The 144,179-nt window shown below is 46.5% G+C and overlaps 1 protein-coding gene across 2 annotated transcripts; it reads right to left on the reverse strand.

The window, feature by feature from the left end:
* Positions 1 to 36,045: 36,045 nt before the first annotated feature.
* LOC142586857 (zinc finger CCCH-type with G patch domain-containing protein) lies at positions 36,046 to 95,657 on the reverse strand. Of its 2 annotated transcripts, none has more exons than XM_075697741.1 (12): positions 95,330 to 95,657; positions 95,163 to 95,268; positions 95,004 to 95,098; positions 93,485 to 93,706; positions 90,944 to 91,432; positions 89,421 to 89,464; positions 87,516 to 87,580; positions 79,138 to 79,323; positions 74,350 to 74,444; positions 73,346 to 73,428; positions 64,845 to 64,991; positions 36,046 to 36,465 (listed from the first exon to the last, which is right to left on the reverse strand). In XM_075697741.1, the coding sequence occupies exons 1-11, from the start codon at positions 95,384 to 95,386 to the stop codon at positions 64,853 to 64,855; spliced, it is 1,581 nt and encodes a 526-aa protein (XP_075553856.1). In that variant the 5' UTR covers positions 95,387 to 95,657; the 3' UTR covers positions 36,046 to 36,465; positions 64,845 to 64,852. The 2 variants fall into 2 exon arrangements, with proteins under 2 accessions (XP_075553856.1, XP_075553849.1); XM_075697734.1 differs by having other exon boundaries at positions 36,046 to 36,521.
* Between the last annotated feature and the right edge of the window lie 48,522 nt (positions 95,658 to 144,179).

Consider the following 144,179-nt stretch of genomic DNA (forward strand, 5'->3'; position numbering starts at 1 on the left):
CTGCGTCATCCCCAGATAATCTTTATTTCACAACCTGCGTTGTTTTTCGGTGTCATCTGGCCGCGACTACATAATCCGCAAATTATATTCGTGCAAAAATTACTTGACTGTTTGGGCGTGCGCATATGCGATGTTCTTCCTATTACCGACAGAGCTGTTGCCACGGATATTCAATTTGATGATATCTTTCCTAATAATGCAAAATTACTTCCACACCGTATTCTAGACGGTATATTACAAGATCACCTGAAAAACCTTCAAACAAACGTTGTAATTGCTACCGATGCTTCACAATGTGAAGAAAAGTCAGGTGTAGGAATATTTTCCCCGATTCTCGATTGGACATTTTCTCTTCGGCTGCCAGATTTCATACCGATTTTTTTAGCCGAATTCATGGCCGTGGTGCTGGCATTACGCAAATTAGGACCATCAATTACGTCAGCCGTGATAGTCACTGATTCTTTATCATTGTGCTCCTCCCTTACTGCTTCTAATGATTCTCGCGTAATGAGGACATTTCAATCATTGGTACCTGGTTACTTGAGAAGCGTGCGTTTGATTTGGGTGCCTGGCCATAAAGGACTAATCATTAATGAAATTGCAGACTCTCTAGCCAAGGCATCAATAAGTGGCCCGATTCTTCCTTGCTGCCCTTTGACTGCTTATGTTACTGCAGCTAGATTTCGCAGGAGTATCATTATACAGTCAGTATCAGGCTCCACAATTACTAACTCTGTGGATTACGGACATCTCCTGCACCCTTGGAACAGAGATTTTTGCCGAACACGGAATATTGAAGTGTCCATAACAAAGCTGCGCTGCCGTATACCTGCATTGAACTTCTACCTCCACAGGTCTGGTCTGGTCCCCTCACCATTATGCTCATTCTGCGGCGAGGCGGAGACAATCGACCATTTCTTGTTGTCTTGCAGACGTTTTTCTATTATAAGAAAACGACTACTCGAAATCCCGCTTCGCTCTATTGGTCTAACTTTATCAGTGCCAGTGATCCTATCTTTTGGAGCCTCCATTGTTGGGTTCAGCAACAGAAATGTTTGCTTGGCGATCCAAAATTACCTAATTGAAACCAAGCGATTTCCATGTTAGATTGATCGTTCTCCCTCCCAACCATAGCTTTCTTTTATTTCTTATCTTTTATTAACTATTATTGTTAATATTATTATTATCTTATACCCGGTTTTCATTTGATTATTTCCTTTTTCTCCAAACACAAAACGTTCACTTTTAAACTCACACGCCCAAATTGTTAACTCCCTTGTTATCATTATTATTTAGGCACCTAATTAAACCGCCCGATTCTTGGCCAATCCCCCACTGTGGGTATGTGCCACGGCCACTCAGGACAACAACAACAACAACAACAACAGCGGACGTGCGTTGCATGGGCTCCGTAGATTCTCGAAGCTTTCAGAGTAACAAACCCATCGGGCCACCAAAACGTTTGGCGTAATCGACTCAGGAAGTGACCTGGACCACGAGGACACCACTCTCAACCCGGTAGGCCCACTTTTTGGACTTTTATCGGAGATTGAAGTTTCCCCCTGGTCGGCGAGCTGGGCCTGCCATCAGGCCTAGCCGGACCCGGGATCCAACGGGCAACTAGGACGCGGGCGCAGCAGCGTAGCGACTAGAATGGACCCTCGGCAGGCGACCGTAGCAACTTATAACCACCCGGCAAACGGACCAGCCCAAAATCCGTCAGAAACACAAGCGATGGAGGAAGCCTATCCCGCCGCATGTTCGGGACAGAGCGGGCTTGGGAGCGGAGTATCAGTAGATTTAGCAATGCAGCAAGATATGCCGAGTTCGGCAGACACGGCAGATCAGCAGGAAGAAGACAAAAACTGGCAAATTTACTATTCCCGACGCCAGAAGAAAGGGCTTAAGCGCGCTACTCAGAGCGGCGCCATTTTGAAACCGGGCGAGCCTCACGCCGCCGAGAACAATATCAAGATGGCGCCGGCGACAGCAGCTGGCGTGACGTCAACGACACAAGGACAAAAGAGCGGCGCGGCGAGGCAGTCGAGGCAGAGACTCCCGCCCCTCCCGTTGAACGACGCTAAGATCATTATTCGGCCCAAGGGCGGGCTGAAGGTTAAGGAGCTGAAGACGTACCAAGCGGCACGCGCTATCGTGGAAGCGTGTGGCCGAAAATTCGGAGAAGACAAGTTCCTGGTGAGACTCCGGCCAGGTTCCAACATCATCATCGCAAGCGCCTCGGACGAGGAAGCAGCCGGGATGATCAGGAAGATCAACTGCCTCAACTTTGACGGGCAAAATTACGACGTGAACGCCTACGTGGCGCTACCTGAAGACATCAAAAGAGCCGTTATTCGCGGGTTACCCCCGGGAATCGCGGCGGACCTACTCGAATCCAAGTTGCGCCTACGCACCCAAGGAGTGGAGATCTTGAGCGCCAGAATGCTGGGTAAGTCGGAGACTGCACTCGTCACTTTCGACGGCCCTTTCATCCCCAAATACGTCATTTTTGGGGCATGCGAGTACAAGACCCACCCCTACTGACCAACTAGACAAGTATGCTTCGTATGCGGCGAGCAAGGACACCGCTCGGACGTGTGCCCAAAGCCGGGAACGAGAATTTGCCGCCAGTGCGGAGCAACTAGCCCCCCAGAGGGGCACCAATGCCAACCGAAGTGCCTGGTATGCGGAGGAGCCCACCTAACCGGAACCAGGGACTGCCAGCGGCGCCTCAAGGACACCAAGGAGCTCCGGGGCCGCCAACAACCGTATCAGCAGCAGCAACAACGCCGAGGCCGGAGCCGCAGCCGCAGGCGCCGACCCAGATGGCTGAGCTCGGAGGGCGATCGAGCCAGCCGGAGCCGCTCGAGGAGCCGAGCCAGGAGCCAGTCGAGGAGCCAGGCGAGAGACCCAGCCAGGGACAGCCCCTTCCCACCACTGCAGCCTCCGCCCACGAGGTGGCAGCAGCAACACAAGGGACAACAACAGATTAAGAAGACCCAAGACAACGCTAAGGTGAGCTGGGGACCGCCCAAAACACCACCTCCGCACTCGGGGAAAGATAATAATAATGGAGAGGAACTTAAAAATCTTAGAAAGGAAAACGAAGCATATCGCAAACGCATAGAACAGCTAGAAAGACGGTTGGAGGAGCTAATTAAAGCCCTGCAGGATCAAAGGACCGGTAGTTTCCCTAGACCGCAGACTCCACCCCAACAACACCCACAGCAACCAGAATCTTTCGAAGACCAAATGAGAAAATTTATGATGTTTATACAAGAGAAAACAAATGCAATAGAACAGAAAATGGCAATAATGGATCAGGAGATCCGAAACCAACGCAAACAACAAATCTCACAGCAAGCTAAAGACTAATTCAACCTAAGAAGACAGGGCCTCGAAAACTACAACGCGTCTAACACCGAGGACTAGTCATGGCCAGATACGAAACAATAGAAATTTGGCAATGGAATTGCAGGGGCTATCGCAAAAAACAAGGGCAACTCCTACAGTACATAAACACACAACTCACACCACCAGATATCATAGCCCTACAGGAGAAAGGGAAAACCACACCAACGCTAAAAGGCTACACGTGCTATGAAAAAGAACGCACAGCAATACTAATCAGTAAATCCCTCACCGCCATAGCACACGACAGCATAGCCGACACAGACATAGACCACGGTATTGTCGAAATCATTCCAAAAAAGAAAAGAAAAGACAGCAGTGTCTGTCATAAATCTCTATAGTCCTCCGAGTCAAAAAGAGGCGGAGTTCCGCAAACTTTTTGCAGGAGCCAGCAAATTAGCCAACACAAACGCCGTAGTGATTGTAGGAGATTTCAAGGCCAAAGATCTGACCTGGGGTTACAAAAAACCAGACAAGAAAGGCATGCAAGTCAAGGAAGCAGCAGATATGTACGGCTGCACCCTCATAACAGACGCCAACCAGACTAGGTAACAGCATAAGCTCCGACACATGCCCCGACCTGACATACATCCGGGGAACAGACAAGGTGGTATGGGAAAACCTGCTGGAGAATCTGGGCAGCGATCACTACATCCTAAAAACGCAATTGGCAACCGGAAGAATAAAACGCAAAATTGGCACCACCAAGGTGACAGATTGGAATGCCTTCAGGAAGGAATGCAAAACTATAGAGGGAAACATCGAGTCCCTAGAAGGCTGGGGAAACAAGCTCAGGGACGTGCTCGACAAGTACGCCAAAGAAATAGAAAGAACAGAGGAAACACCTGAGGTGGACTCGCGACTACTCAAGCTATGGGAGGCAAGACGCGGGCTCACTAAAAGATGGAAAAAACAAAGGCTAAACAGGAAGCTCAAAAAGAAAATCGCAGAGATAACCAAGGAGGCGGAGGAGTATGCGGCTCAGCTGACTAGGCAAAACTGGCAACAGTTTAGCGAGTCCCTAAACGGAACCCTTAGCACGGCAAAAACATGGCACATACTCAAGGCGCTCCTGGACCCAACAAAAACAAAATCTGAAAACAATAAGGCCATACACCGCCTGGTACACCAATTCGAGGGACCGGACTCTGAACTGCTAGAGCAGGTCAGAGTCAAATGTTTCGGACATGACAGCCCGGCGGCCTACACACAGCAATACAAAGGGAAAGAAAACGAGCTGCTGGACAGGCCAATCACAAAAGAAGAGGTGTACGCGGCCATAAGAAGCGCAAGAAAGAATACAGCAGCGGGCGCAGACAAAATCAGAAATTCACTTATTCGAAACCTCGGGGACGAACTGGTGGAACAACTCACCGCCTTCCTCAACCAACACTGGGCTGCAGAAACGGTACCAGAGGAATGGAAACACGCCGAGATTGTAATGATCCCCAAACCAGGCAAAAAGCTACAGGTAACAAACTTAAGACCAATCTCCCTCACATCGTGCTTAGGCAAATTATATGAGAGGATAGTAACAAAAAGACTACAACATTGCATGGAGGAAAACGAGCTATACCCCCATAGTATGTTCGGTTTCCGATCCAAGCTTTCGACACAGGATGTCCTTCTCCAAATTAAACATGAGGTTCTCAGCAACAAACCATACAACGGAGAACACGTTTTAATGGCACTAGACATAAAAGGAGCTTTTGACAATGTCAGCCACGCGGCAATCCTGGAAGGCCTTAACAGCGTAGACTGCGGGAAGAAAGTACACAGATACGTCAAAGCCTTCCTCTCCAATAGGACAGCAACAATAGGTTTGGGAGAGATCCGATCGCAAAAATTCCCCACACCAAACAAGGGGACACCCCAAGGTTCAGTACTTTCGCCGATACTCTTTAGCATCGCAATGATTGGCCTAGGGCATAAACTAAGCAAAATCGAAGGCATACAACACGCCATGTATGCAGATTGCATCACCATCTGGGCCACTAAAGGCTCGCTGTGCCAAAAAGAAAGCTATCTGCAAGAAGCAGCCACTTGCGCGGAAGAATACGTCGGGGAAAGAGGCCTTGAGTGCTCAACGGAGAAATCCGAGTTTCTGAGAATTACACGGGGCAAGAAAAGCAAAGAAAGCCTTAACATACGGCTAAAGGGGCAGCCGATACCGGAAAGCCAACAAATCAGGATCCTTGGAATGTGGGTGCAATCCAACCAGCGCTGCACCCACACGCTGAAAACACTCAAGCAATCAACAACCCAAATAGCACGCATGATCACGCGGGTGTCACAAAAGACATATGGGATGAAAGAAGGAGACACACTTAAGCTGGTTGGCAACCTGGTGGTCAGCAGGGTCGCATACTCACTCCCATGCTTCAACTGCACCAAACAGGAAATACAAGAAGCGGACACAATTTTACGCAAAGCGTACAAAACAGCACTTCACCTGCCGAACAATACATCGACAGAGAAACTAATGGCACTTGGTTTAAGCAACACCTTCGAAGAACTAAAAGAAGCCCAAAGTATCGCACAGCTCATGAGACTCCAGCAGACCAAAACGGGAAGGGAACTGCTAATAAGGCTAGGCTTCGCGGAATCAATCAAAGAAACCCAAAGAACGGAGGGGATTCCTGATGAATATCGGAAAACATACACTGTTAGCCCCCTACCCAAAAACATGGACCCAAACCTCCACACGGCGCGAAGGGACGCAAGGGCGAAATACGTCGAAAAGTACCTGGCCACAAAAAACACAACAGTATACACAGATGCTGCAGTATACGCCAAGCAAAGAGGCACAAACATAATAAAGACAGCTGCGATTGTAATAAGCCCGGATTACAAAGAGATCAGCAGCGCGTCAATGAAGGACTGCTCGGTAACGGAAGCTGAGGAAATAGCCGTAGCTCTAGCGGCAGTGGAGGGCTACCGATCCGAAAGGTCTTTAACGATACTCACCGACTCGCAAGCTACGTGTCGGAATTACATGAACGGCAGAATAGGACGCAGAGCGCTTCACATCCTCCGCTCCTGCAGGGCTAACAACAAAGTCAGGCATACAATTTTCTGGGTACCGGGACACGCTGGAATAGAAGGGAACCTAAGGGCGGACAAGGCAGCTCGAGAGCACACAAACCGAGCGGCCACAAGCACCGACCCTGAGGAACCCATACCAGTCAACCCAAACTACTCAGACATTCTGAATTACTATAAGGGGGTCCGAATCAAATACCCTCCACCCCACAACAGCCTAAATCAGCATGAAGCAACCTCTTGGAGGAGGCTGCAAACAGGAACATACCCAAATCTAAACACACTAAGCAAGATGTTTCCAACCCAGTATAGAGACATTTGCCCCTGGTGCGGCGCCAAGCCCAGCTTATACCACATTACATGGGAATGCGTTCAGAGCCAACAATTCCTTCAAATAAAAGACCCGAGTGCGGAGCAGTGGGAGAGGGTGCTCTCCAGCAGCGACCCGAAAGTCCAGCATGGACTAGTAAGGCACGCTCACCGAGTAGGCACCCTCAGTGGTGCCCTGGAATAGGGGCGTGGACCCTGCGCAGATGGGGAAGAAGACCGTGAATACGGCCGACCGCATCTGCCACCGCTAATTTCTAATCAATTAGAGCAAATAAAGTTTTTCCTCCTCCTCCTCTCGTTCTTTAAACGGGCGCACGTTTGGCCTCGCAGTTGTCTTGTACCCGGCCAAGTACAAGTTCGGGGATCGGCCTATTATTGTAACCTCATCAACTGCTTTCCTTTTCTTATCTTCCAACGTGCAATAATTAACGTATGATGTGAGGGCCTAGCTCACACAGCCCGTGAACGTTTCCGAATATAAAGAAATATTATTGCGCATGGTGGAGGATTTCTTACCCATCTCTATCCAGATTTAGCAATATACATATTCGAAGCTCGAGATATTTGTTTATACGCCGTAATTGGTGTTATTAACTAGCTATGTCACTCTCCTGCGTGAGACGACTTGGTAAGCCAGAAAAGGCGCAATAACGAAAGCCGCGTGGCTACCCTGCCTTCATGTTGCCGCAACAGCTCAGCGTGGCATTACGGATTTTCACAGCCGTCTGCAAGGGTCTAGTTAATTTCTTGTCGCTAAAGATGGACTACATTGTGTTCTAAAAGCAAAAGCACCGAATACTGAACATAGACAGTTTCTAGAACACCTATTGCCGTCGCAGAGACCCAAACACGAGAAAAATACTTTGAACACTTTAACGTCACACTGACAAGCGCCGCTAGCGTTTTGGGGCGTACGTTGATGATGATGATGACCTTGATGTGTTTGGCACATACCAACTCACAGGGATTGGCCAAGAGTCGGGCAGATTTTATATATGTGTTCAGGTAATAAATTTAAAAATCCATAATTTTGATGAATAAATTAAAGCGACGAAAGTTGAAAATGATTCAGTAGACAATCATTCAATAAATAAAGGTACATATAGTATAAATGAGGCAATAAAGGAAGAATGAAGTGAATAATACGGTCAATAATGAAATCGGTTTGATTCAATTATGATTTTTTCTATGGCGATGCATGCATTCCTTTGTGAGTGCCCAAGCACACAGACGCTCCGAAAGACAGCAGTATCGGATTGTTCAATGGCAGGCCGAACTGTCGCACTGTAATTTCCAGTGTCCTTTTTCTCAGGGAGGAGAAACACGAGCATTACAGTAAATAGTGTTCAATTGTTTCTAATGAGTTGCAAAAAATGGCACAAAGGAGACTTTGCCAGACCAGATTGGTGCATGTATAAATTTAGGAGTGGGACTCGACAACGGAGTCACGTTAATGTCACTTGGGTCTGCCTGGTTTTGCATAATTTCCTGATCCAATGGAATCGTAAGTGGTGTAGTTCCGAGGATGATGTTAGATTTGATTGTGATGTTAAAAGGACGTATCTTTTAAACCTGATAGATGTGATAAAACCCGTCGTTGGCAGAAGGGTAAGCACAGGGCCGCTGATAGAAGCCTTGGCCAAACTGTCTGCCGCTTCATTCATAAATATGCATTTGTGCCCGGGTACCCATTTAATCGTAAATTCCGCAAATGACTTGCAGCCAGTGAGTACAAAGTACACTTACAAAGCAATAAGTGAGGTGCACAGCGATAAAGAGCCTGAGATTATTACTGCGGCTGTCCTGAAAGCTTGTAGCTTACGCAAAGCTAGGACAACAGCGAGGAATACCGCTAGGAATATAGGAGTGAAGTCTGGCAGCCGAATAGAAAAAGAACATTCCAATTATCATGACAAAATTCCAATTCCGGCCTTTTCCTCACTCTGCAAAGCATCTGTTGCTATAATTACGTTTGTGTGGAGCTGATTTATGTGATCCTGGAGTAAGCCGTTAAGAATATGCGAGTGAAGCTGATTTGCATTGTTTGAGTATATGTCATCATAAGTAATAATCAATGAATTTGAGATACTGTTTACCGTGATTACATAACTTATATGTGCATCTAACGGACTCAATAACGGTTATGTTACACTCGCTTGTGGTGTGTGAAACCGAGGCCATGAAACTCCAAAAATTGAGCTGGTAGATTGATAAAGATTGACTGGGACCTTCTTAGTGGGGATTCATAGAGCCTTACGAATGGTGAGTATATTAAATCTCATTTCAAGGGAAGGTATTCGTGATTCCTTGTAGATCACAGCGTTTGCTACACACTTTGGTAGCCCCAGAGATAAGCGAAGCGCTTCCTGTTGCAGCAAAACTAGTGGACGTAGCTTGTAAGCAGAGGCGCCGGAGAATAACACACAGCCGGTCGGTATTGGTCGGTATTGGTATTGGTCGGTATTGGTATTGGTCGGATATACATGCGATAAATCATTATGAGTGTATCTCTGCGCATGCCCCAGCGATTAGTGCTCATCCTTCCTCCTTAATATCCCCATTGCACGGGAAGCTTTTGAAGTTATATGTTCAATATGACGACGCCAGTTAAGATTTCCATCATAAATAATTCCAAGGTACTCGACTTTTTCCACTTGTGGAATAGTGGAATGGCGGTATGAAAGGGACATAATAACTGGGTCTTGAAGAGGAAAGACAAGAACGGCACTCTTACTTACACTAAGGGACAAGAGGGTACTGTCCAGCCATGCTTCTAGCTCGCATAAGTATTCCTGTAAGCACTCGTACAGTGACTGAATATCACTTGCCGGAGAAAAAAGCGCTATATCATCAGCGTAAACGTACGTGCTAACATTCTGTTGATAAAGAATGGAGCTGAGTAAGATGTTAAACAGCGGGGATAAAACTGCGCCTTGGGGAACCCCGCGCGCTTGTCTGAATTTTCCCGATGAAATTCCACTTTGCGCGCAGTAAAACTCCCTGCCCTGCAAGAACTGAGCAGTCCACGTTATGAAGTATTCAGGTAATCCAATATCTTCCGTCCTCTTTATTAGTATAGGGTATTCCACACTATCGTATGCTTTAGAAATGTTTAGTGTAACTAGAGCTGCACATTGTTTTTGGTAACGAGCCAACTGAATTCGGCTCTCTAGGTCGACGTGTGCGCACCAAATTGACATCCCTGGTCTAAATCTAATTTGGCAGGGACTCAATTATCTTGTGGTCACAAACTTAATCATACGTGCATGAATGATTAATTATTAATTTTAGAGTTTATATCTGTGCTGTACAAAATTTGATGTTAGAGAAATAGGCCAAATATTGTCTAGAACATATCCTTTGGTTTGGTCTTTCAGCAGTGGCATCACCTTCGCGATTCTCCACGCAGGAGGGATCCATTCATATTGTATAGAGTAATTTACAGTATCTAACAAACCGTTAGGAGCGACGTCAAAGAGACGTTTAATCATCTTAGTAGTGAGTCCATCGGGACCTGGGGCTGCAGCTGGTAAACACGAAACAGCTTGGGACAATTCTGACATAGAAACCTTTTCGAAATCTTCTGATGTGCCCTGTCTCTGAGGAGAGGAGGGAAGAGAGGTAGCGAATCGGGGCTCCAACCCTTTTGCAATTACATCTAGAGAGCCAGCTTTATCACTGGTGGTTAAAACTATTGATAGCAAGTTCAAAGGACACGGAATACTTTTGTAGCGTCTTAAAAACCGAAATAATGCAGGCTTATCAGTTGATTTTGAAAGAAATTCGAAATGGCGGACATTGCAATCGTCTTTTGCCTTAGATACCTTTATTTTAAGTGTTCCAGCAATACATTTATAGTTGCTCCAGTTTTTCGGAGACTGGTTATGCATGAGTTGTTTTCATGCAGTTTTACGTCGCTTGTAGTCCCGCGAGCAATCGTCATTCCACCAATTTGTAAAAGCAGTGTCTTTGCGTGCCTTTATCTGGAACTCTGACCTTTTGCACGAAGTATCTAAGATTGAGCAAATATCATCAGCGTTCAATTAATAATTTTCAATTGATTTGAAAGTGGTCTGCAAGCATTCTTTAATATATGGTAATTCACAAAAGAGTGGATTCGAGCCTCCACAATGGACTGCGGACCTACCACTTCAAGCACAACTGGAAAATGATCACTGTTTGTCCCAACGTCCACCGTTTCCCATGCGGATATGGAAAGACCTGGACCCGAAAATGTGAGATCCAGCACAGATCTAAACTATCCGCGAATAAATGTAACTGAACCCGAATTGTGACACGAAAATTTATTAGTTGTTGCGCAGTCCCACAAACGCATTCCACACTGGTCTGATCTGGATCCCCATGATACATGATGTGAGTTGAAGTCACCAGCCAATACTTTCTCTTTACCGCATTTTGCCAAAACTGAGTTTAGTGGGCGTGTATCCTGCACACCCGAAGGAAAGTACATATTGAACAATGAGAAAGGCCTACTGCCAGGGAGAATAATTTCTACTGCTAGAATTTCCCATTCTGGAGACATCAGCTGGAATGATATATTTGCCCTGTGGCAAAATTTGCTTGAGACCATAATTAACAAGCCCCCATCACTAGACGGACGATCTAGGCGAAATAATAATAATATTTGGGGTTTTACGTGACAGAACCACTTTCTGATTATGAGGCACGCCGCAGTGGAGGACTCCGGAAATTTTGACCACCTGGGGTTCTTTAACGTGCACCTAAACCTAAGCACACGGGTGTGATCTAGGCGAAAGGACCTAAAATTGCGCAAACGAAATAGTTTTTCAGGGGATAACCAAGTTTCTTGCAGTAACATTACATCTGGAGACATTTGAAAAGATAGAACGTTTAAATCAGTAGAAGCAGCGAATCTGCAGTTCCACTGCACCACCTTCATCTACCTTCCGGTGATGAGAGTACCGCAGAGGTAACAGCCTCCTCCAAAATATTACATTTCGGGTTGACTTCAGAGAGGATTTTCTTAGATTTAAAAACTGAGCGTGAAGTGGTAGCCTCTAGGGGAAAACACCTCGATCCATTTCCGTGCCATCACGTCAATTTCCGTATCTGACGTACAGGCACTACCCAGGGGGGGGGGGGGCGAAATTAAGCGGCATACCCCTCCCCCCTCACCGCCCACGCCACCGCTCCTCAATCACATTCCTAAAGCGCCGACTAACCAATCTATTCGGCGGTCATCATTGTGCTGCCTTTTACAGCGAAAGCTGTATATGACTAACATTCCGTAGTTTTTTTGGCGACCGTCAGCAGGAAAAATCATCATGTGAGCCGATCCTTGTGATGTGCAAAAAGCGTCCAAGCTCAATGGCACATGCCCCTGTGGGCTGGGGAAACCGAAACAGCCCTTCAAAATCTTCGGGATGGGCCCAAGTATGGGGAGTGCCTAAAGCCTGCTTCACCTCCGCCGCGGGTCGGCCTGGCATTGCACTACCATCGCGATCGGCCCACGTATAGGGAGTGCTTAACGCCTGCTTCACCTCCGCCGGGGGTCGGCCCGGTCTTGCACTATCTTCGGGATCAGCCCACGTATGGGGAGTGCTTAACGTCTTCTTCACCTTTGCCGCCGGTAGGCCCGGCCGGCATTGCACTACCTTCGGGCCGACCCGCGGCGGAGGTGAAGCACTTTGCTTTTCATTTGAGAGCTTTGACTGTCGTCAGCTCTCACTGCGATTTCATTTTCACAGAGTGGTAGTCAATTTTTTCACTAATTTTGGATGGCGGTATGGCATCTCCTGGAGTGTGAAGGCCGATTTTCGCATCGATTCGGTGCCCGCGCGATTAACTCGTGATGAGTTCAGTTGTCCCCATCTATTCAACGATCACGCGCATGTTCAACCTTCTTTCTTTAGACTGATCCAGGGACCAGGAAAGGGATTCGGTGCGTAGTCACCTGGTGTGTACGCTCGTGAAACGAGTTGCGGCCGGAGAAAACGCGAGTTGCGTTTTTTTTTCTTTTGCTTCATTATTTCCTCGACTAACGCCTCGCCGCGACGCTGGTAGATCCTCGGAACCATATACCCGCAATATGGGTTAGATAAGGTGGAAAATAAAATAATGCGAAAGAGCGTCCATCATAAGGTCCTGAAATAACCGTTAAACCCATAAGCAATATGACTGTCAATTTTACCTCGTATGGCTTTTCCCTAAATGTATAGCACTTTTCGTGCAAAATTGGCAACTGGAAACAAGAGTCCCAAGGAGTTCTTTTTTTTTTGTCCCCAGATATCTATCGCCTTCGTTTATCCATACACCAAAGTATTTGTATTCGTTTACATGAGCTGTAACCTTACTCGAGGACGCTGTGAGCAGCGCCGCTCGCGGCAGCAAATGAAATCATTGCCAGGCAGGGAGTCTGCGTACGTGATTCAGTTTCAGTTTATTGTTCATTCAAGATACATAGTTGGTTCTTAGCAGCATACACGCGAGGGTCCGAAAGTCAAACGACTGCAGCGTGACCCTCGGTTGAGAAATTAAGCGATGTACTAAGGGAGAGAGCCAAGGCAACAGCCAAACAGGAAGAGGAAGCAAAAATTAACAAATTTAGCCGTTGTTTGTGAAAATATTTATGGATCAACATCGTTATATTAAAAAAGAAAGTATAGAAAACGCCGCTAGAATCAGAGAATAATTCCGTGTGTTTTGAGTGACGTTTGTACCGTTATCAGTCGAGCCGCCTGACGTCGCTACTTATCTGCTGTGCTAATGTGGGTGTTTTTCTAACCTTCCGCGGTGGGCGCAGTACGTCTAGAACCGCAGTGTCCTACGCTCTATGCGGTTGTACGGGATTGGTGACCACGCATCGTTAAGCAACTTCCCAAATAACAACACGACGCATCGTTAAGCAACTTCCTAAATAACAACACGAGTCGGTTTCGGCACTTAAATTGGTAGAGCAGTAAATGAGGGTTCCAAAAAAAACTGTGATTGTTCCGCAAATATATATACTTCTCTATAATTCTTCCAGAGCTAATTGAAGAAACACTAATACAAATCTTTAGTTTACACTTTCGCTCGTTTACTTGTTCTTGGCAGTGTTCTTCCGGCGCTTCTGTTATGCACGAGTCCATTTGATGAGGTTCCTTGTTTGCCAAAGAGCGGTGTATATATCTCACAGGCGTACCTGTGAGGTACACCTTATTTCAATTTTATTTTGCGGGTTTACGCGTCTTTATGGCGAATTGTGGGCATTATTCAGATTTGTACTGGTAAAGGTACGTCCCCCCTCATTTGCATAGAAAAGTTACCTTGGGTTGCCCCCCCCCCCGAAAAAAAATCCTGGGTACGTGCCTGCTGAGGTATACTGATAATCAAAGTTGTCTGGTCTAGTAGTGACCTTGTTTGAGGAACCTGGAACAAGCCTGACATGCTTTATGTGAGTTGTGCAATTTCCCCATCTTCCTGAGAGTGGGGTGAACTAGCATTCATATGCCAGGGTTTGTTGGCTGAGCAGTAGCAGTCGGTAATAATTGTGCTAACTGTGAGGATACCAGTCCATTAAGGTATTCCGTGACGCTTTCTACAATACGGTCCATAATTTTAGTCATAGACTTTTCAATAGCTTGTGCGATTACCTCTGACAGGCTTCCATCAACGACAGCCTGGTGTCGTGTTGGCACGCTCGCATAACCATGGGCTCTAAATTCCCTTTCCCACCGCAATGGCCTCTCGGCGTGCACAACGCCTTTTGGCCATAACTTTCAGTATTTGGACGTCTTGAGTTCTAGCAGGGCAGTTTGACCAATCAGCCTTATGGATTCCACCGCAAAGGCAGCACGAGTCCCATTGAGCCGAGCAGTCACTAGCGGAATGGCTATCGCCGCAGGCGCAACAAGGAAGGCTGGATTTACAACCACCCATGCTATGACCGTAGCGCCAACAATTGCGACATTGTAATGGACGCGAGGCAAGCGGGACCACTCTGAAGATTAGAGACCAGACTTTTATCTCATTGGAGCAAGATGTACCTGCGGACGTGGCGAATACTGACTCAGTAGAGACACGTGCATTGTCCACCATTCTGTTGCATCGGTAAACAGCAATTACCCCAGCCGCGGAGAGCTTTTCTAGAGTCTCCGCCGGACTTGAATTGGAGTCCACACACTATTCCTTTAGTGCAGGCCAGATGCGGGGGGATGAAGGCACTCCCTTGCATCGATTCAAATGATGAGCACTTAAATAGCTCGTACACGCACGCCTGGTCTGACGAGCGGCAAACAATCCCACCTCTGCCAATTAACTGTCGTACATCAGTGATGTGCAAGTAGTGATGCGTGTCCGCCTGAAGTTCCGCCTGCACTACCTTCGGGTTGTTGAGCCGGATGCCTCCTACATGCAAAGGCACCAGCGCCACAGGAATGTTGCAAACCATACTATGAAAGAAAACTTCAAAGAGGCATTTCATCAGGTGGTAGGGAGGTCGATCAAGATTCCCGGGCGATCCCCTGGAGAATTTTTCGACATTTTTGGCACTATCTCCGTTTCACACAATTAAATTTCTCTCAAAACACAGTTTGGAACTTCTAAAACTGTATTAAATCCGCCTGACACTTAGCCAAATCCCGAGAGCTCACTGTTGGGATCCGAACCAGCTTCCACGGATTCGAACGAGGCAGCAGCGGCCCTCGCTTAAAAAACTTTTATGTTTGGCCTTCACTTTCTTGTCTAGCAATCGGCCTCTTACTGCGAAATTCACGAAGATAGAGTTATGAAAGAAAACTTTATCAGACTGATTCATTATGGTCATCTAATAAAAACAGACAGCGTGCATATCACTTCTTGGCAAGACACGATGCGAGGCAGTATCGTACCTAAGTACATTTTCCTGCGAATAACAAAGAAGATTAAGATAAACTACCGCACACTTTCGCAAAGATTATACTAGACTGTAAAAAAGATACTAGACTGTAAAAAAAGATCTACAAATGAATATTTGTGGTGAAAATGAGACTTTTACACTGGTTAAAGGATTACAGCACGCATTTCCGTTCCGCAATGTTAGAATGAAGCCATGTTGTTAGAGGCCGGAATGTACACGTAACTTCCAGACGTTTCAAGAAAAAAATTCCGATTAGCAACCACGGAAGACGAAGACGTGACGCCATAACTGCTCTTCACGCGCCGCGAGCCAGCGCGCGATTTGCGTTCGACGAACACGATGTATCGAATCACGACCGCAAGGATGTCGACGGCAGTGGAGCGCCGCATCGCGTCAGGGTTCCGGATGAAGGCGAGGACATTGCGCAGAGGCGACGGGGGTCCTCGCACGCCGCCGGTGCGTCAGAGGAGGGCCTTCGTCCTTCACGCAGCGGGCTCGGAACATAGGCAATGCACCGTGCGCTTCTGGTTGCTACGGTTATTCCTTCAGGCGGCGGCAGCGGCCCAGGAAGCTCTCGGCTACAAGTAAACGTCTGCAAAGAACACCGCATGCGGCCCGAGTGTTCCGACGGCTGCAGCTTGTGATTTCCCGTGCGTACCGACTTACTGCGAGACCCGGACCTCAAGATTAAGGCACGGGCCACGCTGCGCCGACAGCCGAGCCATGGCGACCGTGGCGACGTCCGTGCCCACGGGCCACGCGGAGACCGAAGTTCAGAGACACTCAAATCCGTAACCAACTAGCCTCCGATGGAGTGGTGGCAGTAATCTAGCAGGACTCCGCACCTCGGTCGGGCACGGCGCAGTGCGACCCACATAGCGGCGTACCACCACGGCGCGCTATCGGCTGCTACACCGACGCTGTTCCATATTGAGTTGTGCACGCTCTCACATCGCCTCGTCTCACTTCTATCTCGTAAAATAGAGTGTCCCATTTAGTGGTTATTTTCTATGTCTAAAAGGCACAATTAGCTGGTCCACTGAAGTTGGCAACTCCTCCGGCAACTTCGGCGAAGTAACATAGAACGCCGTCAGCTAGTTGCGTCAGCGCGGTCACGTGGCGCCGCTTTCCATCCCGGTGACATGGTCACGTTTAGCACCACGACTCTACGCATCACGCTATATTTGCTCAAGTTAAAGGCAGTGGCATTAATTGAGAAAATGCCGCTGCTCTGATGCGTGTTGGTGTGGTATATCGTGCTGCAATAAGAACAACAGGATGGAGGCTGTAGTACGTTATATATGGGCAGGACGCACAGGCAGCTTAGGGTAAGCCGAAAATAAGCGTCAGGACGAATCTTCGAAAGCGAGCGTCAACGTGAAACTCGGACCTCGAAACATGGGCAAGAACCGTTATGATGTAGTCGGCGAGTGTTTTGTACAGAGCACTGACGACCTCCTTTGGGAAGAAGTTTTACACGCTGGCGAAGAACTCCGTCAGATTAACAAGTGACTTCCACTTAGGCCTTACGGTACCTGCACTAAATGAATAGCTGATAAATGGCTGAGAGCAGCAAGCGGCCCTTGTTATCGCACAAGAGTTGCCAAACAGTCTTTATTAATGCGATTACCATTATTTGCCTTCTTCGGGCGTTTTGAACCCATCCATTCACCCACCCCCCCACCCATCCATCCATCCATCCACCCACCCATCCACCCACCCATCCATCTTACACCAACGCAGTTGCCCAAGTTCTCTACCAGTTTGGTTCACTATAGGTATGAGCTCGTGGTCGTGATGCCCGCCGTTGTCGTTCCATCGTCTTCATCCCAGCTTAGTTATCTGATTCGCATCATGCCGTCCTCGTCCAACACCATCTAGGTGGTGTCGCCTCGTCACGCCTTCTACACCTACCCACTGACCGAAGTTGTCGGTCTAATAGCTTGCGCCACTACGTGTGTGCTCACGGTCGTGAGGGCGTCGTGGCCATTGCATCGTCACCATTCCAGCTTTGTCATCTGACTCTCGTCGTGCCGTCGTCGTCATCATCATGTCGCCATGCATTCGTTGTCACACCGTCGTCGTGATGCGGTCGGGGTCGTTTCATAGACGTCACTGTAGCTTCGCCATCTGACTCTTGTCATGCCATCGCCGTCACGCCATCGTTGTCATACGCTCGTCGTCCCATTGCCCACATACCGTTGCCATGTCATCGTCGTCATACACTCGTCGTCATGCGTTCGTTCCCATACCATCGTCATGATGCTATCGTGGGCCTTCCATCGTCGTCTTTCAATTTTGTTGTCGAAATCTTATTATGCCATCGTCGTCATGCCCATCATTGTTAAGCTGTCGTATTACCATCGTCATCGCTTCAGAACTGTCATCTCATTGTAGCCACGCCGTCTTCATCATACCGCCTTCGTCATTCCATAGACATCAATGCTTCTTCGTCGTTCAATCGTGACAATGCATTTGTCGTCATACCGTCGTCATCATCCCGTCGTGGTCGTGCCGTCGTGGGTGTGAAATACGGTGTGTCGCTACAATGCTCGAATGCTAATCGTATTACCATCGACAATAATCGTGAGATGAATTGATGAATTCCGCCGTAATCGTTTAACGCGAAGCTTTCTTGGCCTCTTCTCCCGATTTTCCGGGCGCTGCTGCTGTGGTCTCGCTCGCGCACGCCGCTGGGTTTCTTCCAACACCACCAGATGGCGCTCGCCTCCTGGTCTTAGACATTATTTTTCGAAGCGAGATCGGGATGCCTTAGAACACGCACCTATAAAGCGAGATGTAAGACGGAGGAAGAAGCATGTGCTTGCTGCGGTAAAGCTAGGGAAACGACGGAACATGTTTTATTAGAGTGTGAAGACGTCTACCCAGCGGTCGATTTAGGCACCACTGGCCTCCTTGAAGCCCTTGGGTTCAGCGAGAGCAGTGGAAAAGTAAACATGTCCGCAGTAGGCATTAGTAAGAGGCGATTGGAAGATTGGTGGAGGAAAAGTAGGGAAACGACAAAAAATGGAGACGTACAAAAGCACAGTTCGAAATAGGGGATCAGAAAATTTGGGTGCGGCACTTCATAGTATTTTTTTCTCTCTTTTATTGTTTAACCTAGGGAGCACTTTAGGCAGTATAATAGCAAGAGCTTGGTGGCGCAACCCACCGCCCCGTTCCAAAGGAGACGCTCATAACATCCATCCATCCATCCATAGACAAATATCTTAGAGACTCGGAAGAGCCGCCAGTGATTGAGAATTACGTTTGCGAAGGGTAAAAAAGAACCAAATTGGAAAGAAAGGGAGGGGGAGTCGGAATGGCTCATCTATCAGGGTAGCCAAATGGAAAAGAGTAAATTCAAAATGGCAAGAGCATCTTTGTTATCATGCACAAAGAGTGGAAGTAAAACTTGGCTGGATGTGACATATTTGTGGACCGAAAACAATTGTAGAGAGAGGACTCAAGAGTTAGTAGAATGTCTAAATGCTGATATACTAAGGCTTTCGGAAATTATGCCGAAATTGTACTGTTAGGTGACATGAATGCCCACATACAGTATTTGCATGGCTATACCGACAACAACGGGAAGTCAATGCAAGACCTTTGTGAGCAACCTAACCTCGTTATCGTGAATACAGCACCTAAGTGTTATGGGCAGACCACGTGGGAAGTAGAAAACCGGCAATCGACCACTGATTACTGTCTGATGACAAAAGGAATTTATGATAAACTGGGAGAAATGACCATTGACGAGGAAGAGTATAGCAGAATAGGGAGTGACCATAGATGCATCATTTTGAAAATGGGATATGTATACATATCCCATTCACATATACATGATGCTACGGAACAGCTGCCACAGTGTGGCTGCACTGAGGAGGAAGAAGAAGACGACGTGGGCCGGCTTGATATAGCGTCGCCATTTTGGCCTTCCGTTAGCTTCCCTGTAAATAAATTGTATATAGCATTGGGCTTCAGCTACACGTAACATTAATTTGGTGGAGGTGCGGGGTATGTCCACCATTACATATCATACATATACATTTACATATACATATCCTCTCTTTCCCAACTATAGTTGGGAAAGAGAGCAAGGAGCGAAGAATGGCCGGTTCAAATTTGAACGCTGAACAAATAACAAATATAGTCACAAGAACCGAGGAAGAACTTGGCAAATAAATGGCCAAGCAAGGAGTGGGAATATAGTGAGATCCTAAGTGTAATTACGACAGAAATACGGAAAGATAAGAAACATGCTCGTTGGAAAGGAGCATGTACGACCAGGATAACGTCCGGTTCTAAGCGCACAGCCGCAGGGGTAGAGGAGGTTCCCGTTAGGCTGATTAATGAATTAGGACCAAAATGTAAGGAATCTCTGTTGAAAGCAGTAGAAACTAACGTTAAAAGATAGACGAATATCAGACAGTTGGCGACAAAGTAGAATGAATTTAATTTATAAAGGTAAGGGAAAGAAAGATACAATTCACCCATATAGACCGTTCACCATTGCATCGGTAATATACAGGTTATCAATGCAGGCGATAAGATTAAAGCTGCAAGCATGGGCAGAGAATAATGGCATATTGGGAGAACTTCAGAACGACTTCGAAATCGGTAGACGTCTGGAAATTAACTTATTTATCCTTACTCAAATTGTAACCATAGTAGAAAAGAGACCATTAGGTGTGGCTATTTTAGACATTACAGGAACGTATCGAAACGTAGACCGCAACATGTTGTGGGATATTCTGGAAGGGGAAGGCTTAGGCGACAATTGTATACAGCTTTTGGAGGGAATGAGCAGCGAGGAGAAAGTTGATATCAACAAAGGGCTGAGGCAGGGGTGCCCTTTTTTCCCACCGTTGTTTATGATGTACATGGTGAGGATGGAAAGGGCGCTAGAGGAAAGTAATATCGGGTTTCATCTCTCATACAAACAGGCGGGTACAGTAGTACAGCAGCACATTCCAGGTTTCTTTTATGCAGACGACATTGTGTTGCTAGCTAACAAGCAAAGTGATATGCAACGTCTGGCTAGTATCTGTGGACATGAAGGCGAGAATTTAGGTCTGAAGTTTAGCGTTAAAAAATCAGGTGTTAGGGTAAAAAACAGCGAACAGACAGTGTCAATACAGGGCCATAAAATACCTCGCGTAAAAGAATATAAATACCTTGGTTTATGGATAAACGAAGGTAACAGATATATGGAAACACAGGAAAGAACAACAGCAGCAGAGGGGAAGAGAAATACCGCCATAATAAAACACAGAGCGCTATGGGGATGCAATAGGTACAAGTATGTGGAAAGGTGTAATGATTCCAGGACTTACATTTGGAAATGCGGTTGTTTGCTTGAAGTCAGCGGTACAATCAGCACTCGATGGCAACCAAAGGTCAGTGGCGCGCCTCGCATTGGGCGCTCACGGGAAGACTACAAATGAAGTTGTGCAGGGTGACAAGGGCTGGACAAGTTTTGAAGTGAGGGAAGCTCAGAGCAAAATTAGTTATGAAGAACGACTGAGCAATAAGAAAGTAAATGGGCTGGGAGAGTGTTCAGATATTTGTGCAGGAAAAATTGCTTAACAGTGGAGGAAAAGAACTAGGAAGCTTACCAGCAAGTATGCGACCATACCGGTCGTGAGCAACACGGCAACAAAGAACGTCAAGCGGAAAGTCAGAGAGGCTGAGATAATCTCATGGGTGGCGGCAATGGAAAAGAAACATGCTATGAGTAACTTCTTAAGAGGAAAAAAACGAAATCAGGAAAGAAACAATTTATGATAACTCAAAGGGAAGCTCATTACTTTTCGAAGCGAGATCATAATGCCTTAGAACGCGCGCTTATAAAGCGAGATATAAGAAGGAAGAAGCATGTGCCTGCTTCGGTAAAGCTAGGGAAACGATAGAACATGATTTATTAGAATGAATATATCTACCCAGTGGTCGGTTTAAGCATTTCTTGCCTCCTTGATACCCTTGGGTTCAGTGAGAGCAGGGGCAAAGTAAAGAAGACCGCAATAGAGATTAGTAAGAGGTGATAGGCAGATTGGTGGAAGAAAAGTAGGCAAACGAAGAACAACGGAGATGTACAAAAAACAAAGTTCTCAATAAGGGTTCAGAAAGTTTGGTGATGGAAATTCTTCTTGGGTATTCGTTTTTTATTTTTTTTTATTTTTTAAAACATAGGTAGGACATTAGGCAATATATAATAATAGGAGCTAGGTGGCGCAACCCACAGCCCAGTTCCCCCGGGGACGCTCATAGCATCCATCCATCCATCCATCCATCCATCCATTCATGCTCGCGCGCGCCGCTGCATGGTTTTCTTGCAACGCCACCAGATGGCGCTGGCCTCCGCGCATCCCGTAAAGAAGCGCATCTCGTAGCGTAAGGCTAGGGAGACGATGGAGCATGTTTTATTAGAATGTGAAGATGTCTGCCCAGCAGTCGATTTGGGCACCACTGGCCTCCTTTAAGTCCTTGGGTTCAGCGAGAGCAGCGGAAAAGTAAAGATGTCCGCAGTAGAGATTAGTAAGAGGCGATTGGAAGATTGGTGGAAGAAAAGTAGGGAAACGACGAACATAGTTAAGTTATGCTGCACAAGAATTTTAATAATTCTATACAGCGACGTGCGGAAAGTGACGTTAAGTTCAATGATAATTGAAATTTATTGATCAGCCGAGGAAGCTCACAAACCGAAAGTTCAACAGACTATCCTCGCCATATCCAGTTATTGCGAAGTGATGCTTTCTGACTTTCACCTGATAGCTTGCTTCAGCTAATTAATCAACGTGAAAATAGCAGTTTCGGTATGTATCCTAGAACAATAGCTAAAGAACAAAGAAGAAGAAAGAAAAGATACTCAAAAGCGAGGATCGGAAAGCGACGCAGCGCCTCCGCGCAGCCCTTTATAGACCGAAGCACATTACGTATAAAACGTGCCTTTGTCAAAAGACCCAGCCTTATACGAGCTACAGTCGTAATATAGAGCTAGTGTAACATGAACAGAAGAAAGGGGCGACCTTTGCGCGCCCCTTCCTTCTGTTCATCTTGGGCTCCTCTAATTCACAGGAAGTCCAGGGCTGAGGCATCTTCACTTCTACAACTTTGTGTGGCTGCATCTCGCATAGCTGTCGCTTCACGTTGCCCCTCCGTTTGCTTGGCGCGACGCTGGCGCTCGTACTCAGCACGCGTGCTTCTTTCCGCGTCTTTCTGCCTTAGTAACATGTCTCGGAGGAGCTATTCTCCCACAACACTCATTTTTTTTTCATGTTGCTGCTCTACGGAATGTTTTGCCGTGTTTTTTTTTTTTTATTGTGAAAGCACTACTAGCCTACCAGCCTGGATTTCGCCTCTGTATGTTTGAAGCCTACACGTACAGAACCGCGCCAAGAGGCTGTGCCCGCGCGTTACCCGATATTGTATTATATGCCGAAGATACAAACGTTTTATTGCGAAAGCCATTATATGGACACCCAAGGCGCGTTTCTGCTGTCGCCGTGAGGTTCCATGCTGACCCTTTTCGTGAAGCAGTTTGCTCTAGAGAAACGAGATGGCGCTTTCGGCGATGCGCCGCACGTTGCTTCGACGAAACAGCGCGAATACGAAACCATTACTTCTGCCCTACTTCTGTGCGATCAGCTGTCGGAAATGCAATTGGGTTTTCGCTAACGCACTGTACTCCATTCGTGGTGTGCAAGATATGGAGCGGTCGAGTGAAGACGTGTGCATTAGTTGGCTGCAAAAATTGTGACTGGCATATTAAGGAATGGAATGGACCTGTGTGTCCGAGTTCGCGGACCACCGCTACATAAGGACTGCCTGTGTTGCCGGCTGTTCGAGTTGCACGGCTTCCTTTGTGGATAAAAAAAATCACTCATCCGCCAGCATTGTAGCGCTAAAACCGATCCTAGGAAATTACTTCAACTCCGGATCGCCCGCAGGAGTGAGTAACGCTCGTGTACGGTGACAAAGGAAGTATCGCCGCTTCTTAATTGGCATATAGTTTCTCAGACGTTATCCACACACACACACACACACACACACAAACTTACAACCTCTCTATCGCCAACGTATCAATAATATGTGAACGGAAGTACACTTGAATCAATGCGTCGAAGCATGGGTGACGGCGGCTATTCCAACAGCACATTAATGTTCGAAGTTGAACTGACTGAACGTTTAGTAACTGTCCACACAGTAAGCGAGTAACTAGCGATAAGACGCATTTGCTACAAGCTACTACAACGTACATAACATCTACGTTACAGGAGAATTCATATTTCTCGGCACCCACTGCACAAAATTTCGCGAGGTTTGTTGCATTTAAAGGAAAAACTTGAACTATAGTGTGGTTTTGAATTTATTATTCATGCCGTCAATTTTTATTAGAAATTGGCAAAAAATCGCACATTTTCAGAAAACAATACCATAACGTTTACAACACTGTAACTCAGCAATGAAGAATCATATCACAATTCTGTGAATTGCATCAAATAGTACATCTAAAGCGGACAAAAGTGATATGTTACACACGAATCTAAAAAAAATAGCAATATGGAAATAGAGCTTTTGCAGAACCCTTGTAAACAACGTAACAAATTCACGTAAGATATAAATTGACATATCGAATTTGTCTGCTTTGAATGATGTTATGGATGCAGTTTACAGAACCGCGATATCTGTTCTTGATGCAGAGCTATTAATTTGCAAGCTTCATGCTTCTATTTTTTCAAACTCTCGAATTGTTGAAAATCTTTTAAAGAAAATTCAGGCCCTAAATCGAAATTCCGCTTCTAATAGTCACTAGAAGTTAACTTTCTCTCTCAAATGCGACAAATTTCATTAGAATCGGTCCAGGGGTTATCTCAGAAAAACGTTTTTGCGTTTTACATGTATTTGAATAGGCTGCGCCGGAGTTGGGCCCGAGCTAAAGCTTCCTCTTAAATGTATTTGCTGAACAAAGAACGAAGATGTGAACACACCGCATGATACTGATTCAATTCATAAGCGGAAAGTTAGGATAGCTTGGAATACATTTTTAGCACCGCTTTCATTACAAGCATCGTATACTCTGCTCGCGCCGTTTGGACAAAGCGTAATGATCTCCGAAAGCGCTTACATGTCATTTGAAGCTTTAGCCAAAGCTTCGCGTGTCGTCCACCCATTCACCGTCTACGATATCCGCTAAAACATAGTTCTGCAGAGTCGCAGCGGCGTCATGCACATCCATTGTAAACACAGAGGCAACGGAGGTAGCTGAGGCAAGCAATGGACGCGCCACCACGTGATCAAACATGGCAGCGCCCACAGGATCGCCGTGAAAAGGGTCGATAAAGTCCAAGGGCGATAAAATCGTCGCCATGAGCCGTATACTGTATCACGATCTGCGACGTGGCCGAAGTGCGCGCCCGCGCGGGCCTCATCTTCAAAGCGATCTGCAATGTTCGCAGAGTGTGCGTAGTGCCGGTAGCTTCGTATGCGCTGTGCTTTCGACGTTTCGTACGTGTTGAAGCGAGAGATACACGAAGGTCAATTCGACCGGCGCTGCTGCCGCGATTCGTCCCTGCAGCATGTTGAGAGCGAGTTTCCGTGCTCATCGAGCGAGATGTGTTTGTGTTACCTGTGCGTGCATGACACCGTGCTTGTTAATTTAGTTAAAACACGTTGGCGGGTTACTTGGTTTGAATCCCTGATAGAATGTGTAAGCGCGACTGAATGAGGACGTAGAAAGAAACAGAGACAGTGCTGTATCTTTGTGTCTGTTTCTGCGTCCTCGTTCAGTCACGCTTACCCATTACGCAAGTGTTAATTTAGTTAGTAAGCGAATGTTTACAAGTTTATACGACCGATAAAACTATTATCCTTACTTCGTATAGCTATCTACTGATTTTCTATCGCAATCGGTGCTTCGCCTTTCGGGTGAAACTGCCGCTTTTGTTGTTTTTGTTCTCTGACAATATATCTATTCTAATTCCACTTATTAATAACTCGTTAAATTACTTTGCAGTGTGGTTATCGGCTAATCAACTAAACCTGTACGTTAAGAAAAGGAACTATATTGTTTCTTCTCCTATTAACACTCCAGTCATAAGCTTTCATATTCTTTAATATTTCAATCGCAACCACTTGAAAGTGTTTCCGAGTAGGTCTTGATTGTACTCTTCCGCGAAAATCTACGGTGGATGTATCATGTAAGTTCATCATCATCGCATCATCTGAACGCTGAATAAGCATTGCATCCTGTTACTTTTAAAACTTCAGCGTCACCTGTACTTTTCCACTATTCATTGTAGACAATAGTAAACTCTACTTGTCTGGGATGTCACTTCTAAAGCTAAACTGGAAACTCTATTCTAAAAGCAGAAAAAGTGTATTCGCATTGTTCACCTAATGAGCTATAGGAACATTGCTAAGGCAAAAACCAGATTAAACTACGGCAATTTGCACTTACCGTGGCAGATTCCTAATTTACTTAATGGTGAACGTGCTTTATTTGATATTATGGAACAATCAACTCTTTTCAGCGTTCAGAAAGAAATTGAAACTATTTTCTCAACAATTAGCTTTTTTCTAGTTTCTTTTGCTGCTGGTCGACTGATATGCAGTTATGCAATTTCATGTACTTTCAGTTTCAATGCAATTTCAGTTTCGCCCGAAAGGCGAAGCACCGATTGCGATAGCAAATTTGTAGGTAGCTATACGAAGTAAGAATATTAGTTTTATCGGCCGTATAAACTTGTAAACATTAGCTTACTAACTAAATTAACAAGAATGATGTCACACGCGCACAAACAGGCATGAACACATCTCACTCGATGACCGCGCACACTCGCTGTCAAAACGCTAGATTGAGGAAGCGCGGCAGCAGCAGCGAGAGAACTGACCTTCGTTCTGCCTCTCGCTTGAACGCGAACTAAGCGACAAGAACACAGTGCATACGAAACTACCAGCACTCGGTGCACTCAGTCCCCATCGCGGATCACTTTAAAGATAGGGCCCGCAGAGCCGCGCCATACGCAGCCGCCACCGGAGCAGGCCAGAGTGAGCCGCCATCGTCGGCTTACTCTCGCATGCTTTCACTCGCACATGCCGCATACGGCGCGCGGCGACGATGTTATCGCATTTGGACTTTATACGGAACATCACGGCAACGCCGACTTCGACGGTGGAAATTCAGCTAGTCAGGGTGTCCATATAATTGCTATCGCAATAAAATGTGTACACTATGGTCTAAAAAAAGACACCCGGTATATCTTGCCCCTTATAGTAACCTCGGCGGTGCTACTTTCGTTTTGCTCGATGCGTGACTGCTTCCGCCCCCCCCCCCTACCTTTTGCGGACGCCACGGTTGAGGTCGCCCCCACTGAGCAAGACAATTATTTTTGCTATTCTTCGGTGATCGGGCGCACCCCACTCCTGAGGATTGGCAAAGAATCTCGCGGTGCAACTGTTCAAAAAATAATGCTAATTTTAAAGAATATAATTTCAATGAACACTGGTAACTGCAGTTTGTGGAAATAAAATTTACCTGATATAGATAAGAAATATATTTTATCTACACATTACAGAAAATGAAGATGTGAATTACAAAAGAAAACGGAACGGAAAGCATGGAATTCTTCTTGTTATGCACAGAAAATTGCAGAGGGCATCAGAAATGTTCCTGTGGTTACAACCAAGCTCGGTAGCACCAAAAGAAAGGACCACCGGGAGAGTCAACGTCAGGCGAAGTTTCCGTAATGGTTCTTCCGAAAATCTTTTCCTTTGCATTTCAGGACGGTGACATGTAAAATGTAAAAGGAAATGTTCTAGAGATTCACTCTCATTGCAGAAATGCAGAAATCACACAAAGGTGATATCGCGCGACCAAGCCTGTAAAAGACTCGACAACAGTCTCGCAAGCAACATTTCAGCCTTTCTAGTGGAGCACCAGCCATTACTTCAAGGAAAATTTAGATGCGGTAATTGAGAGACGGACAATGAAGATTTTTTAAAGTTGTTTCCACTTGACAATGTCCTGAAAGTTTTCTGCCACTGTTACAAACGCAGGTGCTGGTAAAATAGGGATAAGCGGACTATCATGTGATGCTACTGTGCGACTACGAATTCATCAGCAGATTCATTTAGTACTGAACCTTTCTAGCCCGGCACTCACCCCAAACAAACGAGGCGCAAGTTCCTTTGAACAAACGAACGAATGGAACACTTCGGATGCGTTTGATGAAGCAGGTGTGGTTAGTAAAGAACAAACAGACCGACAATCTGTTAAAATTACGGCTCATGACAGAGGTGAAGGTAATTTAAGTAAAGCTAAAACTGTTGCTAATAATTCAACCTGAAAAATAGGCGTGAAGTCAGGTAATCGAATTTAAAAAGACTAATTCAGAGATCCAGGGAAAGCACAGGGAAGGCGGGAGACGGAAATTCGAGACGATGAACAAAACGACTACAAGGTAAAAGCGGGAGCCAACGTTTTGACAAGTGGACTTGAAAAAGACAAGTCCACTAGTCGAACTATTGGCTCTCATTTTTACCTTGTTCTCGTTTTGCTCATCATTTCAGAGATGGTGACATAATATCTCACAATATCTTCATTACCGCATTTCAGAGATGGTGACCCCTACCAAAAAGGATTAATTAATAAAATTGAGCGAGGGCAAAGAAGGGCGGTTAGATTTATTCTTTCAAGGTACTCCCGTACTGATTCTTTTACAGAGATGTTGCAAGAACTAAATTTACCCCCCCCCCCTCTTGGAACGCCGTCGCATAGCCAGACTAAAATTCTCGTTTTTGCTTTCTCAAAATTTATTTAACTTTGATGCAGCGCAGTACCTAATTCCGCGACAAGTCCGGAGCCTACGAAGTGACCACCACAGCAACTTTCTAGTATGTCAATCTCGTGTGAACACATACGCATACCCTTTTTTCCATAGAACCATAAGAGACTGGAATGATTTACCGAACGCTATATGTGATTCTCAAACTGTAGAACATTTTGAAACCGTAGTTACAAAATATTTTCTAAATGAATCTTCATGATCTAACATTTCTCGTGTAAGTTGTAGAATGTAGTATTGTTATGTATAATGTTGCGATGTATGTGATGTAATATGTATCGTGGAAGTTGTAGTATGTAGTAATGTGATGCATTTTTCGGCTACACATTGCTGCTTTATGTTTCACATAACGGTTGTTAAGTCAGATTTTGTATTATATTTATGTATAATGGCACGCTGTGATTATGTATTCGCTATACAGTGCTGCTTTATGTAAGCCATGATGCGTTTTGTGCCATATTTGTACCCCACCCCTGCAACGGCCCAACCGGCCAACAGTACCTTCAAATAAAAAATAAAAATAAATATCCACACCTGCCTTCTCTTCACAGACGGAAGCGTCAGTCGCTATCGCTGTTTTTATTTCTAGTAGTGCAAAGTGATAATCTAAAATACCATTCAGGAATTGATAGGACAAATGTTTAACATTATTTGGAAAAATGTAATAAAACTCAGTCATAGGGATCGGAGTAGAGCTGGTTAATAAGTTTACCTCAAAGAGGTGTACTTGTAATAGGGCGCATGGAGTTGGCACAAAAACAACTTGAGGGCGCCCTGAAAGAGACCGCTGATCATATTATATATATATATATATATATATATATATATATATATATATATATATATATATATATATATATATATATATCTGTGTGTGTGTGTTCTGATCCATTAATGAAAACGTAATGAGATCTCGTCTGTGGTGGTGATGGATCTTTATGTCAGTTACCGTGGTTTTCCTTTGAGATAATTACTTCCTCCTCCTTTATGTGCACAACCTTGATGTGCGCCGAAAATAACCTCCTGTAGTATATACTCTGACAATGACGCCATCCATCCAAAGCCTGCTTCCAACCTTAAGATAAGATCTGGTAGGAAAATTATCATCTCTATTGAAGGAAATGTAGCTCTCGTGTGCAAGAATAAAACAAAAAAAAACGCCTTGTGTAGCCAAAGTAAACGTTTAAGGCCATTACAATTTACAATGAGTCTCTCTCGTAGCAAATGGAATGCATAGCCAATTTAACGGACTGGGAGCACCAAAGGTAGCCGTCTTGTTGTCAATAGAAAGGTTACGTTCAATACAGCATAGGAAGTTCAAGTTTCGGTAGTGTGCACAAAATTTACAGCCGCTACAGAAAAAATATTAATCCAGCGACCAGTGCCGTTACTACCGAAAATGAAGAAGCTACACTGTTAGGAACGGCCTGCAGAGGTGCCGACATGCAAAGTTTTCTAAGCCAGCTGCAGCTGTGAGCGTGGCGAGCTTCCCCGAAGAGACCATGGAAGCCTTCGCCACCTGCCGCGGTGACTCGTTTCGTAGGGGCGACGATGTGCCGCGTCAAGCCCCCCCCCCCTCCCCCTCAGCGCCGCTATGACTAAACACGGTCGGCGGACCAAGCATTGTTCGTGGATTCGCCGTGTCCGTTGTTTGAAGCAAGGGAGCCACTGGAAGATATTTTGCGCGGCCGTCTCACGGGGCTAAGAAGTCAGGGACGGATGCGGTGACCATTGTCTGCGGGGTCAACACTGGGATGAAGAGGCGCCTGCTCGAGCCAAGCCCCGTGTCTCCAAGAACCCACTCACCTCGGTGTGGTCAGCAAAACCTGTGTGGAAGTGTGTGTAACCCTCCTCCAAAAAGGCGGGTCGACTACGATGGCGTTGGACACTACGAATTGGCGGTGAACTGCTGTTTTCCCTCACCTAGGGGTCTAGGGAGGACGGAGTGTTTATAAGCAGCTGTTGTGCGGCTGCTGAGTGTACTTTCTCTCGCAGTCATGCTAGACTGATGAACTGCAACGTCCTTATGTATATACTGTAAATAAACCCATATTCCTCGTTCTCGATGAGAAGCAGTCCTTCCCTTCAACAACGTCCTCAGCTTGGATAAGTTGGACGACAGCATGGGCCAGCTACCATCTATTTCATGCCCGACTCCAAACATTACAACACCATGACCGCAACTCCCGAGCCTCTTGTTAATGATTCACTATATGATAATCATTGTATACCATACTTTTATTATTGCCTTTGGCATAATTATTATATTTAATTTTTGATTTCTTCTTGTATACAAGACAGAGAGAATACAAGACGAAACCGTATGCCATAGGCGGAAAGTTTTCATTCTTTTCGGGGGGGCGGGGTCCCGATCAGCGTTCCGTGTGGTGTGTGTGTGTGTGTGTGCGTGCGTGTGCGTGTGTGCGTGTGTGTGTGTGTGTGTGTGTGTGTGTGTGTGTGTGTGTGTGTGTGTGTGTGTGTGTGTGTGTGTGTGTGTGTGAATTGTTCCCTTAAGTGACGGCCTCACGCGAGCAACGAGACCTCATAGTAGGAGACACTTCAATTTCACAACCTGAGTCCCTCGCACCACGAGACTGACGTCTGTCGGATGAGCCATGCGACAAGCTGATTCAGTTAAAACACGCTAGGGAGATATATGTTTTGTGCGTATTAAGTCGCCCTGGTGTAGTTACTAGCCCTGCCGTGCTGCGAATGACTGTGCGCGGATAACGCTTACGCGACCCGCGAGCCGTATCTCATTGGTGGTAATCATTGATGGGTGCAATGATAAATGCCTAGCAGGGATGGCTGCTAACTTTATGCGCACTGTTTTCCTTTCCGGGCTGTCTTTCCACGCCCTTAGTGCTACAGATCGCGTAGTCTAAGTTAAAAGACAGGGGTAATTGGAGATCGCTGACAGATGCTGTCCTGTAGTCAATGGGCAGATGGTGATGATGAATCTAATTTTCGGAGTCGCGATGAATAGCGCAGCTGTACGAACCGTGCGCCCCCGCTGCCGGCGTTCTTCATAATGCCAGCGCTGTGACAGCGACCGCTCATGGTCATCCAATGAGATATTTACAGGTTTACATGGTCCGTGCATTGGACTACGCTTTTTATGTGAATTAGTAAGTGAATGGTTACTACAATTTATATGGCCGATATAACTAATGTATAGACTCGTGTAAGGGCCGCACTTTCTTGTCGCGATTTTGACGAATCTTACATGGGACCGGGACATTTGATATAATTTTGCCAACTACGAGCCTGAAATCCGCCGTTAACCTCCGCGATCGCCTCCTCTCGCCATCTCGTAGCGACGCGCGAAAGTACGCTGCGCGCGAATATTCGCTGTTGAGCGTGATCGGCATAAGCGCACCGAACTCGATTGCTTCTCGGTTGGATTTTTTTTTAATGGCTGTCAATGTGGCGGTGCGGCCCTTACACGCATGCGGCCCTTACACGGATTTATGTGGTAAGGATTGGGTTGGAAAAACTTTAATAAAAGTCCTGCAGGACGCATGTCAGTGCGCAGTGGGCGTCTCCCACGCAGGGACCGACAGGGAGTACCTGGTGGCCGCTGCGCGAGCCTGCTGGACGGCCCATTGCTGGTCTTGTAGGAGCGGGCTTCGTATGGTCTTCTCCCACTTGTCGGAGGTAGAATCGGACGGAGCGTTTCTGCACTCCCAGAGCACGTGTGCGAGTGTCGCCGTGACCCCGCACGAGGGGCACGCATCGTCTGGGTAGATGTCCGGGTAGATGGATGTGCAAGGTGGCGGGGTTTGGATAGGTATCTGTCTGTAATAAGCGTAGCGTTAGCGCTTGCGGCCTGTTTAGTTTGGAGTGCGGGGGTGGAAAGAGACGTCGTCCCAAGTAAAAGTGTTTGGTGATTTCATTGTAGGTTACTGGGGCATCCCTGTTCGCCTCCAACTCATCGAGACGTGGTTGCCCGGGGGTGACGGCGCGGTCGGTAAGCGCGCGCGCAGCGTCGTGGGCTGTCTCGTTGAGGTTGGGCGGGGCGCCCGGGATCCGACCCAGGTGGGCGGGATACCAGATGACGGTGTGGTGTTTGAGGGTGCTCGGATCAGCACCGCGGAGGACGCGTAATGCCTTGTCGGAGACGACTCCTCTCTCTAACACTTTGATGGCCGGTCTCGAGTCGCTGAATTTTGTCGTTCGCTTATCGTCGAGCATTGCCAGGGCTATGGCCACTTGCTCCACCACCTCGGGGTCACGTGTGCGTACCGTGGCGGCGTTTAAAGTCCGTTGCAAGGACGAGAACGCTACCGCGGCGATGGCTCGGTTGCATCGGTAGGCGACGTCGTCCGCTTTCTTGTTTATTCGAGTTGAGGAATGCGGTGGCCCGGGCTAGGCGCCTGCCTCGATTACCTTCCGGATGGACGTTTCGCGGAATGGGTGCGATCGTGATCAGGTCGCGGAGCTCGCGGGGAACCGGCGTAAATTCCGGTGGATCCTGGGTGTTCGGTGGGAAGTACCCGAGCTCGCGCAAGATGTGACGGCCGGTCTTCGTCAGCGTCAGTCGTATCATCTGCGCTCTCTCCTGAGCCTCAGCGATTTCTTCGAGGGTATTGTGCACCCCGAGCTCGAAGAGTCGATACGTCGGCGTCGTGATCGGGAGCCCAAGGGCCCGCTTCACTACGTTTCGGATCAGTGTATTGAGCTTGTCACGCTCCGATTGTTTCCACTTATGTATTGCTGCGACGTAGGTAAAGTGACATAGGACGAACGCGTGTACGAGACGCAGCAGATTGTCTTCTTTGAAGACGTGGTGACGGTTGGCCACCCTGCGTACGAGTCGTATTGCGTTGTCCGTCTTTGTCGTTAGCTTGTGGACCGTTTGGAAGTTTGATCCGCCCGCCTCGATAATCATTCCCAGTTCTCGGATGGAGTCAACCCTGGGGATTGGGCGACAGTCTCTGGTACGGACGGTGATGTTGCGCCCGGTCGGTGGTTTCCATCCCTTAGGCCTTTTGCCTTGTCGTTTTGGGCTGTACAACAGCAGCTCCGATTTGGCGGAAGAGAGCTTGAGGCCCGTGTGGTCGAGGTAGGATTCGGCAGTTTCGACTGCCTCCTGCAGAGCGGATTCGATAAAGCCGTCCGACCCCGCGGAGCACCAGATGGCGATGTCGTCCGCGTATACCGTATGGTTGAGGCCTTGTATCTTCGAGAGGCGTTCGGAGAGCCCAATCATCACCAGGTTGAACAGCATCGGCGAGAGGACGGAGCCCTGGGGGGTGCCACGCTATCCGAGCTCGACGTCTTCCGACGTGAGGTCTCCGGCACGGTGCACGGCCTTGCGACGGGTTAGGAAGGAGCCGACGAACTCGTAGAACCTGCGCCCGAGCCCTAAGTCCGCGATCCCCTTAAGTATTGCCGAGTGCTGGATGATGTGTGGTAAGAATCTTCCTTCGTGCAATTGTCTTATACTTCGCTATCACTGTTGCGCATGGCTGCTATTGACTGATTTCGAGCAAATCCTACTTGGCCTCATTTCGATTACTGAGTGAATTATATATATTCATGACGTATGCATGCAAGTGGCGATGTTTAATTCCATCCCTAATAAATGCTGCAAATAAGTAGAAGAATTTTTTTCATGAGTTCTTAGCGTTGCCTAGGGTAAATAGAAGCAATCCTGATTCACGTGCGTTTCACATGTCACTGAAGTCTGCAGGGTTTTTTTTTTTCTTCAACGTTAAAAGAACACGCAAAGCAATTTGAAGCGAAGCGAACATACAGCAACATATTCATCCTCTAGGCATAAACTATCCATTCCATTAGAAATAAATAAATGTTAGTTGAGTATAGCTCCTTCTCTTTAAAAAAATGTAATAAACTTTGTACTGAGTATATGTTGTGGGAACGGCGCGGTCCCTCAGTCCACGCCCAAGTTCCAGTCCCCAATCCTGGCCAGCCGCGCCCAAGAGCGCCCAGCCGAGCCACGAACCACTGCTCGCGTTCACGAGTCACTTTGTCCCCCGCTTCTTCGACTACTGGCTCCGATGCCGGAGTTCCCATATACTGCCCCTCATTTTTCGAAGGCGATGATGGCACTGGCCCACGGAGGCGGGCAAACATTGCAAACTGCTGCTCCGAACGAGGATCAGCGAAGCAGGCAACGTACGAGTTACCAAGGCCTTCCAGGAACCCGAAGGCCATAAACCTGGCTGGCTTCCCGGACGTACGCTTCGCGAAGATGCGGCAGACCAGGTGGTGACGTCTCCGAGTTGTCGAGGTCTTGCAGGAACCAGAAGGTCCTAAACCATTCCCGGAGGCACACCTCGTCCGGTCTTCCTCCTCGGCCTCGTTCTGACGAGTGCAGGCAGCAGGTCGCCGGAAGTAGTAGCCGCCCGCTCGCTGTAATTTCACCGCCCAGACACCACACGACACCGCCCAACACAGTTAACAGAAGGGGAAGATCGCAGATCATGATGATCGTCGCTCGAACGGTGCCGCTTCCACTACCGTTGGCAACTGAACTCAAGCGCACATGAGGTCATTTTTCGTTGAACTCCTCCACTTCGGAATCTTCGTCATCGTCGTCTTCGCTGCCGGCGGCCGGCGCCGAGTAACCGCCGCCAGAGTCGGAGACTTCGCCCTCCTCGGGCTCGGACGAGGACGATACGCGGCTCTTGTTCCCGGCTTCGCTACCCCACGAGCGGTTTTTCCGAACCGTTTTCAACAGCTTGTCTTTGCGTGCCTTGGCGGCTCCCTTACCGTCAACGGTCCAGTCGTCGTCGCTCTCCGACGCCTCCGAGTCGCTGGACGCAGCCGCGACGCCGGCTTTGGAGCCACGCTTGGTATCTGTGCTTCGACAACTTGTCACGTTGATGCAAAACCGCGCCGGCAGGTCCCTTTTCCAATGGTGGTGACGCGAGCTTCCGCAGCGCGTAGGAGACGACTCCGCCGGCAGGCGTCGCTACTGACCGGGAAACGGTCTAGGAAACGGTATGGAAACTGGCGCTGCCCGCCTTCCCCACGATCGTGGTTCGTCCCGGAACGCAGCCCAGGGCCCCACGTTGGGCGCCAATGTGGGAACGGCGCGGTCCCTCAGTCCTCGCCAGCAGGCCCCAGTCCTGGCCGGCCGCGCCCAAGAGCGCCAAGCCGAGCCTCGAATCGCCGCTCGCGCTCACGAGTCACTTTGTCCTCCACTTCTTCGACTACTGGCTCCGTTGCCGGAGTTCCCTTAATATTTAAATATATTGTCTGTGCATGGCGTTCACAGTGGATATTTAAAAAAATATATGTTGAACTGAAAAAATATGGATGAGGTAGCCACCGCTGATGCTTCTAATGCGCTTGTCTTCCTGTTTTCAGGATTTGCAGACACAAATCGAAAGTATGAATTAAAAGCCGTGCACGTCCGCGCCAACAATGGTGCAGTAAGCTTTTAATCACAATAAAATTTCAAGTGCAAATGCAGAGGCAACTTAAAAGAAACCTCAAATGATGTGGGTAACAGAACTCTTGTAAATAAATGACACTTTTGGGGGGGGAGGACCCCTGAGCCTCCTCCCCCCCCCCGTAGTCGGTGCCTACGTCGTATACGCTTTATTGTATTTGGTTAAGGATTTATTTCTTTCATATATTCGGCTATATTTTTGTTATATTACCACCACGTTATTGACCATCCCCCATAGTCGCTTTATGCAATTATGCAACCAGGTCACCAAGTCTCGTGGAAGTGGCGGGGGACATCGCTGGTCGTGTGTACGCCGAGGCGTAGTGTATATAGACGTCCTTCCCGCCGCAGGCCTGCCTGGGAGGCGATGTACCGATCACCCACGCGGTCACGGCCGCAAGTCCCCCGGACGCCGGGAGCACCCCTGGACAGCCTCCGCTGCACCTATTCCGCAGCCACATCAAACACACCGCCCAGGCCCGGGGCTCCAACGGCTGCATCCCGGGAGCTCCCGTGCAGACCGACGCGGCCCCAGCACCAGGGCGCGGACCATCCTGCAGGAACGACTCCGGCATGCAGAACGTGGCGGTGCCCTCGGACGATGAGGGACCTACGGACACGGGACACAGACATCAAAGTCCGTAACCAATTAGCTCGCAGCTGCATCACTACGCCCGATCCAGATGCGGCTCCGTGGCCACGCATTACACTGCACAAAATCCAAATGGTGACGCAGCGCAACGGCGCTCTTGTATAATATGTAAATGCAGATTGTCCATCAGCCCAGGCCACCTCGTTTCACTTCTGTCTAGAACAGCACAGTTTAATTTACATGATTAAAACAATGGCATTACTTGATTTCTCTCTTAATAGGTGGTAATGGAAATCGCATGCATGTTCTCAACCTACAGAAGCTGCAGCTTTACAGGTGAAGTCGAGAATCACATCCGCGACTTCTCCAACGAACGTGGAGAGTCGTGAGTGGCGTCAAAGTCATCCCGAGAAGTTCACCGCCCTTCCTCTGGCAGGACAGGAAGTCATATTTCCGGAAAACTCCAGGAAAACCGGTGAGTTCTCGGACACACTCAGTACCAACCCCATGCGTAACGCGCTCTGTACAGTCAGTGGAGTTAAGGAAGAGTTTGCGAATAACCGCGAACTCTGCGCGTAGTTCGCAACAGATTGACAAGAAGTGTACGAAGGCCCCCTCGAATAAGCACAAGTGTCGAAATAATGCCTCGAGAGTATAATTACGGAAATGAAGCGCCTCGGAAAATAGGCAAGAAGCGTCGGTGGGCAGCCAGCAAGTGGCGAGGCTTCCTAGAAAAATATATCTATAGCAGCCCTCTATAGTATTCACATGGAATCGATAAGCAGTGACGTGGATTCAGCAAAGCAGTCTTCGTCCTGACACTGAGAACGATAGCGTTGAGCACGAAGGCGGGGAATAATTTAAGCCTAATGCGCTCTGTCAACATACTTCATGACCTGCCGTGGTTGCTGTGTGGTTATGGTGTTGTGCTGCTGAGCTGAGGTCGCGGAATCGAATCCCGGCCGCGGCGGCCGCGTTTCGATGGGGGCGAAATGCGAAATCACCAGTGTACTTAGATTTAGGTGCACGTTAAAGAACCCCAGGTGGTCGAAATTTCAGGAGTGCTCCGCTACGGCGTGCCTCATAATCAGAAAGTGATTTTGGCACGTAAAACCCCATAATTGTTTTTAAGCATGACATGAATACTTATGCTAGTCCCATTTATCGCCGCCAATATTGAGTTTCTGCATTAGAGCGCAAGGTTATTCTATAGATGATGTGAACAAGATGCTTGCCAAAGCTAGGCATTGATAAACCCTCGTCAAGCCCTTGGGCGTCGCCCGTTGTGCTTGTTAAAAGAGAAAGTGGCACCTGGGCCAGCATTGGGCCACTCTGGGCCAGCATTGGATTGGGTTGCACTTTGCCAATATGCCAGCACTGGTTGAAGATTGGTACCAATATCTGCCAGAATTGGCCATGCTTGGATCATTGCTGGTGTGCTGCCTGTTTTGGCTGGTTCTTTATATACGAAAGGCTAGAGACGTCATTCCCCACGCCGCAAGCTGCCGTCGCCGCGACAGCTTGAGCAACAGTAATCTTTACCGGGAAACGTATGCGGGGAGCGCTATACGTGCTTCGCATTGCTATTAAGAACGCCTTATCGTCAATTCTATGGTTCGAATGCTTGTGTTGTGCTTGTTCTTTATTGAAACGAATGCTGTTCTGTATGTTGTATGCGTGATTCCAAAGAATGTATGCACTTTTCGCTTCACTTTGCCGAGTGCTCGAAGCCTCCGCCTTACGGGGTGCAAGCCAATTGCTTCTGACCTGGCGCTGCCGTCGGGATCGGCCCACATTTGTGCTAACGGACGCAGACACGAAAAATGCCGACCACCAAGAGGCTAACAGCTTCGCAGCAAAAAAAAATATAATCATCATCATCATCAGCCTGGTTACGCCCACTGCAGGGCAAAGGCCTCTCCCATACTTCTCCAACAACCCCGGTCATGTACTAATTGTGGCCATGCCATGCCTGCAAACTTCTTAATCTCATCCGCCCACCTAACTTTCTGCCGCCCCCTGCTACGCTTCCCTTCCCTTGGGATCCAGTCCGTAACCCTTAATGACCATCGGTTATCTTCCCTCCTCATTACATGTCCTGCCCATGCCCATTTCTTTTTCTTGATTTCAACTAAGATGTCATTAACTCGCGTTTGTTCCCTCACCCAATCTGCTCTTTTCTTATCCCTTAACGTTACACCTATCATTCTTCTTTCCATAGCTCGTTGCGTCGTCCTCAATTTGAGTAGAACCCTTTTCGTAAGCCTCCAGGTTTATGCCCCGTAGGCGAGTACTGGTAAGACACAGCTATTATATACTTTTCTCTTGAGGGATAATGGCAACCTGCTGTTCATGATCTGAGAATGCCTGCCAAACGCACCCCAGCCCGTTCTTATTCTTCTGATTATTTCCGTCTCATGATCCGGATCCGCCGTCACTACCTGCCCTAAGTAGATGTATTCCCTTACGACTTCCAGTGCCTCGCTGCCTATTGTAAATTGCTGTTCTCTTCCGAGAGTGTTAAGCATTACTTTAGTTTTCTGCAGATTAATTTTTAGACCCACTCTTCTGCCTTGCCTCTCCAGGTCAGTGAGCATGCATTGCAATTGGTCCCCTGAGTTACTAAGCAAGGCAATATCATCAGCGAATCGCAAGTTACTAAGGTATTCTCCATTAACTTTTATCCCCAATTCTTCCCAATCCAGGTCTCTGAATACCTCCTGTAAACACGCTGTGAATAGCATTGGAGATATCGTATCTCCCTGCCTGACGCCTTTCTTTATTGGGATTTTGTTGCTTGCTTTATGGAGGACTACGGTGGCTGTGGAGCCGCTATAGATATCTTTCAGTATTTTTACATACGGCTCGTCTACACCCTGATTCCGTAATGCCTCTATGACTGCTGAGGTTTCGACAGAATCAAGCGCTTTCTCGTAATCAATGAAAGCTATATATAAGGGTTGGTTATATTCCGCACATTTCTCTATCACCTGATTGATAGTGTGAATATGATCTATTGTTGAGTAGCCTTTACGGAATCCTGCCTGGTCCTTTGCTTGACAGAAGTCTAAGGTGTTCCTGATTCTATTTGCGATTACCTTAGTAAATAGTTTGTAGGCAACGGACAGTAAGCTGATCGGTCTATAATTTTTCAAGTCTTTGGCGTCCCCTTTCTTATGGATTAGGATTATACAAAAAAATATACACACAGAGAAACACAGGACGGACATGCCCACGAAAGATACGTTCGGTGGGCGGGAACAAGAAAACAACGCAGTTCACAGTTCTCTGAATAAAAACAAAGATAGCAAGAAGAAAATTGGGTAACCATCAGAGCTTAACACTAGCACCACCGCGTGAAATAAGGCTTTAGGCGGACGACATGTACAATCTCTGTGCGCGGTAATCGGCGCTGACTCGGCGGCGCGCCTCCGTCTGGAATGAATTCATAGTTCACGTCACTCACACGCATTAAGACTTTATATGGTCCAAAGTACTTGCTCAATAGTTTCTCGCTGAGGCCTTGCCATCTGACTGGAGTCCAGAGCCAAACTTGGTCATAAGGTTGGTAGTTAACTTGACAATGGTGAAGATTGTACAGTTGCACTTCTGCTGTATTATGTACACGCGGGCTGGTTTCGTTGTCTCGGCGCGCTGAACGTACTCGTCGGCGTCAGGAGTTAGCTGGTCGAACCGGTCGGCGTTGTCATAGGGAATCATGGCGTTTAGCATCGTTCGAAGTTCTCGACCATAAAAAATACGAAACAGCGTAAAACGTGTAGTTCCCTGCGTTTCAGTGTTGCACGCAAATGTTACGTACGGTAAGAGTTCGTCCCAAGTTTTGTGCTGCACATCTACATACAGAGCAATCATGTCTGCCAACGTTTTCTTTTGTCTTTCCGTCAAGTCATTAGTCTGAAGGTGGTATGCATTGGCCTTTCGGTGGCTAGTGTAACTCAGTGTGAAGATGTCGTTTATGAGCTTTGCCGTAAACGCTTTCCCTCGGTCAGTAATGGCGAATGACGGGGCGCCGTGCCGGAGCACAATGCGGTGCATAAAAAACTGGGCAACTGAAGATGCTGTTCCGCGTGGTAGCGCTTTCGTCTCAGCATAACGAGTCAAATAATGAGCCGCGACAATGACCCACTTGTTTCCAGAAGAGGACAAGCGAAATGTCCAAGAAGTTACATTCCCACTTGACAAAACGGCGCACGCTGCGTCAATATGTTGGAGTAGGCCTGCTCGCTTTAAGGGTGGTGATTTCCGTCGCTCACATTCGCGGCAGCCTTTCCTATAACGCTTAAGGCAGACAATAAGTCCAGGTCAGTAGTATAGTTGGCGCGCTCTAGCTAATGTCCTCTAGTAGTCCTAGTGACCGGATGTAGGTTCGTCGTGGCAAGCTAACGGAACATCATTTCTGAGGGATTCTGGCACGACGAAAGAGGATCTGTCACTGGGTCCTGTATTTCTTTTGTATAAGGTGCCCTCTCTAAGCAAAATGAGGACAGTTCTCGCGAAGTTGAACAGGGAATGGGCGAGGATCGGCCCTCAAGGTGATCAACGATGGGCCGTAATTCTGCGTCGGTTCGCTGTCTAGAGAGCAGATACGGCACACTGAGAGTTCCCAGGAAGGCGCTGGCATCTTTCGCGTCTGGATTGTCAAATTCGAGAGGCGCGCATCATAGCGTGTCAGCATCTTCACGTTTTCTGCCTGACTTGTATACGATGGTGAGATCGAATTACTGAAGGCGCAGACTCCATCGTGCTAATTGTCCAGAAGAATCGCGGAGGTTGACCAACCAGCACAAAGCGTGATGATCGGTGACGACCTTAAACGGTCGGCCGTAGAGATACGGCAGAAACTTGGTTGTAGCACAAATCACCGCTAAGCACTTGTTTTCTGAAGTAGAATAGTTCGACTCGGCACGTGACAAAGTGCGGCTTGCATAGGCTATAACTCGCTCAATTCCGTCTTACCTTTGCACCAGCCCCGAGTCCGACGTTGCTGGCATTAATGTGCAGCTCCGTGTCAGCGTCCTCGTCAATATGACCGAGCACGGGGGGTGAACACGCACAAGCCCAGAAATCGTCGCTCACTTTTCTTGTCAGTTGGAGCTGGAAAAGTGGTCATAGCGGCAGTCTTCTCGGGGTCGGGCTGAACTCCTGCGGCGCTCACGAAGTGACCGAGGAACTTCAGTTCTTCGCAGCCGAAATGACATTCTCAGGCTTGAGTGTGAGGTCAGCCGATCTAATAGCTTCGAGTACTTTCAGAAGGCGACGAAGGCGTTCGTCAAAGGTCTCAGAAAAGACCACCATATCATCGATAGACGAGGCAGTTTTTCCACTTGAGGTCAGCGAGAACGGAACGCTGTATTGAAGCATTTCTTTCACTTGCATCTGAATTACATGCCGTTCCTGTCGAGAAACACGATAAGGCTGTTGCCGTAGGGAGTGCGCATCGTCGTAGATGATGATCCAGTGTTTCGTAATCGGTGTTTAACGTATCTTAGACGAACGTGCGAAAACTCCAGCAGCAACTCGCACAGTTTTTTTATTTTTGTTTTTTAAGCTTTATTTGCCTCTTCCTTCGACTTCCCCACTGCTGCTGCTACTGTGGCTGCTGCTGTCTGGCACACCGCGTGGAGGGGGGGGGGGGGTCAGAGCGTGTGTTTACATGACAGGATCGAGACAACGGAAAGGCGTTTAGACCCCGCCGCGTCGAATGTGCGCAATGCCCTCTGGAGCTCCCTGGACGTCGCCAAATTGGCCTCTTGACAGCTGTAATTATCCGTGAACCCACTCAAAAGAATTGCAGAAACTGCAGCGCTTTCCCTTCTACTGACGTGCGACTACAGAGGGTACGTTGATAGAACTGTAGAGAGGAGGGAGGAGAAGAGGCAGTTCCCATTCAAGGTTAAGGTGATGTGAGAAGGCAAGGAAACCCTACTACTATATACGACAGTGGTTGCGGGGAAACTGGATAAGCTTAAAAGGTACGGTACAGTACGTTCCTGCTATTTTTAAAAAATAAACACCAGGCAAATATGTCAAGCGGAAAAATTGCGCAGGGTGTGCAGAAGCAGAGCCGCACTAATTAAAGGGGTTGGGACACCAAATTTTGAGGCTATAAAAAGCATGTTGTAGGCTGCTTCCGTATGCAAGGACACCCAGAACGAGGTATTGGACGCTGCAAACATTTCAAAATAATTTTAATTCAGCTCCAAAGAGTCATTAAAAACTCCTTCTCGTAGTCGAGACCCATCGCTAGCGCGGCAGTTACTACGTCGCAGAGGAGGAACGAAAATATTGACGTCATAGCACACCAGCACAAAAACGTGACGTATGATGAGTAGCGATGAAATGCCGATTACGGAGCCTGCTGAGTCGAGCAACCGAGCATAGCCTCCACTACGACCGAGCTACAGGCATATAGAAATCCTTTCTTAATGCAAAGAAGGGGTAAGGCGTGCAGACACGGACAAAAGAGGAGAGAAGTGGACAACACGAACGCCGCACGCCGGCCCGCGAACGGCAAACTGAGTGCGGCGAGTTGCCCTGCGGACAGGCCTTGTCGCCGCACGCCGTTTGCCGTTCGCGGGCCCCCGTGCGACGGCGGTTTTGCTCGCGAACGGCGAGATTTCCTCGCCGTAGAGAGTACGGACCCGGGACCCATTTGTGCGGCAGCCGTACGGCGAAGCGGCCAATCAGCGACCGAGGAGTGGTCACTCTGGCATCGACGGCAGCTTCACCGCCTCTGATCGTTCGACGCCGCCGATATCGTCGCTAGGCCTTTTCCGGTTCACTTCAAAGGTAAAGCTTACGGCGCTTCGGAATGAATCGCCGACTCTCACAAGCCGCAATATTTTCTTACCGTTGTTGTCGCTCTTCGCCATAATTATAATAATCGCGACACATGCACTTCGAATCGCCAGTGGTTACCCTCTGCTGGCAGAGCACGCGTATGCGCGAGCAGACGACGCAGCATAGTTTTACGTCACTATTTTTTGTGGGCCACGTGACCAAGCCATGTTGCGTTTCCTCCTCTGTGACGTCATAGCATCCCCCGGAGCCCAGAAACCGAAATCGCTCGGTATAATAATGCTATTATTAAATTATTTATCGGATATATATGAATCCCGCTGTGTGTATCGTGCTCCCTGAAGCATGACGCAACGTTTGAATCAACAAACGCATGAACGAAAATTTTGATGTCTCCACCCCTTTAAAGCGCACCGCAGGGTCCAGGCGACACCACAGAACACCTACACGACACTACGGAAGCGGTCGACCGTTAAATCAACACTTCTGTGCCCGCCGCGGTAGCTTCGCGGCTATGGCATTGCTAAAGGTCGCAGATTTGATCCCAACCGCGGTAGCCGCATTTCGACGGGGGTGAAATAGAAAACGCACGCGCACTTTGATTTTGGGACACGTTAAGGAACATCACGGTGTCAAAATTAATCCGGAGTCCGCCAGTACGGCGTTCCTCATAATCCGATCGTAGTTTTGGCACGTACAGCCCCATAATCAAATTAAAGTTTAATACTTCTGCCACGATGCGCTGTGCCATGTAAGGCAATGAGAATGCTGAACCCTCTCAGAGGTTATGAAATTTGGCGCACAACAACGCCTCAAGCATACACCTCTCCCTGTGTGTTTTGTGTACTACGCAGACGAACAGCAGTGGTGCACGCATGGTAACGTTTAACATCAACTCACCACTGTCGTGTTAGACTAAACGTTGAAGAAATTAAGCTTTCGCCGTCAACATCACCACTAATTATCGTCAATCAAAGCAACCAGCACAGAAAGCTTCGCTTACATCGATTCCCACAGTGCGTGGGATCTGCATGATTTTTTTTCTCCGAAAGGGCTGGGCTGATGTCGAAGTCGCGGAGGGATGCTTCTGCAGTGCCGATTGCTTCAGAAGCAAAACACTCGGCCACTTCGGCTACTAGGTCGGCGTGGGCGATGACAGCACCAGAGAAAATGCCGATGCTCGTAGATGAAATTCGTGACGAGAACCTCAGAGTGGCCGTCATGGGGGTCAATAATGCTTGTTGGCACGCAGACATCCTGAGACAGCAGGAGAGAGTCACTGCTTTCCGCAACTGATTCACCTTGTAGTAAGCCCTCACACACCACTTGAACTACGACACTTGCACGCCGTGGTAACGTGACAGTGTCGTCAATCACGTGAAAGTGGCTCTCGGAAAGCGGTTGTCGTTCACCTCTGCGGCGTTCTTCCTCGATGAAGTGACGAGGCGCTGTCGAAAGTCGATGATAACCCCGTTCTCCTTAAGAAAGTCCATGCCCATGATTAGGTCTCGCGAACATTCACGAAGAATGGGAACGAACGTAGAACTGCGAATCTACATTCTAGCCGCGCACGTACCCAGCGGTGTGACGACATGCCCGCCAGCTGCACGAAGTGGCGTTCGGCTCCAAAGCGCCGTCACTTTCTTCAGAAGGCTGGCCAGTTTTCGCGCTGGCTATTGAGTAATCGGCTCCAGTGTTCACTAAAGCATTGACTTTGCGACCGTCGATCAGTACAGGGATGTCGAGGGAAACTCTTCTTCCGGGGTCAAGTGATGTCGTTGTCGATGTATCGTCGTTTCCCATGCGCGTTAAGTGCACAGAAAGACGACTTGAAAACACCGAATTAGGGTTTGATTTATCCTACATGCGTAATGGACAAATGGTGCAACAGAATCTCCCTGGAGTGATGTATGCGGACGACATAGTGCTACTAGCGGGCAATAAGAGAGATTTACAGACACTAGCGAATATTTGTGGCAACGCAGCAACAAATCTAGGCCCCAAGTTTGGCACATAGAAATCGGGAATTATGATTTTAATGAAGAAACGAGTAATTACGTGGTGTCAATTCGACAGCAAGTCATACCCATAGTCAAGCAATATAAATCGGCGTATACATAAAGGAAGAAAAGACTTGCTCAAGCACACACAAAGAGAATCTCCAAATAAAGGGGAAGCGGAATGCTACAATAATGAAACACAGAGCACTGTGAGGCCACAATAAGCATTAGGTGATGCATGGAATCTGGAAAGGAGTAATGCTTCCAGCGCTAACGTTCGCAAATGCCATTCTATGTTTAAAATCGGATATGTTGTTGGGGTTGGAAGTTAACCAAACATCGGTAGGCCGGTTGGCTTCGAAATCCCATGGCAAAACCACAAATGAGGCAGTGCAGGGTGACATGGGTTGTATCTCTTTTGAAGTCAGAGAAGCACAGAGCAATATTTGTTTTCAAAAAATACTCAGGAACATGGATGAAAATAAATGGGCAGCTAAAGTGCACAAGTATGTGTACTTGAAGAGCGTGGACACAGAATGGAGGAAGAGGTCTAGAAAGTTTGCAACCAAGTACAGGGTAATTGAAACTGTAAATAGACAACAAGGAGTCATCAGAAAGTGATAGAAACAGAGACAGTTAATTGCATGCAATGAATGGGAACAAAAAGGACCATGTAGATTTACAAGAACGAGAAGAAATTAGAAGCGAAAATCTGTGTGATAACACAAAGGGCACTGCCTTAAATTGGAGAATCGAGCCGGTTGCCGAAGGACAAAAACATAGCAAACATTCGGAGCTAGACGAGGCATGTGTACGCTGCAGCAAAAATCCAATCAGCACATCCTAATGGAATGCGAAGAGATTCCACCCAGTGAGAACCGTACGCAAAGTACACCTTCCAGAAGCGCTTGGGTTTAAAGTAGATGGAAGTGTCTACCAATCAGCAGTCGAGATAAGCAAGAGACGTTAAGAGGAAGCTTTAGCTCGGGCCCAACTCCGACGCGGCCTATTCAAATACATGTAAAACGCAAAAACGTTTTTATGAGATAACCCCTGGACCGATTTTAATGAAATTTGTTGCATTTGAAAGAGAAAGCTGAATTCTAGTGACTGTTGGAAGCGGAATTTCTATTTAGGGCTTCAATTTTCTTAAAAGGATTTTCAAATATTTGACCGTTTGAAAAAAATAGAAGCACAATTTTTAAAAATTGATAGCTCTGTATCAAAAACAGATATCGTGGTCCTGTGAACGGCATCCATTAGATCATTGAAAGCGGACAAATTCGATATGTCATTTTACATCTTACGCGAATTTGTAACGTTGTTTACAAGGGTTCTACAAAAGCTGTATTTCTATGTTACTAAATTTTTTGAGATTCATGTGTAATATATCAATTTTGTCCGCTTTGGATGTACTATTAGATGCATTTCACAGAATTGTATTATCGTTTTTCCTTTAGGAGTTACGGAGTTGTAAACTTGGCAGTTCTGTTTTTTGGAAATTTCGGATTTTCGCCAGTTTTTAATAAAAGATTGACGCCCTAACTCAAAAATTCGAAACCAACAGTCACTAGACTTTAAGTTTTTCTTTTAAATGCAACAAACCTCGTCAAAATTGGTGCAGTGGTTGCCGAGAAAAACGAATTCTCTTTTTACATGTATTTAGATAGGAGCACCCGAGCTAAAGCTTCCTCTTAAAGGGACACTAAAGGTTACTATTAAGTCAACGTGGACTGTTGAAATATCATCACAGAAACCTCGAAACGCTTGTTTCGTGCCAGGGAGAGACTTATTTTAAGAGAAAATGCGTTCTGAAGCGTCCGCGTACCTCTAGCGCAGTTCAAATCGCCCGCCCTCCGATCGAGGAGTACTGACATCATGGTCTCATAGTGACGTTGCGCCATCGGTGAGTAGAACGGCGTCCGCAGACGGCGCTACGGCTTTTCTGCGCAAAACGCGAACGCGCGGCCAGAAACAGAGCCAAGACAGAGCCGACAGCAGAGCGAAAGCGGGAGTATGGTGGCTAGCGGAAGGAGAAACGAATTACGTCCCACATTACGTCCCACGGCACACGGAGAGTCCGTTTTCGTTAAACTATAGGCTGCGGCGAGCTCGCAGCGTGGTCGGCGTGGTCTATGAGAAGCGACGAGCCTTTTCGCATTCGCAACAGGGAATAAAAATGTGCGAATCGACGCAAAACTCGGCCTAGAAACGTGCTTCGCCACAGCCAGGGCTCAATACGACCCAAGCTGGCACGACCCAGATGTCGTTTCCCGCACCGCCACCAGGCGCCGCTACTATACCTCAAACTCCAGCGCAAGACGCCCATAAGCTGGTACTTCATTCTATGACGCTAACTTCGACGCTCGTCGCAATGGACCCTGACACCGACAGATTGGCTCGCGATGCTGGGCTCAACTTCAGCGATTTGAGCACCGACGAGCGCGACCTGCTGCTGAGGGCTCGCACTGCCGGCGTCGTTGCGTACTACGACGGCGGCCTCGACACCGGCTCTCCGGAGCGGGAAAGCAACGAGGGCTTCCCACGACATCACATGGACGTGGCATTCTCGCTGCTTGTTCCAAATGAAAGTTTCGTGAACCAGCGGAACCCTCACAGCACGACGCGATAACGAAACTACTGAAACTCCAAAGCGTGCGCGGCGCAGAGTCGAGCGCGCAGAGTCGAGCTTAAACGAAACCTTTCGAACACCCATATTACTGAAGGGTAACGTCAAAATGTTATTTTTTCTTAGAATCGAATAGACTTAGACAAGTAGAATTTTCTTCCGTCTTATAATCGAATGAAATGATATTTTTAATACGAGTAGTTGAGTATTAGTAACACAAATTATGAGGAGTCCTTTCGTCATCGGGCTAGTACCGGAATGTCGCTGTGGGGTCTCAAATCGTGTCATGCATTTACCTCAATTTCTCGGTTACTAAAGCTCTGTTCGCGATTATATTGACGCCTTAGACGTTCTAGAACATTGCTCTACCACTTTAACTTGAATTTCTGGTAACCTTTAGTGTCCCTTTAAGAGTGTTCGTGAAAAAATGCAGGGAAGAGATTGATACGACAGGATCTCTTACAGTCATAGGTAGCGGTAGATTTTGAAGGGGGGGAGGGGGAGATTAAGGAGATGTATAAAGAAATGCTACATAAACCTATGGCATACCTGATTAAATCAAGCAGGCTAGGTGACTATTTATCACCGCCCCATTTCAAAGAGGATGCCATTAAATCATCATCATCTGAGCGGTCTCGCCCTCAACGTTCGCTGCTCGCTGCGGTAAGCAGTGATGACCCGTGCAGGGAATTTTCCCTTCTTCAGGAAACTTTCAGCCACAATTTTAGACGAAATGGAGAAAGGGAATGTTTGCGATATTGCAGGGAATTTTAAAATTGAAGCAAACATTAGAATTATGCCTGAGCAAGCCATCACTTTAACAAACAACAGCACATCCTTTTCTGTGCACGGGCAAAACTTGGAGTCGGTCTGCTTCAACTTCTAATAACCTTTGTTGTTGAAAAGCTGATGTGCTATTTCGGTACAAAATGCGAAATTTGTTGCATCAATCTTCGATAAGATGATCTACTCAGTATCGCTAAAAAGCTGCGAGCCACCAGTGTTGAGGCTATAGAGCTGTCTACGCGAATATATGTAGCGAACCGACATTAGGCAGTGCGACATCAAATTTGAGGCCGAGATGTTGAATAAACTTTGTGATGTCTTTGAACACACACACACACACACACACACACACACACACACACACACACACACACACACACACACACACACACACACACACACACACACACACACACACACACACACACACACACACACACCGCCGTGGTTGCTTAGTGGCTATGATGTTGGGCTACTAAGCACGAAGTCGCGGGATCGAATCCCGGCCACGGCGGCCGCATTTCGATGGGGGCGAAATGCGAAAACACCCGTGTACATAGATTTAGGTGCACGTTAAAGAACCCCAGGTGGTCCAAACTTCCGGAGTCCCCCACTACGGCGTGCCTCATAATCAGAAAGTGGTTTTGGCACAGTAAAACCATATAATTAATTAAATATATGTAAGAATAATTTAATTCAAGGGAAGAGTATGACGTATGTTGGTATTGCACAGTACGGAGTGTCCCACGTAACTTGAGCCAAACATTAAACATATGCAAGTGCCACTTAACTGGACAGAATCAAGGTAATGTTGTTTGCCGTCGCTTGGAGATACTCAGATGTATTATTTCTCGTCTAATTATATAATTATTAATTAATTAACTTCTTAAATATTATAATTAGAAGAAAAAATGGCAATGAGAAAATTGTGGAGCATCATGGAAACTCCCGATGCAGCTTTCTGCTGTTGAATATGTGCTAGACGAAGGTGTTTCTCCGAGAGGGAAAGAAGCCCACGAATACACGCAAAGTGCCTCGAGCGGCCAGCTGCGCGGGAACTTTGCGTGTGTTCGCGGGCGTCTTTCATGCTCGGAAAACACTATGTAGCACGTATTGAGCAACAAAACTGTACCGGGAGTTTTCCACGTTGCTGTAGAATTTTGTCATTGACACTTTTCATCTAAATATAATAAACAAAAAGTTGAATAATTAATTAAGACTAATTATATCTAATTAGATGTTATGCAGAAATTAATCTGAGCATCTTCATGCGATGGCAAGCAACATTCCCTTGGCTGGGTCCAGCTACGTGGCAATTGCATATTTTTAATGTTTGGCTCAAGTTACGCGGGACACCATGAGGTATTTCACAATCACACGTCCGGACAACTTCGTATATTGGTATATAGGCTGCCTCAAAGCGAGCTGTTCTTATTGAATAACTGGAAATTCTTGAACAGATGTTAACTGTTCCGTGCATTTGCTCTGGAACTGGTGCCACTGCGCAACAATCGCAGTTATCCTGCATGCAGAATCATTCGTAACAGTCCTCACATCCGTCGTTCTGTCTTCCTCGAGATTATTCCAATAGGTGCGCTTTATCCCTCAGTATTCGAAAGAAACGATTACTAGACAACTTCGAATAGCGAATTCTCAAACCGAATCGAATAGTCAAAGTTACACTGAAATTTTGTTTCCGTATATTCCTATAGTTGGATACAACTCAAGCCTGCGCTGAAGCCCCGCCCACGCACTCATAACCGCCAGCCACTGTTCCTCCACGAGGCTGCAAATAGTCCGTATTTCAAACTTTTCCTGTTATCTAAATAAGGCGGTAACCACAAAAATAAAGTTATAAGCGCGTATTTTTTTACGTTTTAACCGGTCTGTTATAGTGGAACGGCAAAAGCCCAATTGTTTATTGAACTGAAATAAAACGCTTGCTTCGTTGCAACTATTTACTGTCAAGTTTCACTTCAGTTCGCAGTGAAGTTCCACGAGTAAAACGGGTTCAGCAATGAAATGAACTGCACTGAGGACTGAAGCACAGAGGTCCGAGTATTTCACTGAAGAGTGAAATGCTCAGTCTCCATACACTTTATCCAGGTCTGTTGCACACGTCATCGCTTCCGCCGATGAAAAGACTCTTCAAAAACAGCAGACGCTGCGGAGGTATCATGGGAGGTATCAAGCACCGTTTGTAGATCCTTTATAAATGATGGTATCAAGTACGACGCCATTTTGAAAACGTCGCATGACGACATTCATGACGATGACTTTGCTTCTGTGATTGGCTAGCGGAGTACACGACGCCGTGTGGTGCGTGTACCCGTCTTCTTTTTAATTTGTATCCTAGCTACTCTATATATATATATATATATATATATATATATATATATATATATATATATATATAGGGGCGGGGAACTTGCGGGATATTTTTTGGAATAATGCAGGGGAAAGTGGGAATTTTGCTGCAAGGTACGAAACATCAGCAGCGGTGCTGGTTGGGCGAATGTCCCTGCACTATGCTCGACTATGTACGGCCGGGTAGGTGAAAAGCGCCGCTGCGATGGAGCGCGTGCCGATATGGCGAGGATGCGCGCTGCTGAGCGACATATTCTATTTCTGGCCGTTGCTGGCCGAACCCGGTTCGTGAAGAAGTTTGTAGAAAACCTACGCAGTCCGAGGATTCGGTATGGCCGCTTCGGTAGACGTGCTCGGCCTCGTCACAGTGCATGGTGGCAGAGGGGACGTCCAGTCCATGCCACACGTCTGATTTCCGTTCAACTGGTCGGTGGAATACGGGGCTGCTTGGATCGACTGCAGTGTGACGGAAGAAGGGGTGTTAAGTGGAGCTGGAGGAGGAATAGGTAATGCCCCTAAATAAAATAAAGGTGGCGTCTTCTCCTCTCTCCTCCTGCGCCGGCGTTGGCTCCCCCTACGCGGAGCCGCACTAGCAGACGCTCTCCGAATCAAACGCTCGCGCTTTTGAGACTGTATGTCTATCGGAATTTTCTTTTCGGATTTTTTTTTACATTATATCGTTACTGGTTCCCGAAACATCAAGAGAAGACAATTGAATGTCGTTGGGCTTGGTTGGCTCTACTCATTTGTGCTGCCTACCTCGCTTCAGCGCCAACGAAGCGGCGAGAACACAGCGTTTCAGCAGCGTCTCAGCAACACCGCACTCAGCCACTTTAACAGATACCGTTTCAAGATAAGGGCATGGCGCTTCTCTTTTCAACGCTTAGTAAGCAAAGTAAGCGTCGAGAACACAAAGCTGTAAGCTATATCAGCCGTCGGCACTCTTTGTTGGCAACGCAGATCGCTTTCAATGTACAGTCGCCGCACCGTCACCGCAGTGGACTAGCTCCTGAGAATGCCACCTTTTGAGTGTCAACACTCAAAAAGGTGTTGTTCGCACACATTAAGGCTAAACAGCGCCATGGAATGTATGACTCCGTCGACAAAAAGCACGTGTGTTTGACGACAACTTCGTTGAAGTCGGCCACGAAAGTTGCAAATAAACGCAGCGCGAACATGCGGCACTTAGCAGGGCGAAAAACTAACGAAGCAAATCGCTCGCTTACCTCGCAGAGCCGGGGATCAGCCCGGCTGATTCTTTGAAGCCAGACCTTCTTCCGCGCGCGTCTCGCTTCGCAGGTGGAATCCGGAAGAGTCGCTTGCCGTCAGTTTCACGTGTGGTGCATCCGAGGGCACAGCAACACGGAACTACGTACGCTACAAAAGCAGAAAGGAGGCACGAAACGTGGCGTCTGCGTACGCCATTCGCAATGTTTGGCACCGCAATGCCGGTGGAAATAAAAACAAGCAAGAATAAAAGCGCGTGACGGCGTTCGGCCAATGGGAGGGCCGGGCGTCGAGAGAAAGCGCAGGGGGGGGGGGGGGGGTGAGGACGACGGCAATCTTCAAAGGATGGCGCTACTTTTGTTTTTTATTGAGGGGTTTTAGGAATAGGCAGCCTTAAAGCGATGAAACACGTGTTAATGGTTGTGCCTCTGTATTAAGGGGTTCTTTTGGCGCTTGCTGGACCTCATCATGAAAAACGCTTGACAAAGAGCTGATTGTAGGTGAAGGGCCTGACAGCTTCTGTAGTTATTCACGGATTACGGAATGCATTAGTTCTCAATAAATCGGCACGGACACCGAAAGCTCCCAAGAAGCCCATAGTTGAGGCAGTGTACACGTGGCGAATTGTACGAGTGTGACCGTTGCCGCCGAAGAGTCTTATCAGTGGTGACGTGGCCTCGGCCAGAAACTACACTCTTAGGCAGACTACGTAGGAGACCGCCAAATAAATGCTCTTTTACCCCATGCATAAGGTGTCGCACCTTTTCTTCCGACAGGTTGGGGCCGGCTCGACAGAAAAGCCGCATCATGTCCAAGACATACATTGCAGCACTCTCGCTGGGCATCTGTACTCTCGATTGAAGAGCACGTTCAGCTTTTTCTCGGCGATCGGAACTTGCATACGTCTCAAGATGCTGCCTTTGGAACTCTTCCCACGATGTCAGGAAATCAACACGGTTCTCGTACGAAGTACATGCGCCGTCCTCCAGACTAAAATAGACGTGCCTCAGTTTGGCTACATCGTCCCACTCATTGATCGTAGCATCGCGTTCATAGTGGACGAGCCAATCATCAACATCTTCAATTATATCGCCGTGAAAGGAATTCGGCGTTCGCGGATTGTGCAGCATACAATGAATCGGCGTTGTCCCTTCCATACCAGTTGGAACGGTCGGAGCTGGCATTCTCAGGAGCTAGTCCACTGATCCTTCTGCTGGTGCGATGAATTGGTGTAACCACTGGTACAGGGCTGGAGCTCCTGATGCTCGGAGGGGTTTGGTGCTTAGGTTTACCCCGGCACTTCCACCAGTTTTGTCACGCACCAGAGCAAAATGGCTTTACTTTGAGGGCTACTCAACATGAAGACCCAGTCTACAGGTGGCATGTGGCAAGTCCTCTTTTTTTGTTCGCCAGTTTGCCTAAAAACACCAGATAGCTAGCGCATGGCCTACGTCCACTTCATTGTTTGTAGGCTAGCCTAGAAACACCAGGTGCCAATGTATAGTACTGGAGTTATAACACTTACCCTTTAATACCTGCCAGTAGCAAATATACTGAATGTGAGTGGAATTTCGCCACACCAAATCCCACAGATTCAAAGGCATAAATGGAAGATTACCTATGTGCAAGCTTGAACTCAAGAGCAGACATCACACAACATTTATGCAGCATTCATTGTGACAGCAACAGTCAATGTGAAACCAAGAAATCAACTAGAGATTTCATTTCTGAATTCATTGTAGGCTGTTCCCCTTTCCTTGCAACAGCACAGTTAGAAGTGTTGGGCGACCTCATGTGCTTTCAAAGCAGGGGAGACTTCTCACAAGACTTTGTCAAACTGCATCTGTACATTTTTGGGAAACATCTGAAGCAAAAAATAAAAGACCTAGCCAAAAGCTGGGTATGAACTGGAGACCCAGAATGGCTGACTCACTTATGACCACACGAGTTCAGAAAAACTAGAACACATGAAAGAATAGGGGCAAAACAGACCTCATATGTAAGAATCCTAAACATTTGCTATGGCTCAGGATGCATAGTGTAGCAAGAACACTTACAAAAGTCCCAATGCCTAGTTAAGTCTATAATGAATGCAGTGCCTTTTTTTTTTTTAAATAAATTGATAACCTTGGCCGCACATGCCACAATCGGTGACATTACAGAGAAATGGTGCAGGTATTTCAAGATGGTATTGGCCACTGTTCTAGTGATGCTACATTGCTTTCTTGCATACTGACCTGACTTAGCATTCTAAAAGTGAGATTTATTACTCTAGCTAAATGTTTTTCATGTCCTTTTAATATGCACTGGCTTTCGTGCAACACTCGAAAGCTCTGCTGGGGTACTATTTAAGAGACACTGAGCAAATTTCAATTCTGGATGGACAGTAAAACGTTAAACTATACCCGAAACAGTAGTTTCGTATTTAAAGTAGTAAAGTCAAATACCCGACTCAGCGGCCATTGAACATAATGTGTTTTGTATCCGCATAAACTGTACGAGCTTATTGTGTACGTATCGATTAACACATAGTGTTTACACTTTTCGTAGCGCAATCATGGCAGTAGGTCACCCAGGCAAAAGAACAAGCCTTAGAGATCAGAACAGCCTCCAAGTACAAACGCAGAGGGCGCTTAAAAGGGTGAAGCCACATGAACATCAACATCATTTCAATGCCAAGCCAGAGGATGTTGTGGCTGGCTAGTGGTGGCCTGCGTTGTGGCGTCGTGCAAGTTAGGACTCGCGCCATGCCGAAGCTTGAACAAAAACTGGGTGCTCAGCACGAAAGAAAAATTGGACATCATTCGTGCTATCGAACGGGACACAAAGTTTACACTGGCACTCGAGAAGGATCTACCGTTGACTACTGTGAGTGGCATTTGGAACGCAACGGAGAAGATGCTCAGCAGTGCTGCTGGGACTGCAAAAATATGTTGGCTATGAGGTTCAACTTTTCGAGGTTAAATTTTCGAGGCCTAACGACAGTGATGAGGACGACACGGAAAGTGACAGGATGGGTGATTCAGGCCCGATAGTGGCAGAAGATGCGCGTTAGGTCAGCCTTATGTGGGTGTTTGCCAAGACGAGGGGGCTGGTGGCAAAGCTGGCTTGCAGCTTAAGGGAGTGAGTGAGTGAGTAAAGACTTTATTTGAAAACAAGGTATTGACGGATGACCTTTTTGTTAGGCAGCCACGAGCCCCTGGGCCCGGGCGGCTTCTTCAGCTCTCTCGATGACCTTGGCCTGCAGGTCAGGGTCGGAGCTGAGCAACACGGCCTCCCACTGCTCAGTACTACTTATTTCGCGATTTGTGTGATTTTCGGCTGGGCATGACCACATAATATGGAATAGATCCGCTTTTTGCTTACAATGCTTACATGTATTAGGGTATTGGTCCGGGTAGTAGTAGTGATAGGCTACGGGGTTGGGGTAGGTGTTCGTCTGAAGTCGTCTCCAAGCTACTTCTTGTCGCTTGTTAAGCGATTTGTGTGCTGGCGGGTACACTGCCCTGGCTAACCTGTAGTGCTGAGTTATTTCCTGGTAACTGACCATGCGATCCCTCCCTGACCCTAGCGTGAGCCGTCCGGGTGCTCGGTTGGCGAGTCCTCGAGTGGCGGTGTGGGCGGCATCGTTGCCGGGTAGGGAGGAGTGTGCTGGTGCCCAAATGATCTGGATTGGTCGTGGGTGTTGGTTTGTGTCTATTATGTGTTTACGGGAGCCGAGACCCGACCTTTCGCAAAATTGCGTACTGCTGCTCTGGAATCGCTAATAATGTAATGACAATGTGTGGAGGCTATTGCCAGAGCGATAGCCGCCTCTTCCGCTGTTTCGGAACTTCTGGTGCGAATTGAACCACTAGCGCGTATTTGACCTGAGGAGTCCACCACAGCAAGGGACATACAGTTGCGTTCTATGTATTCTGCTGCGTCGACATAGACTACGTCTTTGAAGGAGTGGAATTTCTGATGTAGGGCTTTGGACCGCTCGGCCCTCCTTTCCTTGTGGAATTCGGGGTGCATGTTTTTAGGGAGTGGATTAATTTTGAGATGACGCCTCTGATCGTGAGAAATGTCTACTTTAATGCTTTGCATCGACTCGTAGTTGATGCTGAGATTCTGGAGGATGTTTCGCCCGGCGGCACTCTGAGCTAGCCTTTCGTATTGAGATATAAGGTGCGCTTCTACTAGTTCATCGAGGGTGTTGTGCACACCTAGGGCTAGCAATTTAGCGTTGGCCGTTCTTATAGGTAGCCCAAGAGCCTGTTTATAGGACCTCCGGATAATCCCCTCTATTTTCTCTCTCTCAGCCGCTTTGAGGCAGAGGTACGGGGTGATGTAGGTGATGCGGCTGAGAACGAAGGCTTTTACCAACCTTATGAGGTTGGCTTCTTTCATGCCAGAGTGTCGGTTGGCAATTCTTGAAATGAGTCGCATCGTCTGCTGAACGCATGCTTCCAGTTTATGAATTGTGTTGCCGTTGCGCCCGTGAGCTTGCATGAAGAGGCCTAGTACACGGATGGTGGTCACCACCGGGATCGTGCCTCCTCCGGCTCGCACAGTGATTTCTGGGGATGGCGCAGTGTCGGATTTGCGGTTTGTAGGGGCTCTGAGTAGGAAGAGTTCTGATTTTTGCGGGGAGCAGGCGAGGCCTTTGTCGGTAACGTACTTTTCAACCGTGTCTACAGCTTGTTGCAGCGTGGTTTCTATATCTCCATCGCTACCTTTAACCACCCACAGGGTAATGTCGTCGGCATACAGACTGTGGTGTAGACCTGGAATCTGATTAAGTTGTTCCGGTAATCTGATCATCGCTAAATTAAAGAGGAACGGGGATAAGACTGATCCTTGCGGTGTGCCACGACTTCCAAGAGGGATCTTGTCCGATTGTAGTTCTCCTATTCTTAGTTCCGCTGTGCGGTGGTTGAGGAAATCTTTGATGTAGTTGTAGGTCCTCTGGCCCACACCTAGGTACTGCAGATTCTCTAGTATAGCCTGATGCGCTACGTTGTCAAAGGCCTTTATAAGATCAAGGCCCAGGACAGCCCGGGTACCATTCTTGGGTATGTGGTCCAGAACTTGGTGTTTAAGCTGAAGCATGATGTCTTGCGTGGAAAGTTTTGGACGAAAGCCAATTATGGAGTTCGGCAATAAGTTGTTGTCCTCCGCAAAATTGTGGAGGCGGTTAAGTATAACGTGCTCCATGAGTTTTCCTACGCATGAGGTCAGAGAGATCGGGCGTAAGTTCTCGAGCTGTAGTCGCTTACCATGTTTAGGTATGAATATTATTTGTGCATGCTTCCACTGCGAGGGGATAGAACCTGTTTCCCAACAGCGGTTGAAGTACTCTGTTAGGGCAGTGATAGATAGGTCGTCTAGATTTCGGAGGGACTTATTCGTTATTCCATCGGGGCCTGGTGCAGATTTAGTTCAGAGTTTCAGCAAGACGGCTCGTACTTCAGCCTCTAGGATGGGTGCGTCTAGGTTAAGATTCTCCGGACCAGTGTATGGTTTCTGGGGGATTTGTGCATTTGTGCCTATGTACCGGGTTTTGAGCTCTGTTAGGAGCTCGTCGTTCGTGCCCTGGTATTGGTGAGTGATCTTATTGAGGCATTTCCTCTGCTCGGATTTACTCTTATCCGGGTCCATAAGGTATCGGAGGAGATTCCACGTTTTGGCTAGACCGAGTTGTCCCTGCATGCTATCGCATACCTTTTCCCATTGGTTTTTGGTTAATTGGTTAGCGTATTCCTCGATTTCTATGTTAATTTGCGCGATGCGCAAGCGGAGTGTACGGTTTAGTTTATTCTTTTTCCAGCGGGTTTGCATGCTATTTTTGGCTTCCCACAAGTGCAGGAGGCGGCTATCCACCTCTACCAGACCATCGTCTTCAGGGATTTCCCTCGTGGCGCGTTTCACGCAATCTCTGAGATCCCCGATCCAGGCCTCGAGATCGTTTATATGCTCGGTGGCGGTTGTCTCCCGAATCTGGCGGAAGCGGTCCCATTCCGTGAGCGAAACTCGTTTGCCCTTCTTGCGGGGTGGACCCGCCTGAATGTGGATTTCTATGATATAATGATCGCCACCGAGGCTTTCCCCGGTATTAGTCCAATCATAGTTGCCTATGTTTTTGATGAAAGTTAGGTCGGGAGTGGTGTCAACACTGACACTATTCCTGATACGGGTGGGTGTCTGGGGGTCTGTGATAAGAGTCAGTCCCTGTTGTTGGGCTTCTAGCCAAAGATTACGACCTTTGACTACCTCTGTGCGGTATCCCCATGCAGTGTGGGGAGCGTTAAAGTCACCTAATAATAATATGGCCTTTTGTTGGGAGATTCTGAGAACCTTCCTGAATAGAGTTCCGAACTTGTGACGTCGGCACTTTGGGCTACTGTAGACATTAAGAATGAATATGCTTTCATCCTCCTTACGTTTAGGAATGAGTTCAATAAAGACGTGGTCTATGTCGACTTCTTCAATATCATGTTTAATGACTGTTAGGTTTCTGTGAACTAGAATAGCGGTGGTGGAATCCGACCCAGAAGCATTATAGGATTTGTACCCTGCCAATTTTGCGTGGCCTCCCGTCTCCTGAAGGGCAATGATATCACGGGCCGCCTTACCCCGAAGGAACTGCTGAAGGTTTCCCTGTTTGCGGCGAAACCCACGGCAGTTCCACTGCCAGATATTGTAGTTAGGAGTGTGAGCCATTTTGAGATGGCGAGGGTTCAGCGATCGGTTTGGAGATTTCGGATAGGGGTGGACGGTCATAGGGTTTGGATGCCACGCCCTTAAGGGAGCCGGAGGCCGTGGATGTAAATCTCGACTCCCAGCGAAGTACTTTGGCTTCGGTCGCGGCTACCCGAGATTCTAGGTTGGTGGTTCTGGTTTCCAGAGCGTCTAGACGTGCGCTTATTTGTTGCAAGTGGGCACCATTCTCCTGATGTTGCTGAAGCATCTGGTTGGCAAGTTCAGTAATCATATGTTCTAGTTTCTCGAATCTTGGGGATATGTGTGAAGAGTTGTCTGTATGATCTTCTGCCTTACGTTTATGTGGTGGTGCTGTGGTGTTGAGTGAGGGATTAGATGGTGGGGTTGGGCGCGGCGTTTGACTGCGCTCCTGTTGTTTTTGTTGTAGTCGGGTGATTTCTGCACGCTGCTTAGTGATTTCGGTTCTCTGTTGTTCTATTAACTGCCTCATTTGTTGGAGTTCTGCCTCGAGAGCCTGCATCTTAGGATACTGAGCATTGGGAGAAGAGACCATGTTAGCCCAGCTCACCTGCGGACCGCTGTTAGTCGGTGTCGTTCGTCTCCCAGAACTCGACCGGTTCCGCGACGTCCCGTCGGAGTCGGTGGCACTCGGAGTTGAGCTTAGTCTCGGGTAAGACCGAGATCGGCTCCTACTGCTCGATCCTCCGGGAAAAAAGCTTACACTGGTTTCTTGGCTGTTCTGCATCGATCGGCGTTCTTGCGATCTACTTTGCCTGCGCTCGTTAGGGTGGTTCTGTTCTTCCACCGAGAGTTTCTGCCACTGTCGTTGTCGGATGATGTAGGGGATTTGGAAACGTTTCCTGCATTGCTTTGAGCCGGAGAGATGGTTGCCGTTGCAGATAGCGCATACTAGTTCGCAGTCATGGTCTGTTGGCAGGTTTTGCTTGCCGCACCGGATACAACATTTTTCGTTCGGGGTGGGGCACACATCGTCCCGGTGGCCGACTTTTCGGCAGATTCCGCACACTTCGATCTTCTTCTTGTACACAAGGCATCGGTAAGTAGTATTTCGGTAGTTGACGTAGTGTGGTACTTCTTCACCTTGAAAAACGATGATAACTGAGGACGTCTTGCCCATGCGCCTGGCGTGCAGGACCCGGGGGGTATTACGCGCCAAACTTCTAATAATGTCTTCTTGTGTGTCGTAGTCCGGAATCCCATGGATGATTCCTTTGGCCGAGTTTTCGGGCGCCGTAATGTACGTAGTCATGCTGAATCTCTTCTCTTGTAATTTGAGCTCCTTGATTTGGCTGTATTTGACGGCGTTGTCTTCTCTTGGTGTGCTGACAATAATGATATTTTGGCTGGTGTTGATTCGGATCATGTCTTCTAGCTGCGTTGCCGCTTCCAGAGCGGCCGTTCTCATGATGTTATCGGTGATGAGCGCGGAGCTCCAGCCGGCTGTATTGAATCTGTCACGCGGTCGGAGAACCACTTTGAAGTCATCTTCCGGCAGCGGTGGGGGCTTCGGCACTTGCCGACGCGGACGGGACGACGGCGTCTGCGCTACCGAATTAGTTCTTGTACGCGGTATGGCTTTGGATTCGTTAAGGCTTGGTTTGCTTCGCTGTAGGGTCTTATGGGCGGCGAGCCATCCTGCCTCGTTTAGTTCTTCCGGGGCGATTTCAGTCCCCTCCACTTCTATTTCCATAGTTGCCTGATGAGTTGTTTGAGGCCGCTGTTGTAGTTGTTAGGCCGCCACGGCATCAAACGAAAATAACATACTTTTTTCGAGCGAAATGAATAAATACTGCATGTTTTTTGCCCTTTCATCGTACTCTCTCCAAGTTCCGTTTTTGACAGGTAAGTGGGCGATCTCACGCTATTTTGGTTAAGCAGTACTACCGTTTAGTACATACTTTTTCTGAGCTCCAGCCAACTACAGTTTAACGATGTTTCACTGTATGTTGTAGCACTAAGCTGTCAGAGTCCAGACCTGTAATTTATATATAAAAAACAGAAAATCCAGCTGCTGACTATTCATGAAATTACCTTTGGTGCAATGAGCAGTAGCCTAGAATAAAGATCACCACTGAAGCCAACATATTGACAAGGGGAATTGTCTTCGTCACGGCGTTTCTTTTTACCTCCACTCTTTTAAAGAACCCCATACCAGTACCGCCATTGTTTCCTCTTTTCTATCATCTCTCCGTCCCTCCTCTGTTCCATATTTTTCTTTTACCTTTGTACTTTGACATTACCTACCCCCCACCATGCACCGGCTTTTCCTCTTCCTCTTCCACCACTGAGGGTGTGGTAGAGTAAGTTCTGCATACATAAAAAGGCCACCGCTAAAGAAATCAGTTGCTGCCCTGATGAAGACAAGTCCCCTTGTCAAAATGTTGGCTTCAGCAACGTTCCTTGTTCTATCACAGCTCATCACTTCAAGCCTCCATCTTCCTGTGAACTTGTCTTCTTGGTGCAATGCCACTCACTCAATCTCTCGGCAGTTATTTTCAGAACCACAGTCACATCACTTCTTTCGTAGCACTCAAAATATAATTTTGGTGTAATCCATAGAGAGTGCTCCTGGTTGAGATAGCACTCAAATTTTTTCAGGGAAGGAAAATTTTGCTCACAATATGGTGCCAGACACACTTGGTTCATTGCTTGTGGACACCTAGAATAGTAATAAATATTACCAGCACTCTGCTCACAGTTCACTGATATTAACATGCCATCAGGAGCATAGGAAATACACACAGGCCTTGAGATTGAAAATTTTTTCCAAAAAGGGCTCTGCCTTTCTTTATTTACAAATTGCCATTTGCATCCTCACTTGTCTTCAAATGAGTTCAAACAAGGTGTTCACCCATTGTCACTGGAGCGCACGTGCGTGCGCGCGCACACACACACACACACACACACACACACACACACACACACACACACACACACACACACACGCGAAGACAAGCCAGTCACAAAGAGTCTGGAAAGAACAAGGAAAAGCAATTCTGTAAAAGCCATACTTAAGGTATAATAAATGAGGTCCAAGCTTCTTTCAAAACTGACAATGGCAGCACAATATTTTAAGTGCCTTGTGCAAGAAAATGAGAAGGGAGCTAATACATTTAAACCCTGATATAACGGACTTCAATATAACAAAATTCTCAACATAACAAAGCTTTTAATTTTTCATAATTGCTTGCCCATAAAAACCATGTACAGTAAAACCTTGTTGATACGTTCCAGATACGTAAATTTCCCTGGCGCTAACGTTCCCACCCGAGAACACACGAAATGACCCAGTAGAGTTACTCAGTTTTGACTCGTTCATACGTTCCTGGAAAATATCATTTTTCAGCACCAACGTTCAGTACGTTGCCAAACTGCGATCGTACGATACGTTTTCCGGTCACTAGATCTCATGTAAACAAAGTGCAATGCATGTGCGATTGAGAACAGTATATAACTGCCCGGCCATCTCACGTGAAAACGCCAGCACACACTCAGCTTCTCATTTCAGTGCCAGCAAATCTTCTCCGGGGTCGTCACATGCGGCATTCACAGCTATCACTGCCAATCCTATTGTGATAAGCATCTTTGCCTATTTGTTTCACAGTGCACGGTGCCGTCGGAAGCGTAGCTGTAGCGCATGCTTTTAATAAGCGATAACTAAAACGCACCGCTGTTCCCTGCTGCAGACTGAGATCGTATACTTTCTGGCCTCTAGATCCCAAGTGAACAAGAAAAGGCGCGAGGCGCACGCGATCAAGAACAATATATAGCCACCCGCCTGATGTGAAAACAACGGCGCGCACAGTTTCTTATTCCAGTAGCAGAAAATCTCCACTGGAGTTGCTACACGCTGCATTCACAGCTATCGCCACCAAACCTATTGCGATAAGCATCTTCACCTATCTGTTTTACAGTACGTGGTGAGTAGTGCCATTGGTAACATACTGCCCGCTACTAGTAGGCGATAATCCAAACGCGCCACCGTTCCCTGCTGCAGGCGGCGCGATGTGGGAATCACGTTTTGTTTCAGTTTCCGATCGCCCTCCTAAAACACCACGCAATAGGATAACAACAAAACGCGTCTGGGGCCACCGGAGCATCACCAGCTCAACACGCATCGGCATCTTGTGCCGCAACGATCCGTGTGATGCTTCGCATTACGTAGATGCCAAGTTGAGTCTGCCAAATTTTTTTAGTTACTTCGGATCGTACGTTTTCTCAGTTGGTACTTTTTTCTCCCGTATTTTCTGAAACATACGAGGTTCTACTGTATTTAGACCTGCAATATAATGAAGTGTGTTTATACATGATTTCAATATCACGAAATTTCACTGCCACCATGAAGGTACACCGAGACAATAAATGGGAACTTCCATGAATGGAGATGGTCAAATTAAAAATGACAAGCAGCTGCCTGCGAATGTGCCTCTCAAATGGTGCGCTGTGCAACCAAGAGCGGCTGCTGAAGCAAAGCAGTGTCTTGTTGCGTTTAAATCCTATCGCACCCCACACGCTGCATCAACGCCTCCTACAGTGGAGCACAACTTTAGAAGGTAGTGGTAATTGCCCCTCAAAGATGGATGCACACGAGCTTCCACCAATGGGCACGTACTCTAGACTGACGTTATGAGCCGGACGGCCGGTGACTGTGCCGATGGAGAACATGGCAGTCCGCACTTCAACTGGACCGAGTCCATTAGCGCGACTATTTTTTTAGCTTCGGTCATCTGGGCAGGGCCTCTCCTGCCTCTTTATGTTGTTCCCGACTAAGATGGCATGCCTGTGCACTCTGCTTTATGACGTCATGTTACTTGGACTAAAATTTCCATTACCATTCTATTCCATTGCCACTGTCATGAACAAAGCGGTGACATCAAATTCACCACGGCTTACTCAGGAGCATCCCCATTAGGTCCTATGGCTGTCGAGCAAGGTAACACGACATCATGAACCGAAGTGCACTGGCATTATGCTATCTAGGAGGCATTGGCTGTGTGCTTTTGGTGCGAGTGAAAGCGTGCGAGGGTGAGCCAAGAATGGGGAGTGCTGTGTTCCCACACAAGCAAGGAGAAAGAGGGAGAGCGGAGTGAACTTGAGGTAATCCAATCAAGCATGCATGAGAGAGGAAGGGGAGGGAGGGGGCAGGTTGGCATGCATCACTTTCTTTTTAGAGCTGCCGTGGCTGCGCATGGCTGTCAGTGCAGCTGAGTGGATACGCAACCCACGAACTTGTTCTAGAGACAATCTGCCATGTGTGCAAAGAGCGGGCGGGCCGAGATTGCATGGCATCATGTGCACAGTCTTCCTGCACGTTTAGTACTAGAGGTCGTGTAATCTAAAGTTTCAGACACACACTGAAGGGAAAAGAAGGCCAAGCATTCGCTGCCTACTGCCAGCACTTTTCATGATAATGTCATCCCATTGCAGGCGACATTATCAGCCATGGGTGCAGAGTGGATGCGAAAGTGTGACAGGCTTCACACTGTACTGCCAATGTGAAGATACCGTTACGCGGTATGAAACCGTATCTTTCGTCGCCAACTCTCGAATTCAACAGAATAATTTTTTTCTAATTGAATTTATTTTTCTTTAATTTCCCAGATAATTAGCAAAATCTTGCGCCTCCCTTCAATGTAAGAACAATTCACCGGCAACTGTACTTGCATAAAAGTTTGAATTTCAATATAACAAAATTTAACTACACTGAAGCGAACTGTCAATTTGATTTCCTTTGTTATATCAAAGTTTAACTGTATATTCAACAAATAAGGAGGAAAAGTAGCTCACTCTTTTCATCAAAAGATCCTCAACTTGTCATTGCCTTTCCGATGCTGCTGCTCAGCAGCAATAGATCGCTCTTTAGACTGCAACTGACGAATCAACTGCCTTTGCTCTTCTATCTTCTTTTCCACCTGTGCGTGCATTACTTTGTCTCTGTAAGCAACAAAAACAGTCCAAAAAGAGCCAACAGCTTAAGAATATATGTACTCCGGTCTAGCGCACATGAACTTGCACACAGATGCAACAAAATTGGAGAAGAAATAATAACGTCTCTACAACACATGTGAATCAAAGCTTAGTAGAATGTGATCTATACTATTTTGTAACGTAAATTAAGCTGTTAATGCTTTCCTCATTACCACAACACACAAAATACTTCTCAATTCAGATCATGTTTGCTCCAACAAATGCTATTCATAACAAAGTGTAACACAGTCGAACCTCATTAACACAAAGTCAAATTTGACACAGAAATACCTTTATTATGCAGTCAATCCCAGATATATCGAACTCAAAGAGGATTATGAAACAGTTCAATATATTGACGATTCAAAATATAAAATGTAACTACCTGAAGCTAAACCGAAATCTCTGCATGTCTCGGCCAGTTTCCCGAGATTGTAAAAAGTGGGACTTACCGATTTGCCAAAGCCCCGAGTCAAATGCACAAAAGCTTACTTAAAATTGTTCACAAACGCTGCAAGTCACTCACGCTGCAGAATGGTCTTTGCAATGCTAGCCCTAAAAGCCTGTGCTGCCCGGACATGAGACTGCGGTGCGCCTTGCATGCGTTGAAGTGCTTGTTGAGCGTTTTTATTCAAAATGGAAATGGACGCACTGCAGAAGTAAACTAGCCTGCTGGGTATGCACTCTGCCGCCATCAGCACACTTGTACTGTGAATCGCTCATGAACATGCACAGCTCCAAGTTCATTACAATATGCTGTTTAATGGCCGATCGTTATAGTATGTGGGCAACGAGTCAGGTGAATCGTTACGTCAGATTTCAGAACCAACTTCTGGTTGGAACCAGTTGCGCATGCTTCTTGACCGCCCTAAAAAGTCTGTGCGCCTCTTGAGTGCCGCTTAGTGCTCCGATGCCTCGCTGCCCAGCATACGTCCCTTCGTTCTCGGACTTTCCCCTCTTGTCCCTGCGTCGGTGACTGCCGACACTATACACATGCTGTTAGTTCCATGAGTAGCTTTCAACTTTATTAACATCAGTGTCCATTCCTACTCACGTGTAACTATGCAGGCATGAAGTGAATGCGTTCAGCACTCGAGAATCGCATGGCAATGAGTCTTGTGCACTGTTGCGCAATGGTCTTTCCATGAAGTGTGGATGTGGCATGCGGCAGTATTATTAAATTCAAACTGTAACATAAAGATCCATCCAGAATTCTAAAACACCATTCGCGGAAAGCCTTTGTTTACAAGAAACAAAGCCAGAAGTGCAGCATCTCTACTTCGGCATCCCAAGCCCGACACCACTCGGTGAAAACTTAGAATGTCATCCATGCTTTCTTTTGGGATGCATATCGGACCGGGAGGCTTTTGCGTTCTTGAAGCAGAGCGGCTATCTGCTCTTGCCAATCATGAACGGACACAGTTTGCGTGAGCCATGCTTCCATATGCACAGCGAGCAACTGAGAGCACTCCGCTCATTTTTACTCCATGGCATGTACTTCCCTTCAGATTTAATACAGTCAAACCTCGATATATCGAATTATTGCGCATATCAAACACTTTCTATATCACCTGGAAAATCTCATGAATTTTAATTTTTTATTTCGAACGGGCTCGGACGTAAAATCGATATATTGAACTCCGCCACCTCAGACCACATGCACTCCTTTGACAGGCGGTGAGCTTTCCCACAACACCCTCGAAGATAGTGGTGGCACGATAGGCGTTCCCGACTGCTGCGATTGCACCGAGGACGCCATGTGAATGTAGCAGCGTATGCACGCAGCGGCTTGGCTAGTTCGACAACGTCAACGACACATTGCATTTGTCGCACCGACTCCTCCTTGGTGCCACGCTCTGCACCTGCCGCACCTCGTGAGGACTGGGGGTTTGAATAACTGGGCTCACTCATAGATGTCTTGCCAGACGCCACTTAATACTTTGTCACTGACAATGTTTCAAAATGCTTCGATTGATGGACTTGGAGATCGCAGCAGAAGTAGCTGCCAAACGAAGATGCTGTCGAGGTTTATCCCGCAAGCGCTGATGTTGCCCCGCTCCCGACTTCAACTGAGGCTACGCCGGTCTACGCCGCTACTGTGGTGCGATAAAGGGCATCGGCCTATCACTTGTGGATCATTTAGACTACGTTGAGGACTTCGTGTTTAAGCATGCAGTTGCCAGTAAGCAGGCTACACTGCTATAGTACTTTCAGCCAAATAAATAAATACTTTGTGTGAAGCTTCAAGTGCGTATTACCTGCGCCTAGATTAGGGCGCGATCGGGGATCGCTGTTCGAAGCACGCGTTTGGTCTGCCTAGGCTGCCTAAGCCTGCCTAGGTTGTGCCGCGCACGTTTGGCCTGCCTAGTTGGCGCTGCCTAGGCTAATTGCGTGCGGCGCAATTGACCACGCACTCACGGCTGACGAAGTCGTCGCGGCCTAGGCCAACTGCACGCGGTGCAACCGAACGCGCACTCCGAACAATCCCTGATCGCGCCCTTGGTTCATTGATTGATTTGCAGAAGTTTTGATGCGTTTTTTATGTAATTTTATATATAGAATTTTGGGTATGTCGAACTCTTTCGCAATCACTACAATGTTCGATATATTGAGGTTCGACTGTATCTTGTTTGACAGCATCTGTCAAAACAGTGCCATTTCAATTTTGTCGGCATTAAATATTTCTAACAATGTGAGAAGTGACTGTTTTTCCCTTAGGAGAAGTGTGCTTGCAGGGGCGTGGCACGGTGCTGTGCAGCGTTCGATATATTGAATGTGGCGGTGAACGGGAGTTCAATGTAACCTAGCACATCACTACACTTTTGCACGAGGTTTTCAAGGGGATTTTATAATTATTCGATATAGACAATAATTCAACATATCCGAGTTTGATATATCCGGGATCGACTGTATCCGATATTCATCATAGGCATGTATTTGTTACATGCTAATATCAACGAGAAATATATCTAATAATTTGCTATTTCCGTGTTCATTACATTAAGGGTTTGCTTCTATAGCAAAGCATGCCTTGTTATTAACTAGTCCATTTTTGTCAGTGCCAAAGAGAGAGATATGGTAAGTGAGGAACTTGAGAGGGGTTCACACCAAAGCTGTAAAAATATGACCTAACATGCAGCGATGATCACTGTGAAATAATGGGGTACTGAAATTTTGGCAGGGATCTCGTGAAACTTTTTGGCATTTCTACGTGCTCCTGTTCATCCACTGGAAAAAGCCAAAGGATGTGCAAAATTTGTGACATAGACAATGCATTGACTGTTGCAGTTATACATAATACAGCCGAAAAATTTGCCTTTGTGTGAGGGGCCTGCAGAGGCTGCCATGGGGATGCCTGTCCTACATGGAGAAATACCGTAAAAACTCGCGTATAATACGAACCCGCATATATCCTCCTGAGACCCCGCTATGGGGATTTGTCCAATATATTGGACATTCAGATATGAGACAGTACTCCTGTGACAAGGCTTTCATCGTCATAAAACCGCACTGTACAACTATTGGACACCTGCTTGCGCCATCTATGCAGCATTGATGAAAATACATCGTTCAAATTCCCGCCGAAACAGTTCCACAATGGCGGCATTAAGCGGCGCGGCGTTTTACGGCAGCCGCCGGAGTAGTAAGCACTGTTTCTCGCATTTCTACCTGCTTTTACGGCATATCTTTGATTTTATATTAAAGGTAATACAACAGCGTACGCGCAGAATACAAAATTTTACCTGTTCGCGCGCTTACCTTTTTTTACTCTTCATTTGATTTCGCGTGTCCATTATGTTGGACGCTAGGACTCAACCCGGTTATTTTGACCGCGCTTTTGCGATGGCCTTGTTATGAACAGCAGGCGAGTACTGTTCGCGTTTAGCGGCTTGTGGACGAAATCGCGTCTCTTTTTTTCTTCGGGGGACCGGCCTCGCGTGTCTGATGAATTAAGCCAATAACGTTTCTTTTTTTCAATCCATGGCTTGGACCCGCAAGACACCTACTGTCGAAGGTGGTCTTGTAAGGGAAAAACATATCAATATCCCTCTACCAGATATTGTTCGCATGTACAACTTCAACATGGGCGGCGTTGACAAGGCGGACCGAATGATAAGTTACTACATGTAAAAGCAGGCGTCAACAAGTGGACAATCAGAGCCATCTTTCACCTCTTCGACATTGCCCTCAACAACTCCTGGGTGCAGAACATGCGGGACATACGCTCCCTAAAGAAACAGCGGAAAGATATACTCAAATATATGCAGTGCCACCAATCTGTTGCTGAGAGTCTCGTGGCTCAAGGGAAGAAGCAGGACGAAACGGAGAGTGAGAACGAAGCCGAGCGGCATCCGCCATCAAAGCAGGCTCGGCTGTCTCCTCGAGAACCCCAAGAAAAGAGCACTGCCCACTACTCAATACTGGCAGACACTACAAACGCTGCCCGTTGCAGACTACAGGGCTGCGACATGAAAACAAAGTTCTTTTGCACCAAATGTCGGCTCTTCTTCTGCATCACCAAGGACAACCAGGTGTCTTGAAATTGCCCACTGGAAATGAACACAAGAGCAAAATTTTTTTTTTGAGCAGAGGAATGCTCTTCTTATGTACTTTATTGAATACTTTGCCTTTTGAGTTATTAAAATATTTTTGCTCACGAGTTTTGCGTAATATCTGCGGTACGTCATTACGTGCGCGCTGGGTGAAGAAAGACCGGGTAGCATCCCAGTGTCCAATATATTGGACATCGCGCTGAGCTCAAATTATCACGGCTATTGAAAAAACATTTAACACTTTTCACCTACATAACCATACTGATTTATTCTGAAAGTTTCGGAAAAATCTGTGAACCCAAATGCATCCCGGGTCTCAGGAGGATATACGAGGTGAAACTTTTAAGACGCAAAATAGAAAAAAAAAGTTTTATCCGCGTATAAAACTCGAGGAAAACATTTATTTAAATTGCACTCCGCACTTCAATCGCTGCGCTCTCTTCGGATAGTTCCTTGTTGGACACATCTTTCCAGAGGTACTCATCCTCTGTACCATCGAGCGCATTCGAGATGCCGCACTTCTTGAATGTGGGACGCACAAGGTCCTCTGGTATGATGGCCCATGCATCCACAATCCACTTGCATAGTGTGGCTGGCGAAGCCCGCTTCAGCCGCCCAGTCGGCGTCACTGCAGGCTCACCTGAGCGCATCCAATCTGCATAACACCGCTTGACCGCGTCCTTGAACAGCTTGTTCACGCAAACATCTAAAGGCTGCAGCTGAGACGTCATCCCACCCGGGATAATGACGAGTTCAGTGCCGGATTCGCACAACAGCCTCTTCACTGAGTCGGCCAAATGGCAATGAAATGCGTCCAGCACGAGGTTGGACAGGAACAACAACAGTGTGCCGGGCCACCTACACCAGACGGACTTCATCGAGTCGAGAACAAGATTCTCGTTCATCTAGCCTTTCTCATGGCATCTCACAACCGAATTTTTTTTGGCAGCTCCTTCCCTTCAGGCACTGTCTTGCACTTGAAGACGACATAAGGCGGGAGCTTGCGTCCGTCTGCCGTGCACGACAACCTGACAGTAACTCGCGTTTTCTCATTGCCAGTGGACCAGACATAAACTTCTTTAGAGCCCTTTTTGTGCACAGTGAGGGGCAATGGCATGTCCAGATAAACGTTTGGTCAGCATTGCCGATTTGCCCTAGCTGGAAGTTCTTGGACTTGCGCAGCAAAATAACATAACGCTGGAAAGCCACATGCAGCTCTTCGAACAATTCGGGCAGCTTTTGCGAAATCAAAGTTCGGCGGCGTAAGGAAAATCCAGCACGGCACATGTAGCGATAAATCCAGTGCTTGCTCGCTTTCACAGGCAGAGCTCATTAGCCCTTTTTCTCTTACAAGCTCCTTAGCTTTTGCTTGCATAAGCTCCACGCTAACAGCTAGATGCGCGGCTCGCTGTTGGTGCACGAACTCTGTCAGGGAGAGTTCGATTTCCGGGAATGTCCCGCTCTTCAGGCCGCGAAAGCTTCTGCGCGTTCCGCTGCACGCAAAAAGGGCTTCCTTCTGTTGATGCCATCCGCGAATGCTTCTCTCGTCGACTCCAAACTGCCTCCCAGTTGCACTGTTGCCAATGTCCTGTGCGGCTAAAATAACCTTTTTCTTGAAAGCAGCCGAGTACTGTTTTCGTGGCCCGGACATCTTGGTCCTTCAATGCGGAATAAAAAAGATGCACTTCGCAAAGCATGGTTTGCACGTGTGCTGCCAAGGTGCGCACTCAACAATAAAGAAATGATGCTGTAGTCACGCAGCAATAACGAAACCAAGCCGTAGCCACGCTGCAATAATGAAGTCAAGCCATAGCCACGCAGCAATAATGAAACCAAAACTTCTAGCCCAGATTTCTGACAAATTTTTTCGGATCCGCACACAGTACGAAGCGAAAATTTGGGACGCTAATAATAGGAAAAAATCTCATATTATACGTGGGTTTTTACGGTAGTCACCTGTGGGAATTATGTATAGTCACGCATCATGCAATGCCCACTTTGTACTCTATTCTTATGCCCATGCACCAGACCGTACAGATGCTACTGTTCAGCCTGTTACAACGAATAGCTGTTAATGCCACAGCCAGCCAGCCACGTGCCATTCCAAAACACATACAGTCTGCAAGAAACAGTTATCCTCATGCTGTCATGGCAATGAAGCTCATTTCCAAAAAGCTGTTCATGCCACACTGCGCACCATAGCTGTTATGTTGCATCCTGTCCACATCAATAAATAATTGTCATCACATTCATGATGAGAATGATGATGACAAAATTAAATACAGAAGTTCAAAGAATTAACTGCAACCAGTTTTGACCCTGAGACTTTCAACTATGAAATATTCTGCTCCAGCCAACTGCACCGTGATAACAATGCATTTGTAAGCACTAAATGCAGCAATGACTAATGGGGCACCCATTGCGGTTCATGCCAGACTTAAACCATCAACAAGGTGACAGAAGGCAAGCAAAAGTCTAGTACAGCCACAGTTCTCATGGAAGAAGAGCAGTGAAGAACAACACCTCGTGATAGTAGTCCAGGCTTGCATAATGCTGCTGACACAGCCTATTTCAATGGCAATTTCAATGTCAATTCCAATGTGTCATCAGTGCCGCCTGTGGCATAAATGCTGTTTGCTATCTATAATCTGTAGCTGCTGAAAATTGCGCCGATCTCTTGATATTTTTAGGGGGCTTATGGCTAGAGACATGCAAATATTTAAAACATTTATTATCAAACTCTGTTATTTGAGTAAAGTTAAATTTAAGAATTTATTAATTGAAATCAAGAAATATTCATTACCAGCCAAATATACAGTATCAGAATTATATTTGAACACACATGGAAAATGCACTTTGCAAAGCCCCTTAAAATGACTTCTGATGACCTGATTTAACCAGAAATACTTAACCCTTCCTGCACTCAATCACTGCTCCAGAACATTAAGGCTCACAATGCATTGTTGTTGTGGAGAGGCAGAGGCTTACGAGCTAGTGGATCAGTGAATTACTTTTGCATGGTACCTCACAGTTAGTTATCCAATAATGCTTCCTCCATGGGGTGCTAGCAGGTTTTCTGCATCAAGGTATGTAAAATACCGTTTGGTTTACTTATTGAACAGATTCTGGTCTACACTTCTAGGCTTCCTCCTATATATAATCACACTGCAACATTACTCAACATTAACGAACTTGATACTAAATTTAACACTATTCGCCAATACTTTTAAAAAAAAATTGAATTGTGTTTAACATACTAAGTTGCACAGTAGGCTATGAAGTATGCCGTAATGGAGTGATCTAGATTCATTTTGACCAGTTGGAGATTTTTATCATGCCCGTAAATAGAAATACATGATAATTTCTGCGTTCCGCCCCCCTCGTAACATGGCCACCACAACCAGAACCAAACCCGCAGCCTTGTGTTCAGCAGCAAAAGGCCATAACCACTGAGCTACCATGACGGGTAGCTTCCTTACTCAAAACTGAAATCAAGCAAAATTTTCAAACTATTCACACTAGGTGGTGCCTCCTTATCCAAAAGCACCAAACTGCATCCTCTGTGATGTGTCAAAAACATCAAGTATCAATTGTTGATTTCCTCACAACATTGTAGCAAAACAGTTCATGTCAGATACTGCCAAATGTTGCAGCTTTAAAACTCACCACAAAGATGGCTTTACTTTCACAACATGCATGCACACCACAGTGCTATGTTCATGCAATTAAACTAAAGATTAATTTTTTGCATTTACGCATTTTTCCCACCTGTCTTTATTCCTGGCAGAAGAATGTCCCAGCCTTACAATTTCACGTTCTGCTCTTTTTATTGCTTCTGTGACTTGTAGTGCCTGAAACAATGACACACAAATATTTGCACAAAGGATAAAAAATGAAGACAACAGAAATACTACAGCCAAGCCCATTTAGGACAAAGCTGATCAACATGCAACACGGGTTTGTTACCTCCAGAAGTCAATACTAGTTAATGTGGCCCTACTGCCTTTTATGACTGGTGACCAGCAGCAGCTACAGGAAAACTGAAGCTATGCACATGTTTATTGTATGCAATGAGACATTTTCGTATGCAGGTAAACTCTATAGTGTTCGTTGCTTTCCTAGCTAACTTCTAAAAATGACTGCAATGATATGCCAAACAAAATAAGAACAGTTGGTTGACTTGCCAGACAAAACTAGTCTTCAAAAGCTGTGCTGACGGAAGTCCCGGAATCATAGTCAAAGAGGTCAATGGCAAAAGCTGCTGCGCAACTCTAGGAGGGAAACTGCAGAATACTGGGCACAGTGGTCCTGGATGTGTTTGAACAGGAGCGAGACCATTCACCTCGTCTTGAGCACTCACACTGTGACCTCAGTACTTTCTTTTGGTTGCCACGACAAGATCACTATAGGCACACTCAGCCGCCATGCGACCTACCTACCATTAATAAAAGTAACCCTCAAACTGCATAGTAAACTTCTTTTTTTCTTTCTTCCCCTTTTTTTGTCTCTATCCACTATTAGCTATCATTCTTCACGCCCATTGCTGGAGGTCACAACTACCACACGTAATTCACTGCACCGTACATGAATATGTGCCAACTTGGTACCACAGTAGTGGCATCTCAAGTTCACGGACTTCTTATCTGAAATGCAGCACTGTAGTTCTAATGTGCAGTCTTGTTACATTTCCCATGTTGGTGCTCATGAGAAGTGGATTTGAATGTAGGACACATAAGGCATAACGGTTAAATGCCTGAGTCAAGGGAACTTACCTCAATACCCAGGCCTCTCACTGAAACCGATTTCAGATCCTGACTGCTATTTGCTTCCTTCTGGATATTATACTGTTCACCAGCATTTTTAGAATCTGCAGGTAAGCAAAAGACAACAATGAACTGCAGAAGTTACAAACAATGTACCGCACTTTTCGGTGTATCGCAATTTCCCTAAAAAATTTTTCATTGGTGCTACTAATACAATCGTGCAACTTATACAGTATGTCCCAGATGTCATGCTGGGACACGGCTGCTAATGCTGCCATGCACGTTTTCTTGTACAACTGAAAAAAGAAACGGACATATTGGTCGTGCCAGCGCGCATGCTTTTGTGATACATAATGCATACACAGGGCATCCTAGCTGTCATGGCTCGCATTTTTTAAAAAAAGACAGGCCATTCTACACGAAGATGCCCAAGTGCACATTGTTCACAGTCAAGTAGAGTAGCAGCCAGCAATTTTTTTGTTGATGCCATTGAATTTAATAATTACCTGCAATTAACTAAATTTTAAATTCCTGCTCTGAATGCCGCGCCATCAATGAAGAATTTGTGGGAAATTGAAAAAAACTTAGGAGTGCCATATTTTTGGCAAGGCACTTTCTGTCTGCTTATTTTTTCCGGCTGATAAAGAAAGCCCGCAAGAAATTAGAAGTATTGCGTGACTAACCGTCCGCCCGCATCAAAAAGCAGTGCCCTCAGACGAGCTCCATAACAGTAGTGGCAGAACTGGTGCTTTACCTGTCGCGCCCCACTTGCAACAGCACGGCGCCTTGCTGCTGATAAGCAAAGAGTGCTGATAACTCATGGTTATTGCAACATGGAAAGACTGCGATCACTCCTATGGACCATCCATGTTTGAGGGCGCTGCTTTTTGATGCAAGCCGACGGTTAGTCACATGATACAGTCGAATCTCGATCAATCAAACTCGAAGGGTTCTGAAAATTTGTTCAAATTAAAGGAAGCTAATTGAAAGGAGGACTCACCTTATGTGCACTGAGTTAACACACGAGTGGGAAGTTCCACTAGATTTACTCACACGTATTTACAAATTACAGTCAGTTATTAGGCGTAGTGGTGCTCGTACTATGATAGGAGATGGCGGGTGCATGCGTATACAATGGAAACAAGCATACCATGTACCATGACAATTGCCACTTCGAATTTTTGGTATGCTTTACTGCGTAAGCCTCTTGTATTGGGGCAAAGTTCACTTTCGGGAACTGTCAATAAGCAATGCGCCGTGCTTTCCGCACTCCGAAGCCACTGGCGAGGATTACAAAGGCAGAGTTCGGCGCCATTGCTAACAGTGGCGAATTGTTTCAATGAAAAACACAGCACAGAACAGCAAGCAGCCTGATAGCGAACGTCAAAGTAGCTAGGACTAGCATCGCCACATTGTGGCTACGGCTGCCAGAGGATCTGCGTGCGAGAGCACCAGCTCGAGGAGGCACGCATAATCAAAATGGTGGTGGTGGTGACTCCGTTTCGGACCTGCGATCATTGCAAGAAGTCCGGAAAGTCAGACAGCGAAGGTTTTTTGGTGACCAAAATTTCAGACGTTCTTATACATTGACTCTATGGGGTACGTGGCGGTGCCGCGACATTAACAGAAGTCACTAACCCATCACGAACAGAAGTAATCGGTAATGCGCGCATGCACATGCCTGCACACAAATTTCCGTCACAATTTTTTTTTTTTAAAGACTGCGGCGTTGAGGAGTCTCTCCCATGCTTTTCCTCTATGGCGGGGTCAGAGGAATGCTGGTCGGAAGCGCTGCCGCATGGTTTGGCGTGCTGCTGAGAGCATTGTCGGAGCACCGTATGTTCGAATTAACCGTTGAAAATGCTTGTGCGTTCAAATTACCCGGCATTTTCGCCCATTAGAATACACATAATTTTGACTGGACCACAGCGTCAGTTTATTCTGAATAAACTGGAAGTTCGAATTAAGTGTGTTCGAATTAACGAGATTCGACTGTATTGTTCATTTTTCACGGGGTTTCATCAGCTGGAAAAAATAAACAGGCAAAAATTAACTGGCTGAAAACATGCCAGTATGAATCTTCTTTCAATTTTCTACAAATTCTACATCGACAGCACGCCATTCATAGCAGAGATTAAAGAATTGGATAATTGAATTAATTAATGAACTCAATCGCATGAACAAAAAGATTACTAGCGGCTGCTCTGCTCGACCGTGAATAATGCGCACTTGGTTATTTTTGCGTAGAATGGCCCGTCCTATTTAAAAAATGTGATGCATGACAGCTGGGACACACTGTACTGCATTATACAGGGCGTCCCAACTATCATGTACAAAGTTGCAAAAAATATGCAAATGCCACGTTGATGGACAGAACCAAGGTAATGTTATTTGCTGTCGTTTGGAGATGCTCAGATTATTTTTCGCATTCTGCCTGATTACATAATTAGTCTTAATTAATAAACTTAGCAAATATTATAATTAGATAAAAAGTGTCAATGAGAAAATTGTACAGTGACATCAAAAACTCCTGATACAGGTTTCTGTTGCTCAATACGTGCTACATAAAAGTGCTCTTCCGAGCGTGAAAGAAGCCCACGAGGACATGCCAAATTGCCGCATGACTGGCCACTCGAGGCCCTTTGCATGCATTCACGGGCTTCTTTCACGGTCAGAAGAACAATCCAAGTGGCGCCAGTATCTACGCGATTAAGTTTTCACTTCATGCAGGAGGATTACGACGACAATAGAGCTTTAGCATATCCAGTATTCAGGTAAAAGCAAGCACAAGCGGACTGGGCGTTTTACAGGATGAGCAGAGGTGCAAACGTGAACGGCCTGCATGGTAGAGCCATCTGGTGACACAGAGCTCAACCAGACAAACAGACAGCTAATATAGCAGTAACTAAGTGTATTTTGCTTTGCTGCTGGTGTAAATTTTTGGCAGGAGTGTAATCGTGAGCACATTGTCTTTTTAAATGTTTAAAATGTTTTACACTTGGTTACAGCAATAGTAAGCTCTGTGTTTGGTTGGTTAAGGTCAGCACCACCACGTGGCTGGACCATGCAGGCTGCCCAGGCCACTCACATTTACGCTAAATCCCTTTCATCACAGTGGTAGTAGTATGGAGGGGCTTTAGTTTACGCCTCGGCCCATCTGCCAAAGCACCCAGCTCACCTGCGGTTACCAAAATACCAGATATGCTCGGCGTTGCAACAGAATGCTCGCAATGCATGCTGCTTGGATAGTTCTCGCAGGGGATCGACGGCTTTGAACGCTGGCTCCAAGGAAATTGGAAGCAGACGTCATGACGTCATATCCCGACTCAGAGCCAGTGAAGGCGAAGCATAGCCCCGATTGCAGGGCGAACAAGTTGAGGAGAAAAAGCATGGCCAGGGAGGAGGGAAACTTGCAATTGTTCGTAGGTCTCTTAATATGAGATGCTTCACTTAAATTGTGGTGCTAATGTTTTACTTATCTATACCCTACGAGCCAACAAAATTTGTCCAAACTGTTTCAGGGGCCCTATAAGTACTAACACTACTACAGTTTTCTATGTGAGCAGACACTACATACATACACAAGAAATGATGGCAATCAATGGGACTTATGTGACAGTAATGTGTGAGCATTAGTTTTCTCCAGAGAAGGTGTCCATCGCTACTTTTAACTGTAATGCCCACAGAACACAAACACAGCCACTAACGAAACTACCAGAACATGGGACAAGTGTTGGGACTTGTCCACGAGCGAAGTGCATCAGCTGAGGGCTGAGTGCCAACTGTGCACATTCCAGTGCACTGCGCATGCCGCCTCCTTCATGTGCTTCCTGCCCTTTCACCTGCACCGGCCTTCTCTCCACCCCTCTCCCCTCCAGAAGAACTTCACTTTGGCCTAGTTGGTATTTACTGCATATCATATTGACCGCAAAAAAGACGGGGACAGAGGGAGAGAACACATAAACAGCACGGGCGGCTCTCCCCTCCTTTGCCGTACACAAGCTGACGGCCATGTTTTCATTGCATGACTGTTCTAAATTACGGGGTTTTACGTGCCAAAACCACGATTTATGAGGCACACCATAGTGGGGGACTCCGGAATAATTTGAACCACCAGGGCTTCTTTAATGCGCACCTAAATCTAAGTACATGGGTGTTCTTGCATTTCGCCCCCAAGAAAATGCGGCCGCTGTGGCCAAGATTCAATCCCGCGACCTTGTGCTTAGCAGCCCAACACCATAGCCACTAAGCAACCACGATGGCTAGCATGACTGTTCTAATGTCGACATATTAAAAAATTTACACAAGTACTTGTAAACTGGTGCCTGTAAGGTGCTCATTTTATCCGTTGTATCCATACTGCCTATGAGGGGCATAACCTATTGAAGTAGTCAAGTTCTCCCCAACTTTGTCTCATTGCTGCTATTGCAGAGTGCTATTTCAAGCAGCACTATTTGTGTGCTACTAAGGAGTATCAGTGTGTAAGAAAGAACACTTACAAATTATCTCAATTATTCATTTATCACATAAGGTTTAAGGCTCGGCTTCCTCTTGGGAAGTATCTTGCAGTAAAGCCCAGTGAATAGGACAATAAAAAAGCTACCGTATCGTATTTATGATCCTGAATCTAAAGCAAGGTACACTGTTAGACTAGACATCACAAAAAAAAAAAAGACATTGTGGTGTGTTTGTGCAAATACATCAACAATGATATGAGGCCTTTCTGAGGCCTCCATAAAAAATATGCTATCTAGCAATGAAACATGTCTTTGATTAGGCTCAAATAAGAGTACTCACCCTTTTTTGAGAATATCTGACCATTCAAAAAGTCAAACACTGATTCAGGTTGTGCTGCTTTGTGGTAACGCCTTTCAATCTTCTCTTCCTCTCTCTTCATTTTAAGCAGCATCTTTTTTTGCACTTTGGCTGAATCCTGTGTCATGCCCAGTTCCTTCAGCTCCATGCACTTGTCTAGTGACTTTCCTGGAACATAACATGACAAGAACAACACAATTACTTTAGTGCAGCTGTGCCTGCTTTCTCATTAATGTACTTGGATACAATGAGCCTGGAAGAAGCAGAATGAAACAGTTTCAACTTCCACTGTGCACTGTGTCAAGGCAGTGAATTCAGTCCACAGTGCTCAATAAACAAGCATCAACAAAATATTTCAGTGCTCTGACTCAGAACAATCCCCAGAAAGCTATGCAATCTATGTTTATGCATTATTTGACCAAGTAGATAGAAGCTATGGATATAAAATATATGATAATAAACAGTAATTAGTTAAACTTATGATGCATAACTTTGAACATGAGTCTAACTACAAAGATGAATTATCAATTCTTAGAATTCTAGAGTAAGGACCACAGCCACATGCTTCAAAGTATAGTAATCAAATTCAGCCCTCTGTGTTACACGATTATAAGTTTTTCAAACCACAAGAACATCTGTTGCCTCAATGGTCATCTTCAATTTAAAGGGGCCCTCAAACACTTTTTAAGCCATAGTTTTTCGGTCGCGGGTTGCATAGATTGACAGTTGGAGAGATAAATGCAACAAGAATGGACGCGATAGGGGTACGCAGTTTGAAGGTATTCAGCCGAGAAATCTCAAAATACAGGAAAAGAAAATGCATGCCCTCATCTCAACTTCTGTGCGGTCTTGTGACCCCATTTCTTTCTCACATTGATGTAATCCCTTGCTGCCAATGGTAAGAGCCGGAAGCACCTATGTATGTGGAAGTTTACACTCCATGGCTGCCTACATGTTCTATTTTCACAGATCCTGGTTAATCCAGTGTGCTGATGACGCTGGTCGAACAACCTGGGACTGAGCAACATCTCTTCTCTTCAGCTCAGCTTTAGTTCAGTGCAGCACCGCGAACAAAAAGGGTGCAGCAACAATGATGCACCAAGGTGAGAAACCTACACTACGAGAACAACGTGCAAAACAAGGCAGTGAGGTGACAAGGCTGCTCAAGAGCATACAAAAGCGAGAAGAGCAGCTTTTGTGCTCAGAGGCCAGAGATATGGCACCATATCAGAGGCGAAAGAACTGCCAGTGCCTCTACCTATTTTTGTAGTTGTAGTGATTTTTTTTACGACCATATCTGTTTGCGTTAATATAAAGATTACAGCAAACAAAATTAAAATCAATTTTTAATTCATTACATTGCCTGCAACTTAGATTTAAACCAATCACAGAGCAGCAAGTTTTGACGTCCATGATAGTTTTGGTGAGCACCACTGGGCAATGATGCGGTCGGCAGCAATGTACTGATTTGTTTGCGTGATTAAAACATTAAATATTTCAATATCGTTGCTTTTATCTACACTACAAGCATGTCCAACCGCCAGTCTACGCAATGTGCAACAGAGAGATGGTGCCTTGAAAAGTGTTCGAGGGCCCCTTTAACACCTTACTGCATGAATTCAGCTTTCTTTTCTCTTGAAAAAAAAAATTAGGTGAAGCTTTGTTCACGCCAGACATGCCCAAACTTCAACGTTTAATATATATATATATATATATATATATATATATATATATATATATATATATATATATATATATATATATACCTTGAAGGCCAGACCATGGCTGAAACATCAATATATCTCTTCATACAGGCATCTACTTCACTATGTATATCTGCCCGAAACCAGAAACGCTTTTTTCTGGGTTGAAGTTGTGGGGATGCGCGACTCACGCGCGTCCCCAGATATCTTGTTTTCCCCCATCTCCTGCAATCCCGCTTCGCCGCGTGGCCTGCGTGAGCGCCCGCGCCCACATCTGGCGCCCAACGTGGGGCTCTTGGGACATCGGACGATAGATTAAGTTTGCTTCGTTCGAGACCTTTGTTTGAACTGAAGGTAGGCCTAGCGTGAATTTTGATCGCTAACATCGGCGGCGTGCTTTCTTGAGCGAGGTGATGGTGGCTGTAGTGTGTTTGAACATGTCAACATGCTAAGCCTTTTCGCAAGTGTTTTTTTTTTAATGACATTCGTCAGCACGAGAGCCACGTGGTCTGCATCCTGGGAGAGCGAGGCTGAGCGCCCGCGGAGCAGTGGCAAGCCTGAAGCGAGTGAGTACGGACGCCTCGTGGGTGGTCCGAATTTCTTATGTAAATAGCTTCTTCTATCTCTTTGACTCGGATGAAGTCGCGGCTCTGGGAGCCGGGTGGCCGCGGGCCACGGGTGCCACTAGGGCTGACTGGTATTGCGGCCTGGCACCGGGCGCTCCGACACCGTCTAGGACGGTGGGCGCCGTCAACTCGGATGCTGTGTGCACCGAGCGGAGTAGGACCACCTCACAGAGCTGACGTATCCTCGCGGCTGCCTGTTTTGCACTCATTTTGGGTGTTGTTTTTGGATGCCGGTTGTTGTCAGGGTAGCGACACTTTAGGCCTAAGGCTTTACGAAGCTGCCTGTCGCACGTGGAGGGACACAACCTGGTGGATCGTGGCGTTGAGGGGTTGCAATTTGCTTCCCTAGTTCTATTTCGCCTCGCACGAATTGAAATTACTCGTTCGACTCAAGGAAGCGAGCTTCGTTCACATGAACTTAGCATCTGAGTAGCTGCCCGATCTTTGCTAGCCGAGTTGAACATCGTACCACGCGTGCGATGCGCATGTAGAATTCCTCTCCCTTGCACTACTTTAGTGTTGGCCGAGTGTGTTGAGTGTACGCAGCGTGATTGGAGTCACCCCTGGCTTGCTGTCACCTGCACATCGTCTGCGCTACTGCTCCGGACTACGATCGAGCCACCCCGGGCGATGGTGATGCTGTGGCCAGTTCGGCGCAGCGACTTCGGCGGCCTCCTGTATCCAGCTCACAACCCTCGGCGACGGACAAAAGAACCGGCGGTCACCGACAGCTACTGCGGCTCTCGCCAGCAGGGCGCGTCGGCGCGAGCGACGCTTGCTCGTTCAGACTACTGCGTCGTCGTTTCCGGAGTCCTGGCCTGGAATCGTGCCGCCGAGTCTGCAAAGCTGCCGCTGTGACCGGCGGACGCCAGCGGTGCACCCAAGGACAATGTCGGCTCGCATGCTATGGACAGCGTGGACATTTCCTCGTCGCGGCCACTGTTTAATGTTCTACCTTGTTCGCAAAGCACAGTTTGATGTTAGACCGTGTCACATGTTTCGCCAGAGTATGTAGTGATTTAAGGTTGGGGGGATGTGGGGATGCGCGACTCACGCACGTCCCCAGATATCTTGTTTTCCCCCATCTCCTGCAATCCCGCTTCGCCGCGTGGCCTGCGTGACGCCCGCGGTGGTCGATGTGGTTGAAGCGCAGCGCGAGAGATGGCGCGAGTGTTGCGCTGCTACCGGCGGGGTTACTTGGGTGCGGGAGCGGAAGGCGCTCTCTTTTTGGGTTCGGGAAGCAAGCGGGACGGACGGGCCGTGCTGCGCGTGCGCCGACCCATGCTTCTGCGAGACCGTCTCGCGTGGCCGCCTTGGAATGCGCCACCGTTGGCATGACCATACACGCGAACGACCAGGCGTTGGGATCCAGCATGGGGCGAACATATTTGCTCGCTGTGCGGTCGCGGTAAGTCGGACTTCTAGATTTGTCGCGCGCCCATCGGCATGTTTTGTGGATAGCAACTCGGCTAGCAGGCATTGATCTATGAAAGGTGCAATAAATGCCCTTGTGATTGTTTGCACTACTGTGTTGTCGTTCCTTTGTCCCAAGAGTACGGGAGGAGAACTCCACAAAGTTTGAAGTTTATTCTGATAAAAAGCATATACAAAGGTGGGTATAATATTATACAGAAGGAGGTTCCATAGCGAAAACACTGTAGGGGGACCTCCTATGATATGTTAAATGAAATGGAAAACTACTGAACAGCAAAAACGAGTAATAAGGAACAGCTACAATGAAAAAAAAATTATTAGGTTTTATGAGCCAAAACCCCGATCTGATTATGAGGCACATCATAGTGGGGGACTTCAGAAATTTGGACCACCTGGATTTCTTTAACGTGCACCTAAATCTCAGTATACGGGTGTTCTCGCATTTCGCCCCCATCGAAATGGGGCTGCCATGGCTGAGATTAGTTACAATAAAATACGAGCAGTAACACAATTATTAATAAAACAATTAAGCAAGTACAATCATTTCAGGGATTCAACAATTCTATACTCCGTTCAATACATAGCAGTAAATGCTGTGGAAGCTATGCAAATTCGGTCAAGAAAATTTATCACTCCGAGTGTTCCGTCCATGCTTCGCTGCATGCCAAAAGCATTTGCTCACGCGAGCATGAACGTGAGGCTCCTCGCGACGGGTTGCAAATAAGAAACCCCGAAAAGAACAACAGAAATAGAAATGATCTAAAAATTAAAATTAAATTAAATTATCGGGTTTTACGTGCCAAACCCGTTTCTGATTATGAGGCACGCCATAGTGGAGGACTCCGGAAATTTCGGCCACCTGTGGTCCTTTAACGTGCACTTAAATCTAAGTACATGGGTGTTTTCGCATTTCGCCCTCATCAAAATGCGGCCGCCGTGGCCGGGATTCGATCCTGCGACCTCGTGCTCAGCAGCCCAACACCATAGCCACTGAGCAACCACGGCGGGTTAAAAATGATCTAAAACAATGCATTAGCAGTCATACACCCCAGTGTGTTTGTTTCTAAGGATTAAAACTTCTTTTATTCAATACTGAGCCTACATAAAAGTTGCACACAACTGCGGTCAAAAAACATACTACTATATACCCAAGTGCGAACAAAGCCACTGCAAGAAGTCTCTCTAGACTCCACAGCGTTGACTGCTATGTATGGAACGGAGTATAGTCAATGAATACATAGTCATTATTCAGCAAAAAAACAATAAAGGACAGGTTATTTCATTTGTAAAATTGTGTTATTGGTTACAAATAAAATCATGAAGCAAAGTTTAAATGATGACATGGAAACAGCAACTTTAATATTACAGTTCAGCCCAACTATATCGAACTCGTTTACATTGAATTATTCTATATATCAAACAATTTCTGGGCACGGTATAATTACAATTAGTATATATATCAAAAATTACGCTTACATTGAATAAAAATAGCAAGGACTCCCAATATATTGACTCCTGATATATCGAATACAGCGTAAAAGTGCCCCCAAAAGTTGGCTTGCCCTCGCGATGGCGGGGAAACTTGGCAGCGTGGGTCCATCCAACCGCTCTCCCTACCGTGACCGCACTGCCTCAGGCGAGCCATCGACACCCTCCTGCAAAAAATGATCCTGGCCCGCCCGCAGCGCTTGCTCATACAGCCAATCAGAGGCTCTTGTGCCCTTGTCGTGCAAGATGGCGAACATGCGAGTTGTCTCGCTGCTTTTCTGGTTCATTGTGTTTGCGCCTTGTGGGCCTTCTCCTGACGTGCTGCTGTGATGAAGAAGCAGAATTCGCCTTTCGTCGTGAAGCTCAAAATCATAAATCAGGTCGAACGTGGTGAGAAGTTTGATGTCCCCGCAGTGTGCAAGATTCCGAGGAGCAGTCTCAGCACATTCTTGAAGAATAAGGGGGAGATTAGGGCTAAAGCGGACAAACTCATGACCCAGTGCCCGTGGCGCCCAACGCATACGCATGGCCGTGTACAAGTAGTTCATCCGAAACTGCTTACAGAGTAATCAACTTTGATCCAAACTGATTCGCAGTTCCAGATGTTTAGATGAATACCTAGCCTTCGTCTATATCTGATCCCGGAAAGAATAAACATGACTGCACCACCATGTTGTGATGAAGTACGGTTGCAATATTCAGCATTATATGATGGAAAGCAGTAGAGATTCCTATCACTATCACCAAACCATGTCTATGAAACACATATTATCGAGAATGAGTGGACACATCTGGACAACAGCACTTGAAATTTGTGAAAATGCTTTCACAGACTATGTGAATTAAAGTGAATCACTGAATGATAGCTATTGATAAAAAACAAATTTAATGGCATTAATGAAAATGTATGACAATCATAAAGTGAAGAAGAAAAAGCACTAGCTGATTAGGCAAACACAATAAGGTCAGAGTCATTCTTGATTCGAAAGACCCTACTGTTTGTCGAGTACCTCGCCTTTATTGCGCAATCATCAGTCAACACAGAAAGAGCCAGTTCTTTTCTTTCTTAAATTGCAAAGCCTTGCTTAAGAGTTGTTTATTCTGAGGAGTGAGGTGGTCATTGATGAAGACAGGCATGCCACATGAAGTACTGAAACCGATGTCATTTGCATGTAGACAGGCTTTATGAGCTTTCCCGGTACACATGTTCTTAAGCATTCATGAGTTAAATCGGACTAGTAAATTCTTTGAGTCAGAACCAGATGGAACGTGGTGAGTGAGGTCTACATCACTAGCCTAAACAGGTCAGTCAATTTTAGAGGCAGTAGTTTGGAGAATAGCCATGCAGTTTCCACCCTGAGTGAACGGAACACACTTGATTTCAACACTGTTTTTTCTGGAGTACTGTTCCATGTCAGTGATACACTTTTCCAAGGCCTCGTTCTGTGCAATCAGAGATTTGTTGCTTGCAGTTAGCTGCTCCTTTTCAGATCTGTGGGACTCAACTGTTTCGTTCAAGTAATCACAACTGTTTCAATCCCTCAATCACATTCTTCAGGCCATTAATGATCAGGAAAGGCTGAGAATCAAGCTTGCAAATGACAGTAGTCGTTACCTTCTCAAGCATGCTATCCAGTCTTTCCTTAAAAGCATCTTCTAATTGTTCTACACGTTTAGACAATTCGGCAAAAGTTAGCATGATGAAACAAAATGGTAACACTGAAAGCAGCAGCAGCAGCAGAAAAAATAATCTATAACAGAGTATATAGCCAGAGTAAGCGATCACAAACCTGTGAAGCCAACAACGGCATGGTCAGAGATGTAACTGCTGTCACAGTGTTGCTGCTGCTGAATGAAGTCATGGTGCTAGGTATACATATGTATATGCAAAATAAACTACATATGGAAGCTCTAGTACAGACCAGTCAAGACAAAACGGACATGAGACAATGCAGAGAAATGCTTGTCCATGCTGTCTTGGCCCCTTTTTGTCTCACTCCAGTTTTTCCAGTATGTGCCAGCATTACCATGTGTAAGAGTTGAGGAGGACATCGGGATGAAAAACTTGGGAGGTTTATTTACATTATTTACAATGAGAGTCAATTAACAGTCTTAAAGTCATTACGGGCCGGCAGCAACTCGGACGCTGTGGCCCGCGGCAAGAAGTTCGAAAGAGAAGAATCAAGAAATGCTCTACGAATTCCCTCCTGCTGCTTCCGGTCTGCGCCTTTTAAGCCCTTCGGTGTCTCGAAGACACGTCACGTTCGGCCAATGGGAGAGCCCGCTCAGGTGACGCCATCTTCGGCCAATCGGCGAGGGCTTACTTCTCCCTGTGGTCTTGCCTTGCTGACTTGCAATGCGCAGTCACAATAGATGGATGGGGGCGACACTGCCAGGTTTTCACGGCACATTACAGCCGTCTTGCTTCGGGACCCACTTTACCCGCAACAGTGCCAGGCTCTCGCTTCACTTTTGGGAAGAGTCAAGCAGTGAATAGCTCCACCTGCGGCACACGAAGTGGGGGCCGCAAACTTGTTTGCACGTGCCGGGCCTCAGGAATGTGGTATCCGTGCTTCTGCGCTCCTTAATTAGCTGTGGTGCGATTCGATGTGGTCTGGTGCACTCGAAGTAGGCTCAGGAAATGGTCCCGTATCTGACACATGCTGCTACCACACATTGCATCGACAGAGCAAGCAGTGCTCCTTGTTATTCAATGAAAAGAGCTTGGGACCGACTTTGATGACAAGTATTTCGAAGTCCAAGAGAGCCTAAAATAATTGTAATTACTCTTCACTTATGCTGTACACAGGGTTGACAGAATTACCCAAGGCAGCTAATTTTGCCAGGCAGATCATTCATGATACTGCATGCAAGGTATTCTGCATTGTAGTCCTTATTTCATTTATCTCTCCTTAAAGGCCCAAAGGCATTGCATAAGGGGATACATAAAGACTTGTGAACTTCAATGATTTCAACAAAAATGCAAAAAATACAGTAGAAATACAATCAGTGAAGTAAAAAGTACAGATGTATTATTTAGTTATATTATTTCGGTGCTGGTAAGTGTTACAACGCTTTCTTTGTCAGAAAAAAGTGAGTTGCATCTTACCTGCAGGTAGCACAACAGCCTCAATTGGCTCAGTTCTACCATTGCCCCTAATGCCAAGTCCTTGCCTGAGAAAGGAAAAAGGATGCAACAATTAGATAAGAAAAATGAAGTGAAAAGGTCAACCCTTTACAGTTGCTGGATTTTTTAGCAGCAACAAGAAACAGCTACCATAAATATTCGTGTAAAGGCCGCACTTGTTTTTTACAATCTTGGCTGGGTGCAGCCCTTACACGAATCAGGTCGATCGTGGCTCGTTAAAGGTTTGTACTGTTTCTGCAACAGCAACAGAGGGTAAGAGAGGCGCAAATGACATAATGCTGCAGTAAACGACCTCAGATGCTGGCACATCGTCCCTGACCAGCGCTGGTCCAAACAGGGCTCCCTTCTCTAGAGGTGAAATGCCGCCAATCTTACTGGAAACACTGCCAACACAGCTGAGACAAAGCGCCACACAAAGAAATAATGATGCGGTGGCGTTGGACCGAGCGGCATTGACAGAAAAGCAGCTAGTGTCATCTAGCGGCAACGGAACTAACTTTGCTTTCCGACAGAATGTCGTGAATTTTTTTTCAAAAATTTAACCCTCGAAAGTGGTAGGTGCGGCCCTTACACGAGTATATGCGGTATATGGTGGGAATAATAAAATACTGCAGCACTTAGCAAATAGTCCACAAGTTAAATACAAAAATGCCAAAAATGCTAGCTTGTTTGCTACACTGCTATTTGTTACATTTTTGTTTTCCTTTAATATAAATTACCAAAATTTCAGGATAATACAATTATTTTCCTTGATTGACTGTAACACTGACTGATGACAACCATGTCATCTGCCATAGATAGCACTGTGGCTTTGATAGTGATGGCTTTGTAGTGCAGGCTTTCTGCACAACTGGTTAACCACCCTGTCCTTTCTTTTGCTCGTTCTTCCTGCTCAATATAATCCTTTCTACAACTCCTCATGGTGCTACAAGGCGTTACTTGAGCCCCTGTGACCAAAAAAGAACCTTTGAATTACAAATTGAGAGCTGCAATTTAAATGTTCAAATTAGGGAAATACATTTTGTTTACGAAGTGGGCATAAACGTGAAAAAACGGTTTGCCACCTAAATGCCTAGATGTTCCTGGCACTAAGATGCTGTTCCTGTGATGTGAGCAATGGGGATCTAATCCAGATTGCTAAAGCAATGTTGCACGCTTTGATTTACAGATAGCTTTTTGTTCTGCACATACAAGTTCAATTTTCTTGAAAGCAGGTCAGAAGTGCTCATTTTTATTTTAATCTTGAACGAGAGTATGAACAACGTCCCTATATTTAGGCAAGGGTCCCACAGGAGACTCAACAAATTCTTTAGGTGACTGGAACCAACTCCAAATTGAATGAAAAGGTAAAATATGTTGTACAACTATATTTTTTAATGTGACAGATAAAACTTCTGGGGTTTTTATTCCCCTCTTTAAGTTAAGGTCTGTTCCATGACAGATGATGAGGAGCTACTACAAAGCATGCAGAAAAGACAAATTTCTGGTTAAAATAGAAACGAGAGTGGCTGCTCAAAAAGAGAATGCAGAGAGATCCCAATTGTGATTGCCAAACCATCACTTTTTTGTCACTTTTACTTTTCTTTGGTACCATAATAATTTTAGACAAAAGTCCATATATGGCAAACAGTGAATACCTTGTAAGTCTTGTAAAACGGCATATATTAAAATTCATATAAGGTAAGGTGAACTGCAACCTCTACGTAGAAACCTTACAAGGTTCAAGTATTCACATTTCGATAAGCACACCTTAAAGATAACAGACGCAGTGTTACTGGAATTCTGATAAAGATCTGGACTATTCGCTACGGTGTGGGGGGGGGGATAGTACAAGAGAAGCCAAAGCAAACACTTATGTCAACTTACCCCCAAACATAGCCCATTTTCTCCATCAGCTTGGAACCAATACCCTGAAAGCAACGTAAAACGAATTCAAGGATCTACCAGAATTGAATAGGCTGCATGCAGGAGCAATATGCAAGAATAATAGGATGAAAAGAGGGAGTTCATGGGAAGAAGTAACTACCACAATACCCAACAGCCAGTAATGAAGGGGATTACAGTCAGTGACCAAGTCTGATGAATAATCCGACGTTTCGGAGCCGTGTACGGGTTCCATGTTCACCGAGTTGGACAGGAAATCGTCGTCACTTATATAGCCAGCACATGACGTAACGAACGCGCGTAAATGGCAGGAATAGTTTCTGGTGTCCGGTTCATCGTAGCTGGCGTCATTCAATCGACGCCAGCTACGATGAACCGGACACCAGGGACTATGCCTGCCATTTATGCACGTTCGTTATGTCACGTGCTGGCTATATAAGCGACAACAATTTCCTGTCCAACTCAGTGAACAAGGAACCCGTACGTGGTTCCGAAACGTCAGGTTATTCATCAGACTTGGTCAGTGACCGTGATCCCTTTCATTTCCATGCCGGACCAGACAAACTTTCGTCGAACCCTTGATTACAATAGCCAGTAATGTCAAGGAAAGCCTCAAGGAATTGAAGTGTTCTAACAGCAGGGGAGCATTGATTCTGTCTGTTTTTTGTCTTAGAATATTCATGATAAAGCAAAAGGGGTGAGAAATTGAAAGATAATATACCAGGAGGACTGCTTTCGAAATGTCTGGCATATTTCAGCTTGAGTTTCATGCATTTTGACTAGGCAGAATGGGTTAATGCAAAGGCCATTGGCCATGTCAAACTAAATTCTTTTTGTCATAGTCCTTATTTTTGTCATATTACTGAAGCTAAGCACTATTAAGCTTGGTTAGTCTTTGGGAGTGAGCTCACTTGGTAACTCCAACTGCTGATGGCCTCTCCAGCTGCACAATAGTTCAGGTGTCTGCCTTCAGTGAAAGTTATAGCTTGCACAGTACGAGCTGCCCCGTCCCATGCCGCACTTATGGAACAACTTTTTTTTTTTTGTTACAGCAGTGATGATAGTGTAATGTTTGGAAATTCTCCCCTAGTCAAATAACAACACACCAGCAGCATCTGAACCCACAACCTGCTGCATACCATGCACCCTGCTTTACTAATTTGAGTTGCAGCAGTAACTTTCCTTTGCCACTTCGTGGGCACTTATGTATGGTCAGTTGCAAATGAAAAACAGGACAATTCAAACACAAACAAACTGGAAAAATATTGCTTATACATGCAAAATAAGATTAGTTTCCCCAGCAAAGAAACACTTAAACCAAACCAGCCACACCAGTATGACTCATACCTTAAGCACAACATACAGATTTTTCACTTCTCAATTTAAGTTTTCTCTTCGATTTTTATTTTCCACAGACTGTAAATGTGTATATGTCACAGAGCCTTGACATATCCCCCACTGCTACTGCAAATTTAGAATATGCTGAAGCAAGTGAAGCCTAATACCTTTGTATGCTTCTCCCAAGCTCCTAGAGGCAAACCAGATGCGGTGCTTGGAGACCAAGCAACAACAGGCACACCCTCCTGCTCATCGTCGCAGCCACCTGTGACTGGCACAGCATCAGCAGCTGGCTGAGAATCGCCATCAGAGTCTGAGCTTTCCACTTCTCCATTGCCTTCCAAGGGAAAGACATCCTCAACTCCAATGGACACTGTTTTCCCAGAGTGGGAAAGACAAACCATGACCTCGTCTTGCCGTTGTCCAATGGACTCCAAGGCAGCCAGCTGCCACAGGCCATCTATGTCGCTCTTCACAAGACACGGTGAGCCAGGTTTGAAAGTGCTGAAGCTGGGCTCAGAATATTCCCGCAGCTCAGACAGCGCAACAGCGTGGCCATGAGAGAAGCGACATCGTTCCTGGCTAAACTTGCAGCGACCTTCAAGGAAGAATGAACATGGCTTCATGGCTGACACAGTGGGGTGGGTGAACATAACCTGTAATGGTCAAAAAATAGTGAAATTGACACAAAGTGAGGAATGAAGGTTTGTGCTGAACAAAGGAAGAAAGGCCAATGTTGCAAAAAACAGCAATAAAACGGCATAACAACTCAAAAGTTTGGAGCGATGATCGGAGTACTGTTATAGCATATTACGACATAAAAAAATATGATTCCACTTGTGCCAAACACAGCCATACTGATTATTACTCATTTCCCATAAACATGGTAATGCAATGCTTCTTCGGAGCAGCATTACAGAAATAACAGAGCTTACTTTAAAATGAGGAGTTCAAGCTTCTGCAACATTCAAGAGATAATCAACTGCCTCCAAACTCGAACAACGAACAAGAAATGTCTAAGGTAGTACACTTGTAATAAATCTTCAGCTGGTACAATTTTTCTGCAATCTAGCATTCTACTACCGAATGCAAAAATGATCATCTGTGCACTGTAGTAGAGGGCTCTGGAATAATTCTGACGACCTGGGGTTCTCTGATGTGCACCTAAACCTACTAGAGCATTTTTACATCTCATTCCCATTGAAATGCGGCTGCTGTGGGCTATCTAGAACAAACTTATTATTCAAAAGCTACAATTAGGCAGCCACAATTGGGTTTGCATCAAGTGGGTGCCATACCTCCCATTCATCATGGTGAAGCAACGATGGTCTATACTCATGGAGGCCCTACTGTGCATTTAATTGCACCGCGGGAAACAGGCTTCATATTGTGCTTACAGAATGAACTGTATTTTTTAAATTCTTCATAAAACCTATTAGAATGGGCCTTAACGTTGCTGCTGCTGTGGCAGTTTCACTATATCAGTTCGAATGGTGGGTGTTCGCAAGCATAGCAGTATATTAAGTTACCAAAATTTATTGCAAATAGCTTTATGATCAAACTTAGAATTCAGCAAGTGAATAATAAGACAGATCAACTGTAGAAAGGTGCACATGTCAAAGCTGCTGAGCTTGTTCAAGAAAATATGAATTCACTGCTCCAGTTTCTCAGATTTTGGACAAATCATTACTGCACGGAGCTCTCGGGTGGATCAAAGGGAGGCAAGGTAGTATTTGACCTGTACAAGGGTCACATAATTGTTATTGGTGTGTTAGCAACATGGCCAAGCACGTGCTACAGAATCGAGTTCTCCTTTCATGAGTGTTGAACAGTAGAAAATTTACAGACATAATGTGGACTAAGTACGGCTTTGTTCTAGAAAAACCTGGTTTCTTTTTAAGAGTGCATGCTCTATGGATTTCTAGCCTTACAATCCGTAAGCAAATTCAGAATTTGAGCTGCTATCATCTGTTGTCTTGTAAATATTCGTGAAGCAAAAGTCCACTACAACCTGCTGACAACTTCACTGTTAATTCCTCACCTACATAGACACTAGACAAATGTCAAACATTTCGATAGATGTGTTGTTCCATGTCAGCCTATACCATAGCATTTGAAAACACCAACATAAGTAACAATTTTAGTAATGTTAACAGCAAAATTTAGCAAAAACGTGGCAACTTCCTTGTCTCAAGTGTACCGACACAGTCGAAAAAAGCTTGGCAATGCTGATTACCTTGACTTCGTGCTGCAAGCGTCCTCAAAGGAGTTTTGAAAATTAACCTACAAAGTTGTGCAGCTCTCACAACTTTCAAAAACTTTCAAAGTACCATTTCTCAACATAAAACAAAGAAATGCACACACAAATGATATTACAAAATGCAGTTCTTTATATCAAAAGCCACTGAATGGTTTACTCAGCAACAACATTTTTCCAACAGTTTCTAACAAATGGTTTAATGAATGATTGCTTGTGGCCTTCTGCCAAAGTGGAGACCCTTGTGACAATTTCTGCTTGTATCTGGCACTTCCCCTCTATGTGAAACTTCAGGGGAAGTTTGCTGATTAGTGAAAAAAAGAAAGAAAAGAACATTCAGGGACTGTGATGACAGTTTAACAAGCCTCTCAGTCAGTATCAACATAAGAATATGACAGTCTACTGTTTGTTTTTAGGATAAATGCAAATTAATATACAATAATATACTCACATTGACTTTAATGTCATCCACATGAGTGATGTCTGAAGCATCGACGGAGAGAACAATGGCACTGTGGTATGACATCTGTCCCCAGTCTTTGGAAAATGGTGCACGCACTTTAGAGCCTTCTAGGTGGTCCACAAGTTCCGCAAGCTCCTTAGAATGGTCCTCAACAGCAGTGACTGCTTGATCTTGGTGTTCTGAAGAAGCCCCAAGGCTTGCCATCTCTGCCTATATGAGATAAAACAATTGGCGATACCTTCTTGTCAAGCATGCTTTCATATCAACACAATCATATGCACATGAAATAACTTTGCAAACTTTTAACATATATCACTACAAGCTAAAGAAGGTCATTCAAATAATGCATAACAATAAAGAAAACAAAGAAACAAGAAGGCCGCCCTGTAAGCTATGTGACGAAAAAGTAAAAATTAAGTCATTTCTGGGTAAGTTTTGTTCTTAGGGTATCTTTAAGGGCGTGAGAATATTTAAGATTCTGAATATGAAGCGAATATTTCAGGTTATTTGATTCGTGTTCAATTTGAAAATTCACTATTCAATATTCTCAAATATTTGTTTCTGTTTGAATACCAGAAAAAAAGCACTTACTTGAGTCTATAAAGAAGGAAAGAATGAATGCAAGTAGCTGTTGTGAATAATTCTGCCGTTGGAGTGGCCTCTTGTTGCACAGGAGCACATAATATCTGCTTAATAATTTCTAGTCATTCAATAAGGATGCCTCATATTCAGAAACTTTCAGAATTTATTGTCTCAATTTAGGAAAGTAATTTATAATTTAGCATGTATCACCATGTTTGCATCCTTTCAACAGATGTACAATGCTGCAGTAATACACTTGGCTCCTTCAATAAAAACAGCACTCTTGGTACATCTGGCGACTTGATGCTCCTTAGTTTTATTGCTGTCATTGTCAAGGCACACCGATTGGATCACCTTTTGGTTGTTTCTAATTTACTAGCTCCTTAGTTGACCGTACGTCCAGTTGTGAACAGCATTACATGCAGGATAACGTAAAGCCTGTCTACGCACATTTAATATTACACTTCGTTTGGAAATAGCAAAATATTCGATATTAATACATCGTATTTCTCGAAAATTTGCGGCACCAACCTAGATTTTTCTTCTAAAAACAGGAGCTGATCGCATTTCCCAGAAACAGCAACTCAGCTGACACTACCGCGTTTATCCATCGTGCTATTGTTTCACAACGAACCTGGCTGCTGCGAATAACAAAACCTTGTAACACATGGGTTAGAATACATCTAAATACTGCATATATTATTAAAATATCCATTTATCCTGCAGTTAGTTATAAGCAGATTTGACTGCACTGAAGTCACGCAAGTAAAAAGTTCCTGTGAGAACTTTTAACAGCGCTCGCATAACCAACAACGCCGTCTCGAAACACGGTCGCCCGCGTTACGTTCTAGACGCCACGCTAAAGCGATGGTCACGAATCTAGAGTCTCTCGTGTCGCTGTGGTGGATTAAATGGAAGTGCTTACCTGAAACCTTGCGAACTCTTCGTCGATATCGGTGTCATCGTGAACTTGCTCTTGATGTGTGGACGAGTCTTCATCTACCACACCACGCAGCGTCGCTAGAAGATGCGGAAAAGAAATTCACGATCCGCTTTCCGACGGCTTGCAGTTTGTCACGCTTACCTTTGGTAAGGCTAATGACTTCTTCCAAGTTTTGTTTTAATTCCAATAAGTCAGCAGCTTGAGATGCACTAGTGTTGGACGACAGAGCGAGTTCGACCGCTTCAAGCTGTATAATGAATGACGACTCTTTAGAAAATTACCAAGAAAAAAAAAATTGACACACTTACTTGCTGCTCGTATTGCTTTAGGGATTCATGCAGAGCTTTTTCGTCCCCGGAATCCATGTCTAAGATTGCGTTTCCACATTAAAATTACTACTGACGTAAAAGCTAAACATACACGACGCCTGCATCTCACACGGCAAAAGAGGCAAAAAACAACAAAAGCTTTCTTGTTAATTTTTTTTTTTTTTTTGTACAATGTCCCCAGACGAGAAGCAGGTGCAGTCTAAATGAGCAACTATTTGTGCGGTGGTGCACACACTTATTTTAACCAAATACAAAATTTTGAATCTCAAACATAATATGAACCTGCACGAGCCATATCACATCTATTAGGCCTCGAGCTCCACCACTGGAAAAGCTGGCGCTACCGTCGGCGTGACATGCTATTAGGAATCACGTGGACATAGCGGCCGCGTCGGCTGCTTCGGGTGCGCCGAAGCGAGCTGAAAACGAGAGTTTAAATTCCCTCGTACGCTGCGGTCCTCATTTAGTGGCGAGATTTTCTCGCTTCGAGTGTCTCCTTTACAACGCTTGAAAGCACTACAATAGGTAGTGGCTGCCTTTTAAGGCGCGCAACATGGTAGGCTACTGCTCGGTGCCGCAGGGCCGGACGCACGTAACGGAGGCCGGTGTCACACGTAGCCGCAAGACAAGAAGCTGCGTGAATCGTGACTCGCGAAACATAAAACCGGCAAACAGTCATCGGCTACAACTCATGTATGCAGCAAGCACGGACGCGAGGAAGATTTCTGCTACGGCGCCGGGTCTGAGATGTTCGGAAAACGCGCACTGAGACGCTCGCCCGAGTCCGCTGCCCTACTAATATGTCATGACGGTTTGGTCTATGAACTTGTCGATGCTATAGATACTGGCAAGTTCGCTAGAGTGGAAAGGGAGCGGTAAGAAGCACATAAAAAAAAGGGTGGCATATGGTCATGTTTGTATCACGAATTAATGCACTGGATTACAAAAAGGAAGCAGCGGGAAATAGCACACTCAGAACACCGATAAACATACAGTGCGACGCAACTCGAGGAACAATATTGAAACGTCCAAGAATTTATAAGACAAAAAAGGTTGAATCGTCGTGACGGCACATATCACAGTCCCCGTATAGGCGTCGAAGTCTCTACAATGAGATTATTTTTGAACAGCTCTGTTAGCGCCCACGCAACAATGGTTGCTTTTATACTGTCAAATGCTCATATTCTGCGGCCTAAAGCTCATGGCACGGTGCGAAAACGCGCGCGCGGAGAAAGCGAAACAGTGCGCGGACAAGCATGCAGACGCGCAGTCGGTCGCTGCGAATCTGCGCGATCGCTTGATTGAGGCTTCATTCTATTACGCTCCATTTAGTTATACAAACACTATAAGAACATATTTCACATAGTTTGCTCTCAGCGTTTACCTACCTTTCACGCAAGAAGCCGGTTCGGGAGACTCCATCGCGGCGACCGCGCGCAGTAGCGTTCACTGTACGTATTCAGTAAAGAGATTGTGTCTGTAAACGAGTCTGTGCTTTCAGTTTGCCCAGGATTATTATTTAGACAGTAAAAAACTTCTCTCGTTTCGAAAGTACTGACAGAAATGTCCGGGAGAGCTCGCACGTGGTGTTTTCAGTGAGCGCTGACAGCAAAACCTATGACGAGCGCGCCGCGTGATCCCTCATACTACGCCAGTGAGTCGCTTCCGATAGATGGCGCCTCCGTAACCCCTCGCCGCCAATAGTCGTGAGTCGTGGTCATGAGGAGAGACCCTACAAACAGCAGTTGGCAACCAAGGCACGCGGAGTGCGCGGGTTTGTTACTGCGCCAGCCAATGACAGACGCAAAGAAAATCCTCGTCATGCGACCATTTCAAAATGGCGTCGTACCATATTTCATACCATATTGTATGAAACTCTATGCTTGATACCTCCGGAGCGTCTGCTGTTCTTCTAAAGTCTTTCATGTTGTAGTCTTTTCATCGGCGGACGCGATGAAGTGCGTAACAGACATGAACAAAGTGTATGGAGTCTGAGCATTTCACTATTCAAAAGTCCGCGGTACAGTTCATTTCACTGCTGTATCCGTTTTACCCATGAAACTTCACTACCAACTGAAGTGAAACTTGACACTACTTATAGTTGCAGCGAAGCAAGCGTTTTATTTCAGTTCAATAAACAATTAGGCTTTCCCCGTTCCACTTTAATATACGAATGAAAACGTACAAAATTACGCGCTTATAATTTTATTTTTGTGGTTACCGCCTTATTTAGGCAACAGGGAAAGCTTGAAGTACGAACTATTTGCAGTCGCGCGGTGGAACAGTGATTGGCGGTTATGAGGGCGTGGGTGGGACTTCACTGCAGACTTGAGTTGTATCCGACTATAGACACCGTACCTCGATGGTGCACGAGATGAGACACACGGAAAACTCGTAAGTCGTAAACCTATTGGCGTTTGGCAGCGCTAGATCTAGCTTGACGTTTATACTCTTCCTTCCGCCAAGACCATTGTGTGCAACACCGGTGAGATATAAACACACAACCTCTCAGTAGGAACGCTAATGTGTAAGCGCACAGCACTGACTGCAGCTGTAGAAGCCAGAATGCTGCCCCAGATACGGCAGTTTCACGGTACATTAAGCGGAGCACAAGGGTGATTCGTTTTGTTACATACAGCGAGGAACACGGCGGATCACTAGAAGTCCCGGTCTCATAACCTGCGTGAGGGTGATTTAACTTCGACGCTTTTGCAGCTACCTGCAACCATTGTTGCGTACTCCAGGGTAGCGTACCGTACTGCTGCCGAGAAGTAGCGACGCCTGCCTATCGAAGCTCGACCGACATTACTTATTGGGTAGCGTAGCGTTGTCGGCGGGCTGCAGGCATCCGGTAGATCATGGCGACCAAGTAGGGGCGAGACGATTTGCTAGTGCGAAACTTGCACGGTTTATTCAAAGGTAGTTGAAAGAAAATAAGAAAAGCATGAAGTATGAAGTCTCAAGTATGAAGTCTCGAGTCTGAAGTCTCTCAAAGTACATTTCGGAGCCCCTTAAATAGGCTCTCTACAAGTGTGGGCGAGATCTTGCTTCCGTCGAATGACACGTGACAGGCACGGAGAGAGGGCCCCCGTGGGCTCCGGCTCAGGGGGGCGGGGTGAAGGGGATGAGGTAAGCACACACGATGCCACGACCGTGAGAGGCGACGGGGATGAGGTCGCTCGTGGGCTCCGGCTCAGGGGGCAGGGTGAATGACCTGTCGCCACGTGGTGTCAGACGCCAACCCTAACACCATCCATGCGTGGGCGCACGAGCTCCGATACCGCGACAGCGCGATGAAGGCTGCGTGCGTTCCCTCCCCTACAGTGTCCTAATATTGCGATCACAATAACATGGATCTTGTAAATAGCTCTTACAGCAAGAAAAAAAACTTAAAATTTATTAGGTGCAAAAGCATGCAGCTGAATGTTCAAGTGCGCGTATTCTACCTAGGCACAGAAAAAAGTATGGCGGGAAATGCCATACCCAGCCATCCCTTATAAAAATGAACGTTAACATTCTTTAGAACTCCTACCAACTTTCTATTTACTTTATTGACAGTCTATTTACATTTACATTCTAGTAACCTTTGTTCATACACAGTCAAAAGACTTCCTTCTTACTTTAGTATAAAGAATATTTTCAATACACCGTTAAAAGACTTTCTTCTGACTTTTGTATAAAGAATGTTTTAAATACACCGTTAAAAGACTTTCTTCTGACTTTTGTATAAAGAATATTTTAAATAGACCGTTAAAAGACTTCCTTCTTACTTTTGTATAAAGAATGTATTCAATACACTGTTAACAGACTTTCTTCTTACTTTTGTATAAATAATGTTTTAAATACACCGTTAAAAGACTTCCTTCTTACTTTTGTATAAAGAATATTTTCAATACACAGTTAACAGACTTCCTTCTTACTTTTGTATAAAGAATGTTTTAAATACACCGTTAATAGACTCCCTTCTTACTTTTTTTTAAAGAATATTTTTAATACACCGTAAAAGATTTCATTGTTACTTTAGTGGCAGAATATTTTAAGGTCCCCATCAACATGTATTTTTCTAGCTTTTGTACTGCGAAAAAAGGCTCGTTACTTTTGTGTAACGAATGTTTTACTATACATCACCGAACTATATTTTTTTTTTGTTTGAAGGACATGTATCCAGTACGTCCACAGCTCGTACTGTTTGCCGAAAAATATTTAGAATGGGAAGTAACTTGAAAGATTTTGATAAATTTTTCTAACACACATTAATGCCGATATATGACATACTCAGGAGTCAAGCTCTTCGTTTTAAATAATAGTCCCAATCCAAGTCGGTAGCCAATTGTTGACAGAGTGCTACTAAAATGTTTAAAGAAATATGTTCGTAAACTGTTAGAACTAATATTTTTAAAGGTTCTACTGGACTACGTGAGCATGCGGTGACGTCAGCACACTCCAAGAAAAAATGCTTGCGCTACACCACCTGACCGGTGTGATAGCGGACTACTATGCAGGCCGCGCATCAGTTGCAGAGCTTTATCCCGACCTTGGGGCTGGTTAATTAAAGGCCGATTTATGCTTGAGCCGTGACGCGTACGGTCGTGCCAAAAACTGTACATTTCGCCCACTGGTTCACAAATTTTGGCATTCACTGGGCTCGCACATGCAGTGTAAACCGAATTGTGTGTACCAGTCTACGAAATGTGCAAATTTTCACCCGACCACATGCGTGCGGGCAGGCGGGTGGTGTGGCGTGGGGCTAGAGCGTAAATTTGCCCTTACCACGCACTGCTATTGCAATGCCACCAATTAGCTTTGCAACGAAATAATCAGGTCAGTGCATTCTGCGATATAAATAGTACGCCCTAAGCTGGAACGTGTCAGCATAGTAGCGTCACGATATTTGTTAAAAAGAAGAAAAAGATCCGAAACTCAGGGTAACACGGCGCTGGAACGTTGCCGCTCAAATGTCCAAAAGGCTGCAAAATACAGCTGCTGCTGAGTGAGAGCGAGTATTGACCTGAGAAGCGCACAGGTCGAATAGAAAGAAAAGGTGAACTTTGTGCAAGTAACACCTTTCTGTGAAAAAATAATTAAATTACCCTTACTGTATAAAAAATGTAGCTTTCTACGCGTTCCCATTCGCACGCTTTCGTCCCTGCCTCCTACCGACGGCCTCTGCACATTAAAGGAAATAGGGCATTGCATCAAAGTGAAGGCAAAGTAACTATGTCAGTTGATGTGCTTTATGGCGATGGTAGCTTGCTGTGTGTGAAAACAGATTGAAAAGAAATAATTATGCACTCTTAATATTCAGTGATCTTGCTTCACAACACGGCGACAAAATTTTGAGCTCCGACAAGGGGTCATCATGACATCTGTAATAATGGCATTCTGTATACCAAGAGCCAGGATATCAAAGGCCATGCTTTTGCCGTGCTTTGCGCGTCTGAAAACTGCTAACGTCATAGCCGCCACGCTTTGGACATGTATTTGACCATAAAAATAGTACTACAATGTGCTTCACCGTTGGGCGCCAGAGAGCAAAGTTTTGTCTTCGAAAGCAGCAAGTGCTAAAGGATGCTCTTGCGCAAAATAGAATAAACACATAATATACCCAATATGATTTTATTTTACTATGTTTATTACATTTCGAGAAATAGTTGGTTTTCAGAACAATAATTGTCTCGAAAGATAAAACTATGCAGCCCCTAAATGCCCAACAAAATCGAGCCGGCTGTCCGGTCAGTTTTTCTTTTTTTTTTTTCAACCTTGGCCACGAGGGACATTCCTCCCTCTAGGTGTAGTTCCCAGAAAGGGGTGCATACAAAAAGGCCGGCCACAGCTTTCACCGAGAGGCGAAGAATGTCTAGGTGTGAGTCAACCATCGCAAGGTAGTGGGGCAGCGGGGGGGGGGGGGGGGGGGGGGCATGTTTCGGCTTAAAGAGGGGCTTTAGTTCCGCGGTGGTCAAGGCGAAGCAGGTGGATGGAAAGAATGTCCCATGCCACTCCCGCGCATGCGCACAAATTTGACAGTTGGCCGAGTCGAGGCAAAGAGGGAGACCATCGCAATCGCCATCAGTTGCTTTGCGACACCTGCATGGCACGGGCGGAGCGATGTAGGCTTCGTGGCGTATTGTAGCAGAAATCTAGCTATTTTTGCTTCTATTTATTCTTATACTGTGTTGTGGCTAATTAATCGATGCAAGCCAACCAGCAAGATGTTTTCGAAGCCCACGGTGCTTTCTTCGTTCCGTGATGTGAGCGTTTCTGGAACTTCTCTGCCAGCTGCGATGCAGTGTCGTGTGAAGTGATTTAATATTGGCACTTGTTGCGTTTCGCCTGCGACACGTGGTTTTGCCGGCGCGACGGCGGCGGGGCGGCGGACATTTTGGCCCGATCGTCGTCACCGCAACACTCATCGCCAGGTGTTTCCAGGCGCGTCTGCGGCGATGCGACCGCCTAGGGATTTCGTTCCAGTCATTGTGCCCGAAACAGGCGATGCCAAAGCAGGGATCTCATTCCAGTTATTGGGCCCGAAACAGGCGATGCCAAAGCAGGGATCTCGTTCCAGTCATTGTGCCCGAAACAGGCGATGCCAAAGCAGGGACCATCTTCTCGTTACAGTCATTGTGTCCGACCGGCAGCGCCACGACAGTGTGCTGCGCAGCGCCACGACAGTGTGCTGCGCAGCGCCACGACCAGGTGCTACGAGATCGTGCGCAGCGCCACGACATGGTGCTACGGCATCGCTACGACAGTGTGCGTCACCATTAGCCCATTGTACATTCACGTGCTCGTCTTTTGAGGGGTTCCTTCTTGCCCTCAACTGCGAGAGTATAAAAACAGCTGCCCCCGGACGCCAGAGGAGGGCTCCGATTTCTTCCGTTGAGTGAAGTGCTCTCCCGTCTCTCTACTTCGGTCAAACCTGACCGCCAACTCTTTGCGATGTTAAAATAAACAAGTTGTTTCGTTGTTACCAGTCGACTCATGCTTTGCCGGGACCTCCGGATGCTTGCAGTTGTACCCCAGGCCGCCAGGCCAACGCTACCCTTGGGGCTTGCGACCCAGGTACAACCACGGGCGTCAGCGCCGAGTTCCCAACAGATCGTACCAGCAGTCCGATCCAAATATCTGGTTGCCAGCGGTGAGATCGCCTACGACTTCAAACAACGGTCTGCCAGCGGCGAGATCGCGACAACGGAGGCCAGCAGCAAAGGGATGCAGTTGACTGTATGCTGAGCAGCTCAACGACGATCCGGGAGCAGTGCAACGAGCCCTGTGTGTCGACTGGTTGCCTGCAGCGGAACGACTGCGCGGAATTCCTGCCTGCGAGGTTTGGTGAGTGCGGGACTTTCTTCTTCTGAGCTTTGCCAGGCTTTTGTTAGTGTTAGAAACAGAGCTGGTAATTGTGGTTGTCGTTGCTGCCGGGTTAGTTTGCGGCAAGACAATAGTAAGCAGTAGAGAAAGCAGCATTCAGAGCAGCCATGGATTTGAAGTCGTTGCGCAAACCGAAATTGCTGGAGCTTGCAAGAGAGTTGGGTCTGGATGTCTCGGACAAACTCAGAAAACCAGAACTGCTAAAGGCTATTCTTGAGTTAGAGGCTGAGGATGACGAGCTGTCGGAATGCCTTGAGACTATTGAGGAGAGGTCAAAAAGACAGGAGCGGGAACTTAAAGAACAGAAAGAAAAAGAAGAGCGTGAACTTAAAGAACAGAATGAGCGAGAGCAACAAGAGCGTGACCGTCAACACGCTTTGGAAATGAAGCGTCTTGAGGTAGAAATGGAACGCGCTCGTAATGGAAGTCAGGCACACGGTGCAGGAGAACGAGTATTGTTCAAAATGACTGACCTGATGCGGCCGTTTAAGCTTGGAGAGGACATTGGTTTGTTCCTGGTTAACTTTGAGCGAACGTGCGAGAAGCAGGGGTTCTCTCGGGAAACGTGGCCACAGCGCTTGCTCACTTTGTTACCCGGCGAGGCGGCCGACGTAGTCGCTCGCTTGGATAGAGAGGAAGCAGAGGATTTCGACACAGTGAAATCGAGTCTTCTAAAAAAGTACCGGCTGTCTGCGGAAGCGTTCCGTCGGAAGTTTCGGGAAAATGAGAAAGGCAGAAGTGAGTCATATACAGAGTTTGCGTATAGGCTTATGTCGAACATGCAGGAGTGGCTCAAAGAAGAGAAAGCGTTTGGTGACCACGATAAAGTTCTGCAGTGTTTCGGGCTAGAACAGTTTTATAGTCGGTTACCGGAGAACGTGCGATACTGGGTCTTGGATAGGCCAGACGTGAGTACGGTGGCTAGAGCCGCTGAGCTAGCCGAGGAGTTTGTGACGCGTCGAGCTCGCGGAGCTAAGGACGGTCAAAAGGGTGAATTTGGCTCCAAGTCTGAGAGGCCAAGGTTCACGCCCATGAGATTTAAGGGGGACACGCGTAGTGAGGATGCGAGTGAAAGCAATCCGACCAAACGTAAAGAGACGGCAGCCGAAGCCGAACGCAGAAAGCGGTTCGAGATGAGGCGAGCGGGCGTTTGTTATACGTGCCAGAAGCCGGGTCACTTTTCGGCGCAGTGTCCGGAAACAACACCAAAAGTTGTGTTTTTTTCAATAGGCAGCACTGACGAGAACATGAAGCTTCTCGAGCCTTACATGCGAGACCTCCTCGTGAACGGGAAAGAGTGCCGAGTGCTTCGCGATTCCGCAGCTACGATGGATGTAGTTCACCCGTCTTACGTAGAACCCCATATGTTCACGGGCGAGTGCGCATGGATCAAGCAAGCCGTGGAAGCTCATAGCGTGTGTCTGCCAGTAGCAAAGGTGCTTATTGAAGGACCTTTCGGAGCGCTTGAGACAGAGGCGGCAGTGTCATCTATGCTGCCACCCCAGTACCCGTACCTATTTTCAAACAGGTCCGATCACCTCCTGCGCGAGAAGGGGCTTTTGTTTGGTGAAGCTAGTGTTCAGGCCTTAACCAGATCGAAGGTTCGGGAGCTCGCTGCAAAGGCGGTAGTTGCGGGGCCTACGTTATCAAACAACGAAAAAGGGTCAGAGGCGCAGCAAGCTGATATGCCGAGCAAGCCCGAACAGAATAAAATTGAGTCTGTAGCGTTGAAGGCGCCAGATACTGGAGAGGAAAATCCCGACGCGGGAAAGTTAGAAGAGCTATCTACTGATTTGCTCATCGCGCCTACGTCAGACGGACTTGATAGGTTGCTAAAAGTCAGCCGGTCGGCTTTGATAGCCGAGCAAAAAAAGGATGGCAGCCTGGAAAACGTGCGCTGCAATGTCAAAGAAGGTATCGCCAGGAAAACTGCGCGTTTTGTGGAAAGAGGTGGAGTCCTGTACCGGAAGTATCTAGACCGCCGAGGAGTGGAGTTCGATCAGCTGGTCGTGCCTCAATGCTATCGTCAGGATCTGTTGCGCTTGTCACATGGGGGTTCGTGGTCCGGACACCTAGGAGTTAAGAAAACTAAGGACCGTCTCTTGCAAGAGTACTATTGGCCAGGGTGTTTTCGGGACGCAGACCATTTCGTGAGGACATGTGACACTTGTCAGCGGGTGGGCAAACCAGGGGACAAATCGAGGGCGCCGTTGAAATTGGTACCTATCATTACGGAGCCTTTTAGACGGCTCGTTATTGATACAGTGGGACCTCTGCCGGTAACAGCCACGGGGTACAGACACATTTTGACTGTGATCTGCCCAGCGACAAAGTTCCCTGAAGCAGTGCCGCTTAAAGAACTCAGCTCAGTTGAGATAGTTAATGCACTACTGTCCATATTTGCGCGAGTTGGTTTTCCTGCGGAAATCCAATCAGATCAGGGCACAGTGTTTACTAGCGCTTTGACGACAACTTTTCTCGAAAGGTGTGGGGTAAAGCTGTTACACAGCTCAGTGTACCACCCACAGTCGAATTCCGTTGAGAAGCTCCACTCCGTCATGAAGCGCGTGTTGAGAGCGTTGTGTTTTGAACATCGAACTGACTGGGAGCTGTGTCTGCCTGGGGTGATGTTTGCTTTAAGGACCGCGCCGCATGCGGCTACGGGGTTTTCGCCAGCTGAACTGGTGTACGGTCGCTCGCTTCGATCTCCGCTTCGCATGCTTCGAGAATCGTGGGAAGGTAGGGGCGACGACCCAGTCGTGGTGGAGTACGTGCTTAAGCTCCTCGAACGCTTAAGAAGGGCACAGGAGTTGTCAGGTGAAGCAATGACAAAGGCCCAGCAGAGGGCCAAGGTTTATTATGATCGGACAGCCAGGGCCCGTCGTTTTGAGGTTGGCGATGAGGTCATGATATTGCGCACATCGCTAAACAACAAACTAGACGTGCAGTGGGAGGGCCCAGCGCGAATTGTTCAGAAACTGTCGGACGTTAACTACGTGGTAAGTCTGCCAGGAAAGCGGAAAGCACAGCAAGTTTACCACTGTAATCTGCTCAAACCTTATAGACAAAGGGAAGCAGTGGTGTGCATGATGGTAAACGTTCCTGAAGAGCTTCCGGTCGAGCTTCCGGGACTAGGCTCAGTGACGAACAGGGAAGACACCGGTCAAGTCATTAGTGACCTTATCAGTAAAGCACCGCTGTCGCCTGAGCAGAAAACCGAACTACACCAGCTATTACAAGAGTTTCAAGGTCTGTTCTCTGAGAGGCCTGGTAGGACTTCTGTACTTACTCATGCTATAGAACTTACCTCCACAGAGCCAGTACGATCCAAGGCGTATCGGGTGTCACCCCGCCAGAGCGATATTATGGAGGCTGAGGTAAAGAAAATGCTACAGCTCGGTGTTATTGAGGCAGGTGAGAGTGATTATACCTCCCCTTTGATTTTAGTTGAGGTACCGGGCAAGGAACCTCGTCCTTGCGTCGACTACCGCAGGCTTAATTCCATCACTAAGGATCAAATTTATCCGATCCCTAACATCGAGGAGCGCCTTGAGAAAGTTAGTAGCGCTCAGTTTATTTCCACCCTAGATCTTGTCAGGGGTTATTGGCAGGTTCCACTTACAGAAGAGGCTAGTAGGTATGCGGCGTTCATTTCACCAATGGGAACATTCCGTCCTAAAGTGTTGAGTTTTGGTTTGAAGAACGCGCCATACTGTTTTTCAAGTCTCATGGATAAAGTGTTGCGGGGACAGCAAGAATTCGCTTTACCGTATCTAGACGACGTAGCGATATTCTCCGCATCCTGGTCTGAGCATATGACACACTTGCGGGCAGTGCTAACCCGCCTGCGCGAAGCAGGCTTGACAGTCAAGGCTCCTAAGTGCCAGTTAGCACAGGCCGAGGTTGTCTACCTCGGTCACGTGATTGGTCAGGGTCGTCGCCGCCCCTCTGAAATAAAAGTGGCCGCTGTGCGAGACTTTCCGCAACCGCGCACCAAGACCGATATTCGGTCGTTCTTGGGTGTCGCCGGCTACTATCAGAGGTACATCCCTAGGTACTCTGATATCGCGGCTCCCCTGACGGATGCTCTAAGAAAGACAGAGCCTCAAACAGTCGTCTGGGACGAGACAAAGGAAAGAGCTTTTAGCGCCCTAAAGAGTGCCCTAACAAGCCAGCCTGTGCTACGATCGCCAGACTATACAAAGGGGTTCATTGTTCAGTGCGATGCTAGTGAGCGAGGCATGGGCGTTGTACTGTGCCAACGGGAAAATGGAGAAGTAGAACACCCCGTCCTGTATGCTAGTCGTAAGCTGACCAGTCGTGAGCAGGCGTATAGCGCCACCGAGAAAGAGTGTGCATGTCTCGTGTGGGCCGTTCAGAAATTGTCATGCTATCTAGCCGGCTCGAGGTTTATCATTGAGACAGATCACTGCCCTCTCCAATGGCTGCAGACCATCTCTCCCAAAAATGGCCGCCTCCTGCGCTGGAGCCTCGCTTTACAACAATATTCCTTTGAGGTGCGTTACAAAAAGGGGAGTCTCAACGGTAACGCCGATGGCTTAAGTCGAAGCCCCTAACGTAGGAATCAGCCTCAAAATTGTTTGTTACTGATGTTTTTCTTCCTGAGGCAGGTTTTTTTTAACATATTGCTTTTGTTTAGTGTTTCAAAGTGATGATATGCTTTCTAGTGCAATTTTTCAATTTGTGGACGCGTTCTGAGTGATGCTAGACTACTGTAAGGAACTAGGCAGTGGTATAAAAAGGGGAAAGAGCCTGGCAGGGCTTAGTGAGGGTTGTGCCGTGCTTGCTGACTGAGCGGTTGAGTTTTCAGCGTAGTTCTAACGCTTGCCGGGAACGAGAACAAAAATGTGAACTCTCCCGAAGTCACTTTGCAGTGTCCCGTGCGAACCTGAACGAGAGAACGAGGCCTTCTCTGTGCGCTGCGCTCAAGAAACGTCAAGGGACGCCCGACTTCGGTTATGAGCATCATCGAGCGACATCCCTCCGGACAGCGGATGCAGTCCCCTGTCCATCGGGATCTCCTTTCCCCGGCGGGGCGGTCTGTTGCGTTTCGCCTGCGACACGTGGTTTTGCCGGCGCGACGGCGGCGGGGCGGCGGACATTTTGGCCCGATCGTCGTCACCGCAACACTCATCGCCAGGTGTTTCCAGGCGCGTCTGCGGCGATGCGACCGCCTAGGGATTTCGTTCCAGTCATTGTGCCCGAAACAGGCGATGCCAAAGCAGGGATCTCATTCCAGTTATTGGGCCCGAAACAGGCGATGCCAAAGCAGGGATCTCGTTCCAGTCATTGTGCCCGAAACAGGCGATGCCAAAGCAGGGACCATCTTCTCGTTACAGTCATTGTGTCCGACCGGCAGCGCCACGACAGTGTGCTGCGCAGCGCCACGACAGTGTGCTGCGCAGCGCCACGACCAGGTGCTACGAGATCGTGCGCAGCGCCACGACATGGTGCTACGGCATCGCTACGACAGTGTGCGTCACCATTAGCCCATTGTACATTCACGTGCTCGTCTTTTGAGGGGTTCCTTCTTGCCCTCAACTGCGAGAGTATAAAAACAGCTGCCCCCGGACGCCAGAGGAGGGCTCCGATTTCTTCCGTTGAGTGAAGTGCTCTCCCGTCTCTCTACTTCGGTCAAACCTGACCGCCAACTCTTTGCGATGTTAAAATAAACAAGTTGTTTCGTTGTTACCAGTCGACTCATGCTTTGCCGGGACCTCCGGATGCTTGCAGTTGTACCCCAGGCCGCCAGGCCAACGCTACCCTTGGGGCTTGCGACCCAGGTACAACCACGGGCGTCAGCGCCGAGTTCCCAACAGATCGTACCAGCAGTCCGATCCAAACACACTGTCCGTGTTTTAAACTGCGCAAATAGCGAACAGCTGTTCCTCAAGACTGCTATGCGCCGAAGTTTTCTCTATCTCCAAACTCTAATAAAAGGTATGTTCTTTTCCATCATTTTTCATAAACATATTATTTTGATGTTATTTTATTTCTGTTTCTTACGCCGCATTTTGGCAGGTTATTATAGCGCGAACTGTAACGACGTGATATGTTTTAAGAACGATTGTCTTACATTTTCCAGCTGCCCCGCGTCATGCGGTTCGCTTGAAGTTGCTATAAACAAGAAGCGTGCGAATACATCGTTTTCACAGCGTTCGCAATGACTTAATGTGTTAAATATTGTCTGATATTAAAATCATTCTTTGCTCTTTCCTACTCTGGCTGCACTTAGTGAGAGATAGTAAAATATTGAGCGTATAGTTTCACGGTTCACAATTACATGTTTCAGCGAACCGGTTCACAATGCCATAGGTTGCACTGGTTAGACAAGTGCGAATGTGAAAGAAAATCATTCGCACTTGTTTAGCCATTGCAACCAATGTCATTGTGAACCGGTATTTTTTGACACTGATATTTTGTTTTCGAGTAAAAATGATCGATCACGTCAAACTACAGAAGCGTTCCATATAATAAGGCGTGCTTAAATATGCGTCAGTCAGCCATTGGTTGCTATCACTGACAAAGCATTTGTATTCTTAAATACTGCTTCAGGCTCTGTAATCTGCTTATATAAATATGGATGACACGTTTTGCACATGCTCGATGCAGCTAGCTGGCGCTGTTACGTTCAGTCCTTCCAAAAATAACCAGCTGTGAGTAAGCGCTCACGTGTCCACCGTCTCTGCGTCCGTGTCTGATGTGCGCGCTACAAATTTCACCACGAATAAACCATGCAATTAACTTTTTGAGTGAGTAACTCATTTATGCAGATAATTGGTAGAGAAAACATTTTGGACACTTTCCTAATTTTAATAACCCGTAGTAAATACAACGCAGCAAAAGATACGCATTGCAAAATGTTCCTCATCCTTGCCATCTCCTCTGCAAGTAAGCAGGGATGACTGTTACAATTTTAGGATTCATGTGAACCCTGTTAAAAACTGTTCTGTGTATGTGATATGCTAACCTGAACATGATGTTAACACTGACCATCTTGTTTTTTGTGCAGGGTTGGTTCATTCTGCAAACATTCTCAGACATCAGTTCTGAATCTAAAAAATACATTATAATCGATGCTTGCTAGAGACCATGCAACAGCTGCCATGCCGCAATCAACTAAGTCATTATTCATTTATTATTTTTATTAATTTCTCTACTACTTCTCTCACAGTTCTGTGTAAATATTTTTGTGTGAATAAAATTCTTTCAGTGCAAACTTGCATTTGTTTTCCATGTACATGCACCTTCTAGGTTTCATACTGCCTTTTACCAACATGTTCACGCATACTGACAAGTTTTTACACTATACTACTAGGTCGTATGTGGGACAAATGTTACTAGGGGGATAATAAGACCTCAGTAGCAAGTACACAAGTACATGGAAGTAAAATATTGCCAGAGTGTTACTAAAGAGCCTAAGGACTTGTGTTGGTTGGTGGTTAGTAGAATGTTTACAGACCATCTATGAACATGCTTCCATTGAAGTACGGTAGCCAATTCTTGATGGCATCCAATTCTTGATAGGATGTTACTGGGGTGTTTAAAGACAAATGTTAATAGGTGATTGGTAGGAAGTTGGCAGAACGTTTACAAACATTGTTCAATTGGAAGAATGTTATTACGGTGTATAAAGAAAGCTTGTTAATAGGGATTGGTAGGAAGTCAACAGAAAATATATGAAAATTTTTCTTTTGAAAGAATGTTAATATGGTGTATAAAGAAAGCTTGTTAATAGGGGATTGGTAGGAAGTGAACAGAATATATATGAACATTTCTCTTTTGAAAGTATGTTACTAGGGTGTATAAAGACAAATGTTCATAGGAAATTGGTAGGAAGTTTAAAGACATCCTATGAACATGTTTCTATTGGAAGTTGGTGGCCAATTGTTTCTAGGATGTTACTAGAGCGTTGTTAGGATGTATAAAGACAGCTGGTAGGATTTCAATTGAGTGTTGGTAGGTTCTAGTAACAAAAGTCTAAAGAGTGTCTAAAGAATGTTGCTAGAAATTTTTATAAGGGATCTGCGTGAGCCCACGACGACACGATCCTCATTATTGGCTCATGAGGAACACTGGGAATAAGACGGAAGTTATCTATGCGGATAGCGGATCATAAAACAATTGTTAATGTGGTGCAATGAATATTAAAAAGTGGCAGAATGACACAATTGAGATAAAATAATCGTAAGCAGAGCGATGAAATAGCACAATCGCAAAAGGCGGTAAAAGCCAGACCGTATATCAAGAGCGTTTTGCAGTATTCTTCTTTTCTTTCGCGAGAACAAAGCTTGCTCTTAAGCAACAAAAATAATTAAAAACCTTATTAAACAATGAAACCAAACATAAGAGAATTATAGCCATCTCTAATTATATAATTATAAAGCTGATTTCGTTTGATGAGGTTAACAGCCAGTTTTTCCAACTTGTCACTTAAGCTTCGTACAGAATACCTCTGATCTCTGCAGAGCATCCGCATGTGTTCGTATGGTCCGACTTATAACCCTGTCAAGCGGGCAAGTTAAGTGCACTTATGGAGAGTGAACTCGGTTTTAAGTGCACTTTCCCAAATCTAAACGTCGCAAGCGGAGTGTACTCGCAGAAGAGTGTACTCCGGTCGAAGTGCGTTCACGGAACGCACTTTGCTGGTCGATTGCGTAGCCTCGCCGCCAGCGGTTTCAACGAAACAAATGTAATGCACAGAAAAAGGACACAGAAGTTCATTCTAGATGCCAAAGTTCATTCTAACTTACCAAAGTGTTACAATGTATACGGCGAAAGGTTAATTGAATTCAGTGGCACAAAAATCTGGAATATTTTACCCCTAGAAGTTAAAACCGCGCGTAATATCAAGCAGTGTAGCAAATTCTTTTTTCTTGATAACCCGAATCTTTAACTTACTTGAATTCATTATGCACGAGTATTTTCAGAATGTTTGTTGTCTGTATAACTCATGACGTGTTCCGGAATACTGTGCTGTTAAAATCTGCGCCTGACCTGTCTTTTGTAATTTGTCACTGGACCGCAAACTAGCCTTCTCTGGCTATCGGTCCAGATATCTGTATAACCATGATTATGTGAAGAAAAATAAAGCACTTGCACTTGCAAAAAAAAAGGAACAGCTTTTAACAAAATAATCAGAACAGAACTCGCTGATAATCTGTTCTAGCAGGATCAAAGGCCGCCTCGTCACACCCCATCATATTGTTCTGGATTGGCTAGGTATTTGTCGTGGCCGGCCTTGACTTGTAACACTCTTATGATAAAAATATTTTCGTTTTTTTGCTGAGTAAATATAGACTAAGATTCTAAAAAGCAATCGCTTTTTAGAAGTTCTTTTTAAATTTTATTCTGCATCTTCAAAAAACATGATTTTAGCATGTCCCCATTTTTTTTTCGTGCGAGTGCAATCTGTTTTCCCGTTTAGCACCACGTCGCCTAAAGTGTCACACAAGGTCACGAAGTAAACTCCCCGTAAGTGCACTTAACTTGGCTGCTTGACAGGGGTATTATAAAGGTTCATACAGGCTGTACAGGCCCGGGACTGCGGCTTCAAGCTCCAGCGCGGACAAACATTGCTCTAGCTGGCCCGGCCCGGCATGCCAGATCTTTCAGGTCAGCCCATGCATGCCGTGCAGTGCTATACTGTAAGTCTTTAGTTAACTTCCAATTCCTACAAGATATCCGATTTGAAGCTCAGAATGGCATTTGCGAACGCTTATCGCTCGCACCATTACTTCCTTTCCAGATTACAGGCACCAGCTCATATTTATTGTAACCCCAACGTGCTCTTATGTTTCATTATCGCTACGGTCTGCCTCCCCTTCATTTTCAAATTATCTTGGTGGGTGCTTGAGTAAGTCTTTTCTTCGTTTATGTATACACCCATATGTTCATTACTGCTTGACTATATGCATATGACTTGCTTTTGAATTGACACCGCATTATTACTCGTCTCTTCAAAAAAGATCGTAATTCCAGATTTCTCTATGCGAAGCTTAACCGAGGTTCGTCGCTGCGTTGCCGCGCATATTCGCAAGTATCTGTAAATTTATCGCATGCATTGTCCGCTAGTATAGCACTATATCGTCCGCATACATCAGTCCAGGGACCTAAATACTGTGGCACCCTTTGTCCATTGTGGATATAAGATAAACCAAACCCTAATTCATAGTTTTCCAGTCGTCTTTCTATACCAGACATAAAGCGTCAACAATATGAAGGAATCATTGCTTCAGTCCTCGGTGAATTTCCACCACTTCATTGCATTTCCGGCCTTCTCATACAATTGGTACTAGGTTGACTCTATATATCTGCTTGGCTTGATCTTAATCTCGTTCTAACAAGGAAAGCATCTACAAAAGGTCCTTGCTTGCCTAGACTTTCAATTTCCTCATCTTCCAATAGCGCACTATCTGGCTTCACTACTCGAATTGACGCACTTCTGCAGCATAATTTTGAAGATGTTTTCTACACCTAAATAAAAAAAAACATTGGTTGTGACATATAACTTCAGTAGCTAAACTTTAAATCACGTAGACAATTTTATTCTTACAGGTACGATAAAGAAAATTTTAAATTAATAAGTGTCAGCACATCAACTTATACTTCATGAATAGCAAAAGAAATCCTTCTTTTTACCGTGGCGAAGAGACTTAATAAGGTAAAAATGACACAAAAACGAAATCTGAGTGGGGGCACTGCCCTGAAGTTCCCCACTGTTTCTCGTTTAAGCCGTCATGCATTTCAGTATCATTTTCGTGGATCTAGATAACTTTTTTTTCATTAACGAAGGACTACATTGCGTTCTGAGAGAACCAAAGGCTCAAGCTAACAGCATGTTTTATCTGAAGGCAAAATGGCCCAAATACGACAATAAGAAATATGAATTCGTACGGTCGCACATACAGGCACTGAAGTTTCGACAAGAAATTTAATAAGGAAATTTTGGTGTTTACTTCTTTAATTATATACACATCTTATTGCAGAATCAATAAAAGCGATGAGATAATATTTTACCGGATGGTAAACTGTATCAAGCGGGTCGCATTAGAGAATCTATCGAATTTTGGCTGCCCCTTCATCACTGTTCCGTAAGTCTAAAGGCGCCCACATGTTGCCCTATATATAGCTTTGCCACGGCGAACGCGCAACGTGTGATTGACCACATATAGCGAATGCAGTGCAACCGCAATCATAACAGCTAACGTTCCGGCAGTGTGCAAGACATACGTCAGCCTCTCTTTCTTAAGAGAGCAAAAAAGTAGTTTTCCTGGATGGTACGTAGATGAGAATTCCGAAAGCTATATACCAAGAATATGTATTCTATATACCAAGAAAGCTATATAGCAAGAGGAACTGAGCTAGTCGCTGTTCATTCATGTTGGATTGCGATGAGTGAAACTGAGACGGATACTAACGCAGAAGGACACCAGACAGGACGAAAAAGCGCAATCGCAGCGCAATTCAAAATGAGTGGGTTATTTGTTACAGAATGTCATCTTGCCATAAGTTTTAGAAACATGTTGCGCGTACCTACGTCTACTGTTCTTTTTACTTCTGTGTGCTAATTAAGGTCACGATATTTTTCTCGTGTTTCCGAAATTTCCGGAAAAAAGCCTGTTTTCTTCGGGACTTTCTTCCACGCCTTCAAGGTTTCGGAAATTTTACATCACTACCACTGCCGGCATTCACAACGCCAGCGTTGTGACTGCATGTGCTCGCGGTCATCGGGTGAACTGTCTTCATGTGTTTCTTTTGATGCGTGACATCAGGCGTGTTTAGTTACTACACGAATGTATTATGCAATTTATACTGCCCATATTTATACGACCCTTACTTCCTGTTAAAGTCAAGTACTTTGCTATCGCTGTCAGTTCTTGGCTTTGGGGCAGAAACTATGAGTCCATTGCTTCCATCAAAAAACAAAAGCGTGAACTTATTTTCTTTCGGGGTTAAATATGAGTCTTGCAAGCATAATTTAAAAATCATGTGGCGAATTTTTTAAGGCCCACGTGTGATCCTAAAATGTTTTTCTTCAATCCAGATCGAAAATCGCAGTTTCGCCTGAAAGGCGAAGCATTGATTGCGATAGCTAATTATTAGAGAGCAATACGCAGTAAGGAGTTTTATCACCTGCATAAACTGCTGTAAGCTTTCGCTTAGTAACTAAATAATAAGGACGGTGTCGTGCGCGCACAGGCAAACATGAACACGTCTCACTCGGCGACCGCGGACACCCGCTCTCAGGACGCTGGCGTGATGAAGAGCGGAAGCAGCCGCGAGCGAATTCCCTTTCACGCTGCCTCTCGCTTCAACGCGAACTAGGCACGCGAGAACACAGCGCACACGAAGCGAGCAGCTATATCGGATCGGCTAGGATTTGAACCCACCGCACATTACCTCCAATATAGACGTGCGCTACATTGCCCACCTCCTAGCTAGCCCAAATCACACTGCCCCACCCTTGCGACCGCGAAAAGTCGACGCGCACCCTCTGCACCTTTCTCCCTTGCGCGTGCGAGAAGACACCGCCGCAAGCCACCATCCGCCTGCGCTCACCCTCGGATGCTTTCCCTCGTATATACAGCGTATATGGCGCGCGGCCGCGGCCTTATTGCATTCGGGCTTTATACCGATCCTCACGGCGACGCCGACAGCGGAACTTCATCTGGAGTGTCCATATGACTGCTATCGCAATAAAATGAAGGAAACTTCTGAGTACAGACGGCGATGTTCAGGGATATTGCATGGTTCTGTAGCGGCAGAGACATCGACGCGATCGCCCTAGAAAAGATGAAGCCAGTCGGTGCCACGAGCGGCGCGGGAGCTTAGTTGGCTGGGAACCGAAGAAATAAAAGATCAGTGGAGTTTGAGCTTCGGTGCTAAAAGAACTTCTCGTTGTCACACTCTCATGTGCTCAACAGGTCACACTGAAACACAAAATACACTTTGACACGTTGCTATAGGCGTACGTATCGAGCATTATTGCCATTTAGTCGCAGAAATTTTAAGCCATTCAGCCAAGGTTGTCGAAACAGATTTTGTCGAGCGCATTAAAGAAAGGCAGAAATCATTGAAGATGGTCAGAGTAAAGAATATATTTCTGAATCCGCTTAGTTACCTGTGAAAGTCGTTGGCACAACGTTTCTTCCAGTTCATCTACAGTCGTGGCGTCCGCATGTTACTGCCAGTGCTAAGGGCGCAACGTTTCTTTTCGCTCCGCCGCGGTCATGGCATACGCACGTTATTGCCGACGTCGTTGGTGCAATATTTGTTCTCGTTCCTCTGTAGTTGAGATGTCCGTACGTTATTGCCAAGCCTAGCGTCGTTGTCGCAACGTTTCTTGTTCTTCCGCGGTCGTGGCATCCACACGTCATTGCCAAGCCTCGCGTCGTTGACGCAACGTTTCTTTTCGTTCCTCAGCAGTCGTGGCGTCCGCACGTTATTGCCGACGTTATTGGCACAACGTTTCTTGTTCCTCCCAAGTTGTGGCATCCACACGTTATTGCCGAGCCTCGCAGCGTTGGTGTAACATTTGTTCTCGTTGCTCCGCAGTCGTGGCATCCGCACGTTATTGCCAACGTCGTTGGTGTAACATTTGCTCGTTCCTCTGCAGTGGGGGTGTCCGTACGTTATTGCTGAGCCTCACGTCGTTGGCTTAACGTTTCTTGTTCCTCCGCGGTCGTGGCATCCACACGTGCTTGCCGACGTTGTTGGCACAATGTTTCTTCTCGTTCCTCCACGGTCGTGGCTTCTGCACATTATTGCCGATCCTTGCATCGTTGGCACGTTTCTCGTTCCTCAGTGGTCATGGCGGCCTTCCGTTAACGCCGAGCCTTGCGTGGCTTTTCTAATTCCTGTTACGTTTGGCCGCCTCTTTGCCGACCCACAAGCTTGGCCAATCTCTGACGCGACATGAGCGCCTCTCCAACCAACCATCCAGGCACGCGTGGACATCACGAAGAAAAGAAAGCATGGCGATAGGCACCTAGTCGTGGCACCTAGCCTTAGCAAGACAATTCCTTCTGACGTCGTCCTGTCCCCACTGTTACGTTTCGCCTACGACGCGCGGTTTAGCCGATGCGGCTGCAACAAAGCGGCAGACATTTTGGCCCGTTCGGCGTCGCCGCTACGCCTCCCCGCCAAGCGCGTCCAGGCATGTTCCGATGCCACGTGTCTTCATGTGCGTGTGTGAGTGTATGTGCATATTGGTGCCCACGCTTGTCGAAGCGCGGCAGCCGGGGAGAGGAGCTCCCAACAACTGTGAAGCGAGGGGGTCTGACAGGCGGCGACACGACAGTGTGAGCCACCTTCTCCTCCCCATTGTGCCCGACCGGCGGCGACACGACAGTGTGAGCCACCTTCTCCTCCCCATTGTGCCCGACCGGCGGCGACACGACAGTGTGAGCCACCTTCTCCTCCCCATTGTGCCCGACCGGCGGCGACACGACAGTGTGAGCCACCTTCTCCTCCCCATTGTGCCCGACCGGCGGCGACACGACAGTATGAGCCACCTTCTCCTCCCCATTGTGCCCGACCGGCGGCGACACGACAGTATGCGTCACCTTATCCCATTGTACCCGAGCGGCACAGTCACGTGCTCGTCTATAGAGGGGTTCCTTCTTGCCCTCAACTGCGAGAGTATAAAAGCAGCTGCCCCCGGACGCCAAAGGAGGGCTCCGATTTCTTCTGTTGAGTAAAGTGCACTCCCGTCTCTCTACTTCGGTCAACCTGACCGCCAACTCTTTGCGATGTTAGAATAAACAAGTTGTTTTGTTGTTACCAGTCGACTCATGCTTTGCCGGGACCTTCGGATGCTTCCAGTTGTACCCCAGGCCGCCAGGCCAACGCTACCCTTGGGGCTTGCGACCCAGGTGCAACAACGGGCGTCAGCGCCGAGTTCCCAACAAATCGCACCAGCGGTGCGATTCCAACACCACTTTCACTCTGATAATCATGGGAAATTCGCACATTGCGCCTTGATACCTAGGAACAGTACGCCGTACGTGGCTCGTTTCTTGGTATGTTTGAGTGCCGCTGGCCGCAGGAGTTGGCGTCGCTTTGGCCAGCACGCGTACCGCTCGCTCTTCTGTTTGCTGCATTTGATGCCTTTAGTTCTCGGCATCGATACCTGGAAACATTGTTGCCGCTACAACAGCGACACTTCCTCCGGAGCGTACGCGTAATTATTCGTGAGTTACAACTTTCGAGCGGCCGCGCGGGGTGACATGGAAACACCGCTTGTAATCATGTGCTTGAGGGCTTTCCCCATGATTCTTTGTTTTTTATGAGACTAGGCCTCAAGCTTGTAACGTGACGCTCCCTCTTAGTTTTTGTCTCTTTCCTACATGGGACACAGCGGCGCCTTTCCCGCTCCCCCGGTGACCTGCTGTATGTCTGCTGGCACCGCCTCTGCGTCCACGACGCTGCTGCTGATGCTGCCGCTCATTCCCCCTCCACCTTTTTATCCCTCATTTCCCAGTGAAGCGCGATTGAGGTGTCCTCTACGATAGATAGTTACTGTGCTGCACACTGCCTAACTCTTTTCTCCCCTAAACAGGAAGTTCTCTCTCTTCCGTGGCAGCCCTTTTCCGATTGCGCGTCAGTTCCCCAGGAGTAATGAGCAAGGATCTTTTATGTCGTTTATCGATTTTAGGCATTTTAGTTTTAAATTCTTGATGTGTGGAATAAATGTAAGTTTGCTATCGAAAATGACACCAATAAATTTATATTCGCTTTTGACCGTCACTTTGTGTCCATTAGTTCAATGGATGGATGAGGGTGCCTCTCTTTCTTGTAAATAGTACGTACGCATGTTGTTGTTTTTTCTGTAGTAAAGCGGAAACCATTCTCATTTGTCCATCTCGATAGACTATTTACACTAAGCTCAACTTGACGTTCACGTACGGATAAATCATCATCATAAAAACTTTATTGTAAGACTGAGGAGTTTGGGGCACGCAAGCTCCCGGGCCCCCGCACGACCCCACTGCACTCAAGCGTTTATGTTGCTTCGGTCCATAACGCTGGCAGCCCGATCAGTAACCATGGTCTGCACGACCGGGTCTCCAGAGCGCAGCAGGGTCTCCCAGTCCTCCCAGGTCTTCAGGTGCTCTAGGCCCCGCGGGTGAGGATCCGCCGGACAATGAGAGAGGAGGTGGAGAGCAGAAGCGCGAGGTTCGGGACAGAGATTACAGGCTGATGTGAGGAAAAGTGGGTGATAGTGAGAAAGAGTGAGAGGAGATGGGAGAGTGTGTGTTTGTAATCGGCGACAAAGGGTTGCTTGTCGATTGGTAAGGGATTTGTGCGGTGCGGGGTACAGCTGACGCACCGCCTTGAAGGCATTCGTCAGCTCTTTGAAAGTGTGCGCGCGCTCCTTCTTGAATCCCGGATCGAAGGCCGCAAGAGCCCGGTTTAAAGAACCTCGGGCTAAGAGGTTGGCGGCCTCGTTTCCAGGATTCCCGCTGTGCGCTGGCAAAAATCGCAACCTTCAACTCGCTTCGTCCTCAGAGCATCCCGTCATCGCTCACGGTTGTATTGCACTATACGCAACCCATATTGGTCCAAAGCGCTTCGGCGGCACTACATATCGTTAAATTATGGGGTTTTACGTGTCAAAATCACTTTCTGATTATGAGGCACGCCGTAGTGGAGGACTCCGGAAATTTCGACCACCTGGGGTTCTTTAACGTGCACCTAAATCTAAGCACACGGGTGTCTTCGCATTTCGCCCCCATCGAAATGCGGCCGCCGTGGCCTGGATTCGATCCCGCAACCTCGTGCTCAGCGGCCCAACACCATAGCAACTGAGCAACCACGCGGGTCACTACATATCGTTACTTTCGCTGTCGTGTGGCTTTTTGCCTCGACATAATTTTTCGAAGATGCAGGAAAAACCGAATGGGTGCAATAAGTTATGCGTGTACGGATATAAACGGTATGCCGACGACTTAGAAAGGGTTCCTTTTACTAATTTCAGGCATGCGTGAGCAGAAAAATTTAATGCATGAGTAATGCCGACCAATAAAAGCACCCACGGTAAAAATTCACAAGAACATTTACGTGCAGTGTTGGTAGTGAGAGCGCGACCACTGACAGTTCACATCTCGAGTGAGGCTATAAAAACACCAACACTTTTTTGGAGCAGTGCACAGTGTACAGCTGGTGGCGCGGAAGCGCGGTAACCGAAACAAGCTTGTGCACCTCCTCGACCGTTCCTCCCGGTGACACTGCTCACGGTTAATTCAAGGGCATGCGAGGCCGATGGCATCGCGAAATGGCGCCATGCGGTCCGTCCTCCTATTTGTTTCTATCTGCACTCCCGCACCTATAGTTCGCCTGAAACACGCGTGCACGCTTAATAGGTGCCTTGCGTGTCAACCTGACTTAAGTTGGATACTGACGCAAAATCGCAATCATTTCGCCCTTGCTGCGCACACGGAGTACGCACTGCATCCGCTCTGTTTCCGACTGTCTAGAGGCGCGGGATAACCACTATGGGCTCAAACGACCTGGGATATCCCGCACGCCTCTCCAAAATTGACCTTCGATGGCCCGCAGTATACGGGCGGCGAGACGAGCTCCGCACCTATTAAGAAAGCGAGCAAGAAAGCAAAGCTGACTCTCTGCGCGTCGAGAGCGAGATCGGCACGCCTCAGGAGCAGACGGGAGGGCCTGCAGGGGTGACCGAAAGTTCCGGGAAAAGGACATATCAGTGGCAAGGCAATGGCTGCTTCAACGCAAGAAGAGAAACAAGCGTTCTCTCCAGCCCATCGCCTGCTGCGCACTCAATACCGGGAAGCTGACCCCACTTTTATGAAACTACTGTACGATTTTGAATGAAGTGCTGCGAATTTCTTGCAGGCTGCGGAAAAAAACGTTAGCTCCCTGTCATTGGACCCTGCACACTCTGTATGCTATGCTACACTGAGACTGCCTGGAGAACCGACGTTCGTTGTATTTCCTCTTACCGCAAAGAAGGGGCTCCTACTAGCGACAAAAGCAGAAAGTCTCGGCTCGATGGCGAAACGCACTGGTACAAGAAATGTTTCATCGTTCCACTCGGCACAAACCGTGAAGCGACAGAAAGCACTGAGCTCAGCGGCGGAAATGGGCAAGTAATTACACCGGTTCTCAAGAAATGACTGAAAGAGAGTTTTGCATTCCTGTCATGTTTAATTTCAGCTTTCAATTATATTCGCATTTCATGTGGGCAATCATACACGCAATCTGCTCAGACCCGTAGCCAGTGGCTAGTTCTAATCAGGTAGAATTTACATTCATGCACTTAATTAACAAGATCTTACCCAGGTAGGTCTTGAAAACGTCGTATTAAGGGATTCAACGTCTGAAACGGATTTTTGACCAAAATCGACGCATCAAAGACGTTCCAAACAAGATAGCTTAAAAACGAGGGGTGAATACGTTTTGATAACGTTGGAAGCCAGACAGCTTAAAAACGAGGGGTGAATACGTTTTGCAAACGACTCAAAACGCCACCGCCACGCCACGGCGCGTCAGCCTCTTTAGCGGCTTCTACAATATTCAACAACCCATCAACGCGATCCAACCTTGCGCAAGGTGGCGATACCGTCGTCAAATCATGTGACCAATGTGGCCACGTGATTCGTGATGCCGGGCAGCCGGGCGAGCCGGGCATAGTCGCGTCGTCATGGCGTCGTCGCGTCACCGCACTCGCATTGCGCTGTGGTGTGTTTGCGGCTGTTCTGAACGTGCTGCCGCTGCCCTTTGCTATGTAAGTGTTGCAGTGTTTTGCTGTCAAGAAAAGGATATTCTGTGATCAGTTTGGGTTGTGCGATATGTTTGTGTGGTCTTAATTTGGAAATCAGTAGTGTTTTCAATTGTTATGTGATCAAGGCGGCCACGTTATTCGTGAAGCCGGGCATAGTTACGTTATCGCACTCGCATGGCACTATGGTCTGTTTGCGACTGTTCTGAATGTGCTGCCGCTGCCCTTTGTCATGTAAGTGTTGCAGTGCTTTGCTGTCAAGAAAACGACATTCTGTGATTAGTTTGGGTTGTGCGATCTGTTTGAGCCGGGCATAATAACGTTATCGCACTTGCATTGCGCTGTGGTATGATAGAGGCTGTTCTAAATGTGCTGCCGCTGCCCTTTGTCATGTAAGTGTTGCAGGGTTTTGCCGTCAAGAAAACGACGTTCTGTGATTAGTTTGGGTTGTGCGATCTGTTTGTGTAGTTTACTTTGGAAATCAGTAGTGTTTTCAATTGGAGGGCGCGGAGTGGAGGGCACTAATCAGCTCTTCAAGTTCATTGTCATGTTATGTGAGGCGCCTTTTCACTGACGCTGTAATTAAGGCGTTAAGGGCAGTATAAGGACGAAAGTTAGAGGGACGAAATCGTGCCTGTGTGTCCCTAGCGTCGGGGTCGGCCGCTATGCGTGATCCTAACAAGAAAGCATTTTGCAGAATGCGAAGAAAGGCGGCAAAATTTCTGCCTGTGCGCACCTTGCCGATCTCCGCAATAGAGCCGTCATCGTGGTATTTTAGTCTCCCGTTTAGCAAGAGTGTTGCAGACATGGGAACTGGTTCAAACAGGCTTTTTTTTAATGATTCACTACTAGTGCGGTATCCCAAAAGGTGAGGTCAAGTGCTCGCCCTATTTTCTTCCCTCGCGCTACAGCGCACTGACAGAATTTTGCGTGCACCATACCGTGCTTTTATCGTTTGCGCTTCAGGTTCTCGATTGTGTTTTCGCCCCCTTTACCCACGTGATGGGTATTTCATGGTATTACCGGGTACCACATGTGTCCATATATTGTGTCCAATATATGAAACGGCCAAATTCGATTTTATTTGACGCCTCAAATGGTAGTAATGTATTGAGTCCCTTGTAGCTTTGTGCTTGTTATCAATTTTACTATTTGGCGAATGGATACAGCATGTACGCTGCATAACTCGCTTGTGCATACTGCATACGTGAGTCGAGCATGCCCTTGGTATAAAATAACTTGTATGCTTTAGGTAGTACGATTGTTTGCAGTTTGGGACATGTGTCGGAATGTACGCTGTGCGCCCTTCGCGCTTTACGGCGGCCTGCCGAGTTCGTGCGGGTGCCATGTGTGCGCATGGAGTTCGCGAAGCGCTCTTGCAGTTTTTTTAATATATATATACATGTGTTCTGTTCGCGCGCTTCGCACAACAGGGCATGTCGCAGTTCTTTGCCCTTGTGCAACACATTTTCCTAGCGTACGTCTGTGCATTATTTGATACCGGTTTCACACGGGGCTCTTTTAGCCGCTATCCAGTCCGTTACAAATCGAATTTCTCGGTCGTGATGGCTCCTCTGCGCAAGCTACGAGAGTGAGCCAGTCGCATCGATAATTTCCATCCAGATCGGGCTTGATCGCGATCGAGAGTGGTCGTGTGACACCGGTTTTACACATGGCTCCCACATAGGGAACACTTTAAGTTCAATGCTACTGAGTGAAGAGCAAGTGCATATATATGCCAGTGGTGGTATGTGGGCAAGTCTTTCTGGTGAAGCCAATACTTGTGCATTCAAAACATTTCAATTACCAGCGTAGTGCATCAATGTGTCTACTTCGACAAAATGGAGCACCAGTGCAGATATCTGAACATACCTGTCCAGGGCAGCAAGTGTGTCTACATTGAAACCACTACCAGCATGTGCGGCAGTTCTATTTCCAGCAGCGGGACTGCACAATAATCAGTAGGGTGCTCTCAAGCTGTTTATCTATGAAGCTCTGCCTGGACAGTGTGCCAAATATTTTTGGACGTGAAATGGTAAATATTTTTGGGTGAATTGGTAAACATCAGTGGAACTGTGCCTGGACTTTGTGGCAAATGTTTTTGGATGTGAAAGTGTGAGTGAACTGGCAAAGAATTTGCTCTGGGCTACATGTGTTAAACGTTTTTCTGATTCAGAGTGCTTTTTTTTACTTTTGGAGACTGGAGATGTGCGCAAAGTGTGACATGTCAGTGTGCTATATAATTAATGTATTTGCTGGTTTGCTAATTATTCGTTGCAACTTTATTTTTGCCAGAGAGGTACAACTTTGCCTCTTGTAAAGGGCTTTTTAGATAAAACACTTACTATTTATTATGACCATTGCTTCCTTTGTTACACAAATGCAGCTTCCAGTGCATTCCAGTTTATTTCCATGTTTATGTAAGTTTCTAATATGAGGCTTGCATATTCATTTCTCACGTTCTGGAGTGGCAAGATGCAGCATTACTGTCTCATCGTTCGCTGTACTACAGTAGTGTTCACTTGTTACACTGAATCCCTCGTTTAAGTATTCTGTACTGATTTCACTTTATTGCTTTTTTGTTGTATGGTTATTTTTTCTCGCCATTACCTTCTTTGATATATCCTAAAGGCAATATTTCCAATTTTGCATTGTTCCCATTTTTTTTTATTTCTGTCACAGGATTGTTTTATGATGGTATGCGGTGGTATTTCTTTTTGTGCTCTTTTCAAGCTTCTAGATGATTGGTAACATTGCTTGGAGGCAGTTACCATCCAATTCATACTCTTGCATTTTTCAGTCTACTTCTTCCATTCGCTCCGATGTCACTTCTGCATAACTCTAGTCCATCTAATAGCACGCGCACTTTACTATGATAAATTAGACACTTTAGTACACTCCAGGTATTTCTGTGCATTTTTGTATGTGTACTTGGAATTTTGTTTGTGTGCTAGTGAATGTTCACTTTCGAGTTCATTACGAATCCTTTCTGCGACTTTTGTCATTGTTGATGTACTTTTATTTCTATTTGCATTTCTCACACAGTTTGTTCGAACCTTGCATAAGCATTACATTTTAATAAAGTGTTCTTGCTTTGTCACAATGTTCTCATTTCATGCACTCTTGGCATGAAGGGCTTGGTCTGGCCACCTGCCAAGACGTGGCCATTTGTTCTTTGCAGGATGTCATTCCCATTGTATTTGTAAGCATCGTAGCTTACTAAAGGCGGTATTAAGGATTTATTATTCCTAACAGGCTCATTTTCGTGCGACTTGGTAGAGGATGCGCCGGCCATGCGGGGAACAGTGCTTGGCACTGCGCCATGGCTCTTACAGTCAACACCGACGCTTCTACTCATCTGAGGCGCGATTGGAGATCGTTGTTCGAAACGCCCGATCAGTTTCACCTCACGCGATTGGCCTAGGCCGTGCCAACGGGTGCGGCTGACGACGTCTGCGCGGCATAGGCCAGTCGCGTGAGGCGAAACTAAACGCGTGTTTTGAACAACGATGTCTGATCGCGCCCGTCACCCGCGAAAATTAGCTTCAGATGATCGTAAACCTTTCAAGACCGCTTCTAGACCAGCTTTTTGATAACGTCCGAAAAACGTTTAGAAATTGGTTACGAATAGTTTTGGGAAAGGGATTACTTGTGTCTTCCCCAATCCTATTTCTAGACCAGCTTTTCGAATACGTCTTGCAGACCTGTTCTAGATCGTCTCAAGAAAGTAATTAAGCCGGACATTAGCAGAGATATACGACGTTTTCCCGCCGAAGTTCTCTCATTCGTGTCTTCTTTAACCCGTTTTTATCGTCTTGGATAAACGCTACGAAAACGTTACGTATCTCTTTTGTGCTACCTGGGTAAAGCAAGTGGACAAACCTGCCTACTTAACGTTTACTTATGTAGCAATGATTTAAATATAACTACAGAAACACAACGAAAAGCGTCACCAAGCTTTCTAAAAAAAGAAAATAATACAGCTAAACGAAACATGAAATAAAGGTTGGCGAATATAGAGTGCAAGAAAAGAATAAACATACATAGAGGAGTAATAGAAACATTCAAGAGAATCTACAAATAACGTAAAACCATTATTACCAGAGCTGCCTATTTACATACACGAGGACTTCAGATGAGTCCTGAAACATGTAGAAAGTTATAGGGAAAAGGGGGAAAAACAATCATAAGGAAAACATAGAGAAGAAAGCCTGGAATCATAAACATGCCCTCGGGGTTCTGCTGTGCATATGAACTGAATAGAATGCGAAATGCCGTTTGTTATTGCTTCCTGCCGACGACCGTTTATTTGTCTAGGAAACAAATAGGAGGTACGATAAATTGTTGTGGCACAAAAATCAGTGTTGCCCCTATATTAAAGGTATATATACCGTGATCTACAGCATCGAATTTCTTCTGCAGGTATTGGAATACCGCTGTCCCCTGTAGGCTGTGACGCAATCCTGAGTCTATTTTTTGCATATGAAATAACACTGCTGATGCTATTGAGTGACGTGCACGGAACCCAACGAACTCAATCACGCTGTTGAGGGCATGAACGTTGAATTTATCTAAAGATTCTTGCATTCGTGTTGAAACTTTTTCTAGGGCAATGCTAATCGAAACTGGTCTGATCCGCACCTTTAAATGGTAAAACGATTTTAGCTATTCCAGCCCATTCAGTCACGATTTATGATGCACGGTCAATAAATTTATCAAATTTACATAATATTATTCAAAGTTGCTGGAGACTCGACTGAAAGAAAGTCAATATGGTAGTATGAACCTTGGTGCATTTCTAGTGAGTAAATAGTAAGAGCATTTCTAGTGAGCAAATACAGTAACTAAGTTTCTGTTTAGTGTATAGTCAAGCTTGCCCATTTTTTCATTACAAAATTAGAATCACCGGCCCAAAGTATATGCACTAATTAACTATCCAGTATAGACATTACGAGGAAGAAAAATCTATTCCTTCACTATTGCACAGCGCGTCGAACACGCGGGCAAGCACAGTAGTGTATTTAGCACAGTGGTCTGTGTAGCAATACTCTGCAGTCAGAAGTGCAACACCGGGGCTTCGAAGAAAGCCGAATTAGAAGGCTTCGGATTTACTCTGACCACCGGGTACGCTGTTTTTGCATTCCACCCACACCGGAATGCTGCAGCCGCGGCCGTTAATCGAACCTGCGACCTAGTGTTCGGCAGCAGCAGCACAACGCCAGGACCACTGAGCCATGGTGGCGGGTCGCGTGCTTCTATCAGAGTCTAGTACACTATAGTTTCTATTTACGTCCAAGCCCAGTGTTCGACCGCTGCGCCACCATGCGCCGCTTGCGCGTACCGCATTTCTATAGGCATGGATGGATGGATGGATGGATGGATGGATGGATGGATAGATGGATGTTATGAGCGTCCCCTTTGGAACTGGGCTGTGGGTTGCGCCACCAAGCTCTAGCTATTATACTGCCTAATGTCCTACCTAGGTTAAACAATGGAAAAAGAAAAAAAAACGCTATGAACTACCATGCCCAAATTTTCTGATCCCCTATTGCGAACTGTGCTTTTGTACGTCTCCGTCTTTTGTCGTTTCCCTACTTTTCTTCCACCAATCCTCCAATCGCCTCTTACCAATGCCTATTGCGGACATGTTTGCTTTACCACTGCTCCCGCTGAACCCAAGGGCTTCAAGGAGGCCAGTGGTACCTAAATCGATCGCTGGGTAGACGTCTTCACATTCTAATACAACATGCTCCGTCGTTTCCCTAGCTTTGCCGCAGCAAGCACATGCTTCTTCCTTCTTATATCTCGCTTTATAGGTGCGTGTTCTAAGGTATCCCGATCTCGCTTCGAAAAGTAATGAGCTTCCCTTTGAGTTATCATAAATGATTTCTTTCCTGATTTCGTTTTTTCCTCCTAAGTAGTTACTCATGGCAGGTTTCTTTTCCATTGCCGCCACCCATGAGATTATTTCAGCCTCCCTGACTTTCTGCGTGACCTTCTTTGTTGCTGTGTTGCCCACCCTACAGGCTGCATACTTGCTGGTAAGCTTCTTAGATCTTTTGCTCCACTGTGAATCAATGTTTTTCCTGTACAGATACCTGGGAACACTCTCCCAGCCCATATACTTTCCTCCATATTCCTCAGCCGTTCTTCATACTCAATTTTACTGCGAGCTTCCCTCACTTCAAAACTAGTCCAGCCCATATCACCCTGCACAGCTTCATTTGTAGTCTTCCCGTGAGCGCCCAATGCGAGGCGACCCACTGACCTTTGGTTCCAGTCGAGTCCTGATTGTACCCCTTATTTAAAGCAAACAACCGCATTTCCAAAAGTAAATCCCGGAACCATTACACCTTTCCGCATACCTCGGAGGACCTCGTACCTATTGTATCCCCATAGCGCTCTGTGCTTCCATTATGGCTGCGTTTCTCTTTCCCTTTACTGTTATGGTTTTTTCCTAGTTTCCATATATATATATATATATATATATATATATATATATATATATATATATATATATATATATATATATATATATATATATATATATATATATATATATTGCCTTCGTTTATTCATATACCAAGGTATTTATAGTCTGTTACCCGAGGTATTTCTTGGCCCTGTATGTCCACTGTCTGTTCACTGTTTTCATTGAATACCATAACACCTGATTTTCTAACACTAAATTTCAAACCTAAATTGTTGCCCTCGTGTCCACAGATATTATCCAGACGTTGCAAATCACTTTGCTTGTTAGCTAGCAACACAATGTCGTCCGCATAAAATAAACCTGGGAGTTGCTGCTCTAGTACTGTACCCGCCTGTTTGTATGAGACATTAAACCCGATATTACTTCCTCCTAGCGCCCTCTCCATCCTCACCATGTACATCATAAACAGCAGCGGGGATAAAGGGCACCCCTGCCTCAGTCCCTTGTTGATATGAACTTTCTCCTCGCTCCTCATCGCTTCCCATTCAACGCAAACGGTATTTTGTAGGTAAATCTCTCTCAAAAGCTGTAGACAATCGTTACCTAAGCCTACCCCTTCCAGAATATCCCACAAAATGTTGCGGTCTACGTTGTCGTAGGCTCCTGCAATGTCTAAAAAGGCCACATACAACGGTCTGTTTTCTGCTTTTGATGTTTCAATACACTGAGTAAGAACAAACAAGTTATCATCCAAACGCCTACCTATTCTGAAGCCATTCTGAAGCTCTCCCAAAATGCCATTATTCTCTGCCCATGCTTGAAGCTTTAATTTGATTGCCTGCATCGATAGCCTGTATATTACCGATGTAATGGTCAACGGTCTATACGAGTGAATTCTTTCTCCCCCTTACCTTTATAAATTAAATTCATTCTACTTTGTTGCCAACTGTCTGGTATTTGTCTATCTTTTAAAGTTTTTTCCACTGCTTTCACCTCAGCTTCCTTACTTTTTGGTCCTAGTTCATTTATCAGCCTAACGGGAACCTCGTCTAGCCCTGTGGCTGTGCGCTTATGAATTTTCTCTTCCGCTTTCTTCCAGTTTAAATTTGTCAGCACCAGCTACTTTTCAACTTGGGTCTCTTTCATGCTCTTTTTTTCTTCAAATACAACCTCGTCATTGCCTTGGAAAGATTCGGCTGTTACTTTTTGGATGTAATTTATTGCCGCTTCTGCTTCCAGTCTGTTTTCATCGTCGTCTAGGATATGTTGTTGTATCGTTGTTGACTTCCTGCCTAATAATTTTATGTGGTTCCAAAATATTCTAGGTGCGGCCTTCTTTTTCTCACGTATTTCTGACAACCAACGTTCACTTTCACCTTTTAATTTTACTTGCACCAGTATTTGAACCATAGACTTTTTCTCCCGGTATATTTCCCATTTACTGGTTACTTCATCCTGCGGCAACTGCGCCTTCTTTGCCTGCCTCTGATCTCGGGATGCTTTCTGTCGTTCGGCGATCGCTTCTCGTAACTCCCTGTTCCACCAGCTTTTCGGTTACTTTTTTCCTTTCCCACGAGCCTGTTGTTTCTCTTTCCGTATTTCTGTCGTTGTTACACTTAGAAGCTCACTATATTCCCGCTTTTTACATTTGCCAAGTTCTTTCTCGACTCTAGTGGCTATATTTGTTATTTGTTCAGCGTTCAAATTTGGACTGGCCATTTTTCACTCCTTGCTCTATTTCCCAACTACATATTGCATATTCAAAATGATGCGTTCATGGTCACTCCCTATGCTGCTATACACTTCCTCATCAATGACCATTTCTCTCAACTTATCGTGAATTCCTTCTGCCATCAGACAGTAATTAATGGTTTATTGCCGGTTTCCCACTTCCCACGTGACCTGCCCTTCACACTTAGGCCCTGTATTCACGATAACGAGGTTATGTTGCTCACAAAGGTCTAGCATTGACTTCCCGTTATTGTCGGTATAGCCATCTGAATCCTGTATGTGGGCATTCATGTCACCTATAATAGGACAATTTCAGCACCATTCCCGAAACCCTTAATATCAGCGCTTATGCATTCCACTAACTCTTTACTCTTCTCTGTGCAATTTTTTCCGGTCCACAAATACGTAACGCCCAGCCAAGTTTCTTTCCCACTCATTGTACCTGATAACCAAAGATGCTCTTGACATTGTGAATTTACTCTTTTCCATTTGGCTCCCTGATGGATGAGCATTCTGACTCCCCCTCCCTTTCTTTCCGACTTAGTTCTGTTGCACCCTTCCCAAACATAATTCTCAATAACTGGCGGCTCTTCTGAGTATCTAAGGTGCGTTTCTGTAACCGCATACACCCCTATTTGTTCTCTATGTAGCTGCTCCTCAATCTCTGCCCACTTTTCCTTTCTTCTGCCGCCCTGCATGTTTATGTAGCCTATTGCATGGCGAGTTCGCTTTCTTGCTTTCCCCCTTTTTCTGTTATCGACGGCGGTGCTCTTCTGATGTTCCCCTAGGGGACCTTCTTCATTACTATCTACTGTGACCTCCTGAGCGCCCGCGGGCCCCCTAAAAAAGCAACAGCGCGACCCCCAAGTCGCCAGCCCACTTCTCGTGCTAGCCTGTAATTGAAGTGGATCCCATCTCGTTTAAAACCACCACAACTTCTCACTTCCCTGTTTACTTCGACAACCTCGAAGCCTTTCTCTCGGCTCATTTTCCATATTGCCTCATTAGCAGCCGCTACGGCTCTTTGTACGTGACTGTCACGTACAGACACCTCCGGCACCGTGCACACCCACGATGTGCACCTGAGGGGATAGCTCGCGCAAGTCGTCCACCCCCTTCGCCAAGCTCTGGGCTAGTCCTGGCCCTTTCCTGTTTAGGACGTCATTTAGCCCACTTGCTACTATGACAAGGTTGCGCACGTGGCCATTTCCCGCGAGCTTTTCTTTTGCTCGCTCCATGACAGAACCCAGTGTCCGCACTGGAAATGTCCCTACCGCAACTCTTTTGTCGGCTTTCACCCTCTCCACAATTGCTTTTGAGTACCCAGCCAGGTTTGAGTCGCCAGCGATAATCACCCTTTCACTCTATCCTACCTCGCCCTGCTTCCCTTTGTCCTCTTCCGCGTGATTCGGACTCGACAAGGGGCATTGTCCCCTGGGCTCCTGCTTTTTCCACGTGACGACCTCAAGGTAGGTGCCGCTCTTTCCAGCTAACCCTTCATCACGCTGCATGCATTCCACGTATTTCGCTGACCCTCCCTCGCCTGTCGCGTCGGGGGTCTGCGTTCCATTGTCACGCACATTCTCGTTAACAATGGCGGCCCTGTTCAGCTTTTCCTCGGCTGCTTCAAGTCTCTTTTCAACTACCTTCTTTGCATCACGCTCCCTGTTTAGCTCATTTTTGAGCTCTTGCACCTGTTTGAGAAGCTCTTCCTGGAAAGCCTCCATTTTCTGCAGCCTAGTATCCACATCACATTGTGTGCCGGTTGATTCGATGCCCTCTCCATTCTCATCCGCCTCCTCATCTGCCTTGAGGGACCCCCCGCGCACTGCTTGCTTTCCCGTCTTTCTCGCCATGTATTGCACGGCTTTTTGCAAATACTGCAATACTATAATAATGCTACTACTGATGCAAATACTATAATACTATATCAATGCTGAGCGCGTACCTTTTAGCAAAGACCGATACGCACAGGATTCAAATCCTCAAAATGTCGCAAAGCAACTCTCACCACTGTTTCAAAAACAATCAATGCCGCGGATACTGAAGGTGTGACACGCTCTCGCACGCTCTCGCACGCGCTCAACCACGCGGACACGCTCTCACTTTCCTACCAAAACACGCACAGTAAAACCACTAATAGCTATTTGTCTTGCCACTTCCAGGCTACCATTTAAAGACTACAAACACTCAACGTTCCACCCGGCAGCACGTGTTGGAGCACGTGGCACGAAAGGACGCTCCAACCATCCTGCAAAATAAATGCACACGAAGCACACCCGCGCACCCGAGATACGAGACAAAAAAAGGAAATAAAAAGAAAACCACCAAATTGCTATTTAAAGGCAAAAAATCAGCAAATAAAAAACAAGCAAGCTCAAAGCATGCACAAAAACTTATGGTTTCATCGCCGCCATGGAGCCCCGAAAAGCGCGTCCATTCGCCACAAAATCCAAACAAGAGCTCCAAACACTCCGAACTCCAAACAGGCACTTTTTCCCCCGAAGCGCTACGGCGAGTGTCCTAGGTCCCTATACGATGAGCAAAACGAGAACAAGGTGAAAGCAGGAGCCAACGTTTCGCAAGGTTTTGAAGAAGACAAGTCCACTTGTCGAAACGTTGGCTCCTGCTTTCACCTTGTTCTCGTTTTGCTCTTCATCTTGAATTCCCGTCTCCCGCACTCCCCGTGTTTTCCCTAGGTCCCTATAGGCACTTGGTGGGACTAGGGAGATGTTATTCCCGGGCGCACAATCTGCTCAGCCAGCTGTCGCCAAGAGAAAATAGTTTTTCTTTCTTCAATACGCGCCAGGCTATTTCGAAATAAAATGTTGCGTGCGGAAGCTGAAGTAACACCCGACGAAATTTTTCAGTCTGGATAGCGGGATAAAGGGACGTAATAAGGAGTTGGTCGTGGTGTGCTAGGCGCTTCGATCTACAAAAGCTGGGATAATCATGGGGCATGGAGGGTCTCTCGCACCATGAGCCATATCATTGCTACAATCAAGCGTCCTTCTTTACATCACTATCTCTCATCCAGCCGAAACAGTAGCAAGGCGCAGGCGTCACACGCCACGCATGTTCAACAAACTATCGCGCGACATCTAGGAACAATATATATATATATATATATATATATATATATATATATGCACGCAGAAACTACTCTGGGAGTTGCCTTAAAACCCGTATTCGGAAATGCAACTTAAGTTCAAGCCCATGTTTCACTTGATCTAAGTGACGCCTATCGTGAACGCGCCGAAGGGAACGCAGTGAGCGTCTTTCGGCACGTTAACGCCAGGCGTCATTTAAATCAAGTCAAGCATGGGCTTCGACTTAAGTTGCATTTCTGAATACGGGGGTATGCGTAAGCATTGTGCCACTTGCTCATCCCCACACCACCCGGTGTCACTACCAATGTTATGAAACTTGATTAGGCCATGGAGTACAAACGACAGCGCAGTGGCGACACGAACTGGTGCCGACGGCGGCGCAAGGAGCATTGATGGCGCAAGCAAAGTACAGGTGGAGACGCCAGGTGCGCTGATGACGTTCTGTTCATTATATAAGTAGTTATCGCTCTTTAGCGGTTTATCCATCCGTGTCGAACCATTATGAACCGTGAGCGTTGTCGGGCAACCGCCACGTGGGCCGCACCTTGAAAGCGATCTGCGATGCCGACAAAGAGTGCCGACTGCTCATAGCTTCGCGCGCTGTGTTCTCGCCGCTTAGGCTACTTTGCGAGGGCTCCTGCAGGTGGATTGAGTGGCTCTGTGCACGTACTTTATTTGGAGAAGGACTTGCAGCACTTTCCTCTCGAAGAGGCGATCTCGGGTCCAGTGGAAAGTTTCGCAGCACTCGTGCGACCGCTTCGCAACGCGTATACGCGCGCTGAGCCACAGCTAGATGTTGCCACATGCAGTACCGGCGACCTTGAACGCACGACCGCTGATAATTAATGCTCTGAAAATAGCACTCTTTAACTTATAGGTGTACTCTCAACGGTTTATTCTAATATTTAGAGTGTCTCCAGCATAAATGCGCAAAGTTTCAAGATAAAACTTTTAGCTGTTTACTTACAGCAAGTCAGTAACAATCATGCAATTTAATGCACTATTTGAAGGAGCGTTTTCAGGCTTCAACGGCGATTTGGAAATTATCTACGGTGCACTTTCAGTGCACCTAAAACTTTGAGGTTTATCTGAAAAGTTCCCCGAGTACACATTTTATTCCCACCAAGCTTCACCTCTACACCCCCGATAGTTTTGAAATGACGCGCTGTTGGAGCTACAAAGCGGAATTAGCAAAACTGGTTACTTCCCACACTAAGCCTAGTTAGCACATCATATTATAATGTGGCCCCAAAGTCATCTTTGACATTCCCTCCAATTTTCATTGTGCTAGCTCTGATATGTTATGTCTGATATGTCTGATAAGACCTGTTGAATGCAAGGCCCAGGTTTAGTGAACAATCCACACGCGTTAACCTTGCGAGCATAGGCTAAAAACCGCCAGGCACCGAGAAACTATAGTCACTCGGCAGAAGGCGTTTTCGCGATATGCGTATACGATTCGCTTAATCATCACAACCGACATGGCGCATGTTGTTTACTCCTTGTTCACTATTATTATTATTATTATTATTATTATTATTATTATTATTATTATTATTATTATTATTATTATTATTTCCAGTAGTAGTAGTAGCATCGAGGTGCCTTCCCTGCGTGATGAGCTCGCCACGTATAGCGCAAGCCGTCTTCGCCTATTTCCCCTGCTGTGCTGCCGGTCCACCCGTCCAAGGAAACGTACGCTGCGACCGCCCGGACTATACTTCGCCGGTTAAAGGTGCCCTGCGACCGAGAAGCCAGGCTCTCTCCTATAGCTGATACGATCGTCTGCTCAACTGACTGCGCACCTCTCAAGCGGCGGAGCACGGCCCATTGCCTTCAAACGCCTCAAGACGAGGCGTGATTCGTATGCCTTGTTCCACGTGTGCGCCGACGAAGGAACATTTCTGCGCCTGCAGGACCGAGTAACCTCTTTACCCTTGGGAACCTCAGCGTGTGGCCAGGAAACTTTGAATGACCTGAAAATGAACGAGCCATTTGAATTACCTCTCCGCGACAGTCTGCTTCACGCAAGGGATTTGGAATGCCTGATCATGAATAGAAATCGTAATTCTTACTATCAAAATGTTCGCGGTCTGACGACAAAAGCTAATGAATTTCGTTGCAATTTCTTTTCATCAGCTTCTATATTAGTTTTGACAGAGACGTGGCTTTCTTCGGATGTATTCTCATCGGATTATTTTCTCCCTAACAATATTGCCTACAGCAGCTACCGTGACAGCGAGGGTGGTAAGAGCATTGGAGGAGGAGTCCCGATCGCTGTTCGTAGTACGCTTGCGTGTTACGGCGCGCCGACTTGGAATCCACGCCCGATCTGTATGGGAAGGTCTGTCCTGCGGCGGGAGAGAGCACATACTATTAGGGACATTTTGCATGTCACCCTCGACGAATCCATCTTCATTCCACTAGCGTCTACAATCAATTGAGAATATCATCACTTCCCACCCTAAGCATAAAGGCACGTTCACACCGAAGGCGGAGCGGATTTTCCGCTTTGCGGAAAATACGCGGCCGCTTGGCCGGATCGCGCCCGGACCGATTTTTTCCGCGCGGACAAGTTGGCCGCTTTGGCCGCAGCCAATCAGAACCCGACACGGCGGAAGCGCTGGTGAACGAATGTAAACGAATGCCTTTCTCTGGGTTTTTCGCTTCTGTTCTTGAAAAGCGTCAAAACGGCAAGTTGGGCCAGTTGGTTGGGATTTATAGTAAGGTTTGTTACAGCGCAACACAAGACAAGGACAAAAGAAGGTATAAAACGACGACACGGCGCCGTGTCGTCGCTTTATGCCTTTTTTGTCCTTGTCTTGTGTTGCGCTGTAACAAACCTTGAAAAGCGACTATTCAAGTGGCGAGTAAAATGCCAACGATCTCGTCTTCTTCATCTGAGCTCATCATTTTGCAAAAGTAGATAGCGGACGGGAGCGCGCCAACCAACGACGAAAAAAAATATTGAAAGGGCCCGTACAAACCCAAAGTGCCGCGAGATGGCGGCACGTCCCTGGAATTGCTAAAGATATTGCGAGATGCCCCGCCTTCCCGGCGGCGCGGACAGCCAGACAATGCGGCTGGTCTGAACGGGCGCGGGCGCTCGCCGCGTCGCCGCTTTGAAAATCCACTTGTCCGCTTAGACGCTCCGCTTTCGGTGTGAATGTGCCTTAACTTTGTAGTACTGGGAGCTATTAATGTATTCCTGGAGTACAATGGGACAACCTCTCGGTATCTCAACTTTATATTACACATAAAAGATCCACTCTCCTTCATTTTAGTTCTTTCAACAACCTTTTAGCGTTTGAGCACGTGCCGAACTCGCATGGCAACATATTGCAGTTATTATTTGTCGGACATGGAAAGCGTATACGTGTCTCCCATAATGGCAGAAAAGCCCACAAAAGAGTGAAGAGCAGACCTGAAGAGTGTAAAGCTGAATTCAAGGAGTACCGATACCTCAGTAAGAAACTATACGGCCGTGATCACAACTACTCCATTAGCTCTGTCGATAATGATTAAAAAAAGACCTAGAAATATCTGGAAATATGTGCAACTGAGGTCGACGCCAAAGAAAACACATACTGTCTCTCTGTTGACAAGTAATCGTGAAACTATCGACGACGTCTCAGATGCGTTTGCACACTTTCAGTCACTTCGTCCCACCTGCCGCTGCAGTGGTGATGCGCCAAGCACTGCGTCTATTAGTGAAGAACTTATCGCCAAAAGCATTCGCAGCGCAAGACCATCGCTGTCATGTGGCCCTGATGGCATTCCTATGGCTTTATTTAAATAATTCAGTTATGTACTTAGTCCAATCCTAACTTGCATGTACATCTGCCTCAGAACACGAACATGTCCTATACAATGTAAAATCTCTCGTGTTACTCCCGTCCACAAATCTGGCTCGTCTGCTACCGGCCTACTATATACGAGGTGATCACTTTTAAGTTTTCCGTAATTTTTCAATACCGCCTGTGGCAGACGGCATATTTATTCTCCTTGAGCTGAATTATTCGAAGAGGTGGACATTACTAGCACGAGAAATCCAAACAGCTACCGTATTTAGCTAATTAGCAAACATTCACTAATTGTCTTCTTAATTAATTCCTTTAAGGCACATATTCCAATTTGCAAATTGTAGCTGGCGAGCTCCCAAGACTTGAAATGAATCTCCAGGGTGACATTAGTTTCGAGATATTATTTCCCAAAGTGTCAGACGAACTACATGGGCGTTCCAGATACTTATGTGCCTCAATGCAGTGAAGAGCGTTTTGATAAAAAAGTAAGTGGAATAACAGTGCATTTTTGCGGTGAGCTTGATGGCGCATGTCTCCAATTTGATGCCATTCTGGAAATTCATTCAAAGTGGATACACCTTACAAACTTTCCGGCTACAATTCCTAAATTGCAATATGTGCCGTAAAGTAATTAATTAAGAGGTTAATAAGTTATTCTTTTTTTCATTAGTTGAATATGAGTTTCGATATCTTGTGCAAGTAATATCCGCCTCTCTGAATAACCCAGCTCAAGGACTAGAATTATATTATCCGCAACAGGCGATTTCTAAAATTCCGGAAAATTTAAAAATTATGTCAGCGCTGCATCTAAAGTGTATGTATTGCATCCCCTGCTTTCCGTTAGTGCTAAAACCATGTTCATAGGTGAACAGCATGCATGTATTTGTACCAGGGCGCCCCACAACAACGAGCATGGGTACATTTATGACTTATGCTTCCAGTGTGGCACATATATCGAGCATCGCACGCGTAATGCGAAGACGTGGGATCGTTCCCCACCTGCGGCAAGTTGTTTTTTCATCCACTTTCATTGCCATTAATTTATCATTTCTTTAATTTAATTAGTAAGTACAGGTAATTTCCCCTATGTTGCCTTGCGTCTTTGTTTGTTGGCTTCTCGTGATATGATTAATAAAAATCAGGCCCCTCGGTTAACCCCCTTTCTTCTCGTTCAGTGTGGTACATATTAAGGTCCAATTAATTTGACGTGAGTAAAGCGTCTGATGTAATTTGCCATGAGCTCCTCATTACAAAGCTCACACAAATGGACATACTTTCTTCCATCACTGCTCTGGTATCAAATTATCTAAGCAATAGATCGCGTTTCGTTGGCATTAATGGACAGCTGTTAGCTATGAGGTCACTAGCGGAGCTCCTCTAAGATCCGTTTTTGGCACTCTTGTTACTTTTTGTAAATGATATTTCGTCAGCAGTTCAACACTCTTCATTCCTCTAATATATGCTGCCTACTTAAAGCTATTCAAGACTGTCGACAGTGTTCACTGCTGCGTTTACATGTGGGGTTTGGAGTGATCTCAGTGGTTGCGGGACGTCATTGCGTTTCCGAGAACTTCATGTCCCTCTCCTCCCTACCTGGGCGGGATGGCAGCGGGTCATAAAACATTGACACTCGGCTGTCGTCCCGCCCACGGGGAGCTCAACGGGCTGCCCCCATTGGCTGAATTATTGGCGGGATTCGGGCCTTTGCTAGCGCGCGCGCAACACGTGCGCACGTGTTCCTCTTTGCCGGCGACGGCCCCCTTTGTCGGCCGACTTTTCGGCTCGTCGGGGCCCCACTCGACGCGCTGCACTGAAGCTCGGGTGCTCAGAGCGCGCTGTGTGAGACCGCAACCTCCAAAAAGGCACTTCCTTTTTTTCTCCCTCTCAAACTGGTGCAGAGACCCATTAGCTGCACTCTTATATGCTTTAAGTTATAAATGATTAAATGCTTTACGTTATACGCGGGAAACACGCCGTGTGCAACCTTCATACATCCTTCGTGATGTTCCATCGCTCAGGGTCGGTGAAGCGAAGGCTTTTGGTGTGTAATTCGAGAAAACGCTGTGCTTTTCTTCTCACGCTAAATATGTAAAATAACGTGCCCTTGCACTCTTGGTATTGTTTGTCGGAATATCGCACAACTCCCATGCTGTCTTTCTGAAATTGTGTTCTACTGTATACTGTGGGCCTTCCATTATATTAGAGTATGCCTCTGTTTGGGGCGGAGCGTGCAAATGTAATTACCACCTCATTAAACGCATCCAAAATAAATATGTATTTATTTTCAAGCACCAATTTCGCCGTTCTGATAGTCCAGCCCTCTGATACACAGGGTGCCTCCGAGTCTCCGAAGACTTTGAGTAATATTTAAAAATAGGACGGTTCCTTCGGAGACATACAATCAGTGCTGGCGACCATGGGGTGACGGGGTATACGTGGTAATTATTCGCTAATTAAAAAAATATTAATTATATATGCGAGCTGCCTTCCCACGCGCCTGAAACGAGGTCACGTGGTTTGAGTTTTGGAGGCCTGTCACAGTGCAAACGGTGAAGCAAGCCGCAGCACGGAACGTTTACTTTGGGACAAGGCGCTCGTCATCACGCCAGCGTTGTGAGAGCCAGTGCTCGCGTTCATCGACTGAAATTACAAACGTTACTTTGTGTGATCGTCTAGTATGCCTTACTGCTGCTCTCAATGCTTCGTCTTTCGAGCAAAACTGTGTCTTCATTATCAGTTGTTATTTTTATTAATTGTTGTTTCTTCTCGTTGTTGTTGTTGCTGCTGCTGTTGCGGCGTGCATGTGGCAGGACGTGTCACGAGCATCTGTACAGTGCATTGAGAACTTGTACAGGCAGCGATGTGAAAGCAGTCGCGTATATAGGCACCCAGTCGAGGACTTTATACGTGGAGCCAGCTGACCGCTAATCTTTCTGAAGCTCGGCATGACCAGGTGTCCTTGTACGCGGTGTAAAGTGCCCAGTAAAAGGTGGGACAAGTCTTAGCTTGTTCTGGCTACAAAGTTGGCGCAGCTGAGACAAACGACGTGCCCGAATAAGGTATACGGCGGAATACGAGCACTGCGTGCTCGGCATATAATGAATGAAAACTATCGGTTCTTGTGCTGTAAAGATTTTAAAAAAAAAGAAAACTTCTGTTAGCAAGAGCGCACGCAAGCTACTAAACACGAACGATGAGGAAAACCTAGAGCAAGGCATCGCAAGAGAACAAGCCACACACTCGTTCGTGCTGACAACCAAAATACGAAAAATCAGCGAGTCTATGAAAATACGTGAAAGTGTATAAAGCGGCGAAGCTGCCCGCAGAAGGCGAGGGAAAGTCGGTTGTCTTTCTGTCATTTGTGTACGCCAGTCTTGCCGTTTGAAAACGTGTGCGAAGACTTCAAGAGGCGCGTCGTCGCCGCATTTGGTATGGATGGCACATTGCGGTATATCATTTTCAATGGGAGGTGATCGGCTAAACTAGCGGGAGGAATGCATGTCGCTCCAGGCAATGCGTCGGATGCCACGTCACACAGGAGTGAATTTATCCTCGAAAGTTATATCAACCGAGAATCAGACCATACAGCCTTGACACACGCCAAAGCGCACTATATTTACCGTAAAAACCGGAATATAGGTGGGGTCGTAATATTGGCCCTGTTGCGTTTCGCCTGCGACACGTGGTTTTGCCGGCGCGACTGCGGCGGGGCGGCGGACATTTTGGCCCGATCGTCGTCGCCGCAACACTCATCGCCAGGTGTTTCCAGGCGCGACTGCGGCGATGCGACCGCCTAGGGATCATCCTCGCATTCCAGTCATTGTGCCCGAAACAGGCGATGCCAAAGCAGGGATCTCATTCCAGTTATTGGGCCCGAAACAGGCGATGCCAAAGCAGGGATCTCGTTCCAGTCATTATGCCCGAAACAGGCTATGCCAAAGCAGGGACCATCTTCTCATTACAGTCATTGTGTCCGACCGGCAGCGCCACGACAGGGTGCTACGAGATCGTGCTCGACATGGTGCTACGGCATCGCTACGACAGTGTGCGTCACCATTAGCCCATTGTACATTCACGTGCTCGTCTTTTGAGGGGTTCCTTCTTGCCCTCAACTGCGAGAGTATAAAAACAGCTGCCCCCGGACGCCAAAAGGAGGGCTCCGATTTCTTCTGCTGAGTAAAGTGCTCTCCCGTCTCTCTACTACGGTCAAACCTGACCGCCAACTCTTTGCGATGTTAAAATAAACAAGTTGTTTCGTTGTTACCAGTCGACTCATGCTTTGCCGGGACCTTCGGATGCTTCCAGTTGTACCCCAGGCCGCCAGGCCAACGCTACCCTTGGGGCTTGCGACCCAGGTACAACCACGGGCGTCAGCGCCGAGTTCCCAACAGATCGTACCAGCAGTCCGGTCCAAACAGCCCCGACCCACCCAAACTTTAATTCTAAAAAATAAAAAATAAAAAACTATAAGCCGGTTAAACATGACCGGTGTACATATAAGACGGGGGTCGACTTTTTTGCCGCTGTCTTTTGAAAAACAGTTCGACCTATATTCCGCTTTTTACGGTAGCCATGCTCAGATACAAGCAGAAAACTATTTTTAGATCTCCCTTACAAAACTATCGCACGTCGCACGCGCGCCTGCATGTGACAAAGATAGGTCCCCCTATAGGAATGTCGGCCAGCTTGTGTGAGGTGTTTTACCTGGTTTATCATTTTTGGTTCATCCGTACTGTAGCGATCGAGCGTAACGAGTATTAAAATAGAGACAGAAGTTAGGAAATAACATTACACGAGGCTTTTCTCTAGCACCTGCGCGGAGTGTATATAAATCATAACAAACCCTGAAAAATAGAATAGAAAAAAGAAAGAAATAATGCCCGTGGAACGTATGACGTGCAAGTCGCGCCGTGAAGTGGCATGGGTGGTGCATTATTGTGCTTGGAGCAGGTGCCAAACAAGCATCGAGTGTTATAACCGCTGCCATCTTTCCTCTATACGCCTGCTCATTATTTTGGAGATGTGAACAAAAGTGCTGCGCTGTATAGCAAGAGCAGCCAGTTAGCAGTGTGCTAACACTTTTAGATTTCTGCTGTCGTGTAAGCAGGAAAGTATGAAATCTCTAACGTGCTATGCATGCGCGATGAACACAGCTATAGATGCGTTCACACGATCCGTCGAGCATGACGTGCCGCCGCGCACGAGGAGGACATCGTTGACGCGCTGCGATAGCGGTGGGATTCGTCACAGCTCAGCCACGTCACGCTATTAGCCCCGAGAACGAACTACAGGGGCGCTGCGAGCGCCGCTCGCGTGACGTCAGGGCAAGGACTCGCGCCTGTCGTCTGCTACAATTCGGGCGGTGTCCGGGCGCATTCTGCGGTGTTTTCGTTTGCTCGCCCTCGTTCTCTCTGCTTGTGTACTTATGGCGGTCGTCTCAAATATATTTTTACGACGTCTTCATTTGCGAAAATTTATTCAAAGAGATTATTTCTTAGACGACAATGCAGCTCTCGAAGGCAACGATACAGTGCCAGCCGAAGGAGCGCAGACCAGCCCATTGCGGGTTTTTCAATCGACAACCGCAAAAATATAGAAAATAAGAATCCAGTTATGATACCATACCTGCCGCGGTGCAACAAGTATGTCACAGACGCTGGCTATATATGACTTCTACAACAGTTATAATCCGCTAAAACTGGTTTGTTCACGACGAGTAGTTCATGGTGCAATATCGAATTTTTGCGTTTCTTCAGAGAAACGCTCGGCAGTAACACGAGGACTTAACTAATACTGCAGTTAGGTTCTACAAGCACAACTTGCTTCTTTGACTGCTTCTTAAAATTAGGCGCTTCTTCACGTGTTTATTTTAAGCGGCGGTAATTTGAAGTAAAGCTAATGAAGGCTTACGTCTATTTACAGAATACAAAATGGAATGTACCAATATATATTCCCTTTTCTGTGCTACACGTTCAACTCACTTGAGAAATTTACTGGTGCTTGTTCCTTGAGGAATATACATGACGAATTTGTTTGGCGAACTGACACAGGCTGCTCGGCCCAAATTTTTTAGAGAAATTAGCTTTTTGGGCCGTATGGTTGCAGCCAGAAAGAAGTCGAAACGTCAATCATTAGTAGTATGGGACATATTGAAGATATAATTCCCCTGTGAAGGGTCAAAAATCTAGTGAATATATATGTAAGTCTTGTGGTGTTTTCTTTATGAATGTTTGCGATTGGATTGGAGCAAACTTTATTTTGCCTGCAGTTGGGCGAGGTCCTCTTTTATGTACCGACGAAGCGAATAGTTCTCCGTTTGCATAATTAAACAACGCTGGATCGAGACATGGTGAGACAGAAAGTGCTTGAATTTTCCTTTTCTAGGCAATCTAAGCTGTGCTGTAGTAGCTCGAGAATATTTTAGCTGTTCCAATTGGAGCTGTAAAAAAATGCTTTATGGTTTCAATTCGAAATTGTAGTGAACTGATGGGTTTCACGAACAAAGCGTGCCTAGCCATACCGACAGTCGCTTGCTACCGTTTCGTGCTACCGTTGCGTGATGGGTGTGCCATATTGTCGATAAAGGCTACTGAGGGCCACTATGAAACATTTCATCGCTTGCAATTGATTGGCTCTCGATATTGACAACGAAACTTTTCTCTCAGGTGATTGCTACTATGGTATTTGTGAATTAACTATGTAAATACTCTACGTGACATGCCGTCGTGTTAGCAGCCATGAGCGTTTCGTTTTTTGGAGGCCTGTTTCAGAGAGGGGTGAAACTAGCAGCAAACTTTTTCATAAAAAATGGGCGCCTAACTCTTTCTTTTACGCATTAATAAATGGCCATATTTAGCTAGAACAACTCACCAGAGTAATAAGGATCATGATGACAGCTTCGCTGGGCAACGTCTTTCTAACACGGATAACATGCTGACGCCAATTACCAAGAAGTTTCTTTCATGTAAAATGCAATATCTCTCGTAGCTAAATACTAGCGGAATGTTAAGTGTTTAGCCAAGCATCGCACACAACTTCGCGTATTGAATTTCCAGACATTCTTTCTACGCAAAATTTATGGACAGAGACGGTGCATATATGCATTGTAAAACCGGTAGCCCCGTTCAACGCTAAATAGCTTGCGATATCCAAGCCCGAAATTTTATTGACTCACGTGCTTTAGGAGAAGGAACTGTGGTTCAGGCATGGCAGCAGAAAGAAGCCGACATACCCTTCAATAAGTGCGGCTCGAGCCGCCCATACCCCAAGCATACACGAAGGAAATGAGCGCGCGCGGCCGCCGAGCGAGACGGAGCGAGCGGCGTCCTGGCCGTGACGTCACACGCAAGAGGGCGCCACTCCTAATTCTAGCCGCGAATCCAGCTGAATACCTGCGTACTTCCTGCATGACGTGCAGCACGGCAACAGAGGCTTCAGCTGCCACTTCGCGATATGAGCGTAAACGTGCCAGTTTTCCGACTGGCCTGTTGCCAGACGCCATTCGTTGTGATTGACAGGGGTGTTACCCGGGTGCGCGGCGCACATAAACGCTATCATCAATCGAGGTTCCCATTTTGACTGAAAGATAATAACTGCCATGGCTCCGAGGTAA

Source organism: Dermacentor variabilis, chromosome 1 (genome assembly GCF_050947875.1).
Source record: "Dermacentor variabilis isolate Ectoservices chromosome 1, ASM5094787v1, whole genome shotgun sequence".
In the NCBI taxonomy this organism is placed as follows: Eukaryota; Metazoa; Arthropoda; class Arachnida; order Ixodida; family Ixodidae; genus Dermacentor; species Dermacentor variabilis.

What these genes read in the sequence shown, in the direction of transcription:
- LOC142586857 (XM_075697741.1), bottom strand. Translation starts at nt 95,386, where the DNA reads ATGGATTCCGGGGACGAAAAAGCTCTGCATGAATCCCTAAAGCAATAC. An exon ending in TGGATGACATTAAAGTCAAT is followed by an intron (nt 91,433 to 93,484) that starts GTGAGTATATTA and finishes TGACCATTACAG; the next exon opens with GTTATGTTCACCCACCCCAC. An exon ending in GGCTGTTGTGCTACCTGCAG is followed by an intron (nt 79,324 to 87,515) that starts GTAAGATGCAAC and finishes GTTATGTTCCAG; the next exon opens with GAAAGTCACTAGACAAGTGC.